This window comes from Gymnoscopelus microlampas, assembly GCF_963454915.1.
Source record: "Gymnoscopelus microlampas genome assembly, chromosome: 9".
NCBI lineage: Eukaryota > Metazoa > Chordata > Actinopteri > Myctophiformes > Myctophidae > Gymnoscopelus > Gymnoscopelus microlampas.
In genome coordinates, this window is record NC_139946.1 from 33,411,312 (window position 1) to 33,555,490 (window position 144,179).

The 144,179-nt window shown below is 42.2% G+C and overlaps 6 protein-coding genes across 11 annotated transcripts in view; 2 read left to right on the top strand and 4 right to left on the bottom strand.

Moving 5' to 3' along the window:
• The first annotated feature begins 2,387 nt into the window (after nucleotides 1-2,387).
• On the top strand, nucleotides 2,388-32,955 carry acsbg2 (acyl-CoA synthetase bubblegum family member 2). 5 transcript variants are annotated; one of them, XM_084067520.1, is made up of 15 exons: nucleotides 2,388-2,408; nucleotides 13,872-13,995; nucleotides 14,640-14,764; nucleotides 17,048-17,319; nucleotides 19,128-19,216; nucleotides 21,752-21,872; nucleotides 22,116-22,196; nucleotides 22,905-23,054; nucleotides 23,456-23,635; nucleotides 24,649-24,830; nucleotides 25,078-25,320; nucleotides 29,175-29,392; nucleotides 29,842-29,981; nucleotides 31,417-31,663; nucleotides 31,866-32,955. In XM_084067520.1, exons 2-15 carry the CDS (start codon nucleotides 13,895-13,897, stop codon nucleotides 31,982-31,984), a joined length of 2,268 nt encoding a protein of 755 aa, XP_083923646.1. In that variant the 5' UTR covers nucleotides 2,388-2,408; nucleotides 13,872-13,894; the 3' UTR covers nucleotides 31,985-32,955. The 5 variants fall into 5 exon arrangements, with proteins under 5 accessions (XP_083923646.1, XP_083923644.1, XP_083923645.1 ...); XM_084067518.1 differs by lacking the exon at nucleotides 2,388-2,408 and adding an exon at nucleotides 3,229-3,247; XM_084067519.1 differs by lacking the exon at nucleotides 2,388-2,408 and adding an exon at nucleotides 7,024-7,211.
• Nucleotides 32,956-45,894: 12,939 nt separating this feature from the next.
• Nucleotides 45,895-70,191, bottom strand: mllt1a (MLLT1 super elongation complex subunit a). Of its 2 annotated transcripts, none has more exons than XM_084067942.1 (12): nucleotides 70,089-70,191; nucleotides 64,312-64,492; nucleotides 62,599-62,681; nucleotides 58,226-58,369; nucleotides 57,914-58,039; nucleotides 56,942-57,607; nucleotides 53,382-53,472; nucleotides 52,764-52,875; nucleotides 50,018-50,117; nucleotides 49,252-49,320; nucleotides 48,636-48,707; nucleotides 45,895-48,300 (listed from the first exon to the last, which is right to left on the bottom strand). In XM_084067942.1, the coding sequence occupies exons 1-12, from the start codon at nucleotides 70,098-70,100 to the stop codon at nucleotides 48,172-48,174; spliced, it is 1,785 nt and encodes a 594-aa protein (XP_083924068.1). In that variant the 5' UTR covers nucleotides 70,101-70,191; the 3' UTR covers nucleotides 45,895-48,171. The 2 variants fall into 2 exon arrangements, with proteins under 2 accessions (XP_083924068.1, XP_083924067.1); XM_084067941.1 differs by having other exon boundaries at nucleotides 49,243-49,320.
• A 4,663-nt stretch (nucleotides 70,192-74,854) lies between these two features.
• Nucleotides 74,855-76,747, top strand: LOC311051515 (transcription factor IIIB 90 kDa subunit-like; the record flags this gene model as incomplete). The annotated part of the gene is made up of 1 exon (XM_084066094.1): nucleotides 74,855-76,747. The coding sequence occupies one exon, from the start codon at nucleotides 74,855-74,857 to the stop codon at nucleotides 76,745-76,747; it is 1,893 nt and encodes a 630-aa protein (XP_083922220.1).
• A 2,229-nt stretch (nucleotides 76,748-78,976) lies between these two features.
• Nucleotides 78,977-84,664, bottom strand: acer1 (alkaline ceramidase 1). Its single transcript, XM_084067170.1, has 7 exons — nucleotides 84,561-84,664; nucleotides 82,411-82,523; nucleotides 82,004-82,118; nucleotides 81,728-81,866; nucleotides 80,948-81,085; nucleotides 80,702-80,839; nucleotides 78,977-80,599 (listed from the first exon to the last, which is right to left on the bottom strand). Exons 1-7 carry the CDS (start codon nucleotides 84,565-84,567, stop codon nucleotides 80,422-80,424), a joined length of 828 nt encoding a protein of 275 aa, XP_083923296.1. The 5' UTR covers nucleotides 84,568-84,664; the 3' UTR covers nucleotides 78,977-80,421.
• A 3,811-nt stretch (nucleotides 84,665-88,475) lies between these two features.
• On the bottom strand, nucleotides 88,476-118,666 carry myo1f (myosin IF). Its single transcript, XM_084067039.1, has 28 exons — nucleotides 118,365-118,666; nucleotides 109,590-109,718; nucleotides 108,090-108,179; nucleotides 107,323-107,417; nucleotides 107,122-107,209; nucleotides 106,831-106,920; nucleotides 105,261-105,392; nucleotides 103,125-103,259; nucleotides 102,461-102,593; nucleotides 101,415-101,611; nucleotides 100,980-101,060; nucleotides 100,776-100,862; nucleotides 100,288-100,374; nucleotides 99,642-99,809; nucleotides 99,057-99,142; nucleotides 98,867-98,948; nucleotides 98,468-98,574; nucleotides 97,456-97,554; nucleotides 96,818-96,962; nucleotides 96,444-96,558; nucleotides 95,270-95,439; nucleotides 94,634-94,779; nucleotides 92,745-92,891; nucleotides 92,427-92,575; nucleotides 91,914-91,982; nucleotides 91,153-91,357; nucleotides 90,765-90,940; nucleotides 88,476-89,910 (listed from the first exon to the last, which is right to left on the bottom strand). The coding sequence occupies exons 1-28, from the start codon at nucleotides 118,365-118,367 to the stop codon at nucleotides 89,834-89,836; spliced, it is 3,288 nt and encodes a 1,095-aa protein (XP_083923165.1). The 5' UTR covers nucleotides 118,368-118,666; the 3' UTR covers nucleotides 88,476-89,833.
• Nucleotides 118,667-120,965: 2,299 nt separating this feature from the next.
• The window catches only part of adamts10 (ADAM metallopeptidase with thrombospondin type 1 motif, 10), a 67,382-nt gene continuing 44,168 nt past the window's right edge, over nucleotides 120,966-144,179 (bottom strand). The window contains exons 17-26 of the mRNA XM_084065750.1: nucleotides 139,594-139,727; nucleotides 136,143-136,266; nucleotides 131,930-132,010; nucleotides 131,454-131,617; nucleotides 130,440-130,566; nucleotides 128,885-129,014; nucleotides 127,809-128,013; nucleotides 125,467-125,643; nucleotides 123,885-124,050; nucleotides 120,966-123,443 (exon numbers count right to left, since the gene is read on the bottom strand). Of these exons, the coding sequence (XP_083921876.1) occupies nucleotides 123,334-123,443; nucleotides 123,885-124,050; nucleotides 125,467-125,643; nucleotides 127,809-128,013; nucleotides 128,885-129,014; nucleotides 130,440-130,566; nucleotides 131,454-131,617; nucleotides 131,930-132,010; nucleotides 136,143-136,266; nucleotides 139,594-139,727 (1,418 nt within the window). The 3' untranslated portion in view covers nucleotides 120,966-123,333. The remainder of the gene's footprint in view (nucleotides 123,444-123,884; nucleotides 124,051-125,466; nucleotides 125,644-127,808; nucleotides 128,014-128,884; nucleotides 129,015-130,439; nucleotides 130,567-131,453; nucleotides 131,618-131,929; nucleotides 132,011-136,142; nucleotides 136,267-139,593; nucleotides 139,728-144,179) is intronic.

Consider the following 144,179-nt stretch of genomic DNA (forward strand, 5'->3'; position numbering starts at 1 on the left):
AGAGGAGGCGGGCAGCCTGTCGCGCCTCTCACAGCGCCGTATTAGAGTTCTGTTCAGAGGTAATTTAAGGTCAGATTTTGTTGCACAACTAACATATCAGCAACCAAATGCAATACCTTGGTTGACTGTTGACCTATTCCCCCTGAAAGCAGTTTCTGAATTAAAAAAGGTGGTGGCAGTTGGGAAAGAAACTGCCATGTGTGTACATACCCTGGGTTATGTACACCAACCATGTACGTGTGTGTGTGTGTGTGTGTGTGTGTGTGTGTGTGTGTGTGTGTGTGTGTGTGTGTGTGTGTGTGTGTGTGTGTGTGTGTGTGTGTGTGTGTGTGTGTGTGTGTGTGTGTGTGTGTACCTTTGGGCTACTCAAATACATACACTTCCTTGGGTAGGCTCCCACTAGTTGAGAAAAGGTGGCTGAAATTAAATAGCGTGATCCGAAAGGTTGTTTTTTTTTGGTCTAAAAATCCCACTAACTGGACCAAAGTGTTCAAAACCAACCGACATTGCCATCATCACAGCCCTGCGCTCTCAGTAGCGCTGCTAAAACTGGAAAATGTTAATCTTAGTTAAATATTGGAAGAATATTGTATATTTCCTAAAGAAGGTGCTAGATGATATGCCATGCCATGGGGTCACCATGTACCAGCAGTGGTCATCCAGCAATCTGCCCAATAATTTGTGATATCTTGTTGATATTTTGGCCTGAGGGTGGCACTAGAGCCTACCTCATCCCTCGAACAGTCAGTCTTCATCCACCACTCTCAGCAAGTCTTTTTTTTAAATATTTTGTGTCTATGTGTAAACTTTAGCCTAAGGGTGACAATAGAGGAAAGGCCATGGAGTAACCAAAATCTTTTGCGACAGTCGTTCAGCTTATCTGAATGTCGGTACCCATTGTCAAGTACTTGCAGGCCAGTCTATGACGTCTATGACTACATCAGCAATGTAGTTATTGCCAATTGTATAGTCCCTGTCACTGCCTGGGAGGTTGGCAGCATTTAAGGGACTACAGTATGTAATGACTATTGTTTTCAAACAGAACAAAAATAAATAAATAATCATTTCTATAGGCAACACTATAACTGACACCTCCAAGACCAGGGGAAAAAATGCTAACACTGAAATTATAAGTAAGTAGCCTAAGTAACCCAATTGGGTCAGAGTGGCTTATTGTAGCAACTGAAATAATCCATATTAATGAATAGTAAAAACTAATTCTGAGTCTGACTGATTGAATTTCACACTGGTAATGTATCGGTGACAAGAAAATGCAAGTTAATCCATTATTGTCTCCATAATCAACGTTTTAATTTCAGGGACCCCCAGTTTGGTATGCATTTAGACCCCATAACTTTGACAGCATTAGAGAGTCCATTTGTACACTCTCAGAGTTAAAGATTTGTAAGGGTCAAAACAATATCAGTCATTTAGCTTAAGACCCCGTATACAACTTTGAGAACCATTGGCTTAGGCAACATAAGCAAACAAAGTATACACATTAATAATACTCAGGAATGGATCAAACCACTAATAAACAAAACATAACTCTATAATAAATAGGCAATATTAGCCTACTGCACCAAATTATAATCAGATAACCAAGTCAACAACACCAAACAACAAACTAACATGGTAACCTATAGTAGTTAGTTTGATAGGGAAAGGGACCAGTATGGCCATAGGTAGCACTAGAACGGCTGTGATATTACACCATTAGCCTTCTGAGACATCTAGGGCTAGGCCTCTCAACTGTCTGTAGTAGGCAGTGGAGTAAAGTAACTAAGTACATTTACTCAAGTATTAAGTACAATTTTGAGGTACTTTGACTTTACTAGAGTATTTCCAAATGTCTGTACTTTTACTTCTACTCCACTACATCACAAAAGCAAAAATTGTACTTTTACTCCACTACAATTATTTGAAAACTTTAGTTACTAGTTACTTTGTAGATTTTGATAATTATTTAAAAACATACATTTGCCATTTGAAAATAGATGATCTACAAGCTCACAATGCATCGCTTCGCGGAGCATTGCGAGCTTGTAGATCTGCTATTTTCAAAAGATTTGTATACTTTTGGTACTTAAGCACGTTTTGATACCAATACTTTTGTACTTTTACTCAATTACATTTTGAATTCCGGACTTTTACTTGTAACATAGTATTTACATTGCAGTATTCGTACTTTTAGTGACAAGTAAAATTGAGTACTTGTTCCACCAGTGGTAAATGAAAGGTGCACTTGTTGGCCCAGAGGGCAGGCATGTGGCGGCGGTTAGGCCTTAATTGTTAAGTGACTCACGTCTGATGTTCTACCTCCTCCAGCCTAGTACACGATCACTGAACACCTGCAGGTGGAAGGAGTTAAGTGCTTGTTCTGCAGCCGGGAGGCTCTCATTTAGACGGTAATTCACTGTACATGTAATTGATTGATTTGCTTATTTATTAACTAAGATAATAGATGAAATTACTGCAGCATTGAATAGTTATTGCTAAACGAATTAAAGCAGGAATAGGATACACTGAGGGAATATATCTTATGAATGAGACTCATACACGGAGGTGCACAGTTTCTATTAGCATAATTGCCTCTGGGATTCGGATCATTTTATTTGGACACTCAAAATGTTCTGACTGGAGGCTACGACCGTCTCAAAATCGGCATGTGTGCCCATGGGGACCTAGCCCTGAAACATGACTGTCATACCAAAGCGTCATGTGAACCATGGCTAGGACTTCACCCAGCCTTTGTCTGCTGACAAGACCTGAACCTACCTGATATGACAGCTAGGCAATTTGTAGCCTTGGATCAAGACTATCATAGAGATGTATTTTATCGAGTCTGACTTTTACTTTCGTATCTACGATAGTCTTGGCTAGGACCCCCGAGTGCGTCCTGCACTTTAACCGGTAAAGCCCGTACTTCTCCGTACATGTACACAATAAATATATACGGTGCTTGCCCGGTTGCCCCAAATGTTAACTCGCCCTTCGGAGTCTTTTGTGCAATGTATTAAGTCCGTATTTATCAATAAAGAAGCGTTTTAATCCCGTCTGTGTCGGATTCTGTTGGACGTTTCCTGCATTCCTCAACGGGCGGTAGTGACGGGGCGCATCCGGTGAAAGCCGTATTACACTCATGTAAACAGGAAGAAAACAAGGGGGGGGGAATGGCGTTCGGCCACAGACGGGATTAAAACTATTGAAAAACACGGACTAATACATTGCGCATAGATTTCGAAGAGTGAGTTAAATATGTGGGGCAACCGGGTAAGCACCTTATATTTTGCATTTGTACATTTTCGGAGAAATACGGGCTTTACTGGTGAATGCAGGACACACTGGGGGGTGCTAGCCAAGACTATTGTAGATATAAAAATGTCAAAATCAATAAAAAAAATACATCTATGAGATAGTCTTTGATCCAAGGCTAGGCTGTATGGATTGCAGAAAATGACGACACATGTAAACTAACGGTTAAGCCTTTCTCTGTGAATTATTGACAGATAAGAGGAAGTTCGTTAAATATTTGATTAAACAAAGTCCCCGGGTCTCTCTCCCAAAGGTGAATAGAGGGGTAAGAAACACTAGACGCACAGTCAGTCAGTGTGGTGTTTTATGACACTAAACGAACGACCAGACAAATCACCCGCTTTATTTGCTTGCAGAGTTTTGCATGTCTAAACGCTATGAGCTTGATTCCTCCTGTGTTCGCTGTTTAGATCATTGCTAAAATGAACGAAACAACATGATACTAATTAATATCACCCTCCGCTAATTATTTAAAACGGCTACATCATGTTGACATACCGTGTGAACGGAGGAAACGCTGTGGCTTGTGGATGGAAAGAATTGAGCTCAACGGATGTCAATGACCGAGTGTAACCTCGTTGTAAAGTGCATCATCAGTGTATGGTTTGCGCATCAGCCTCTGGCAGTCATGTGACGCTGTGGTGTGTTTGCTCTGTGTGTCTTCGTCTCTCTTGGCGATTGGCTGAGACTGATCTTGCTATAGTATCATCGCCTCCATCAGTGGTGGAAAAAGTAGTCACATTTTTTACTTTAGTAAAAGTATCAATGTAGAAATACTCTGTTACAAGTAAAAGTGAAGTAATTAAATAAATACAAAATACTTGAATTAAAGTACTAAAGAATTGGTATCAAAATGTACCAAAAGTAGAAAGTACTCATTATGCAGAATGTCCAATTTCACACAATTTCAAATGTACAAAATGTATACAAATCTTTTGAAAATAGCTGATCCACAAGCTCAACCATTGTAATTTCTCACGTGAGCATCTTTACACGTGAGCCTGCCTAATTTGCTCTTCAAAATAAGCCACATCAAGACAGCTGTGTAATGCTGTCACTTATTATTAAAGCCATTTTACTTACTTTTGCAGCATTAATTACTTTTGCAATACTTACTTTTGCAGCATTAATTAAGAGTATGTTGCAGCAAAGTTGCAACATACTCCAAATAGACTCCAAAGGCCTTTAGGGCTGTTCTGTTACTTTCTGTTTCTATTTTTTTTGTATTGATATTTGAACTGTGGTGCCACTATATATGTCTATGAATTGAATACCAAGGCCCTCATTGGAAACAAGACCGCAAGGACTTTCATGAACGGACCTGTTAGACAAAGTATTTTAAATGTAACTGTGCTGTTTTACATTGTTTTGCCTATTGAAATATTCAATCAATATTCAATCAATGTACACTCATCATAAATGTGTGAAATAAGGACATTGAGAGACATGGTCAAATGTTACCCATTTAAGGCCATAACGCCCATTGTCAACTAAAGCTGGCCTAGACTTCACACCAAATTTGGTGTATGTCCTGGTGGTATCTGTTCTCTAAAGAAAGACCGCCAATAACATAAAACAATTAACCCCCCCTATTGTCATTGCCAGTTCCCCCCACTGTTTAATCTGGGGAGGGTGACAACCACCTCTCTTCCAATGTGCATGGAGTCACTTCTTTTCACCTCAAAATGAGGAGTTTCATGGGGAGAAAGTAATGCATGGGGAGGAACACCCAGTTCCCCTCCCTGCTGATCAGGTGTTCCAACTGGGGTTGCCAACAGCCCTTTGAAAAAAGGAATCGTCCCTCACTTGGAAACACATTTTGTTCCTTATTTTTGGGGAATCAATCAATGACACACATCTTACAAGTTCAAACGGCTCATATATATCATCCTATAATTCTACAAAGCTCTGCTGTCTGTGCCCAAAATCTATTTTCTGCCCGGCTCTCCTCAGTGGCTGGAGCAATTGATCTGCATTTGCACACAGCCATTGACCATTACCATGTGCACGGAACACCGAAGCCTGTTTTTCGCATTCCCCAAACGCCAAATCATGTGCCTGAAACAAGCGCCGGTGTTGCCACATCCGTGAAACAAGCATGGGACTGGGTGCTCCTATCCCCCGACGGGTATGGTCTACTCTAATATGCTATAATAGGGCTACAGATTGTACCCACTTAAACCATCTAGATTTAGTAAACTGGACCTGAGTAGTCTGTGTATTTGGACCGCTTTTTTACTGTCTACACCAAATCTCTGCCAAACACAGCCAATCGACAAGCTTTGTGCGTTGTGAGCTTTTGGATCTGCTATTTCTGGCTAATGTTACCTCTAGAATATAGATGATGGGGTTCATGTGTTTAGTATAATATACAGAAACTGTACATACAGTATTTACAGTGAGATTTTATCTTCTGGGTGTCACTTATATTTCTTGTAAATAAGGGACACCCAGCCGTGTGTCCATTATTTAAATTTCAGGTAGTTGGCAAACCTAGTTCCAACCAACCTCTAGGAGAGTTGCTAATGCAGTAGTCTAGCCAGACAGCAGACACAATCTCTGAATGCTATGTAGATGACGGAAGCATTTGAAAATTGTTCCGGTAGGAGACACAAAGGAGACTCTTTGTGTCTCCTACCGGAACCGCTGCCGGTCATCAAATTATTGGCTTAGGAATGCGGCAAAAAACGAAAAATATCCATGAATTCAAACCTCCATGGGGTGACAGATCGATAGAAAGTCATTTTGGGGGAGAACTATCCTTTTCATATAATTTCAGAAAATGGCCAAATGTACTTCCTTCATGTTGGTAGGCCTACTGTAGGAGCCCAGCATTCACTATACAAATGCATGATAACTGGCATTAATTGGGTGTCTGATATGGCTATTTCACCACTGACTAGCCATTGAAATAGCCATTGGCATTACGTAACAATATTGGCTTCTGTATTGTTGACCTCTGAATCCTGCAAAAGATTGCTGCTAATGGTCTCAAAAAGCTTTATACCTATAACATGTATATAACGACGCAATGTGACATTTTGACACTTGCTTTGACAATGTAAACGTACGTTTTCTCATTCCAATAAAGCTCCTTTGAATTGAATGCACATACCCTTGTGGTAATTACCCGTATAGCCTGTCTATCCTGTTACAGAAGAACTCATAAAGTACAGGAATGAATTGTCATCCTGAAGTCAAGTGATTGCCAGTATCACAGCCCACCAAACCGAAACCCCCCACCCTTGAAAACCCCCTAGGATGTTTCACAAACTAGAGAAACTTTCATAATAGTCTTTTTGTACTAATAATTGCAAATAACAGCAGAAAAAGTATGCATTGTTTGATTTAGTAGTGCCATACAACTAACCCTATTGACCATGGTTTTGCAGCCAAATATAAATGTAAAATAAATGGCTACATGATGTATTGACCAAGATCAACGACAATAAACATGTACAAATGATTCTCTAAATAAAACAAAACTACTGTAATTATAATTTGACAATGAACAATAAGTGTGAACATGCTGGTAAATCCTGCCAAGCTAGTTGGCACACCCTAGGACGGTACCTATAATCTGAACATTACAAACATCACATTATAGTTATCACAGAAAGTTCATTTTAACACATTACAACCCAAAGTTTTATTCCTTCTGTCACCAGTATCAGTCTTTGCAGATTATCTCTTCTGATGCTCATTTAATGACACAAATACCTAGAAGATTACCTTTCTGTCTAACAACAGTAATTAGTTAGCCTTTGTGCACATACCAGACAGCAGCATATTTTTGTGCCATTGTGGATCATAGCCACTTTTTCTGTCATCCCAGGGGACTCAAATGTCATCAGAAACGGAAACTACCATCAACATAACCAGAGCTTCCACCTGAGGTAACGATTATCGCACTTCTGTTATTGAGGGGACTGAGTCAGATTTTTTTAAATAGTACTATTATATATTTTTACAATATGTAGTTGTGATCATTTTATATCATGGCTCAAACATTCTTGTAGTTATGTCATAGATCATACCACAACAAGTCACACACACACCCTTTCCCTATGGTATTGATTTTGTATCTCAATGTCAGTTGATGCATTTGTACTGTAGTTAGAATGTCTATTTATTTTTTGTCAAAAACATTAGCCTATAGCAAAATCTTTACCTTTTTTCTCTCCTATTTGTTTTTTAGAATGAGTTGAACTTGGTTAAATGCAATTCTTCTACAAGATTGAAAGGAGCCCGATAGATCATGATGGATAATAAGTCAATAACCGCAACATCCCTGTTTCTGTTCATGGATGTGGTATTGGTTCTATTCTGATTGGAGAACTGTTGCATTTCCCTCTTCTGACCTGCTCTCTCTTACTATCATCATCTTAGGTTAAGACTTTGACAGGCGCCATTTTCGAATTGCAGCCTCCTGAAGGCGTTGCTTTAGGGCAGTTTTTGAAAGTGAGCAGGGTTTTACACTCCTTTACTCCTTTTGGTGTTCATGTCAAGGTGCGAGTTTGTCCATATGTGTTCAAATACAATGTTCATGTATTTGCCAGAGAATCATTGTTTTTTTTGTTTTTTTCCATAATACTTTTTTTCCCTTTAAAAACCTGCACTATCCACACGTTTCACACTTTTTTTGCTAAATAGTTACTGTATCGATTTTAAATGATTGTATCGTATATCACCATGAATGTACCAATATCGTCCATGTATCGTCAACCATGTATCGCTGTTAACATGTATCGTTACACCCCAACGTAGCCTATGGACAGTTGCGCGCGCACACACTCACACACAGTCCTGTGTTTGTCCTGTAGTAACCCCAGCCGGCATATCTGCATCGTGCGTTTGACTGTGTGCGGAAGTGTGTCCGTGTGTGATGGGGGGGAAGGGCTTTGAGGAGCACATCATCGCTGTGTGTATTCCTCAAAGCCCACCCACTGTTCCCTTATATGGAAGATGGAGTTGTGGTGTGAGCAATTTCAGCCAATCACGTCGCTGTGGAATGTCAGCGTGTCTGAGAAAGGAAGGGGGCGGCCCCGCCTGGGTGGGGGGGTTTCGGAGGAGGGGCCAGCCATGCCAAGCCGGCCCGGGGTTTGAAATTGAATGATGATAATGCTGAACACAGAATAGAGGCTATAGTGGTTGAGGCTGTCATATTTGTGTCTAGAGACTGAGGAGCAACCGAAATAACAGCGTTTACGTCATCAGAGTGAGGACTTGGCCAAGGCAAAGATATCCAGAATATTTCAGCCCCCCCCCCAAAAAAATGCAATGTGAGTATTTCATTTATTATAAGGTTTTATGTTTGCATATTGGTTTTCAACTGGGCTGACTGGACTTGATAAGTAAGTGGTTTTAGGATTGGTGGCAAGATGCTATTTTACAACATTTTGTATTGTGGTGTGTCATTTCTGTAGTCATTATCTTTGGATCATTTTGTGATGTTTTCCTTTTGAGCTGACCTTCAGATCAGCGTTGGTCTTATGCACCATTCATTTATTGAATCTGCTAAAGGTTTCCTGTCCGCCCTATAATCCTCATTTGCAGCTGGTCTCTAGCAACTAGCAACTAGGGTGGAACCTGACCACAGACCAGTGCTGAGCTGTCAGTTGAACTGAAGAGAGTTTGAAACATTATGTTAGTTTAAAGAGGCTTGTACTAGTGTATGAAGATTCACATTATTAACCAATAAAACCCTGGTTTAACTTTAACATGGAGGGGAATAGTAGATTATATAGGAATGAATTTTCATTACTGGTGGTGGTTAATCTGTGAGCAGCTGGCTGTCTGGGAGGCTGAATGGATGGAAATCCATTTAATGCCAGTTGCGGTTTGCACGGGTTCAGGTAGTGACATGAGGTTGGTTTTTACCTTGTACATGTAGAGAGTGAATGTGATATGAGAGACAGATGGTCAGATAAACCTTTATTGATCCCCGGAGGGAAATTTGGGTAAAGCGGGTAACGGGCATACTCTAATTGTTTTGACGGTGGATTTGTAGTGGTCGGGTATTTAAATTTGGGGTGTGGTGGTATCACAATCACATTGGGGGGAAAGGAGGGAAGACGGATTAATTTGAGATGGATGCGCTATGTTGGTGGTGGGGGTGGAGATTAGCGACAGACAGTTGCCTGATTTCTTATTCATTATTTGTGAATGTCATTGGCAATAAGTGAGCCCCTGTCAGTAATATATAATCTGTCCAACTGTTGAATCCTATCATTTTCTGAATGGACAGTTGGGTGATGCTGACCTTAATCCTCCCATGGTATCATAAATGATGGGGAATTGTTGCCACACTGTTTATGTTTACAGTTCAGTTCTTGTGTAAGCCAGTTTATTTGGGACAAATATTGCACGGTGTAACTTATCAGCTTATTCCCTCTTGCCCAGAAAGGGCAGGAGGGAAATCAGTGAATATTAAAGAAGTGCTCTGGTTTTGGCTGTCAGCAGTTCCCTTAATCAAATGAAGGCTACACCCGCACAAACAACCCTGTCATACCATACTATCGGCATAAAATGAACCACATCGCTGTAGCAGAAGGTAGATGTGATGATTGATTATACAGGTACAGTAGGCTACCATAAAATGGGCATTAATGGTCCTTGAGGAGAAATTGGGACAAGAGGCAGGTGTGTATGCGTGACGTAGAAATGGCAGCGGGGCTGTCACATTTGAACATAAATCAGCCAATCAATTCATTTTGGCCATGAGGAGTCACATGACAGCAGCTCATCATGAGAGGGTGAGGCAAAGAAGGAAAGGAGGGGGGGGGGGAGAAATATGAGGCGAGCAAGGAATGAAGATTGTAAGATGTGTTGCTCTAAAGCTGTGTCAGAAATATCAAATGGAAGAATGCCAGCTTGTCTCATTGTACACGAGGGCTTTTGAGTGAAATAACATTTTTTTATGATCACTGTCACCCCTCCCAACCTTCCCCTGGATGACCAAAACGCATAACAAAGCAGTTCTCACTGGACCTTTTAAAAAGAGATTACCTCCACCCTATCATGATCCACACCACGCCCTCACTTCCCTGTCCCCTCGGGACCACCACACACTCCCACACAAACCTGCTCTGTATGAGCCACAAGCACACAACTGTGTAGGGAGGTCTTTAAGGAATCTGCAGCTGCTTTCAGAGGAATACTGAAAATAAAATGGCAGCCTGAACGTATGAGCACTTTGCTCATACGAAGTGGTGAGATCACCATGTGGCATCTGCCGACTCTGCTGAAAAGGCAGCAGGGTTCTCTGCCAGAATCCACAATGAGCTCAAGTCTCACCAAGGTTAAGCAGCTATCCGCTTCACCAGGGCAACGCCGCGGTGCAATCAATAAAAGGTCTGACGTGCCAATGGAGGTTTATGTGGGATGGCTCTCAAAGACTGCTTCATAGAGGGGGGGGGGGATTATTTTCTGGGTTTTAAGGCACCTTTTATCCATTATCCACTGATCTAGTCACTCCCCCATCCCCAAACCTAATATTTTTGTTCGTGCTCTCTGACCCCTGCTCCGCCTGTTTGCTATCCCCTGGCCTTGCCCCTGACCAATTGTCCTGAATGGTGAGCGATGATAGGCTACCACCACAATGGACAGAATAGACCGCTGGTATGTGTTTTCCATCCCACTAAATAAACGTGCTAAGAGGAGCCCAGACTTGTGTCTTTTTCTAAAGTGGGGGCCAAGCGAGGCTGCCGTGTAGCGACCAGGGGATCTGGTTTTGACGGTGGTCACGGTTCATTGTTCTGGAGGGATGGCATGCTTCCTGTGTTGACTGTCAAAGGTGGAAGAGGTTTTTCTTTTCTTCATCTCTTTCCCTCCCTAATTTGGATGTAGTATAACTTGACCAGGTCTCTCATACATGAGTGGAGGTAAATTGTATTGAATTTCACTACGCAGGAAGGGGTTTAGTGAGGGGAAGCTAAAATCAGGCCATCTTATACCTCTGCTGTGAGCTGTCAAGCTTGGTATCATCTGTTTACAACGTGTTTTGTAGTCAGTTTTGGATTTGAGTCTCTGGGCTTGAAAGACTGCGCTTAGAGCTGCCTTGTTGATATCATAAGTAATTGTTTAGAAACCTGTTGATCTATTGAGACATTAACCGTTTCTTGAATCATAGCTTACCGCTTTATCAACTAGGCTACATATTCTCACATGCACTGATACGTGTTTTCTTCTACCACAATTTTGTGAACAGTTGCAATTACGGTTTGTGTCACTTGATTGCTTGATTGAATACTTTATTCACAAAAACAATGTTAACAATACGGCAGTACAGCTCTGCTGAAAAAAAAAAGCTCTGCTGAAAGGGGGCTTTTTTCCATTTTCGTCCATTGTACTCAATTCATCAACAAGACCTAACAATACACACTACACATCGGTATTCGATAACGACACCAATAGCATATACTGTATTTACAGAAAAAAAGAGGGGGAGGCAGGGTGCAGAGGATGCCACTCCAAGTATGTGGCTCCTTCCGTGGAGCTTGCTGAGGGAGTGTGTTGTTTATGTATTGTGTGCAACCAATAACATCGTAAAATATTCTTTAACATGAAATATTTTATTCTGCATATTGGCAAACGTTTCAGCACTGCTAGATCATATGAAATTAACCCATACATTAACCCATTGAGACCGGGAACGCATCTGTGTCACTGTCATCTTAAGATTTCTTTGGCTATTCAAAAATAGCAGATATACAAGCTCATAGTGCGGCACTCGACTTGTAGATCTGCTATTTTAAATAGTGAAGAAACTTTTTTTTTTCCAAAAAATGTTAGGATTTAGAAAACATTTTTAGAATCGGCCTCAGGTCTTAATTGGTTAACTAGAAGAAGTGCTCCTCGGAGCACAGGTCTCCGCCAGGTCAGGGAGGATATTGTGGGCCAGCAATGTTCGGAATTCGCCAATCAGGATGTAAAATGGAAAATTGGACAGATCTGTCTTGATCACTTGACTATAGAGATAATGTGTACCGATTTGCTTGATGTTTGGACAAAATTTGTAGGAGTAATATAAATGTTTTTTTATGGCAAAAATCGGCCTCCTGGTGGTGCTATAATAGGGCAATGTTAAAATGGTGGTATTTGTTCCTCAATGTAGTGCGAATGTGCATGCAAAGTTTCACCGCACTCGGACTCTGCGTTCATGATTTGCGGCATTTTGTTCAAAACGGGCCACTCCTGCAAACTTTAGGTCAATCTTAGCCAATCCGTTTAATGACCTTAGAGATACTGTGTACCGATTTGAGTGATGTTTGGACAAAATCTGTTGGAGTAATGTCAAAAAATGTGTTTTGCAAAAAGTGGCCTCCAGGGGGCGCTATAACAGGCCCATGTGGCATCCAGGGAGTGTTTGTGCACAGTTTTGCTGCGATCAAGCCAACGGTGCCAGAGATTAGCTGTCCACACAGACCGACGGACACACGAACGGACAGGGTGCAAAACATAGTCTCGGCCATGCCTTTGGCCTGGCGGAGACAATTTGCAAATATTATGTATCTAAATACAGATCAGTGTTTTTAGAGTTGGCACTATTCTTCACAGTAAAGAATTTCACCCTGCATAAGAACAAGGATCACGCCTTGGTAGGAGGATGTGGCACCATAATTGCCTCTAAACACTGGAGTGTTATGTTCCACTAGTGCCTGATCTTTTGACTCAAAGCCAGCATCACTCTGGTGCCAGTCTTGTGAGCACTGGTAGCCGCTGGCAGTCACAGGTAGTTGAGGTTTATTTTAGCAGGTGGCGATGCTAAAGTAAGGATGTCTAGCGGGTTTTTACGCTGTGACTCCTAGGGAGTGGGCCGTCTAGGAGAGTGTGTTTGTGTGGACCTTTGTTGTGAAAACTTTACTAAACTTTTGGTTGCTGAGTGATATTCCTATTACAAAGAATCATATGTACTGTATATATTATCACAGACACTTATGTCACAATATTTACTTAGAGGACATGCTACAAGGCATTTGCTATAAGGCATCCCTTCCTTGAGTCTCAAATATAGCTGTCATAGAGTTAAAATGCACTGATTCTATCCCGATTTATTTTTGTTACTCACTGATAAAAAGGAAAACCATGCAACAAATCAGAATGTCAAAGGCTCTCAACTAATGAATAAAATAATACTATTATCTCTCTCTGCACTAACTGGTCTCAGTCTGTTGCTTCTTAAAATGCACTCTGATCCCAAATAATTTTATCTATCACTGTTCCCTAGTATTTATATTGTTATACAATTTCATATTCTCTGTGTGAGAGAGCATCACAATTTCATTGTCTCTTTGTGAGAGTAAGAGCTGGAGAAGTGTAATCTTATTGTGTTTGTATAATCATTTCAGACCCATGACGCTATGTGTGCATTAATACAATAATCACCTTTGACTTTACTTCTGTATACTGTATTGTGTATGGGTAACTTTAGTTTCTGATACGTATCTGAGCACCAACACACCAAATCAAATCTGTTGAATCTAAAGGTACCTCTGAAATAAAGGTGTTAAATGTCATTGTGTGCTGTTATATTCAACTTGTGCCCTCTCCCTCAGTGACTGTGTGTGAGCCCAGTGCCATGTCTGCAGCTGTGGTGATGGAACCGCCAAATGATAGCGTCTTCTTGCACTCGTCCTGTGATGCCGAAGACAGCTCAGCCTCCTTGGAGAATGTGGCAATGTATGTACACACACACACACACACACACACACACACACACACACACACACACACACACACACACACACACACACACACACACACACACACTACTTAAAGGTATCAGCTCTGTAATAAACAGAAAATACATTTTCAGGTGGGTTGCCAATTTAATCCAATCAGGAAAGAGCTACTGGACCTATACAATTTTATAGTGTTCCAGTTTCATTTCACTTGTTTATCCTGTATGAGTTCTTTCTCCTGGTAGGATGAAATTGGTATCCTCCTGACCTGAAAATGCATTTTCTGGACAGATGGAGAGACCCCTGTTACTGAACAAACGACCTATAGCAATGATTACTACCAGAATATTATAGCTCTTTATCACTTGGTGTAAACTGGTTCAGTAAGTGATATTTATTTTGTTAAAACAACTGGCTTATGTCATTATTGGGGAATGGTCATACTGACTAATATAACAGTAGCATCAGATGGTACTGATTGTAAGTGTTTACTTGGACTAGTGGAAAGTTATTCCCCCTGACTCACTGCGAGTGGAAATTGCTGCCCCAGGTTATCCCATATAGTAGCAGAGTGCAATCGGCTTGGGGATCCACATAACTAGTATGTGTGTGCTAAGATGAACTCCCCCACTTTTCCTTCAGTGAATCCACAGAGGAGGAGTCAGCTGGGGAAAGGGAAGAAGACACTGGAGCCAACAATGAAATCAAAACCACAGAGCCTGCAGAAATCTCTACTGAACAGTCTCACTCCTTACCCACACACACAGGTGAGTTATGAGCACACGCGTGTACCAACCACTTTATCTAACCACTTACACCCTATACTTCGTTGACCGTTGAATATAGACCCAGGGGTCTATATTAGGCCCCCTCCTTTTGTCCCTCTACAATCTACACCAAATCTCTTCACCGAAAATGTACGTCCCAGAATAAGAACACTAGGGTTCAAGTGGTTAAAGATTATTTCATTGGAATTTATTTTTGATGTTGAGAGAGAGAGAGAGAGAGAGTGGGGATGATGAGCAGTAAAGGGCCTCGGTTCAGATTTGAACCCAGGCCAGCTGCGGGAAGGACTTATTTACGTATGTGTACGCTCTTACCAGGTAAGCCACGGGGAACATCAACATTTAACAGAGGAAATGTTGCGCAGTGCTATTGATGGATTTTAACTACATGAACCCTTGTCCCTATTCTGTGCATTACAATAGGCAAAAATATCAATCTACAAGCTCACATGTGTGCCGTGTTGTAAACTTATAGATTGGCCATTTTCTGTGGAGAGATTTGTAGTAGAGGGGAATAGGAGGGGGCTAAGTATAGATCCGGGAGCCCCTTTTCAACTAATTTATAGGGTTTATGTGGTTAACATCAGTGAGGGTGATGTACACACAGACACAGAGAAAATTGAGTTAAGGTCAACAGTGAAAGAAGCAACTTGAACCTGAGCATTTGCTGCATCCTCCATACAATATTACATTTTGGCCTAAGTCAGCACTTATCTCTCTGTTGCTCCCCTGAACTTTTCCCATGAGGAAGTGGGCTAAACGGAAGTGACCGAACACCACATTCTTTGCTGGTACGTGTTGACTTCCCGTTTCCTGCCTCTAATCTCCACTGACTCAGGCCAAGAACAATCTGTCTCCAACACTCCGTCCTCCCAATGTCATCGGTGCCAAGAGCCCGTTTTACACTTTTCAGGATGCACTGATTCCATTCCATGCTTGCTTAATGTGCTCAAATTCCATTCCATTCCACTTAGTATAAGGAAAGCTGATTAGTTCTTTATTTAAGGCACGCTTGAATTAAAAGGGCCCATTAAAGGGAGCCTTGACAAAACATTGAAAAAACGAAAGCAAGCATTATTCTAAGCAGTGTGCATTTTGTCACGCTAGTAGTCTCATGAGAATATTTTCTCCCAAATACAGATTTTTGAAGTAACATTTTTTTGCGCACAGCAGGCTTTATGAAGCCCATCCTACTGCACTACTACCTCTGTATGTTGACAGTCCTTTGATGGACCCCTTTAGTTGGCCTTCCCACATACTTTATGCGCATAAAGCCTTATATGGACACGGGGTCAACCTGCTGGCTATACTGTTACACGTCTATGCCATTCTCACCTCTGTCTATTTGTCTTCTAGAAGTCTTCACACCAGCAGACCAGCATGCTGTCCTTATCTAAACAACATTTGTAAAACCAATATAGATACAGGGCCGTCCTTATCATAATCATCCTTTGTTAGTTCACGCTACCACAATATATTGATCGGTGGTCTGCTCATAGTGTTGTAAGAAGGCTTGTTTGTTTCCTATTAATCATTACAGTGGCAGTACAATTTCATGGTCCATGTGGCAATTGGAATACTAAGATGAATTGATTCAGCTTTGTGAGGGGAAATATATATTCTGAGTATACATATACAGTGTATAATTTCTATTCCCCCTGCCCAGTGGTTATTTGGGTTTTTCTGTAGGACTGTGAAACATCAGTCTTGTCTCCTTGCTGCCTGAACGAGTGAGCTCTATATTGGCATGGCCCAAGTGAATTAGTATCAGTTACTAGCTTAGAAGTTAAAGTTTTCTGCGCTCAGACAGTGGTGCGGGGGCGGTTGTTGGAAAACCTAAAAAAAAAACTCAGTACCTAAAACCTCTTGATGGACCTCGGTTCGTTTTTCTGTCTAACTTCTCTAAAGAGAGAGGGCCATTCAGACAGACTGTTCACACTGACGTTGCCTGAGCATCATCTGATGAATTGAATTGATTTGATTCGCTCGTGTCCCTCTCAGTGCAAAACTGTCGGCGTGGTGAACTGAACATGACTGAACTTCAAAGGGATGCATTCATCACGTGATTGTCAGTAAATGTTCTCCCCTCAAGTTGCTTCATATAAATAATCAGGACACACACACACACACACTCACACACACATTCTTTAATCACGCCAAGTTGCGATCTCTGTTGTATACTGGCCCATGCTGTTAATTTCTTCCCTCCACTAATTTAAACAAGAATAAAACCTCAACCAATCCCCTCCCTGTCTCCCCCTCCAGTCAGTGTCCAGCGGCCAGACTCCCTGTCGGTGCCAAAAGCAGGGGAGCCTCCTCTGTGGACATCCAGGGGCAATGAGGAGGTAAAGCTGAGAATGGGGGAGTCTGGCATGTCTGCCGAGCCCCCAATGACCGTCGACCAGATGTTCACCTCGGCTGTGGAGCGCTTTGGTAACTTCACCGCTCTGGGCTGGAAGGACGGCGAGCAGCAGAAGGTCCTAAACTACACAGAATACTACCAGGCCTGTCGTACGGCAGCCAAGAGCTTCCTTAAGGTGAGGCCTAGCCAGAGACAAATGAGTAAATGGTGCATTTCGATAGCGCCTTTATCCAAAGCGCATTACATCCACACATTCACACACTGAGGTGGAGACAGCCATGTAAAAGGCACCAACCTGCTTTTCGAGAGCATTTAGGGGTTCAGTGTTTTGCTCAAGCAGGAGGAGCCGGGGATCAAACACAGGAACCTTATATCCAAGGCGCCTCTCTACCGCCTGAGCCTCTGCTGCCCACTAGTACCCAAAACATAAACTAACTGGACACAGTGGACAGGAGTCAGATAAAGCCTGTCTGCTACCTTGTCACATGAAGGTGACGCTTGACGAATATACTGCTTTTTGGTAAGCGACGCCATCATGTGACCAAAATTCCTTTAACAGCTCATATACAGTAGTTGACAGTCAGATCTTTATCACAGGGTAGTGAAATTGTAATCTTTGACAGTGAAGCATTAAGATCTTTATCACATGGTAGTGAAATCTTAACCTTTGACAGTGTATGTAGCATTATCAACATTATAACATTCAGAACTGAAGTATTATCCAAATAGCTTCCACAGATACACGTCACACCAACAATTAGATCTACAAAAGCGTTAAGCTGAACAAAAGGTCAAACATGAAGGGATGAATGTCTGCGAGTAAGGAGCATGTTTTATACAGAAAAGAGGCCCCAATTGTTAACTGCCCGCCCAGCAGAAAAGAAATCACCTGTCTCAAAAGGTCAATGACTAATTCATTGGTCAAATAAAGATGATCTGTTGTCTATTCAATATTCACCTCAGTTCGAGTTAAACCTCTTCCTGGCAGGACCTGTTCCACAACATGTGACTCTGTCCCACCGGGTGGGGTGAAATGTCAGCCACGTAAGAGAGGGAGGTAGCCAGCCAGTGAGGCAGCTTGTCTCAGGACGATGCTCAGCTGTACATACAGAACACTATGGGGTGCACGATAGTTTATTGTGAAACCCAACACTGGTTGTCAGCAAAGACTTGCCGTGAAGTTGTGCACAGTGTGGGATGTGTTTGCAAGTGTTGCATACTCACATGCGTCTTGTCTGCAAACACACAGACGCGTTCACAACGGGCCTGAAAATGAAGGCCCGGCCCTACCGAACAATTACCATACTTTTAGGCCCGAAAACCCGAAAAGGTGTCATTAAGTGCATATAATGTCCTCAAAGTCACGCATCCAACAAGCTTTGAACTGAGCAGATTGGACCTTCTGTTTCAACCTTCCGGACCATCCGGCCCGAAAACGTCGGGTAGGGTCAGGTTCGGGCAGAATTTGAGAACTCGTAACAGACGCACAAAGATCCTTAAGCTGCCCTGAACCTGACAGCATACAAGATACATATAGACTCCCTGAACCTGTTGCGCTGCACCCCCAAGCACATGTTGCCAAGCATAACGGTGTCAGGTGGCAGTGTATCAATTTTCTGCACTATGAAATGTTAAGGAGACGTAAAGTTTGGCCGTGTTGTATTTTTACAGAATCTGAGGTTTGGTTATCACACCTCGTGTCTCGTTCCCACTGTCATTATGAAAGACTTCATAAGTTATTTAAAAATCACATTCACCATGACAATTGGTATATAACAACATTGACATTATGATCTCCAACACATTTGGTTTAATTGCTCCCATCTTAATGAAACTACAGGGGAAATGCACTTCAAGCAAACCCCTCTCCAGCTGGTGTGTTTTTCTGTACAGAAGTTTAAATATGAAATCAAATGTATTTTCATCTTCTTCCACACATGTAGGTTTGTTTGTTTATTCAGAGTGCTTTTGTGTTCTGTTCAGCTTGGTCTGGAGCGGTATCATGGTGTGGGCATCCTGGGCTTCAACTCCTCTGAGTGGTTCATCTCTGACATTGCTGCCATCTTGGCAGGGTGAGTGTCCGCCTATTTTTATTACCATTATAGTTGGTCATTGGACATGAGTGTCATGATGTAAAATTTAAAAGTGTGTTATGAGTACGTTCTACTTTCAAGTAAGTAAGTCTTCTACAACCACTGTTGTCCAAGACTTGAATGCTGGGTGACTTCACATTCAAGTTCATAACGCGTTGCAGTGTGATGCGTTGTGAACTTGCACATGAATATTTTTGAATAGGGCTCAAGTGGTTAAAATTCACTTTGTGTATTTCATATTTACTTGCTTGCTTGTTGCCTGGGAGTACCTTCGTGGATGCCCCGAGTTGGAATGGAACCTGTTCTAGTGAAAGTGTCATGCATGACTTGCAATGAGCTGCAAAGGATCGAACGGCAGTCATCGAAACTTGTCGAAGAACTGTACGTGCCATTCATTAGATAAGGCACGCTTTGCCCCAGCGTCCAATAACAGATGGGTTATTATGAGACTCAACATATGTCATCATCTGCAATCAGCTGGTGTTTCACAGAAACTATTTTAACTAACTGTAGCTATCTGGGAACATATCTTAAATCCGTGCTCTGCAATTAATCTCCGCACAATCAAACACTGTTTATCTGATTTACTACCCAGGCTTTCACACCGAGTTTCTAGTCGGTGCTGAAAATGACATTGTATTGAAACTGTACACTGTCAAATCAGTCTTGATGAGAAAAAAAGTTTCTTTGGTAGACTGCAGCAGAGCTGCTCACAGCATATCATGCTGCCAAATGCAATAGAACAGTACGTGCTCCCTTTCATGAACTGACTGGCTGGAATTTCTTGAGTTTCTTGCTGTCACTCAAGTCAGGCAAGGCAACATTACGCAACGCATTATAAAAAGACATTTGAATATAATAATGAAAGTAATATAATATGACATGCCCAGAATAAGGACGCTATTTCAACATACTAGTAGGAGAGTGCAGAAATTAGAATTTACTCTAGATATTTGTTTCTGAAATCTGTCCAGCCACAACCCAATTTTGCTAAACTTATGGCGGATTCAGACTGGGTCCGATTGATTCGAACCGTTCCCGAGTACGATTGGCCTCTCCCAGCTGGCCAGCATTCACATTGGCCAAAATTCCTCCGTACTCGAGTACACTTAATTCAACAGTAATGGTAAATATGTGCCTCATGGGGACGCTGTTGACTATGGGGCTTTGGGAGATAGAGAATGTCATTCACAGAAGAAGAGTCACTTGTCAGAGTGCAGAGTGAATAATAAAGTTTGACTGTGTTCCTGACGTTGTCTTGAGTTATAATAATAACAGAACAACAATACACAACCAAAGCAGTGTGTGCGTTGGTCTTTGAAACCTCAACATGTAACGTCGTCTCTCGCGTCTCTATTATTATCAATATGATCGTGGCGTCATTGATGCATCCTTGGTATTTTACCAGTGACGTCACGGACTAATCCTTGGTATATTTATCCTTATATACACGTTCGCTACACATGTGTTTTTGTCTCCGCCAGGCCGAAAGGCATGGCGAGAGAGTATGTTTTCCACCCCGTCCGTCCGTCCGTGTGTCCGTGTGTCCGTCTGTCACCAGCTTATCTCCGGCACCGTTGGCTTGATCGCAGCGAAACTGTGCACACACACTCCCTGGATGCCAATTCAGAACCTTTGCCCCAATTTTTTCTCATGGGCCTTTTATAGCGCCACCAGGAGGCCGATTTGTGCAAAACATATTTTTTGACAGTACTCCTACAGATTTTGTCCAAAAATCACGCAAATCGGTGCACAGTATCTCTATAGTCATGAAACGAAACGGGTCTTTCAGATTTCTCATATTCCATCCTGATTGGCTAAAAATGTCTTCCAAAGTTTGCAGGAGTGCTTTTTGAACAAAATGCCTCAAATCATGAACACAGCATGCAATTTCCGTGAAATTTTGCACGCACATTCCCATTAGGCTGAGGAAGAACTACCATTTGAAATTTTTCAAATCAGCCTCATGGTGGCGCTATAACAGGCCGATTCGTGTTTTTACCTATAATTGCACCGATCTGTGTAAAACTTTGTATGCACACTCCCTAGAGGTCAAGGAAAAATCTTTGCCCTGCATTTTTCACATCTGCCTTTTATAGCGCCACCAGGAGGCCCACTTATGTAAAACACATTATTTTATACTACTCCTTCCAATTTTATCCAAATTTCACGCAAATCGGTACACATGATCTCTATAGTCATGTGATCACGACAGATGTGTTTGATGTTTCATATTCCATACTGATTGGCTAAGATTGACATCTAAAGTTTGCATTATTGGCTTGTTTTGAACAAAATTTCGTAAATCATGAACACACCGTCCAATTGCGCTCAAACTTTGCACGCACATTCACCCTATGTTGAGGAACAAACCAGACCATAGTCTGAATCCGCCCTTAGTCTCCCAGAGGGATTCAGACTTAAAAAACAACAACATACAAGCATTGTCTTTTGCAGACCTGCCAGATGATGTTTCGAGACTGCTCTCTCTAAGCTTTCCTCTCCTCTCTGCAGAGGGTTTGCTGTGGGCATCTACACCACCAATTCTCCTGAGGCGTGCCAGTATGTGGCAGATAACTGCAAGGCCAATGTGATTGTTGTGGAGAACCACAAACAACTTCAAAAGATCCTCCAGGTGAGCTTAAAGCACGCAGAGAGTTACAAATACTAAACTTGTGACACAGAAAATCTTTCTTCCATGAGAGATATTGAGAGTACTACTTACATTACAGGTGTTGATGTTTTTTCATTAAATCCCTGTTATTGCTACTGAGGTATTCATTAAATCCCTGTTATTGCTACTGTGGTATTCATGAACTGCTTCCAGTCATTTGATCACAAAGAAATGTATTCTGTGCTTGCTTACACATTTCCACAGGTTCAAGACCAGTTGCCACACTTGAAAGCAATTATTCAGTACAAAGATGCTCTAAAAGAAAAGAGACCAAATATTTACACGGTAAGAATGTCTAAAAATGTCCTCATAACAGAAGATTTGTGTAAATATGTTGAGTCTTTGCCAGTAGAGCAGTTTTCTTTGTGAACTCTCTACTCTATGAATAGGCAGTTTCAGCACAGCAAATTGTGTCTCACTATTTCAACATGTCTATGATCTCTTGAAGAGCTGCATTCTTACAGTACATGAGCATGTGTGCACACAGAAGAGCTGCATTCTTACAGTAGATGAGCTTGTATGCACACAGTAAAATGTGCAGTGTTAATTTAACTCTGAAGAGTAATGAAATGGAAAAGGTCCATTTAGTACCATTTGTAATTTAACTCAGAAGAGTGTACAAATATGTTTATGAAAGTAGGTAGCTGATATTTTGCACTTTTACTTTAGTGCTAGGTATACTCTTAGTTGCTTGTTTTAGAAGAGAATGCACTTAATACTTCTGGTGATTAGTAGTTTTGTTCCCTACCTGTTGAATGCACTTATTGTAAGTCGCTTTGGAAAAAAGCGTCTGCTAAATGACCGTAACGTAATGTAATGTACAAATAAATGGAACCAAATGTTCAGAGTTAAATTAAAACACTAGATTTTACTATTCAGTGAATATTTCTTATTTTATATTTGTAGAACCCTAAACACTTTCCCTCATTTTGTCTTAGAACCCCAAATGTATTTTTTCTTCATTTTTCATATTCTGGTCTTTCTGTTTCTTAGTGGGAGGAATTTATGGAGCTAGGACGTGATGAGCCAGACGCTCCTCTTAATGCCATCATCGCCAGCCAGAAGCCCAACCAGTGCTGCTCACTTATCTACACCTCAGGGACCACAGGACAGCCCAAAGGAGTCATGCTCAGCCACGACAATGTAAGTTACAATGGCCCACGGCATTTTAACCTAAGATCATCTGTTCCATTCTTAGCACTGACTTTACTTAAGTCCAGCTACTGTATTGGAGGAAAGCTTAATTGAATAAAATTCACAACGCCAGGAGACAAAGCAGCATGTTACAGTAATTGAATTGCAATTGAAACATAACTCAAGCATAGAAAATTACCCCAAATTGCCAATCACGACTACATAAAGGGATATTGAATGGACAAAATCAGTTCTTAGGATGTTAAACATTGATACAAATGTTGCTGTTATAACCGTTTCAAAATAAAAAGATGAATGAGAGGAGAAACCTGAGTTGGTGAGGTATGCGTATGTTGGACACTTCAAATGCTGCAGTTTGACTCTCCCTTCCCGTGTCTTCCTCCCTGTAGCTGACGTGGACAGCCTTCGCCACCAGCCGCCACGTACGTCTGACAGACGCCACCACCGAGGCCCAGGAGTCTGTGATCAGTTACCTGCCCCTCAGCCACATTGCCGCTCAGATGGTTGACATCTGGGTCACCATGAAGGTCGGAGGAGCCACCTACTTCGCACAGCCAGATGCCCTCAAGGTAAGGTTTTTGTGTGGCTGTACTGTATGTGTGCATGTCTACTCTTCAGCATATTTGTATGTAAAATACAAACTCATAATGTTACCGTAAGGGAATATTCTTGCATCGATGGCCACCACTGATTAACATTCTTCAGTCTTATAGTGCGTCACTGATCTATTTAACCACGGAAACCAGGGATCTGTACGGAGCGCATTGTGAGCTTGTAGAGTGGCAATTTTTGCAGAATGTTTGCCCCAGAATAGGGATGTGAGGGTTCATGTGGTTAAAAAAGGGCAGCCTTGTCTCTGAAGAGTTTTGGAATAAAAACATGAATGTCCCAGCCACTCTTCCATCCAATGCCTTCAGTCATTCAGGGTTTTTTCACAGGAATCTTCAGGATTGGTTTCACGCATTTCAAAAAGGGCCTTAGACACCACATTTATCTCCATGGGATCATGTGTTCTCATGCCCTCATCATCCTCCTCCACATCGTCGGCATCGTCTTGTTTTTCTTTTTTTATCTGATTAACACACAGCAAGCATGTAATCCAGTTAGGAGATGCAGATTAGCTAAGCCTCTAGTTAAAGAGATACCCTCCCTGAGGGGTGGACACATGGACTCGGATGAGAGAGACTTGTTTGTGAAACGGTTATGTGTTGATCATTTGAGGGCACACATGCTTCAAACAAGATATGTCTACTGCATGAGGAGCTTGTGTGCTTACTTACAGTAGTTAATTGCATCATGTTGCATTGGCAGATGTCTGCGTTTTTTTTCTTCAGATGTTGAATTATTTGTATTCTGCAAACAAACACACAGTGTGGATTGAGGATAACATGCCTAAACACTGTCTATTTACTGTCTGTTTTCATCCCCATTATCCTCTCTCCTCTGTGTGCTGTAAGACACTGACCATAATATTCACACCAGAAAGTGAGTGAGCGAGCGTGAGAGAGCACCCTGTGAATATGGTCAATTGCCATGTTGTCTGCTAGGAATTAAGCAATTCTGTCTTTCTCTGTTTTCCCAGGGCTCCCTGGTCACCACCCTGAAGGAGGTGCGTCCCACAGCCTTCATGGGCGTCCCCCGTGTCTGGGAGAAGATGCAGGAAAAGATGAAGTCTGCCGGGGCCAAGTCGTCCACCGTTCGCAGGAAGGTGGCCATCTGGGCCAAGGATGTGGGGCTACACACCAACCTCAACAAGATGAACCAGTACGTACAAACAGTCACTGGGTTATGGACTTTGATCTATTTCATACATGTATGTATATTTATATCGGACACTAGTTCAGGGATTAAGAATCCTATGTTCATACTGTTTTTTTAAGGAGAAAAACAGAAAAGAAACGTGTAAGCTATATACATAAATATATACACATAGCATAAAAAAGCATCAGGTATGTACATGAGTTTAGTCATAAGGTGCAAAAAGTGACATACTTTCCTCCCCTCAACTCAGAAATGGAGCAGTTGGTCGCACGCCACTCAACTACCGCGTGGCCAAGAAGCTGGTATTCAAGAAGGTGCGCAAGGCTTTGGGCCTGGACCGCTGTAACAAGTGCTACACGGGCGCTGCCCCCATCACCAAAGACACTCTGGAGTTCTTCCTCAGCCTGGACATCCCCGTGTATGAGCTGTACGGCATGAGCGAGAGCACAGGTCCTCATACCATCTCCCTGCCCGATGCCTTCAGACTCACCAGGTACCCTGCTTTTACCCCATCTCTCTGTCTGTCTCTCTCACTCTCATTACGCTAGTGGTACTTGGCTGGAAGTAAAGGCTATCGTATCCTAAGAGAGAGACACACACACACACAGGTCTGAGGGGAATAAAAATCAATACTTAGAAATATGAGAGGTTCTGCAATCAAAATGTCCAATCCACATTTATTCTTCCCACGGGGTAATATTACACTGCACAGATTTTTCATATGAGCAAAATGTGAATGTAGACTCTAACCCATTTAGACCTGAGGCCGATTCTAAAAACGCCTTCTAAAACCTAACCTAAGATTTCTGAAAACGTTCAAATTCTTACTAAAAAAATGAATACAAAATTATGTTGCATAGCTATAATGTATAGCAACAACTAATGAGACACAGAGGTGGCTCCCGGATTCAAAGGTATAACAACGTATAGGTGGCAGCAGGTCTAAATGGGCTAAAGTAGATGACACTGGAATGCTCTATGATACCATGCTACCATGCCTAAGTGACTGAACAACATAAATCATTGAGCTTGGTGTTTATGTTCCGCTGTAACAGAAAGAAACTAGACGCGTCGCAATTGGCAATTGCAAAGTGTGGTTGCGCCGACGCCGGTCGGGACTCGAGCGATACGCCGGGAGGAATACCGTCGGAGACTGCGCCAATTACATCGTCACGTCACTCCTGAGATCGCTTGCGTTTCATTTTGAGAGGATCGATCCCCCCAAAATAAGGTTTTTGCATCAAACGGTTACATTTTGAGCATTCGTGGCGCCCCCTATGGATCAAAGTAGAAATGCTTTTGGGGATTGGTTTAGTATACCACCCTCGACATGTGATTCAAATTCGGGATTGACCGGACGTTTCGTTCGTGATTTATGGCATTTTTGGTCAAACGGGCCCCTCCCGCTAACTTTGGAAGCCATTTACGGACGGACGGTACGGACTATCAAAATTCCGCTTGGATAGGTTTATCGCATGGGTCCATAGATCACGTGTACCGATTTGTGTGAGATTTGGAAAAAAATTGAAGGAAAAGGAGCAAAAAGTGTGTTTTGAAGAAAATTCAAAATGGCGGAAAATCTATCCTGACGCAAATGGGCGTGGCCTATATGGGAAGATGCGTCGTGACCCAAGGAATCCAGGGAAAAAGAAATTTTGATTTTACGACCTACGGTTCAAGAGTTATAGGCCTTAAGGTAAAGGGGGCTGTTATAGCGCCACCATGGGGCCGACTGGTGTGATTATTTTCTTAATAATTTTTCAAAAAACTATTAACCTCCCCTCCAAGTTTTGTAACTGTAGCCTTTACGGTTTCCGAGAAAAAAATACTTGAATGGGAGTTTTTGCAATTCCCATTAAAGTGGATGGGGAAATTTAATGCACTAATAAATCAATATCAAAAAATCTATCCTGACGCAAATGGGCGTGGCCTATATGGAAAGTTGCGTAATGACCCAAGGAATCCAGGTGAAAAGAAATTTTGATTTTAGGACCTACGGTTCAAGAGTTACAGCCCAAAACGTAAAGGGGGCTGTTATAGCGCCACCATGAGGCCGAATGGTGTGATATTTTTTTTTATAATTTCGGACTAAATTATGAACCTTCCCTCCAAATCTGGTAACTCTAGCTCTTACGATTTCGGAGAAAAAAATACTTGAATTTGAGTTTTTACACTTTTCCATTAAAGCGGATGGGGAAATGTAATGCACTAATAAATCAATATCAATTAAACTATACAACCGATCCCTTAGCAAAATACAAGCGCACGATTCCCGATCAAGACGGTGTTTTTGACATATGGCACGACATTTGGGGATAAAAACTGTGGGAGGAGTAGCGGCTCAAAGTATTGTTTATCTAGAAAGAAGGCATAAAGCCCAACTATAACACTAGACGCGTCGCAATTCCGGGGAAATTGCAGAGTGTGGTTGCGCCGACGCCGGTCGCGGGTCGCGGCCGCCGGGACTCGAGGAATAGGCCGGGAGGAATAACGTCGGAGGCTGCGCCAATTACATTGTCACGTCTCTCATGAGATCGCTTGCGTTTCATTTTGAAAGGATCGATCCACCCCGAAATAATGTTTTTGCATGAAACGGTTACATTTTGCGCATTTGTGGCGCCCCCTATGGGTCAAAGTGGAAATGCTTTTGGGAATTTGTTCAGTAAACCACCCTCGACATGTGATTTGAATTTGGGATTGACCGGACGTTTCGTTCGTGATTTCTGGCATTTTTGGTAAAACGGGCCCATCCCGCTAACTTTGGAAGCCATTTACGGACGAACGGTAAGGACTATGAAAATGCCGTTTGGATATGTTTACCGCATGGGCTCAGAGATCACGTGTACCGATTTGTGTGACATTTGGAAAAAAAATTTAGGAAAAGGAGTAAAAAGTGTGTTTTGAAGAAAAATAAAAATGGCGGAAAATCTATCCTGACGCAAATGGGCGTGGCCTATATGGGGAGATGCGTAATGACCCAAGGAATCCAGGGAAAAAGAAATTTTGATTTTACGACATACGGTTCAAGAGTTATAGGCCAAAAGGTAAAGTGGGCTGTTATAGCGCCACCATGTGGCCGACTGGTGTGATTATTTTCATAATAATTTCGCAAAAAACTATTAACCTCCCCTCCAAATCTTGTAACTGTAGCCCTTACGGTTTCCGAGAAAAAAATACTTGAATGGGAGTTTTTGCAATTCCCATTAAAGTGGATGGGGAAATTTAATGCAGAAATAAATCAATATCAAAAAATCTATCCTGACGCAAATGGGCGTGGCCTATATGGGGAGATGCGTAGTGACCCAAGGAATCCAGGTGAAAAGAAATTTTGATTTTCGGACCTACGGTTCAAGAGTTACAGGCCAAAACGTAAAGGGGGCTGTTATAGCGCCACCATGAGGCCGAATGGTGTGATATTTTTTTCAATAATTTCGGACAATATTATGAATTATCCCTCCAAATCTGATAACTCTAGCTCTTACGTTTTTTGAGAAAAAAATACTTGAATTTGAGTTTTTTCACTTTTCCATTAAAGCGGATGGGGACATTTAATGGCACTAATAAATTAATATCAATTAAACTATTCAACCAATCTCTTAGCCCTATACACGCGCACGATTCCCGATTTAGACGGTCATTTTGACATATGGCACAACATTGGGGGATAAAAACTGTGGGAGGAGATGCGGTTTGAAAAAAGTTTATCTATAAAGAAAGAATAAAGAGTATAGAGTACTATAGTCTGGTTGCCCTGTTGGGCAACCACACTAAATAGTCTGGTTGCCCTAACAGGCAACCACACTAATTACTAGAAAAGTGTGCTCCTCTGAGTGCCAGGCCGTTGCCTACATAGGGCCCGTGAAATTTGGCTAGGAAGGTAGTCCTAGCCAATTGAATCTGATCTGATTCATCTTGATCACATGATCCCAGAGATCATTTATACCAATTTGGAAGGTAGTCATAGCCAATTGAATCTGATCTGATACATCTTCAGCACATGACCCCAGAGATAATGTATACCAAATTGTGAGGTTTGGACAAAATCTAGTAGCAAAAAGTGTTTTGAAGAAAGCTCAAAATGGCGTAAAATCTTGTCAGGCGGAAATGGGAATGAATGGCCTATATGGGGAGTTGAAACAATGACATGATACTGATCATGTCAGTAATACTTGCATGACACTGACCATGATACTGACATGATACTAACCATGCAGAAAATTGCAGATGTACAAGTCACTTTGCAGCACGTTCTGAGCTTGTAGATCTGCTATTTTGCCAAATGTTCACCCCAGAATAGGGACGTTGGGGTTCATGTGGATAAACGGTTCTGAATAATTCTCCCTGCAGCTGTGGGAAGGAGATCCAAGGGTGCAAGACAAAGCTTCACAACCCAGACGAGGAAGGGAATGGCGAGATCTGCTTCTGGGGCCGCCACGTGTTCATGGGCTACCTCAACATGGCTGACAAGACAGAGGAGGCGCTGGACGCAGACGGCTGGCTGCACTCTGGGGACCTTGGCAAGCATGATAAGGACGGATTCCTCTTCATTACCGGACGCATCAAAGGTAAACTGCTCAACATGTATTTTGGCCCTTTGAGCGTTAATTTCACCACCTGAACTGGCCCCGACTAGTGGCCTTGAGGAGTTGTGTAGCACCCAGAAGAAATGAATACAATCCTATTGCTCTATTGTGTCAAAATCAGACATTACACTTGCCAGTACATTTTCTGTAATGACAGCTTGCGCTTGAAAATCCACGCCAGCCTCCATAAAACGTATCAAAACACATTGTTTTACGTACGCTAAATACCAGTGAAATTCGCCTTCAATGGAGGCTAATGCTGGTGAAATTTCCCCATGGAGTAAAAAAAGAGTTACCGGAAACGCACCCACCCACCCCTAGCTCTTCCCTAAACCATGGTAGCTGTAGTCATGCCACGATTATCAACACCTAAACAAAACTAACTGCCGTTGAAGTTGTTCACATCAAGTAATTGAACCTTGTGTGTGCAGAGCTGATCATCACAGCAGGTGGAGAGAACATCCCTCCTGTTCCCATCGAGGATGCTGTGAAGGCGGCTGTACCGCTCATCAGCAACGCCATGCTGATTGGAGACAAGAGGAAGTTCCTGTCCATGCTGCTCACCATCAAGGTAAGCTTAGGAAGGCGACACACTGTAACCTCACATACAAAGATTGATATCGTCGCTGTGGGGCAGAAATGTCTTATCTACATATTTTAACTTTTCATAAATGAATGCCCAACTTTGTCACACAAAAGTAGAAAAAATAGCAGATCTACAATCTCAAATGCAACGTGTTTTGAGCTTGTAGATCTGCTATTTTTGCTAATTCTGAAAAGTAACAGTCTTGGACATATGAGGTTTCCACCGATAGCAAGGATATACTGTTCATATTACACATGGTTCTTCAGCAAGATTGAGCATCAACTTGTAAAACGTCTTTTGAATTTTTTTTTATTTGAGTCTTCACAGTTAACAATCTCTTACCCAGCCATTCGTTTAAACAGACGGTGTTATGGCATATGATAAGATATTCACCAGGTTCACTCAGACTATCTGATGAGAAATTACTACAACACACAGGTTATCGTGTTTGTGATACTGTATCTGACAAGCATTTTGAATCAATCTTGTGTTAACATCTTATCTATTTAAATATTTTTTATCTAATCGGCGAAGCAGGTTAAAATGCAATTCTTAACTGATTGCAAGATAGAGGAGTGTTGGAGAAGGGCGCGACAGCTCCAAGTGCCATTTTAGTGCAGAGACTGCCACCCAGTGGACACTTACTCAGACTGCAAGATAGAACTATGGAGGGTAACGTGCTGCCCATGTTCTGAACAGCCCAGTTTGTAACACTTCATTTCCCAGTAATTTACTCCATAAATGTTTCAGAAAATCCTTATAAAGAGTTTTAATTCTGGAACCAAGCCAACCAACAACAAGATGAATTGTGACCATAAAACATTTGATTCAAGTCTATTGGAAAATGCAAAAAATAAAGGTGAAGGTACAAGATGTTAATTATTTTAAGAGTGAACGAACGTCTGATCCCGGCATAAGAAATTTCGCATACCTATCCAATGCTTCCAACGATCATTTAGCATGCTTCTTTTAAAATTGTGTCATTATTAGTCTTTATATTAGTTAGTAATAGTGTACAACTACAACTATGTAGTTGACTTGTAGTGATTTACGGCCATCCTTCTGAGCTATGGGATCCAGTGGTAGCAGAAACTGACGATCCGACTGACATTCATGTGTGCAGTAAACATTTCCATGGTAACGGTGAGCTCCACCAATCAGTGGATAGTGTAGTATTTCTCTGTGACATCGTGAATAAAACAGGTTTTTCTTCAAACTACCTGGCTCATACAAGCTTGTGGCATGTACAGGAGCTGGAAGTGCAAAATGTTTCTGGGTTTTAGGACAAACATTTCGCAACATTATTACAATTTAGCAGGAAGCTGATAATTATTTTTAATTTTTTTCCAAATGCATTCTTCAAGAATGTAATGGTTGGGAAAACAATCTAATTGAGAGATAATGTTTTTTTCTTGTCCAGTGCCAGGTGAATGGGGAGTCGGGTGCCCCAGAGGATGAGTTGACACCCGAGGCTGTGGAGCTGTGCAAGAAGCTGGGCAGCAAATCCACACAGGTCTCCGAGATCGCCGGCGGCCGAGACCGTGCCGTCCATGCCGCCATCCAGGAGGGAATCAACCGGGCCAACGAGAACGCCCCCTCCAACGCTCAGCGTATCCAGAAGTGGATCGTCCTGGACCAGGACTTCTCGATCATCGGGGGAGAGCTCGGTGAGTTGGGGGGGGGCATGTGTGCTCAGGGAAGGACACCTGCTGGTAGTCATTTATTAGCCGTGTGTATAGTAGTGTAGACTTGAGCATTAGCACTGAATACTAAATGGTTCATAAAAACCATAGCTGATGATTTTTTTTACGTTTTGACTGCTAAGTTCTGATGTTAAGTATATGTGGTGTGTGTGTGTGTATCTGCCAGGTCCTACCATGAAACTGAAGAGACCGGTGGTCATGAAGATGTACAAGGAGCAGATTGAGAACTTCTACAAAGAGGTGGCGACCCCCAGTACTCCTGACAATCCCCTGCCTCCCAAATAGAGCTGCATAGACAATACACTCTAGAGAGAGACACAATGAAAGACTTTATCTACTCATCACACAAACACCGTACACATTATGCCTTTTCACGAATCGCCTCCCATCTTATAATATACACCCTCTTGCAGCTTTCTTCCCCATGAAGCCTGTTGTGCCAGCTTTCTGCCTTGATCGTTGGGCTTTTGTTTACATTTGTGGGTGTTGTGTGAAAAGAAAATATCTGCAAGAAGCCATTGTAAAATATCTTTATGCATTCAGAGAAATTATTAGTATGCTGATTTGAACTATTTATTTGTATTATTGTGATGAAGAACAATAATCAATAGATGAAGTAGCTATGGCTGTACATAAGAAAAGGCACTGTTCATTGTACTGTAATACTCAAGAGACAACAGTGGCATAGAATCCAAAAGTCTATAGGACATGATAATTTAGTTTGTTTTTTAAATCTTGCTCTTGAGTTATTTATTGTTTTCAGTTTGCCAAAGTTCTAAAAGCTCTTACTATCCAACTATGATCCTCACATCCAGTATTGGCTGGCCTGCCTAAATGAGGAAGGTGAAATGAAGTTTTAATGGACAGGGAAAGGAAAACAGTGAAGAAGCATATCATTGTCCTATTTATTGTTTGTATACTTTTGTTTTGTTCTTTGTCAGTCTGGTTTCAGAGTTGTGGAGGAAAAGCGATTATCATTCATGTTGCAGGTAGGCACGAATCCTTCTACATCCTTCTACACTGACTTGATTACAGGATGGCAGTAGTAGTAGATGGCAGAGTAGATTACGTTGTAGAGAGGATTTCACATATTGGGAGCTCCAAACACATAACTCATAGCGCACAGCCAAATTAATTTTCCTCAAACTGTGAAACCATGTCACTCAAGCCATATATATCACAGTTGTATTTTTTTTTGTAACCAATAAATATGTATTATGTTATGTGTGTTTATATATTAAAGCATACGCACATGGTCCTGTTGTAATATTTAATAATTCTTTGGTCGTGGAATTGCTGTGACCTTGTGAAATGATGCAAAAATTGATTTCTTTATTTTTTTATTTGTTTGCCTACATGTATGCTTGTCTTTTGGTTATTTTTCTTGTTGAATGTTATTTCAAATCGCTGTGCACTGATCCAACAGCCCAGGAAGGTTTGGTACTGTATGCATGTAAGAAAGCAGAATTGAGATATGGATGGGCAGAAGTCAGATTGTGAGTTTTGGAAAATATTTCTACACTAGAAGGTTGCTGTCACCACACCTACACATTGGATGAGGAATTAAAGGAATTGTCCTTTAAACATTTCTACCAACCACATCAAAGTGGCTATTGGGCAACAAACCAATTTTCGTATAATGACCAAATGGTGTCTAATTGATGGCGTGAATCATTTTCGGAAATGCTTGATTTAGAAGAAAATGGGTCTGGGACATCTACTACAATCCAAAGAGCTGATTTCTGTCTGTATGATATTAGAAATTGTACATATTCTTTGCGTGTATTAGTGCAAAGTGAAATGTTGCAAAGGAATCTTAAGCCAGAAGGCATATATTGTAGCGTTGTTTAATGAGGAAATGACGGTAATCCATAGCATGTTTGGGTGGTCCAGTTCTCTAGTGACTTGAGTTCCCCTAGACAACTGAATGCTGTGTTTACCTGACCCTAGTTAGATTTGAGAGCTTGGATAGCCTTTCTTCCCAAGAACGTCAGGGTGGGAAGATAGAAATATGCATGTTGCTCCTGCTTCTGTAGGATGGTGGAGCAGGGCGGTTTGTATCAGCAACTGTACAGTCTAAAAAGTTCAGAATGTTCCATATGTGTGTGATATGATACAGCGATAAAAAATAAAACATGTACTCTTGAAATGTCTCAATGGATTCCTTTGATAGGATCCCTTTGAATGGTTATATTTTTCACAATGCATACTGAATACTAGTCATTACGCTACTAATATAGACTGAAGTAGTTAAAGCGGGACATGTTTGCATGTTTGGAATTGTAACAGCTGAAATCAATAATATATCAGTATTCTGATATTAACCTGCGGGCCGCATTAAGTGAGAGTGGGGGCCGCATGTGGCCCCCGGGCCGCCGTTTGCACATGTATGCTCTAGCTGCACCACTGGGGTTTCTTAGTGGTCTACCGTCTTGTATGCTCTTCAGCAGTGGTGGGAGAAGTAAGGCCCAGCATCCCTATTCTGGGCCGAACATTCGTCAAAAACAACAGATTTACAAGCGCACAACGTGTTGTGAGCTTATAGATTGACAATTTTTAGTGAAGAGATTTTGTGTTGATGGTAACAAGGCAAGCAGGAAAGTAAAGTTGCAACTTTACTAAGAATAGAGGGTTTAAGTGAAAACACCAATACCACACAATGTAGAGATATGCTTTGCATCTAAATTCTAAAAGGATAAGTATTTCCCTCCCATTTCATGTCTCTGTGGCTCAAGAGATGTGTCACTGTTTATGAACCAAAGATTTTAAGGTTCAAAGCTCCTGGAGCACATTTTCACTGTCCATCCTAATTCTAAAAGGTGGGTTAAGTATTACGTCCTCCGATGCATTTTCCATGCTAGCGTAGCTCAAGAGATAATTCCAGGGATTATAAGCGTAAAATTTAGGATTCAAAGCTCTCACAGAACATTTTCATTGTCCGTCTAAATTCCAAAATGTGGGTTAAGTATTATGTTCTCATTTGCATCTTTCATGCCACCACGGCTCAAGAGTGAACTCTGCGGTTTGTAAACCGAAGGTTTAAGGTTCCAAACTCCTGGAGCACATTTTCATTGTCCATCTAAATTCTAAAAGGTGGTTTAACTATTACGTTTTCATTCATATTGTCCATATCTGTGTGGCTCAAGAGATAAGTACAGGGTCTGAAAGCAGAAGGTTTGGGGTTCAAAGCTCCTGATGCACATTTTCACTGTCCATCTAAATTCTAAAAGGTGGTTTAACTATTACGTGTTGATTCATGTTGTCCATATCTGTGTGGCTCAAGAGATAAGTACAGGGTCTGGAAGTAGAAGGTTTGGGGTTCAAAGCTCCTGAAGAACATTTTCACTGTCCTTCTAAATTCTATACGGTGGGTTAAGTATGACGTTCCCAATTGTAGCTTCCATGCCAGCGTGGCTTAAAAGATAAATACGTGGTTCATAAACCCAGGGTTCCTGGTTCAAAGCTCACTCAAAACAACTCAAACAACTAAATAAAAACTGAAAGGGTAAAACAACTAAAATGAAACTGTGGTCAATACAAACTGGTGATGGAAAAAAAACATGAAACAATAAAAAAAACAAAAAAATACCTCAATCAAATGAATGTGAAAAAACAGCTCATAAAATAAAAACCTGTTAGGAGTACGTTTCAGGCAATTTAGAGTTGATTTGTAGTGACGTTTTTTGGTCCCTAACATTCATCGAGCTCTGGACTTAGTACATTTCACCATTGTGTCACTACCGAAACGAAAGTTGGTCACTACCGAAACGAAAGTTAAATCCGAAAAAATCACTAAGTGTGGAGGCCAAAATCGTGCCAAAACCTGCGGGCCGCTTTAAGTGAGGGTGGGGGCCGCCAGTTGCCCATGTATGCTCTAACTGCACCACTGGGGTTTCTTAGTTGTCTAATGTCTTGTATGCTCTTCAGCAGTGGTGGGAGAAGTAAGGCCCAGCATCCCTATTCTGGCGGCAAACATTTGTCAAGATTTACAATGTGTCGACGTGCTGTGAGCTTGTAGATTGACAATTCTTTGTGAAAAGATTTGGTGTAGATGGTAACAAGGCAAGCGGGAAAGTAAAGTTGCAACTTTACTAAGAATAGAGGGTTTAAGTGGTGAAGTTAATGTAGAAATACACTGTGCATCTAAATACTAAAAGGATAAGTATTTCCTTCTCATCTGAATGTTTCATGTCTCTGTGGCTCAAGAGATATGTCACTGTTTATGAACCAAAGAGTTTAAGGTTCAAAGCTCCTAAAGAACATTTTCATTGTCCATCTCAATCCTGAAAAGGTGGTTTAAGTATTATGTTCTCAGTTGCATGGTTCATGCCACCATGGCTCAAGAGAAAACTCTGGGGTTTATAAACCGAAGGTTTAAGGTTCGAAACTCCTGGAGCACATTTTCACTGTCCATCTAACTTCTAAAAGGTGGTTTAAGTATTACGTTCTTTTTTGTATTATCCATACCTGTGTGGCTCAAGAGATAAACACAGGGTCTGAAAGCAGAAGGTTTGGGGTTCAAAGCTCCTGAAGAACATTTTCACTGGCCATCTAAATTCTAAAAGGCGGGTGAAGGATGACGTTCCCAATTGTAACTTCCATGCCAGCGTGGCTCAAGAGATAGACACAGGGTCTGAAAGCAGAAAGTTTGGGGTTCAAGGCTCCTGAAGAACATTTTCACTGTCCATCTAAATTCTAAAAGGCGGGTTAAGAATGACGTTCCCAATTGTACTTTCCATGCCAGCGTGGCTCAAGAGTTAAACACAGGGTCTGAAAGTAGAAGATTTGGGGTTCAAGGCTCCTGAAGAACATTTTCACACTGTCCATCTAAATTCTAAAAGGCGGGTTAAGGATGACGTTCCCAATCGAACTTTCCATGCCAGCGTGGCTCAAGAGTTAAACACAGGGTCTGAAAGTTGAAAATTTGGGGTTCAAGGCTCCTGAAGAACATTTTCACACTGTCCATCTAAATTCTAAAAGGCGGGTTAAGGATGACGTTCCCAATTGTACCTTCCATGCCAGCGTGGCTTAAAAGATAAATCAAAGGTTCACAAACTAAAGGTTCGAGGTTCAAAGCTCACTCAAAACAACTACTAAATAAAAACTAAAAGGGTAATACAACAAAAAAACTGTGGAGCTGTGGTCAATACAAACTGGTGATGAAAAAAAACAATAAAAAATGTCTCAAACAAATTCATGTGAAAAACAACAGTGGCCATAAAATACAAAAATAAAAATCTTTAATTAATATGTAAATGTATTAAGCTCCTCCCCCTGGAGGTGGGCTCCCTCCATACTCCTCCCTCTCCTACCGGAGCTAAAAGAGGGCGTGAGGAGGGAGGCGGGCTTCATCCATGGTTCTCGCCTTAAAAAGACCGAAAATTGAGATCTTCCCTGACCAAGATTCAAACCCACAACCATCCGCTTGCGAAGCCTATGCTTTACTCTTGCACCACCAGACCTTTCACATTAATTAGGATTTCGAGGTTATATTTAAAGTTAAAGCGAGAGGTGACAGGTCAAAAGATGAAAATCCACAGCAAACACCTCTACCCCTGACAGAATGACTGGATCTACTAGATACACCCTCTGATGATCAGGGAAAGGGTTCATTATGACACGACTGAGATTTAGGTTGTTTAAAACCATCTGTTAGAAAACGTTTACTCTGGCTGAGTCTGAACCCAGATTTACACTTTCATTGAAAGGAAACAGAGAGATGTTTCGTAATGTCATAAAAATTCATACCCTTTTTGTCATTTATAAATTCCTTAGTTTCAGATGATCAAAACTATGGCAGTTTTGCTGTTAAATCAAGTAGGCTACATTGTTCTCACTTTGGACTGGACATTAAAAAATATGTCTTAAGTTTTCAACTATAGTTCCTCAAATAGTGCTGTATTATGACCACAGATCCTCTATGATTAACTGAATTAAGTTTAAGAAAATACCACTTCGCACTCATGGCATGCAGCATATCAATCAAAACAATGATCAATTATAGGCCGAGCTCCATACTTCGTTTTGAGGTATTCTAGTGACTCAGGGATAACAAATTACGGAAATTGAATCCAACCACTTAAATGTAATGTATTTATTGCAACCAACAACCAACCAAGAGTGTTGCAAACGGCTGAGTTTGTAACAAAATGAGGAAACTCACACAAACAAAGAACGTTTCAATTATTTATTAAAACCCATGTGGGTAACCGGTGTCCCTCAGGGCTCAATTCTAGTGTATTTTCTGTTCTGTGTTATTGTGGGGAAAGCGGCTGAAAATAGCCGATCGACAAGCTCACAACGTGTCGCAGTGAGCTTGTCGATCGGCTATTTTCTGCTAAAGCTTTCCCCACAATACGGATACTGGGGTGGTTAACAGTAATTAAAGACCACTTTGGTAGAGGTTTGGGTTGTGTAGTTACCTTGCCATGATGCATCTCCAAAGGTGGGCAAGAGATCTAAAATAATTGTTCCATTGATAATTCAAAATATGCTCCTCATTGAATTACATTGTATGCTGAAACAGCTCTCAAAGTCACTATTTTAGTACAAACGAACGCAAATAAAGTTGATTAGACAATATAAAACATCACCAAACCCAGTACCATTTGTTTTTTAAATAAAAATGCTAACATCCTGTTGATTTTGCTTCAAATAGTAAAATCAGCAGGAAGTTGACATTTTTATTAAAAAAACAAACAGTACTGGGTTTGGTGATGTATATTGACTGAATCAGCTTTGTTTGTGTTCGTTTGTGTTCGTTTATGTGCTAAAAGCGTGACTTTGAGAGCTGTTTTACCGTACAATGTCAATGAGGAGCATATTTTGAGTGATCAATTTCTATTCAATGGAGCAATTATTTTTGATTTCTTGTTCACCTGTGGAGTTACATTATGGCAAGGTAACTACACAGCCCAAACCTCTACCAAAGTGGTCTTGTCCTTTAACAACCAAAATCCAAAAGGCTGGAGTGCTCTCAGTGAGCTTCATGGTAGGAGAGGGGACAAAAGTGAAGTCCAGCCACCTGTTTTATAGAGGACAATCCAGGTGGGCCAGATCTCCACTGATGACACACTCCGCCCTCCAATCATTCTGAAACACAGACACCAAGTTAGTAACCATGACAACCACACCAATTACCCTGACAACCCCCAGGGTTGTCACAAGAATTAAAAATAAAAATAGATAGCTGTGCTGTGAACAATTTAGGCTGACAAGAACAAAGTATTATGGCATTGTATAGCTTTCTTTTTTTTTAAACAACAGGACTGTATGGCATTTTGTTTAAACTACAGTATTGTTCATTTTTTATGACACAGTTGATTTCTTATACTATTGTGTCAATGTAGGAACTGAATTAATAACTAGCTAAACTCCTTTTTGCATCAACTCCTCCAAGGAACAGGCCATATGATGTAGTTGGCAGGGCTTTATTGAAGAAAAGGTGTCATTAAAAACAAACAATTAGACAAATAATCATACATTGATGATGATAATGAAGTGTACATTAGCATTCACACTGACTTACATTTCACCCTTAAAGTCACATCAGACAATGAGCATGAAGCTGTCACTTTTACAAACTGTAATAAAAGTTATCCTTGCCTGGGCTTACCTCTGTGCTGGAGGCTGACGACAGGGGAACAGGTTCTCCTGAGAGCAAGAAGCTGCGATGGAGAGATGAGTGAATGACATGGTCCAAGGAGTCTCAGATTTATTAAAGCAGTTAAACCTCATTGCACAATTATCCAGCGGTGTAAAGTAACTATGTAATCAAGTACTGTACTTAAGTACAATTTTGAGGCATTTTCACTTTACTGGAGTATTTCCAATTTTCAATACTTTTACTCAGGGCCGGATCTAGGCATAGATACTTCTATACGAAATGGGACACTGCTTAATGAGTACTTTACTTTTGGTACTTTAAGTATATTTTGATGCCAATTCTTTTGCATTTTTACTCAAGTACTTTGAATACCAGACTTTTACTTGTAACAGAGTATTTATTTCTACATTTGTGGTATTGATACTTTTCATTAAGTAAAACATTTGAGTACTTCTTCCACCACTGGTTACCATGGTAACATGTTACCAGCCCTGTCACAGTGATGTCAGGTCCTGTTACAGGGCCTGAAAGCCAGGCCCTATCATGGCCACCATGGAAGCACCATAGGAAGCACCATAGGAGACCGGGAAGCACCATAGGAATAGCCAAAGTACATAAGGGCTGAAGTGGTTAATGTATATTTGGTATTAATAATCAAAACTTACAAAGTAACTAGTAACTAAAGTCTTCAAATAATTTGATTAAAAGAGTAGAGAGCAGCCCTGACATTCAGTGCTATGAGGGGGGCCCGATGTGACAGGGCCTGACATCCATATCCATATACAATTCTACTTAACGTAACAGACTTTCTGGATCTGTCATGACCGTCATGGATGAACTTCAACCTGGTGTTTGCACTTTCTCCATTTTTGACCCGTTCATTCATCTACGTAAAAGTTCGGATTTCAAATATAAAGTTTTTGACCCTGGCGAGGGTGGGAGTTGAAAGTGTGACTTCTCCTTTTAATGCGGCTGCTCTATCCATAGCTCAGTCGGGAGAGCTCTTGACTTCAGACCATAAGATCATGGAATCGAATCCCAGCACAGGAACCTTGGCATCTGAGCAATCTGGTTCCCACGGGTCTACTATCTTTTTTCACCTTTGTCATAAAGGTTGCTGAACAATATATAGAGGATGAAATGCATAATTTATTAAATAATATAAAGGTAATATCAATTACATTGTAAAAAATGAGAGCTATGACGCTTTATTAGCAAGACAGTCTATTATATTATTCCTCATTTTGCTGGTAATCACCACCGTATCCATTCAGCAGAGCGACCCTCGCCTATATAGTGATGCAAATGTATGCCTTTGTCTTCATGGGGTACCAGGAGTGCCAGGGGTGGGGGTCTGGGCCATCACCTGTACTCACCTGCCCTAAATGCAATTCCTGGTAACGCCGCTGTTCCATGAGCTGCTGCAGGGCTGCTGTTCAGCCACAGAGAAGAACGCCGCTCTGGTTTTGGGCTCCATGATTGGTCAAGTTCAAGGATTCTGCTATCGACTTCATGGTCTTTTATAGGAATAACACGTGAAGCCTGGCTTTACCATCCTGACTCGACACAGCCTGGCTTGACAAGGTCTAGCTCGACAAAGTCGCTCCTTTTCAGCCTGGCTTGGCTTCCATGGAACGGAATAAACCAGGCTGTACGGACCAGGCTTTGTCAAACCTGGATTTGACTTAAATCCAGGCTTATTTAATCCTCCTTTCGTGTAATAGGCCCCTGGCGGAGACTTATGCTCCGAGGAGCACTTTTTCTAGTTTAATCTACATTTTGTAATATCAAGAATGTATGAACAGGGGTGTAGTGGAAGGGGGCGCATTCTAAAATAGGATTTTGTTTTTTGTCAAAACCACTAGTCTTGAACCACCAACATCCATGTTCTGGGGGGGAACGTTAGCCCAAAATAGCGTTGTGAATTTGTAGATCGGCTATTTTTGGCAAAGAGATTTGGTGTAGAAGGAAACAAGCGGTAGATGCGCTCCCCCACTTCTAAAAAGTAGCACTACACCCCTGCTTTTACTTACGTAAAAAGCCTACTTCTTATACTACTGATTACATTTCTTTTTTTTTTTAAATAGTGGCATTATATCGTATTTCTTTTTACCACTTAAACATAGCTTTTCACTTCAGATAACAGGTACTCATGGACATTAACTCCACAGGGGAACATAAAGGATAATGGCAATGTTTTCTCACAAAAGCAGTCAACCTTCCAGTGTCACAGTGCACTGTTGTCCTTATTTATTTTGACCAGTTGCCAATAAATGTCTATACTAATAGCAACATTTCCTCAATAGATTGCCCATGCATCATGACCATTGTCTGTCCTACTGCCTGTCCTTTTAACCCCACGGTCTGCAGGACATCACTGACCCCACCATGAACCCTACATGAACCCTCTGCAGAGGTATCACCGGGTCAACCGCAGGTCAGTGAACGGACGCGCGGCCACAACAGCAGACAGTACTCAATGACTTTATTAATATGATTTCAAAATAAAAAATAACATTAAAATAACATTTTTTGTCCTCGTTAACAACTTGCATCGTATGACCACATGGTGGCATTGTAATGCCAAGTTCCTTTTTTTTTCTCTCCTCTTTTTCTTTTTTAAATACCAAATTTCCTTGTTCTTCTGCCGTCCAGTTCATTTTGTTCGGCCCATTATGATAGCATCAACCACATATATGAAACACATTTTAGACGTACTCCCACCCCTATCCCAACCACCCGCCACCCCCACCCACCTAAAAAAAAATAAAAAAATAAAAAGTAAACCATGATAAATACAGGCAACCCTGTCCCGTCACAGACACATTATGACGACCACTGACACAGGAAACACCCGCCCCCCCCACCCACACATGCCCCCCCCCAAACCCAACCCCCACATTCCTCACAGCATCTGGAGAAGAAACACTTATTCGCTATGAACCATTTGCTGCTTCTTTCTGCAATGTCCTCAACCTCTTTAAAATCCACACAGTAGACATTCTACCTGGTTTATTATACACTTGTATATAATATATAGTCTCTCCATCCCCTACAGCCCTGCTACTGTCTCCTATGGGGTGTTAAACGCTTTCCTTCAGGTTCAAGGGATCAGAACTGAATGAAAAAATATGAAAAAACAAAGTTAAATAGGGTGAAAGAAGTTGATCGTTTTGTGTCAGGGCTGCGTAACCAGAGTACATGAATACTTTTGAGTAAAAAAAAAGAAGCTCAAATCAGAACTGAAATACAGTACACAGAAAAATACTTAAAATTTAAAAATCTAACAGTTCACCGGTTAAAACCAGATGATATCGACATGGTTAGCTCATCCCAACACCTGTTCCTTAAGCCTAATTTACACTTTGTCGCACAACCATGTCACTCAACGAAAACTGATTTGCAACTGAAACGTTTTTTAGTTGAACGACAAAACCCATCAAGTTGAGCAACCAAGTATAAATTAGCTGTTAGTGTCCGACTGACTGTCATCAGGACCATCATAAAAATAAAAACCATTCAGGGAACACCCCAGAACATAATCGTAGGCCTAAAGATGATTTTATGGGCATGTTGTGAATAATAAGTACAGTACATGCCAAAAATACAAATAGACAATTAAATAATTTGTTTGTTTTTTTAAATGGTTGGCAAAGAACAAAAGAAAAATCAATTATATTGTATTGCATGTAAATATTGTATAAAAATCCTTAAAAATACAGTTTACATAATTAAGTACTGAAGTCACCACAGCCAAAAGTGCAGAGGTCCATAAATAAAACGTTGACTGTGGGCAAGACGAGTGGGGCATCTATCCAGGTTGGAGCTACTGCTCGACGTCATACCCCATGTGACCCCACTCCACCACACAAAGGACAGAATGAGTGCCTGGTCAAAGGTCACAGTTCATGAACTAGGACTTGGAAGGTTAAAAGTTCACACATCCATGCAGAGGAGAGGCCAGGAACATTCGCTCTCTCTCTCCCTCCCTTCTATCGCTGACATACTCGCAAAAAACACACACAAACCTCATTGTACAATCACACGGTTGCAAAGTTCATTCTCAGTGATCACTGCCAGGGAGTTATGTTGACATAGGCACACCTAGATTATTTGAGAGGGAGGTGGGGGAGGGCGGGTCGAGTGGATGCTGCAGGGCACGTAAGGCGGTGGGGTTCAGTTTGTTTCGCGCTTCTCCTTTTGTTATTGAAAAAAAAGAACATGAACACACTCCAGGTCCTTGATGCTGTGTGCTTTGCTCACAGAAGACTTTACGCCAGATTTATACTTCGTTGCACGCCAGTGTCGATCATCGAACACAGCAGATCTACAAGCTCAACACGTGTAACGATGTGATGCATTGTGAGCATGTAGATCGTCACTGTCGGTGTGCGCCACGATGCACAACAAGCATAAATCAGGCATTACAGTAAGGGCTGGGGTGTGTACTTCGCAGAGCCAGGCGGTCGAAAAAACAGTTAAGTATTAAAGCTTTCATAGAATCAGAATAAATACACTGTCGGTATGTATGAAGACAACAGAGAGGAAGGGAGAGAGGCAGGGTGGAAGTCACTCATCGAAGGCTGACTGTTGGAGCTTGAACCACAGTGGGTTGGTGTGTGTTGTGTTATGTGTGAGAGCTACAGGGGCCACATAAACTACAAACATACAAATATTTTGAAGTGGGAAGAAAAACAGTGCTTGGGTAAACTTATTTGCCATTAATTCCATTGTTGATGTCAACAGTTCATTCAAATATGTCAAACTTTAAAGCTGCATTGTGATATTTTGTGATAGTAAACATTATACGCGTTCATTCAGACACAACGACAAATATGTGCACATGCCATCAGTCTATGTTGTTTGCCTTGCCCGTTCTTAAAAATAAAAAGCGAATTGCCTGAATCCAGCCCAATCCACGGTGCATGGAGCACCAGGTTTGGCCGGGTGCTCCAACGAACACAACTGGCCATATTGGTGGGTAGGGTGTGAAATCTCTGTCGCTAAATTAGCAACTCCTACAGGTTGGCCGGGTTGTCTGTTCAGCAGGGAGCAGAGCTGAGAGGGATAGTATGTTCCTTCTCATGCGTTACATCCTCTGGGTGAAACTCTTCACTGTCAGGTGAAAAGAAGTGGCTGGCAACTAGCCGCAAGCAACTCTTAGATGCTATTTTTAATATCTGGCATCTAGAGTTGAAATACCAACCCTTGACAGCCCATACATCCAAACAGAAAAGTCTGATCTGATTGTATTAAACAACGTTAAACTCGCCAACATTGCAGCTGTATGGAAAGCTTGGATTATCCTCTTTGTATCTGCCAAGTTTTTGTTTAATAAAAATCCACCAAAGACATTTTTTTTCTAAGTGTCCGAGTTTGGAAGCACTCGTTGGAAACCACTCAATGGTCCTGCGTACCACCTGTTTCGAAATTGCACATAATGCAGTAGGAAGTTGCGTTACTGAAGACGAGCGCTTCCAAACTTCCAACCCCAAGAGGATAATCCAAGCTTTCCGTACAGCTGCAATGTTGGTGAGTTAACGTTGTTTAATACAATCAGATCTGACTTTTCTGTTTGGATATATGGGCTGTCAAGGGTTGGTATTGCAACTCTAGATGCCAGATAATAAAAATAGCATCCAAGAGTTGCTTGTGGCTAGTTGGAAACATAACGTGTATCGGAGGAGACGTGTTTGTGTACACCAGTGGTTCTCAAACTATGGGTCGCGGGAAGGTGCCGTTGGGGTTGCGCATTGGTAACCGAAAATCTAGAAACGGAAAAAAAGTGGGGTCGTCGTGACCAGCGTGAAGAAGACGTCAAAGACGACCACTTGACTCCTCATACACACATACAGCTCCAACCGACCGAGAAACAGCAGCAACACAGGAAAGACAACACACACACAAACCCTCGCAGAGGCACACAGAACTGATTTAGCTGTTCATAAAATATATAGTGATATAGCAGGAATGAAGTTCAATATGAGCGGGTGCCGGGTGGCTTAAAAGAGTTTTTGTAACTCAGAGAGCGAGAGGGTACACATACATGGTCATGGACCACGGGTCCATTTGGTTCCATTTGTACCCTCTCCGAGTTAAATTAACACTGGTAAATTGGCGCTGGAGGGGTCCCTGACAGAAATTGTATCTGTTGTAGCCTATGTATCAGCAAACACAAAAGGCCCCCGAATCGGCATTTGAGTCAACGAACCGTTCAATTCACGGATCGCGATGTAACATTACCAAGCGGGGAGACCATGCTCAACCCATGCTCAACCCATGCTCAACCCAACCAGTTACCAACAGCTGCCGCCCGGAATGGCCAAACGGTGGCCAAAGATAAAATCAAGAGCTGGATTAAGAAACTCTGGTGGTTCTGGCAACATACTTTACTAAATGTGCTTCAGTTTACAAATATGTGTACACAAACATTTCCGCTGCTTTTACTGATATTGTAGCGTTTTAGTGCCCCAAGTTCGAATCGAACCCGTTCTCCAGCTTGGCTGCGTCAAAAAAACTAGCTCACGTGGTGGCTTGTCTTTTGCGGCAGCGCAACAATATTATTCACTGATTTCATTGACAAGATAGGCCTATAAATCAGCAGGAATCACTGCTGTAATTTAATTTTCTAATAAATATTCATATATAATGACCAGCAATGTATGCTTTTATTTTAAGATATAATTTTTTTCCACTTTAAAAAATTGCAATATAAATAAAGTGTGGGGTCGCCAAAAAGTTTTTCCAATAAAATGGGGTCGTGGTATAAAAAAGTTTGAGAAACCCTCCGCAAGACAAATCAGTGGGGGTCAGCTGTCAGCATGGGGAAATAGGAATAACTAGCAAATTGGTTGGGGTTAAAATAAATCCAGCCCAACTCAAAGCTCCTCTCTAGACTTTCAGTAGCTTGTTGTGAAATGGCTTATCGTACTTCCCCTTGTTTATCAGTAGGGGCCGCGTATCTTACAATGCAGCTTTAAATGGTTTTGACCGGTTTCACAGGCTTGACAAGCGAGCCCGGACACGGTAGCCCAGTCCCTTCTCCGCCAACAACCGAGAGCACTAAGAAACTGACAAATACAAGACACACACACAACTGTAACTAGAGCTAGTCAACGTGAGCATCAACAAGGCAGTCATCCAATGCTTTGACGGTGTCTCTTACAACACCACGAACACAGTATCTGAGGGGTTCTTGTTCGTGTATCTGTTAACAGAAAAAAGTTACTGGAAAAAAAGAAAGACAGCAGCCGACAAAGTCACTGGGAAGGGAGGAGAAACTCATGTCAGGAGCCATAAGACAGAACAAGATGTTCAGGCATCCCCTTTAACACTTGTTCCAAAGGAGGAGGAGGAGGAGGTGGAGGTGGGGGTCCCCTCTGTAGCCGGCACTAGGCTTACTGACAACAGAGCAAGTCACCCCCTCCCCTCCCCTCCCCTCTCACACTGCGAGTTGCAGAAAGGCACTAAATAGAGGGTTTGTTGCTAGCCCTAGAGAAATTAAAAGCATATACATTCATATCTCAGAAAATTACACCAAAATGCATTTGTAGAAAAATAAAATGTAGGAAGAAGGAAAAACTAAAACACGTGGCCCCTATTCATTTCCTTAAACTTCTGAGATGTATGGGAGATGTAAAGTATGGCTACTTTTTCACGGCTTTTTATGAATTTTTTTTCTTCCTAAAATGCCCCCCCACCCCAAACCCCACTTCAAGGCAATACAGGAGTGATCCTTCACCGCACTGCGCCCCCCCAACCAGCAGTTGAGCCCTTTCATGCACGTCGGTGTGGGAATAAGGGAGAGGGGGAGGAGGAACGGGAGAGAGTGAGGGTGCAGGGAAGGTTTCAATAGGAGCAGAGGGCGAGGTCAAGGCTCAGCTTTCAGTGTGAGGAAAAGTGTGTGGGGGGGGGGGGGGGGGGGGCACCGGAACATGTGGTCACACAACAGAGAGAAATCGCATTCCCCCAAAAAGCCCACTGACAGATATCAGTGGCTTTGCATGTACAGTATAATGTACAGTACACGCAAAAGGAACAGGGTGCATGATTTTATATTTGTGTTTATATGTGGGTGGGTGGATGGTGAGTGTGTGTGTGTACTGTGTAGGGGTGGGGGGGGGGGGGTGGTACAGACTGCTATTTGTGCTCGGGCTTCAGGAAGAGTGGAAAAAGTCACTAACCACAAAGACATCTCGTTTTGAGCCCCGGGCAGCGCTCAAGAAACAAAACAAAAAAAAACAGACGACTCGGGGATATGCTGGCAGAGAAATGAGCTCCAGCTGAGAACAGAGAGGGAGGGTGGCCGTGGGGGGTTTGGAGTGTTCTGCCGAGTAAGGAGTAAGAGTGTGGGAAGGGGAGGGGAGGAAGAGGAAAGGAAGTGTTGGGTTTGCAAACACTAGGGCACCAAGAGTGCGGGAGGGTGAGGAGGAGAATTGGAGGGGGGTTGGGGGAGGGGGGCATTCCACAGTTCTGCACGCGGGCATGACGCTCTGAGAGACATGTAGTGAAAATCCTGAACCGCTGACAGTCACAGTCCAGCTAGCGGTAATGTCCTCCAGTCCAGGTTTAAAAAGGGACAGCAGCACGCCTCCTCTCTCTCTCTCACACACACTCACACACACACTCTCCTCCCCGCTGTGGGTACCCACAGACCCCCGCCACCACTCTCTCCAGTGCCAGTTGATGGTGTGTGTATGTTACTTAATGTGTGCTTGTGTCTGTGTGTGAGTGTGTGTATATAGTAGTTGTTCTATGGTTCTTTCAGGTCTGTGATACAGCCGTGACAGGTGTGGCCCCGCCCCCTCTTTGAGGAGGCACGACCACGGTCTCCCTCCACTGCCGCGCCGACCCCCGCCTCTTCCTGTCACGTGGCGGTAGCCTCCAGGTAGCTCTGTAATTTGCGGACGGTGGACTCGTCCAGTGAGAAGAGGTCGAAGTCGAAGGTGGTGTTGGTCACGTTGAAGTGGCCCGTCTCCTCGATCAGGTTGACGATCTGTGACGAGACAGTAGAGCAAAGCTAAAGGCCCCCTCCTGTAGTAGTGCTGTTAAGCAGTGTCCTTCACAGCAAGGATATTCTAATTATGAAAAAATAAACAGGCAGGACTATAATGCTGTGAATGTATTCCCTCAACGTGGTTGGGTAAAATCCCAAATATTTAAAATATAGACCATTTATTTTGCCCAATTTTGCAGAATCTTTACCTTTGCAATTTTAAAGACTAGTAATTCATGACGATTCACAGTGGAAAGGGGTGTGGCATCATAAAATGAAAAAGGGGAGAAGCTAGCAATGTCGTCATAAAAAGTGTTAGATCAAGACACACAGACCTGCTGTAGGACATTACGTTCTCTCAAAGCCATCAGTCTACGATGAAGGTCTACCAGCTCTTCTGTGTAGGCCTGCAGAGAGGCAGGAGAGGTGGAACACAAGCAGACAGAGAGGAGAAGATCAGTTCTGTATTCGGGCTCTTGTGGTGCTTTGAGACAACGATGGGGGATCTGTATGGTTTAATCTGCTCTGAGGAAGGCCAAAACGTGTTATCTTTAATAAAAAGTGCTGCTGTTGCTTTGGTGGTTTCTTTCAATTAGTTATCTTTGAAGCTGAGCATCCACCACAAAAGAGACGTTCTGAGAAAGCTCACCAGCTCCATATCCAGATGTACAGCAGAACCATTTGTAAATTGTGTGAGCCAACAGTCAGTCTTGAGAGACTAGTATTACTTTCAAGTAATCTTCCTTAAATTGTCATTTTGTTAATAGACCCTAGATCAAAACATAATCAGACATCTGGTTAACTTCTGACCATTCCTTCATCTTGAATTCATTTAATGAAAACCACGCTGTCATAACATTACCAAGCTGTCATTGTACAGTAACATTGCATGAGTGTGATATTGAGTGTAGTGCATATATATAAAAAAGAAGTTTGATTTACCCTTCCTACCTTGTCGTATCCCTTCTTCAACACCTTCTCTGAGCGGAACGAGGGATCTGGACTCTTTCTGCCTGATACCTGCACACAGATGGAGAAATCAGAGAAAGAGAGAAACAGAGAAGCGGGAGTGAGTGGGAGAAAGAAAGAGGACACACAGGGAGACTAAAGCTTAATTTATACTTTGTTGCACGATAGTGCCACTCGTATAAAAAAAAGGGGAGCGGCGACAAACTATAAATTAAGCTTGAGGAGGTGGACATCTAAAAGTGTCACTTTTCACATTTTTGGATCAGTCTCAAGACAGCCATTGTCGTTCGATATGTCACTGTCAACGGTCAATAGAGAGCTGGACAAAGGACGAAGATAGTGGGACACACAGCTAACAATTAAGATGGCCGACATGCAAGCGGAAGGCCGGTACACTACAGTCCTCAGAGAGTCTAGGGTTCCTTGTCTGTCTGGCTGTTTGAATGGCTTTGGCTGCCTAGTTTTGATATCAAATACTTTCTCATCCCGATAAAGCACTGTTATTTGGATAAAAGATTCTTTTTTTTCCTAGGTGAGCTAATGACTCAGATTATTCTTTCATACTTTTAAGAGTGAACACTTCTGGGCTGCACTTGGCAAATAAGATCGGAGAACAGAGGTTGGCTTTGTTTTTTCATTGATTCACAATGACACGCAGGTCATCTTAGCACCAGGATGCTTTCTGGGAAATCCCAACACATGTCAGTATGAAACAATGAAGCTCAAGTGGCAAGTTGTCCCGCCTCACCTTGTTATTGGAGGAGCTGTGCTTCGTTGGGGGCGGGGCAGGGTCTCGACTGGGGCGGTGCGAGCCGTCACTGCTGTCACTCTCGCTGTCCAGGCTGAGTCTGAAATGGGACAGGGCAGGGAGACACGTCAATCACACACACACACACACACACACACACAGAAAGAGCACATACTATCATACAGCTTTGCGTTGGTCTTGGAGTAATGTCTGCTTTATACTTAGTTGCATGCCCATGTTGCTAAATCTAAAATAGATGAGTAGGGGTGTGCCGATACACTAATTTCACGAAACGATACGATACGATATTTGGCTCACAACTTCGATACGATTTCGATACGATACGATACGCACTTTTTTTATTATGAAAATATATGGAGGAGAAAAAAAGAAAATGCAAACAAATAATTCTGTTTTTGCATTATTCAGACATGCAAACTTGTAGCTTTTCAGCTACAATAGCCGTTTTGAATCCAAATAGTATGACACCTGACCCGAAAAAAAAACATGTTGTCACTCTTTTCACTTCGGGGCCGTTTGCATGCCTGATTATTATGATTGTAAAAAAAAAAAAAAAAAAAAAAAAAAACATATTTTTTTTCCCCAAAACGATACATATCGTCGCGAAAACGTATCGCGATATATCGCGGGACGATATATCGGCACACCCCTATCTACAAGCTCACAATATGTCACAAGATGTGATGCGCAAGTTCAGCGCAACTAATTATAATCAGGATAAGGGTGATTATGTGCATCACAGACTGAGGCTGTGCTAGCTGTCAATCTGGGCTTTGGGATCCTCCTTTCAGTGCTTTAAATTTGCTAATGAAGGCCTAATGGTGTGGCAAACATATTTATACAAAATACTTTTAAAAAGGTCCATGCCAGCGTCAAGACACCATTGTCTATTCACAGGGTTGGCCATATATATCATACATAAACCAATTTCCTGTTGAGGGCTTTATTTATTTATTTATTTGACACTTTCTCAATTAAAACATTACCAAATCTGTTGAAGTCATGGGATTTTGAATTTCATTAGTGACTCTAAACTTTTCAAATCACTCAACGCTTTAAAATGCATTCAAGTAAGTAGGCTGGAGTATCTTATTGTCGGTATCACTTGAGCAACAAGGGCTTCAATCCACTGTGACTGTGTTGACGACATAAATTCCTTTCTCATGCTAAATGACAATAAAACAGATTGTTCTATTCTGCCCCCAGACAAAACTAATGATATATGTACTTCCCTTGGATCATTATCTACTTTCACTGAACCACAAAACCTTGGTGTGTTGTGTTGTTCGACTCCGCCCTCAAGTTTGACAAGCAGATCAACTCTGGTATAAAGGGAAGCTTTTCCAACAAGGGCAGTAAGCCAAAATCGAGTCCTTTAGGGCTTTTTACACAGGAAGCAACTGACGCACCTAGAAATTCATTTTCCATGAGAGGCAAACTTTCAGGTAGTTCTCAAATGACCGCCACGTCAAGAGTTGAAATGTGCTGAACTTTTCTACATGTGTTGAAACGCGGTCTTTGAACCTGTCTAAACTGTTCTCCATGTCATGTACGCCACCTTTTCATCTTCTGTTCTTTGTGTTATTCTACATAATTAAAGGGATTGTAGACAGTTCAGAGATAAACAAAGAAAAAAACTCCAGCAGTTCCTTTCCCCGACCACCAGGAGTTAAGGGGGCTTCAAAACGGGCCAAGCCGAATATAGGTTGCTTTATTCGGATAGAATTCGCGGAACTGCCCGCCCCTGCCGGTTCTCTGAATTTTTATTTTTAAATAGGCTCTTTCATGATAAATTGACCACATATCTAGTTAAACAACTAAATTCTATCCAAATTATTTTTTTAAAGTAAATTCTGTGCCTCAAAAAAGAAGTTTGAAAGCGTTTTAAAACCGAAAGTAAAAAGTTCCCACGGACGCGCACATTCGTGCGTTAATTTACGACCCGGACAAACATAAACAGTAGGGAAAATACGGATTTCAGAAAAAGGACTGTGTTTCAATGCAGGAAAACACCCCAGCATCATTATATAGTGGCTGATAGAGGGGGAAAAATGCAAAATATATATATAATTATGTTTCAAATTTAGGCTTAATGTTCCCTACAATCCCTTTTAATTATAGTTATTCACATGCTATACAGCAACTGACTTTACCTAACAATGCGCTAGACCAGCGGTTCTCAATCTATGGGTCGCGACCCAAAGTGGGGTCATGGGAAGGTGCCGTTGGGGTTGCGCAGTGGCAACCAAAAAATATATAGCCAAATAAGAATCCCATAAAATATGGGGTTGTGGTATAAAAAAGTTTTGAGAACCTCTGCACTAGACCCATGGGAGATGGATTGCTGAGGTGAAACGCCGCATAAGCTCCCAGTACTTAAAGCACGTATTAGTTACCCAAGCCGTAGAGCCCAGGATCGAACACAGAACCATGCCATTCAAAGGCGAGCATGCTACTGACCCGGACACTGATGTGACTTAACCATGAAATTAACCATGAACTGAATCCAACGGCTTCTTTGAAAATCTATCAAACCATGGAATGCTTTGGAAAATGTTTGGTAGTATTATCAACTATAGCGTTAGTTGTACTTAATGAGCTAAACATACCAGACCACCAGGCTGGTTCTTTTGTGGAAGTGGGATTTTACTCTTTGGAAATTAAGTGAGAAAAGTAACTGAGCTAGGAGAAAAATGTTAGTGTGTGTGTGTGTGGGGGGGCTGACCGAGAGTCACGGTTGGGAGGGTTGGTTTTAACGGGGGTCTCCTCTTCCGAGCTGCTGTCATCGTCATCTGACTCCTCTGACTGGATCTCCTCCACCATGGAGCGAAGGGGGCCTAGGAGGTGCAGAGGAGTAGCAGAGGGGTCATTTAAATTAAGCACATCTCTGACCTTCACATGCCGCCAACCGCAGAAAGATTATTCAAGCACAATGTGTCACATTGTTAGGACACATACATCCATGTTCATTTTAAAATAATTTTCTCCCAATTTAGTAGTTGCCAATTCACTCCATGTTTGTAACGTATAATCCCTGTCACTGCCAACCAGGGTGTAGACTACCATGTATCTCCTCTGATAAACATGGTGTCGCCAGCCACTTCTTTTAACCGGACTAGCGATGAGTTTCACCGCCTCCTAGTTCCACCAACTACTGAACATGTCAGCCTTTTAGGACTCACTTGCCGGCATCCCACCCGTGAACCGTGGAAAAAAATAATCCCCATGGTGGGCAGATACTTCACCCCCCCCCTCCACCCGGACGCCCATCATGATGTTAAATATCAAGTAAAAATGGCTTGTGGGCTTATCTCTACAAACAGTAAACAGCACAGACCGCTACCTTGGCCTTGTTTCTGTCCTGGTTCAAAGTCTGAGTCTGAACTGGAGTCAGAACTGGAGCTGGAGTTGGAGGGACTGGAGGGGGCAGACTGCTGTGGACGGACAGAGAGAGAGAGAGAAAGGGAGAGAGAGATGGATAAGTAGTTGGTGGGTGGGGCAAGAAAAGAAAGAAAGTCAGATCGGTCAGTCGAGTCAGAGTGAGAATGATACCACATCTGAGATTTTACATCATCACACAGAGTAAAGTTTCAAATCTCACAAATCATTAAAATAGGCATGAAATGTAAACAGTCATGGATCACATTGCATGTTAAAACTCAACAAATAACACCTAATCACAATAATCTCTTGGTGCAGTCTCTTTGATGATCCTGCACACAACCTAAATAAGTAGAGACCCTAGGAGGGGTCCATGCGCACCCCTTTCATTATTTTTTCTCCAGTCAGGATTTCTGGAATCTATAGGACCTCTAAAATAAAACATTGGATGATAATTTCTTTAGTTTTTTGCAATGTTTTATTACCCCTATGAGACCTGCGGGATTGCTGTCAGGAACGGCGGCAAGACTGTCTTTCGGAGACTGTAGCACGCTCAAATTTTGAGGTAGCCCAAAGGTAACATTTGATTCTAGACAACCTCAGGTTTCCAACGGGACCAACCTTGTCATGCTACTTTGTCGGGAAGACAAATAAATACCTAATGATTAGGTTACCTAATGAAGTTAAGACACAATTTTGGGACGGGAAAAAACTGCCATCACCATTTTCAAAATGGTCCCTTGACCTGTCACCTCAATGTGAATGGAAATGGGTTACATGGGTACCTACAAGCCTCCCCTGTACAACCATGCCAAATCTGCAGTCATGTCATGCAGGTTTGGGCAAGAACCAATACAAATATGTAATTTCCTGTACTGTATCTATAGCTGTATGAGACCATTGTAATATATCTATAGACCATTGTACTGTATCTATAGCTGTATGAGGCCACTGTACTGCATCTATAGCTGTAGGAGACCACTGTACTGCATCTATAGCTGCATGCGACCACTGTACTGCATCTATAGCTGCATGCGACCACTGTATTGAATCTATAGACCTCTGTACTGAATATATAGACCACTGTACTGCATCTAGACCATTGCACTGTATCTATACACCAATGTACTGCATCTATAGGCCACATAGTGTATCTATAGCTGTATGAGACCACTGAACTTTATAAACAAATGTACTGCATCTCAACTCAACTAAACATTTAATTATAGAGCACATTTAACATGACCAGGTCAACCAAAGTGCTGTACAGGACAGGTTAAAACAAAGTTCTATAAACAGACATTAGCATAAAAAAACAATAAAAGCCTACATTTTCTGTGACCAGTTTAAAAGGTTAAAAATCACCAGTGTGTGAGTTTATTTATGCATTTACTCTGGCAGTGAAAGAGTTAATAAAAAAAATCAATCGCCAGGGCAGTTCTTATGTGTTGACCACTCCAAGCTGTTTCAGAGCCTATGGGGGGGGGGGCTCTGCATAGGCATAGGGTGTGGTTACAAACAAGTTCTGAAAGGGGCGGGGGACCACACAGTACTGCATCTATAGACCACTGTACTGTATCTATATGTAGCAGTAATGGCTCAGAGCCTCTGCCTGATGACCAAAAGCCTCATATCTGCCCCGTCCAAAGGGGAATTCCTTTTTAGACTAGTTAAGATGTTAGCTTTCCACATGGGAGACCAGGGCTCAATTCCCGGGCGTTACATGGGTGCCATGACCGGGATTCCCAGTGAGGGGAGGTCAGAGTAGCAGTAGTGGCTCAGAGTCTCTGCCTGATGACCAAAAGCCTAATATCTCCCATGGCCATGGGAAGAATCCCCTTTAGGCTAGTGTTAAGATGTTGGCTTTCCATGCGGTTCAATTCCCGGGCATTACTGACCAACTGACTTGTACATGTGTGGGAGAACGCTAGCCTGGTTCCAGACGACTCTGCCTTTGCAAAATTGCATGCACTTTAGCTCTCGGCAGATTAGGTCTGGCCCCCCTCCATAGATAATTTATTTCTCTCCCTTCAGAGGTTGTGCGGGACCAATCAGGGCCCAGTATCCAAATGTGGGCGGGCTTATCTCCTTATTTGGAGCAATGACGAACAAGGAAGCACTGCTCCGATTCGTTCGTACAAGGAAGCACTGCTCTGATTGGTTTAGGTCTAACCAATAGAGTCCGTTTGGATCTTTTTGTAACCGCCCCTTGGAAAAAAAATCTATCGTTGATAGGGACCAGACTAATATCCACGCAGTGTGTCGTGTGATATTGTCTGGCTACGCGAGGCTAGGAGAACGCTTGTGCTAGTCTCCAACTCTACCGAGATGAGCTGAGGGGGTGGAGCAATGACCAGGGCAGCAGGGGTAATCAACTCAGTACAATTGGGGAGTTTAAGTTTCACTTCAGGTGAAATGTCAATTGAGGTCTCAGCCAATCAGGGATGGACACCACAGTCCACACATATAGTTTCAATTAGTTTGTATTTAAATACTAGACCAAAGTTGAGACCAAAGAATAAAACAAGGGTATCGTGATGTGAAGTCCCTCCCCTTCCACCATGGGACCCTATTATGAATGAAGAGTGTACCGTAGTTCATGGCGAGAGACAAATAATCTTTGGTCATTTGAGTTGTGCCATGAATTAAACATTTAATGTTTGTTAATTAATAAATAGAATATTGCAAGTGGCAGTCCAGGCACCCTAAGCTATCATGCCAGCCAGACGGCGTGTCCCGATCCCGGCGACCTTTTCTGCATGTCACTCCCCATCTCTCTCCCCATTTACCTGTCAGTCTACTGTCCTGTAAATAAGGCATAAAAGCTCAAAAATAAATCTTTAAAGAAAGTATAATGACTTCCAGTTATACCCAATTAATGCAATTCCATTCATGTTTAAGAACCCCCACTGTGCAGAAATATACCATTTCTACAATAGGTGGAAATTACATATTTGTACTGCATGCAAACAAGCATAGTTATTGCCCAAACGCCAAAACTGCATGAGAATAGGCAGACATTTGGCATGTCCTTACAGGGGAGGCTTGTAGGTACCCATGTAAGCCATTTCCATTCACATATAGAGGTGCCAGGTCCAGGGATAATTTGGAAAATGGTGATGGCCTTTTCCCCTTGCCAAAATTGTGTCCAACTTTGAATCATTAGGTATTTAGCCCCCTTCCCAACAAGGTAGCATGAAAAGGTTAGACCCGTTGGAAACATGAGGTTGTCTAGAATCAAATGGTATCTGTACCTTTGGGGTCCCTCAAAATTTGAGCGTGCTACAGTCTCCGAAAGACAGTCTCGTCAGCGTTCCTGACAGCAATCCCGCAGGCCTCATAGGGGTAATAAAACATTGGAGAAAAAAAACACATTTTGGACCATTTTCTTCTTGGGAACATAAAAATCTTTATTTTAGAGGTCCTTTGGATGCCCAAAATCCAGACTAGAAAATAAATAATAAGGGGGGTGCGCATGGACCCCTCCTAGGGCTGCTACTAAAACCAAGCAGGCCCACCAACCTCTGACTTGGAGGAGGCTTCGTCCTCCGAGTTTGACTCGTCGGACTCCGGAGGTTTTTTGGGTTCCTTCAGGTCTTGCGTGTCCGACTTGCCTTTGGGCCAGCGGCCCTTCTCTTTGGGCGGCTTTTTCTCGCCGTATGGCTGTCCAGCGGCGGACGAGGAGGAGACGCGGGGAGAGGTTCCAGTGAAAGCCCCAACGGCAGCCCCCTTTGGCCCCTCAGAGCTACCCTTCTTCTGCTTTTTGGCGCTGGGCTTGGGGGACTCCACCGTGGAAGGCCGCTTCCCGGGGGCTTTGGAATCCACAGGCCCTCCCCCCACCACTCCTCCTCCTCCTACTACTCCCCCCCCTCCTCCACCGCCTCCTCCTGCCCCCCCTCCTTTGGGGGACATGCCCTCCATCTTGGCCTCCTTCAGGGTGAGTTTGGGTTCCTTAAAGGCGGCCTTGGGCAGCACCTTGCCCTCGTCTTTTACTTTGATCTCTGCTGGCTTCTTGGAAGAGGACGATGAGGAGGAAGGATCGCGTCCGCTCTTGCCATCGCGGTCGCTGTCCCCTTTCGACGTGGCCTTGCTTTCAGAGTCTTTGCGTGGCCGTTCACGGTGCTCCTTGGTCAGCTTGTGAGGTTTGGGGCCTTTGCTGCTGCCACCACTGCCCTCTTTACTGGGCTCCTACACAGACACAGGGACACCAGCGTTATCATCATCATCATATCCACTCTTCTCTGAAGAGCACTTAGGACAGGGGCAACACTGCATGCATACTTAAACAGACCCTGGATGACTTGAGTGACTCAAATGGTAATCATCCATTAGAGACATTCTAAGATACAAGCTGAAGTTAGCGCAACATGCAGGTACAATGAATTGAGACACCATGGAGCCTTGGGGAATTGAAAGACTTTGAACACCACTCCGTGCTTGGAGCAGTGGAGCATTGGGCTCGGCTTCCATTGTGCGTCTGTGAGCAAAACTAACCTTTGACACATGGGAGGTCTTGGTCTTCTTGGGATCTGAGAAGGCGGAGAGGGGGATGGTGGGGAGCATGGGGTAGTCTGGACTGGGTCTAGATATGGCTTCAGCCCCCTCTGGAACCACCATTACCTGTGTCATGAGGAGGAGAGAAATAAATAAAACATTGCTCACAACTCATCAGACAAGAACAGATAGAAAATTAGATGCCAGTTTGAATACAGTCACTGCTTTGTTTATATGCAGTTGCATACACACACACACACACACACACACACACACACACACACACACACCAGTTGCTTCTGATACTCTTACCCCTCCAGCCTTAACCAACTTCTTCCTGAACTCTTTGGTGGGGTTGTTAAAGGTGAGCTTCTCACAGCGTAGGTGGTTTACAGGTGGGTTCCCTTCCAAATTCAGAAACAGGTCATAGTTAAAGGTCACCTTCTTTGGCTCCTCCTGCGAGAACAGAAGACGGAAAAGTTCTTTAATAAAAAATAAATCTGAACTCTGTCCACACTCCACATAACCCCTTGTAAAAGTGTGTGTACAAAAACACACATCTTCAGAGATATGACTTGAGGCAATATCTGTTGTCTTTTTTTGCATTGCCATCCTAGATAGAAAAAAAAGCAGCCCTCTAGTATGTATTTCACAGTAGAAGATAAAAGGGAAGCGTGACCCTATGCAACATCCGGACAGATGTTATCAGCACCACCATATCAGCAGGCTAACAGTAAGATAACAAGCCATCACCTCGGAAGTCAATAAGACACAGAGGCATACCTAGAGTCTGAACACTGATAAGAAATACAGCTAGCATTCCGTCGCTGTCGGGAGGAAACCTTGCATGTCCAAAACCTTCAAGAAAAAAAAAAAATCTGTGTTCCAATGCATCCAATGTAGTTATTAGTTAATCACAAGCTCTTGTTAACACCTTTCATTGGTTCAACATTTGTAAAACCCACAACCACTTACACGTTCACTTAAAAGAAAATTAAAAAATGCGACGCATTGTGAGCATGTAGATTGGCAATTTATTTGCTACTTTTGTGTGACAGTAGTATGACAAAGTAGGCATTATTATTCACGAAGAAAAATAACATACGTTTAAATATGGAGATACAAGGTTTCTGCCCAACAGCAACAACTCCTAAGAGTTCTGTTTTTCAAAAGACAAACAGTAGTGGATTAGCGAACACAAAAAAAAACATGGGGGGGGGGGGGTTCATGACTATAATAAGCCTTAGGGATGTAAGCTGGTGGACAATTAAAGCAGCATAGGCTGATGAGGACATTCATCAGAGATTTAATTATAAGTATTGTCATTTAGTCACCAGGACTGCTGGTAGATTTGGGGATTCTGAAAAATGTGCCCTACTTCATCCTGTCCCCAATAAATCTATATTAAACGATGCAGGTGAAAATACATATATATTTTTTTAACAACATTATATATGGCTTTTAGATACAAAAATGTGCACAAGTACACTATATTACACCAGCAGTGCTCTTACAGACATCAGACAGAAAGGAAATAAAGATTTTTTTTCCTGAATGTTACAAATCTGTCACAGAGGTAATACAAAAAAATATATATATATATCAAATATCATAGTATAATCCATGAGTCTTGCATCCAGTATGTGTATTTACTACTTCCAAAACACTGTATTTTCACTGAAACGAGGAGCGTGCCTAGATCGTTCCTCGTATGTGTATGATACTCTTTACACCGGAAGCGTTTCTTTAAAATAGTAAAGTTTCAGCAAAATTGCTTTTGAATTAAGGAGGACACAGACTGGACACAACAGTGTTTCCCAAACACTGGGTCGGGACCCATTTGTGGGTCACGTTGTGAGCTTGTACAAAGGCTTTTTTAACTAGTTAGGCTCCCTTCAAGACATCAAAATCCTTTTTTGCTAAAACGTTTGGTAAGCACAGGGATACAAGACATGGACTATACTGTGAGAGTTGTTTTGTAATTTATGAACATATTTCTATATAGCTTTGCTGTTATTAATCTTGGCCTATTTTCTTTATTATTCATCAAATATTCTATTCATTTTTGGATTCTTCATTCACTGTGAAGTAATATTATTTGACACAAAAAAAAAAATTTGAGGCTCTCGCGGAGAGTAACTCAAACTGATAGAAAAAGTCAGTATGGGGTGAAGAAGATTTCCTTTGATTACATCAAGGGAAGGACAGTTAATGGCTGAGAGAAAAGTATGTCATATATTCTAGAGCAGGGGTCTTCAACCTTTTCAGGCCAGGGACCCCCAAACTGATGGGGTGATGGAGCAGGGACCCCCTACCTCGTAGGGTAGGGGGTAGGCCACCACATATATCGTATATTTATGTATACAATTGTGTTTTATATGTATAAACATGAACAAATGGTTGCCTGGAGCCTGTTCCTACCCACAGGTTGTCCCAGTAGGTGTGCAAAAGACCTTTTCTTTCTCTCAGGGTCCCCACACATTTTTAGCAATGAATTTCCAAAACTTTTCCAGAATATTTAGCCCAATTTCCAGGCCTATATAACAATCATTCGGCGCAATAATGTGTCTCTTACTCCTATGTAGAATGCCCAAAGATAGGCAGTGTAGCAAAAATAAAGTTTGAGACATACATTAGGCTGCCGTCACACAGCCCGTTCGGTGAAAAACTACTTATGTTACATATTTCGTGTAATATTATTCATGTTTATGAAAATGTTTTGTTTTAACAAAATCAATAGCCAAAAACAATGCATAGCCAAATATTTTTCCAGGACCCTTGATAAATTCCAGGACCTTTGATGATGTTTGATCAATTTCAAACCTTTTCCAGTACTGGATTTTTTTTTTTTTTTTTTCAAAATATTTCCAGGAATTTCATGACCGTGGGGACCCTGTTCTCTACAAAATATGTATAAACATACCATGTTATTGTGCATTCAATACGGAGCTATTAAAATGTCATGTTATGTTTAAAGACATATTGACATTTTTGAAAAAAAAAAAAAAAAAAATTGATTTTTTTTTTTATCAAAACAATTTCGGACCCCCTGCAGTACCTCCGCGGACCCCCTGTTGAAGACCTCTGTTCTAGAGACAATTTTCTAAGTTTTATCTCCTACATCTAGAATAGATCCCTGTGTCACCTGTGAAAATTGGGATGTTGCATTATGCAAGAAGTAGATACCGGAAAAGGTATTAAGCTGATTCTGCATTTAGACTAAATCAAGGACTGCAATCAATCAATTGAGACAGTGGGAACATCTAATTCTTGTTAATGTGAAATGAAATCTTAAAACAAGCTACTTTCCATCCAAATGCTGATGGATGTCTAGCTGATAGATGTCTAACATCACATCATTTTCTGTAACGGATAAACCTTTAACACCACTCAGCAGCATTAGGTGCAGCATATTACCCTCAACTTTTCCAGGTATCAATTTTCACAAGTTAATCAGTCAAAGCAGACATACAGCACTACCTAACATTTTCAGCGCACTCAACTGAGTGAAGAAAAAGTACGGTACAAAGTCTGAATCCCCTGCACAAATAGCAGGTAGGCACTATTCAACATATTATTAGATCACATACATAGCACTTCACAATGGAGTATTTAAACAGGGCCAGTGTCAGAGGGTTCAGGAAACCCTTAGCACATTAGTGGAAGGTTAAACGAGAAGTTTGTCGCTAGGCCTACCTGTCTGATAGTCAGTAGGACCGATAGGCTGTCCAGTCAGTGTGACAATGGGACAAAGGCAACTGTATCATTTACAAGCAGGTCAAATGCCACACATACTGTAGGCAAGCAGACACACATTCACACACATATACTCACACACGTGTGAGTGTGCACAGGATAAATGAGCAAAGTCAGTAACAGAGGAACCTGGCTGAAACAGACAGTCTGAACAGTCTGACCAAGTCAATTACTTTGGGCAATTTTTGTTGTCCGTCTGAATGAACAATTATCCTATTGTTGCATAGTTGCTGTGGAGCTGTCAAGCAAACTGTAGCTCAAAATAGCTCACAGGCAATTTCCTCCCTGTCACAACAGCTCATCAGCGACCTCAAGTGAATGCTAGAATCATTCTATCACATGACTTGTCACTGCTCAATTCCCAGTCAAACACTCAAACGGACAAACTAAACCTGGAAGTGGAAGCCTTTTGCCAACTGTCCACGGCTGTGTGAGTGCGACGTGTAAACTGCTTGTCGCAAGGTGACGGTGAACAGTGGTAAGCTATTTGATCTGATTTCGAGTGAAAGTGTGAGGAGAGGAGGGAACTTGATCTTAGGGAAAAAAGAACCATGTGACAGAGGCTCATATCCTGAGGGACAGGCTGGCCCTCACCAGAGAGCAGCTTCCAGATCTGCCTTGGTGTCCTCGTAGTACCTCACTCTGCTATATGGCACATCTTTTTTTGTTCGTTTTTGACAGCGATAGTGGTGAGACAGGAAAGGAGGAGAAAGTATGGGAATGACATTCAGTACATGGTCTGGCCGGCCGGGAATTCAACTGGAGATTCGCTGATCAGGGCACTGCACCCATGTGGTATGTGCCCTAACCACTTTGCAATCGGATCACCCTAGCAAGGATTTCTTACAAAAGAGAACAGCGTGACAATATGAGCCGGACGTGAACCCACACATTCATCTACTAGGATGTTGGGGGGCTGTCTCTCTCACCTTGTTTTTGAAATAGACCTCAATGGGCATGAGGAAGCCCGCGTAGCCCGACTCCTCCACTTTGTATGGTGGCTCCTTGCATACTGTAGAGACAAATACACATGGTGAGATTAATAATAGTACAGTATCATCATCCTCTTATATCTGAGAGTCTAGTAGGCATCAGATTTTATTCTGTAACATGAAAAACTAAATGGTGATGATAAAAAGATATCTGGAGGCGCCAACTAATATACTTAACTATAAGACAAAATGCTGGTATCTGTAATACTGTCTGTATTTGACTATGGGGATATACTGTATATGCATGCTTCACTCTCCACACTGAAGCCTCTGGAAGCGTTTTATTACTGGCGATGATTATCTCACCCATCACTGTATTTTATATGATAAAGTGGGTTGGCCATCTCTCGCAGTTCGTAGAGAGCAACATTGTATTTTATTTATAAGGCCTTGTGTGGTAAACTTCCTTAAGGTTACTGGACATTCAACACGTTCACAAACACACATTAGATATGCCAGTCCACGTAAGAGCAGTGAACAAGGAAATACTGCTTTTGTGTATTATGCTCCACACAAATGGAACAAACTTCAGGACTCTCTGAAACTGGTGCGATTGGTCTCAATAGAGACATTCAGGGTGCTTCTTGAGGACACACTACATAGTGACTGCACCCGTTTCATGTAACACCATGTTTATTTGCATCTGTGACATTGTAATGTGATTCAAATGTTTGTTATTGTTTCTCATTATGTATGTATTGTATATGTTGTTATCAGGGCGAAAAGGAGAGCTTGCTCTCAATGGGTTTCCCTGAATAAATAAAGGAAAAAGAAAGAAAGAAAAAGAAAGCATGCAGCTTACAACATGGAGGGGCAACACAAAGCATGGTTTGGGTGTCAGTGACCATCATATAGGGAGCGGCTTTTTAGGGTTCGGAGGAGCTAACTAGCGTCTGTGATCAACCTCCCTCGATAGTATGAAGACGAAGGTCACTTAATCCATGTTCAGTTATTCCACCTCTGTTCTCTTTTGATCAAAGCTGTGAACCATTACCATCTCCAGGATATACATCCTGAACGTTAAACTTGTGTCAGAGTCTTCACGCAGTATCTTTTATTTTACCAGGAAGTCTCATCGAGATCAGAAATCTCTTTTACAACAGAGACCTGGCCAAGATAGCAGCCATACAAAACAATACAATATTAAAAAAACATTCACAATGAGAAGAAAGCTATTCAAACATTTGGCCTCTCAAGAAAAACAATGACATGCTTCCTTCACCACATCCTTTATGATGCCCTTTAATGCATCAATGGCGACAAATGTGTCTAATTTGAGATCTTTGTGTAGATTATTCCATGACCAAAAGGTGCACAGTGGAAAGACTACTATTTACTACCCTGTGCTCAGATCCAGGCTAGAGTCTGCATACTGCATCCGTTCATTTCCACAACACACATACATGCACGCACACAGATCGTTATCTTTCATATTATTACCGGGGTTTGTAACCTATAGTTTTTGCATCCTCTCTATATCGGATAGCTAGAAAAATGCAGTCCTGTGAGTCTGAAAATAAATATCAAATAAATAAACAAACGTAAAACAAAAACAAAACAACCTTTTAATTAAGATCCGAACGTCAACAACAAATGACGTTCGAACTTTTTGGCTCAGCCCTACACATTATGTCCCGTCTCTTTAAATACCTCTTTTGGGCTTGGGGAAGCTCTCGTGCAGCCTGAAGACGACCTTCTCCACAAAGTGCTGGATGTCGCCGGTCTCGGGGCCTCGGACAAACACCATCCAGTCGTGGGTGAAGCCCTCTGAGGTCACCTTCTTCCTCAGCAGGGCTCTGTGACCCAGCTCCAGCTTCACCTGCACTGTGCACTGCCAGGGAATTGGGAGAAAACAAGAGTGGTCAAACATGGTAGTAGAATGTGTTGAAATGGGGGACAATGCATCAGGCAAAGTTAAATGGAAAGTAAAGTTACGCTGTGTGCAGCAGGTGCGTGATGAGGAAAAGAGACTAGAGAGACTTATTCCAAGTTAAAGCTGGGGATTTTAAGCAGCTAAAATGATCTCCCATAACAACTGCTAAATCCTCCAAATTATTTGCGCTAATATGGGGGGGATGTTACTCCTCTACGTGCTGTGTACGAATGGTGATAAAAACGTAATCTTCAAACCAATTCGATGATACTAAATTATGGAAACGGAATGCTGTAGGGATGACCGTTTCATTCCAGAAGGTATCTCCACCGTGGTTTTCCACAGCAGATTTCCTACTGAACATTTCCGCTGGGGTTTGGATCAATTAAGCAAATAAGCTCTGTACCAAACAAAGGCTTATGATATTAACACGTTTTCTTCCAAGATAATTTCCTCAAATCAACACCCTTTTAACAATATTTTAAGCACTGGGGGGAATAAATCCAAGCATATAAAAGCAGATAATAGTTTTAAATAAATAAAAAATCATCACTGAGACGTTAACGTGTGTATAATTGATGTTGTAAGACAAAACATAGAACTTTCTTGGGCTTATATTAACCACAGAGCTTATTTTGGCATTGATCGAACATCTTATGGGAGATCTGTTGATTTTAGGACTACAAGCTGTAGCACTTTATATCTACCACCTGAATATACTGGGAGAACACTATGAAAGGATTGGCTACATGGACAATGTCCTTGATAGCCATCAACGATGGTTGAGACACATGATTGTTTAAATGACAGTAAACTGTGCTCTGCAGGGCATGTTTTTAAGATGTAGGCTATCAAAATGAACAGTTAGTATAATATCTTTTTTAAATTGCATAATGAATTAGTCCCTGTTACAGTGGTTTCCCATATTGTGTACCTTATAAAAAAACTAAACTGGAGTGAGATAAACTGCGCCCAAAAACCGACGCCTATTAGCTAAAACATTATTAGTTCATTAAACATGTGTAAACGATAACCACATTGAGTCACTAGGATATGCATCATTAAACTAAAGATTAGAATTTACCAGCAAAGTGAACATTATCTTCTTTGATTGACGTTCAACAGCCCGTGCATAGTGCATTCAATGTGAGCAACCTTTACTGCCTTCTGAATCAACAATGATTTAATCACACTTACTGTCTTCTGTCTTTATAGAAAACTAATACTGCAGTTGTTACAATAATAATAGTCTAATTAATGGGTATATGATTTCTTAACTTCTTCCATCACAAATACAACTCTCATCCGATCCGGCACACATGACGTTGTAAAATTGTTTGTTTGATTGATTATTATACGATTTTATACAATAAACTTAGGTTAAAATGTCACGAAACAATCATTTTATAAAATAATCGATTAATAAAAAATGTCATCGCAATGTGAGCCGTTATAACTTATGAGCCGTTATAACATAACCTATAAAATAGGGCTTATGTGGTTAATTGATGTTGATTAGTTTTTTTAAAAATGAAAAAACGTCTTGATTACATGACCAATCGACAAAGTAATTGATTGAATAATTGCTAAGAAAATCATCGATAGTTCCTAGTTTGGATGTGCAAATCGTGACACTTTTGAATAGACAACACCGGACCCAACTTTATAACATCAGTAGCTAGTCAAGCCTGGTTATGAATAAATACAAACAAAGGCAAAGCCCTCCTCTCAGATTCCTGATTTAACCCTAAACAAACTAAATCACTTGCTGTTTTCAGTGGCTAGTTATAATATATTCAAAAGGGGTGATGCTGAATACTCAACATAATAACCAATTACTGGTCTTGGGAAGTTTGCTGGGAGACATTGCAGATTTCAAAGTGTTTGTTCAAACAGGGGGCTACTTCTCAAGTGTCAAGAACAATGACAGCAGTAGGACAACCAAATGACATGCTGCTGCTTTGGTGGTGCGGCGATCAGGACAGCTAGTGAAGAGGCCTAGGAGATGGAGTGAGAAGGGGGGGCGAGAAGGGACAGAAAAGGCACTTTATGTCCAGGCAAGGGCTGAAGAATGTGGGGATTTGGCCCCTTCAGTGAGCTGCTCGTGAGATGGGACTGAGTGGGGGGATTAGAAGGGGAAAGGATTGAGATGAGCTGGTGTGGCGCTCCCAAGCTTGCTCACTCTCTCTCGCGCTCTCTCTCTCTCTCTCTCACACACACACACCTCCCCTGCCTGGCGTTTCGCCCGGCTATTCTGTGGCAGTAATGCCCTTTAACTCCAGACTCCACCACACCCTCAGTCAGCAGCCACGGAGCCCCTCCCACCACCCGACTCCCCAGGACCCCTCTGAAAGTGCCAGCACCAAATAAGGGATGTGATGATAAGGACAACAAAAGCTCAAAAACACAGAAGATCAAAAGCCTGAAATCCTGGGGGGAAAAAAGACTACCGGTATATCAATATAACAGAGGTAAAAACAGAAGAGCATGAACCATCCGTTATAATTCTTGAGGAACCTCAGACATGAAGCGACATGAGGCTTGACAAATAGGGACAGAAAAATATTCACAACGTAGGTGTAATCTGGATTGCACAACAAAATGCAAATAGCATATAAATACACTCTGTTCTGATCATTCTTTTCACAAAGCCACCTGAGAAATTCAGAGAAAACAGACAATTAAAAAAGGAGAGACCTAGTAAAGTAAAAGAGTATCAGTCATTGTTCCAACACGATAAAATGGACAACATTATGTTAAGCAAAATTCATTTATCCCGCTACCCTCCATCAAAGCCACTGCAGGGGAGATACAGAAACTGTCAGCAGCAGCCATCAGTGAGTGCACGAAAACAGCAATACACACACACACACTTCCCCACTGAAGGGAAATGCTCGTTTTGGCAGACATGCCGGCTCGTATGAAAACAATGAACCCCCACGTGCCATGTAAATAAAAGCCTTCATGACCAAGTTAATCTTTGCCAGCAAAAAAAATCTACTCAATGTCTCCTTTGAAGAGGACACAGACGAAAGGAGACAAAATGTAACCCGTCTCTTCAAACGACCACCACAGTGGATGAACCCAACAGCTAAGTTATCACACACACCCCCAAATCCTACCAAGTTTGGACATGACATCAATAAAGAGAGCAGTCACCTGTACTGGAAACCGGTCACCCCCCACCCCCCTCTCCGAGTGTCAACTATCACAAACAGGTGGGTCACACCCAACCTACCTATTTACAACACCTCTGGTAAGGAATGTGGATGTAAGCATGTGTGAGGGCTCTTTTGGTGGGGGTGTGAAAATGTACATGACCACTCAATAAGTCCTCACCTCACATGCACACGCACACACAGATCTCATAACAAACCAGTTCAAACGATGTCCATTGCTGTAATACTCAGTCACGCAACATAACCAAATTAAGCCTTGTCATGCAGTGGTGGCATTGCATGCTGTGCATATGCAGGGGTGAAACATTGACAGATTTAATACAACTTGCTTGACTAGAGTGCTTGATACTCGTTCCATTTCAGACAAAAAAAACTAAAATGACCACATTCAATAAAAATATAAAAATAATGTTGCTCATGTAACAACCGATTATATTCAAGGAGGACTGATCTTGACCAATCTTCCATGTCGTGACGTCATTGTGGAATTCCACTAACCACACAGAGAGAGCAGGGACTTCAAAGGAAGAAAAAAACAGACAGGGACCAGCTCCCATGCTAGAGGGACCAGCTCTTGGGTCACTTTACATGGCTTCATGTGGCCTACCTGCCTGAAATACAGACTCCAAACAGCGTCTAGCACCTGGACACAGCACAATCCTGTCTTCATTTGCAAACCTGAGTGTACGAAAGAAACCAAACGAACCCCCTGGATCCTTACGGGTGCATTTGCACACTCAGTTAAATTGACACAGGATTTGACCGTTTCTCTCCATCTTCCTTACAGCAAAAGATGCAAGCCTCACGTTGTGCCAAATACTATGGGAGCTTCTCCACCATGCTGGATGGATGCCCCCCCCCCCTACACAACCTTCATTGTGTTCACTTCTAATCTAAAATCATGAGTAGATTTCACACAATTTCTATGGAAGTGGGTGAATTAACAAGCAATCAAGGAGTCCCAGCTTTCACTCGTAAACGTAGTAGAACCAGCAGCACTCCACCACCCATGCCTTCACCACCACAACCTAAGGAAAGGGCAAATCTTTTCCACCCGGCGCCTTCCAACCATGTAGCTGCTTCTGCTTTAGCCTAGCCAGCAACCGTGTTGCCAAATGTTGCGAGAGAAACAAGCAACCAGGTCTAGGAAAACAAGCCCAAAATATGAGTACTTTAAACCTATATACTGTATACATTGAAAATAGCCAATCTACAAGCTCACAACTATTTTCAAAACATCTTGAAATAAAACGTGTTTTTTTAAAAACATCCTAACAACACAAATCTGGTAGGGGGCTCACTGACACAAAACATTTTCAGATGGGGGTTAGGGACAAACACAATAATTTGGGGGTCCATGACATGAAAATATTTGAGAAGCACTGGTTAAAATATCTATTTTTAAAGGTGAATCAAGCCCAAATAAGCAACTGCATTTAAAGAATATATAATTCCAATACTCGCAAGACAAATTTCAGTGTGAACTGACAATAAAGTATTATCGTATCGTAATATTAACAGGCAACTTAATAGAAAAACAAGCCCAAAATAGCTTATAATAAGCGGACATGGCAACACTGCTAGCCAGCCAAGGGCCGATACACTCCTCCTGGTAGGTAGACATAGACAAGGCTGACTGTGGCTGCCTGCTAGCTTAGCTTAGCAAGACAAAAAAAAGACCGTTAAACCAGGCATGGGGCTGATTTATGATGTGCATGTGCTGCACATGATTCTCAACATCAACAACATGTCAGCATTCATCCACAGCTGAGGAAGCCTTTGTGTTGCCGCCTCAGGTTGTAGAGCTATGCAACAACGCTGCTGAATGAGGCTAGCAGTACAGTGTAGCCTAGCGGTAAATACCGATGTATGTGTGTTACAGCTAGCGGAGCTCAACCAACCAACTAGGACGAATACCAAAACGCTCGCCCCAAAACACAGTCACCTCGGGGCAAATCCGGCTACCTCGGAACGGTCACCACCAGGTATTCCTAAACGTAACATCAGTCAACTATGCTTAAAACCTAACATTCTACCCAAACGCAACCTCAGTAAAACGGTGCCAAAACCTAACCTCATTCCTAAACTTAACCGCAGTAAAACTACGCCTGACCCTAAACTTGTTTCAAACCTCAGTAAAACAAATGCAAGAATACACAAGAACCTCTGGGGTCGCGAGCGGTCCACAAAAAAATGGGGGCGAGCGTGTTTAGGGGCGAGTATTCCGGTTACCACTAGGACTTCATTACGGCAGGAGCGGGTTCTTTTTTTCTGTAGGCTAGCAGGACAGAGCATTCATTCCTGTCCTTCTGGTGGTGGGTTTCCCCCGTAAAAGTTTGCAACCGGAGACAAGAGACGCGAAGCCCCCACTTTACCTGGTTCTCCATGATCCTCCGGGCTTCAGTGGTTGTGGTCTTTATTTACAGCGGCGTTTCGAGACCGTCTTCCCTGTCCCTCCTGCTCCTCATTGTGTGTCAGTTTCAGCCTCAAACCGGAAGCCAGACGGCACCGCCCCTCCCCTTCCAGACGGCTGCTGGCATGAGACCAAAACAGAAAGCCTCCTCGTCCAATCACACGGCGAGAGGTTTAAGCCGCCGGGGAGAGCACCAACCAGAGCTCTCGAGGGGCGGGGAAACGCTTTGGGCTGCAAATACAATTGAAGCGTTTTCTTACGGCTTTCTCGAGTGGCAGAGAGCTTCTCCCAATGGCCACGGCTCATTTTCAATTGTAAAATGCACATAATGCCTGCTAATTGATTAATCAGTGTGGGGTTCCCAACCATTACCATTTCATAACAAAAAACACCAATAAACGATGAGTAAATCATATTGGCTTAGCCTATTTCAGCAGCATATAAAACCTTATACAGAATTATTTTATTTATTGTCTATATGTAAAAAAAAACATCTTATTTCAGTTTATTCATACAGCAATATTATGTGACATGTTCGTATATGATTCAACATAGCCACATTTTGTTATTGTACAGCTCTGGATCCTATTATAATCCCAAAAGATTTACATCAATCTAAAATCTGTTCATCTCACTACTGCAGCATGGACGGATTATGGACCGGGCTAATGAGCCAGTACCCAGGGGCCTTTGTCTACCAGGGGCCCTGGCCCATGAAGCCCATCGACATTATACCCTAAAGTTAAATATATATTTACATTAATTATACAGTATATTTAACTATAGGTTATCACTAAAATATCCTATCATCCTACAAGTCTCTTCTTGCTGTCTGACTATAACAGGAGTATTATTATCTATTTATTTTTATTCAATTTGTTTTACATGCAAAAATCGAATATAAATACTATAGGTTATAGACTGTAGGATGTAAATCCTCTATGATAAAATGTCTACAGGTGTTTTCTTGACCCACACATGCCATACAACTCGAATAGTGTGTTTTTGTGCCCACCTGACTGCCCGCTCTGGGTAGTGTGTGGTCGTGTTGGAGGCCCGAAAAGATAACAGGTGGCCTCCTTGGTCTTAAACCATACCTGATAGGCAGTCAAAATCAGTTTACGTTTACTTTACACCTTGTGGCTTCACGTTTAACACTAAGCTATCAGTTACTTTCGCCACACAGTCATACGGCAAAGTATAAATTAGGCTTTACTCTGTCTCTGTTTAAAATGTCTGCTCTCGACTCAAAAGAAAGCAGCGTGCCTTTCTAACTGCAAATGTCTATAATCTTTTATATAGAGAGAGAAGAAGTGAGGGCCCATTGCAGTCAGTGCTGAGACTTTGATGTGAGATTAGAAGGTCACAACCCTCTCACTCAGCTTCTACCAATATCCCACACACAGTCCCGTCCTTCTAAAGGAGGTTCCACCTGGCTGTCACACGTGCCCTCACTGCATTGAGACATCAACCTTTAAATCCTCCTTTTGTAAGCAGAGATGGAATACATAGAGCGAATCCATTTCCTAAACACTTGACATATATTAAAACCATAGCTACGTTACAACGGAGTGTTTGAAAAACGTTTAAACCTATGCAAATTAATCAAACATCCATGTAAAAATGATAAACTAATCTTTTACAAATGTATTAAGTAACCAAAAAGGTGAGTCAGTTGAAATATTACATTTTTGTGCCAGAGACCCCCATACAAGATTTGTGTTGTTAAAATGTTTCAAAACATATATTTTAAAAAATCTGTATTTGTTCAAGATCTTTTAGAAAATAGCAGATATGGCTCACAGCGAATCGCGATGCATTGTTAGCTTGTAGATCGACTATTTTCAAATAGTTGTTAACCTGATTTTGATGCAATTTCACCACAACCAAAAACGTATTTCCGGGTAGATAAAGCAGGCAGTGTCGCATTGTAGCAGTATTATTCATTAACCTTATTTCTGGAAGAACAGGACACGTATTGACTATTATAAATATATTATTGTGATATAAATATCCACAGTTTAATAAACTAGACATAGCTAATGTTCTGGACACTTTATTTTACAGTACATTGTGAAAACGTCCATAGACATTCTACCTGGACATACCTGTTTGTTTACAAACATTCAAGCATTCTGATCTGGTATACAAACACATTTTGCTGGGGACTCCCTGGAGCCCCTTCGAGGAGCCCTGGGGGTCCCCAGACCCCACGTTGAAAACCACTTCTAGGAGTTGTCCTACTGACTTAAAGGACATCATTAATTGTATTCATCTCATTTAAAAATAAAAAAATGACCCGTCTTTGAATAATTTCAACTACATTTATTATCCCACAAGAGGTCACTGTTGTAATTTCAAGTTGTGATGGCCCCTTGGTCCTTCAGACCAATGGCCTGTTCTTTTTCTATGGTTTCCGGCTCATCTGGGGAGAGCCTCATTATTGTAGCGTGGCTCCAGACCATAACATGCTTCAGTATGATAATCAGGCTATCATTATTGGGGAATCCTGGACACCTGGGTGGGGGATTACTCACCTTCTACTGTATTATATTGGAGCCTGAGCCTTCATTCTGTCTCTCCTCCTTGGTTGGTTTGGTTGTTTGGGCCTTGCTTTGGTTGATTTGGGTTTTTGTTTTCTCACACATTCATACACTTACATACACCACTGATTTACTGATTGCATATTTTGTTACGTTCATGTAGGCCTACTTAATAAAATGTGAGAATTAAGTTACCTATTTTTCTTATTCTAAAATTTCTTATTCTTGTTTCTAAGAGTCATGTGTGGTCTCCAATTTGTCCGCCTTTGAGCCAGGTCGTGACAACCCGTCACAAAGTAAATGTGCACATCTTTGAGTGAAGGATCTATTGCAGGATCTATTGTATCCCGAGCACTGCTCCTAATAGTAAGGATGATTGATTGATTGATTGATTGATTGATTGATTGATTGATTGATTGATTGATTGATTGATTGATTGATTGATTGATTGATTGATGTTTGTATTGACAAAACATGCATATATATGACCATATTTGTATATAAATCAGTTTAACAAAAAAATAATGTATACGCAGATTGAGATAACTAATAAGAGATAACTGCATGCTTTTCTTCACTCCTTAAACCATTTAAAAACAATGTAATAGACATGAACAGAGAGAGGCTACAAAACAAGTTAATTTTGTCAGATGGCATTATCCTTGATCTTTGACAGAAGTAGGCTACATAAAAACCGGCTCAATATTTGTCACTGAACCTTTTTATCTCTTAGGGAATTGCTGATATCTAGAGGGTTACTCTGACATCTAAAAAAAACATTAGGCTGTTGTAGCAATAATGTTTGACTCTGTACAATGGTGTAAACCAGTGTTTCCCAAACTTTTTAGCTCAATACCTAAAAGAGAAATCTTGTACCAGTTGTGCCTGTCTGTGTTCATTTTGTACCCATATATGGAGATCTCTGTATCTGTCTGTCTGCCTGTTTACGCCCATATATGGAGATTCCCAGTCATCAATATAGGCCCATAGATGGGTATGCCCATATATGGGCATATCGGTTAGATTTATGGTTCTGGACAACTGGATCTCCATTTATGCCTATATATGGGCATATCGATCGGATCGGTCACCTATCAAAAGGACTCGAAGCCGGGCACCGCACTCCCTCAAGTCCTGGTCGATGTGCGAGCCAAGTTTGAAGTCGGTCAGCGCGGGCGGATCTGTGGTTTTACAAAACTGGATCTCCATATATGCCTAGGCCTATATATGGGAGTATCAGTTGGATCGGTGGTCCTCGACAACCGCCTAACCGTCGGGCGGTTCTCGAGATGTGTGAACTACAGACGGGCGGACATATGTACAGTGATTTTGTGCATTTATTGTAAGATATTGCCTCCCTTTCGGATGTCGGAATGGACCAAGCTTTAGGCCAGGCAAAAGTCCTGCAACATGGTTGGAGATCTGATGAATGCAGGGCTGGGCTTTCTTTCTGTCCAAGTAGACTTGCTCTGGTGTTTAAAAGCTGCTGCGTGCCTCAGGGACTCTGTGATGCTGAGCTAGTTTACCATAGCCTCCTCTGGCTGGGTTGCAGTCCTGTCGGTACTCATCTCTTACCTGTCCACCAGACCTGCCACGGCCATACTGCCGTCCCTCTTTAAATCCGGCATCCCAGTCTGTACGACCCTGTTCATATTGGTTACCCTTAAAATGCTGGTCTCTGTATTGACTTATATCAACATGTTCTCAACCTTATGTAGAATAAATTCCACGATGCATCAAACTATGAAATCCTTGACTACTCTTCTGTAAAATAGAAAATAGTTCCTAAATTTTACTTTTCACAACAACACATCCAAGGAAATACAGGGTCGAGTGTAAAAATAGTTAGATAAGTCTTATTGGCCAGAACCAATGTTGTAACCAATGTTGTCATCAGATGTAGCTTGAGGCGTACGTCTGTGCCCAAATATGGAGATGTCTGAAATCATATTGATGATGTCATCCTAGGCATCAGCCTTCCAAATACTTGCCCAATGTGCCCAAATATGGAGATGTCTGATGTCAGATGTCATAGTACTGATGTCACAGATGACTGGAATCATAGACTGGCCTCGAAGAACTCTTATAATAAGTCTTATAACTCTCAAAGGTACTGGTCACGAATGACGTCTGTCACCCCCGACTTGTGGGTCTGCATTAGTATAGCCAATTGATTAATTTAACCATGATGTCTCAGGTGTGTAAAAACTGTGGATCTTCTGACATCGAATCGGATGAGGCGAATGGGAATACTGTGTGTACCAGCTGTGGTTCTGTTCTGGAGAACAACATAATTGTGTCAACAGTCCAATTTGTTGAAGGCACTGGTGGGATCGCTGCTGCCGTGGGACGGTTTGTCTCTGCAGACGATCCAGAGAAGACTCCAGCTCTAGGAACTGGTTACTACAACAGCATCGGCAAAGACTCGCGAACCCAGACATTACAGAATGGGAGGCGTCAGATATTACAGCTCGGCAGTCAGCTCCAGTTCAATCAGTGCCGTCTGGATATGGCCTTTAACTACTTCAAAATGGTCGTCAGTAAACATCTGACCAGGGGACGAAGGATAACACACATCATCGCTGCCTGTCTATATTTGGTCTGCAGGACTGAAGGAACTCCCCACATGCTTCTTGATCTCAGTGACATTCTACAGGTCAATGTTTACATTCTGGGAAGGACCTTCAACCTAGTGGCCAGAGAGCTGTGTATCAACACCCCTGCTATAGATCCTTGCCTCTATGTTCCTCGTTTTGCTCACATGTTGGGGTTTGGGGAGAAAACCTTCCTGGTTTCCATGACAGCACTGAGACTCCTGCAAAGAATGAAAAGAGACTGGATGCACACAGGAAGACGACCATCCGGCCTCTGTGGAGCAGCTCTTCTGGTAGCTGCCAGGATGCATGAGTTTCGTCGTACGGTAAAGGATGTAATTGGAGTGGTGAAGGTCTGCCATGCAACACTCAGGAAGAGGCTGACAGAGTTTGAGGACACACCCACCAGTCAGCTTACCATCGGAGAGTTCATGCACGTCGATCTGGAACTGGAACAGGAATGTGACCCGCCCTCATTTATAGCCAGTCAACAGAAAACCAAGATCCTCCAGCTGGAACAGGAATTGGTCAAGCATCTGGATCAAGTCCAAGAGGAGTTCACCACATATAAAGAGGAGATAGAAACAGAACTAGAAAACAGCCAACCCAAACTCAGAGGGATTTACGCTACTTTTGCCAAGGAAATAGACACCGGGGATGAAGAGAACCTCTCCATGGCCTCTAACCACTTGGAGCAGCAGGAGGGCGAGGAGGAGGAACTACATGCTGCCACCAATCACCTGACCCAGGACTTCCTGTGTCACATCCTCCAGGATCAAGAGGACGGACAGAATGATGGACAAGAGGATGGAGAACAGGAGACCGTCTCTCCTCCCCCTCCACTGGCCTCCATACAGGGACATGTTCCTCTACAGCTCCCAATACAACTCCCAGTACAACCACTGACTGAAGACACTGAGACCGATGATGACAGATCAGAGAATGGAGAGCTGGACCTGGATGGAATTGATGACCAGGACATTGACAAGTACATTCTGAATGACAAAGAGATTGAGAATAAAACAGCTCTTTGGATGAAACAGAATGAAGATTATCTGAGAGAACAGAGAGAAAAAGAACATAAGATCAGTAAAGAGAAGGAGCAGGGGACATATAAAGAGAAGAAGAAGAGTGTTTCTCGTAGAGCTCAGTTGACTGAGAACAGCACAGCAGGTGAAGCCATACAGAAGATGTTGGAACACAAGAATATCTCCAGTAAAATCAACTATGATGTTATCAGAGACCTGGGCATGAAGACTTCCTCTCCCCCTCCATCCTCTTCCCCCAGAGCACGAGGCATGTGTGAAGGTGTAAGTCAGAGAAGGCCCTCGCACCAGCAGATGAACCTGAATGACACAAACGTTCTGGGACTGGCAGCTTCCACTGGAAAGATGGGAAAGAGATTCCACCCTCTCATCCCAACGATGCTACCATATGTGAGGAACCGAGCTGATAGACCAGAGAGACACAAGAGGTTTTGTTGAAAATTGTTAAAGTGTGTTATTCTCTATTTACCAAACAGAAGAGTATCACAAATACTTAACAATATTTCTGGGCCCTTAACAAAAAAGGCCAATATAACAGAACAACTAAGCTCAACCACAACAGGAGAGAACTGAACAGAACAAAATGATACGTATAGCTTGCGAGCTAGTTCAGGCAGAGAGACCTCTCCACTCGAGAGGTTTACTCGCACGTGCAGCACCATGTGGGTGATGTATATTGTATGTGACGTGTCAAGCAGCTGACCAAATTGGCGGTCCTCTTAAGCTCACCTGATTCATTGTCCTCCTGCTTTCAGTGCTGCGACTGGATGTTTGTTGTATGCGCTTTGTTTGCTCCCACCACCACCAGTAGGCTCTGCTTTCCCTAAGGGTTCTGTTTTACCCATGAGGGGGTTGGTTTGTTATAGATGTATATCTCCCTGCTCTTAAATGTTTGTCTTCTAATGTGCTGAGCAGGGTGTAATGTATAGCATAGCTTGAAGTGGAGATAGACTGAGATTAAATTGATAAAAGCTACAATAACGATAAAACATGTCTTATTATTTATTAATTATAGTACAACAAAAAAATCTGCTAATAAACCTCTGCCCCTCCCCATGACACAGGAGGAACACGAGTCCCTATTCTGGGAATGTCATAATATGCAAGTTCAGCCTCAAACCACATGCAAGTGCAACCAAATCAGAAATCCTTGTCTTATCAGGTGGGGAGAAGTTTAACTGGTAAAGCACCATAGCTCTCAAGTAGGGGGAAATCATTTTTATTGATTGGTTTTGAATAGCCTAACAAGTTGCAAGTTGACACAGCCAACTATTAAAATTAAATTAAGCAAATCGTTTATATACTTTATGCAGTTATCATCTTAGTAACCTACTTTACATCCACATGATACAGGAGGAATATGGTGGCAGTCCAATTTAACCAACAACACTACAGCAGATGAACCAGAGTCCCTATTCTGGGCATGTCATAATATGCAAACCTTTTGCGTGTGACTCAAATAAAACTGAATCAATGGAATGCAAATTTAGCTTAAATGAAAATGACAACTTCATTTTAACTATGTGTTTGCACTCTAATCAGTCAACTCTACTGTTATTTAAAAGCAAAATCTGTGTCCAGTTATTTCTTTATGTAGGCTATGTATTTTGAGTGTTGTGCTAAGAAATAAACCTAAACGAACAGTGTCAAAAGGTTTGGGAACCATTGAAATGCATGGCACTAAGATCTTGTCTCTATGATAAAAAACGAAAGTGAGTCATTAAGAGAATGAGATAATGTGAAGCTTAGGGTATTGTTGTGATATATGATCTTGTTTATTGCAGGTTTTGTATATGCAGGAGAGTAGCTAGACAGGGGTGAAGCACTCTTGAGGGTCCCCCCTGATAAAATATTTTTTAAATGCACTAGCCTACTGTAAAATCTGATATCCTGCCATCAGCACACACTGACACTTATTGAGCTTGTTCTGAAGGACACAACAAAAAGAAAACAGACTACATGTATCGATTAACGAATGCTTCAGCACCACCGCCGCTGGACAGCAACAGGCTATGCGTGTATGTAGGCTAATGTAAGCCATGCAGAATTCAGCTGAATGACAAGCTACAAAGGAGTTGTAATTTTAACACTCTCTTGTTAAGCAGCAGTTGCAGTTGAGCACAGCTTAGGCCTACACTCATTGCTCACCAAATACAAAGTTGTCTTTAAACTCAAAACATTTAAAAGATAAAGACATGGCAGTCTAACGTTACCATGATCCTCTGGCTTCATGGTTGTTTATTTACAGTGGCATTTTGATACCGTCTTCTGTCCCTGCTCCCCCTGTGTGATCAGGTTTACTTTCCCACATAGTGCAGTGATGATTGCTTTATTTGTCCCCATTAGAAAAGTTGTCATATACTGAATTAAATAACAAAACATTTAATTTAATTTACTTGACTGCCTGACATTACAGGTATGTCTCCCTGTTATATATGAATGCTAATTGCTTTCTTTTAAAAAATAACAATAACAGTAATAATAATAAAATGAACTCTCTTTCAATAATTTCAACTACATTTATTGACCCGCCACAAGAGGCCACTGTTGTAATTTCCCGTCCACAGAATAAATGCACGTCTTTGTGTGAAGCATCTATTGTAGTATTACTGTGCCCCAGCACAACGTTCCTGAATACTCTCAAAACACCAATAAACGCAAAAGGTGAAATAACAAAATAACTTTATAAACAATAATACATTTTAAGCAATCCAGACCAAAATGAATGGACCTTCGGCTATTGTTGCAAGTAGGCCTACACAGTGGTCAGCCACAAAATGGCTTGGTCAATGCATAGGGCCTATACTTTGTGGTTATATCCCAGATCAAGGGACAAAACTGAAAACACAAATGTCCTCAATACAAGATTATGTCATTTAGGTACTTCATACTGCATACAGTACATCCAGGACAAGATCTAGTTCAATTGATTAGCACACTGAATATAAAAAAGGAAACATACATATAAAAAAATATTGTGTCAAGAAAATGAAGAAGCCAATGGGCTTATTTGGAATCCTTTCCTTAATGGAAGAGATTGTTAAATAACATGCATTAAAAGTTCATTAAGAACAATACAAAATAATCCAAGCTTACAGTACAAGGGGACCAGTAAAAGGCTCTGTTCAGTGTTACACAAAAGCTTGTCCCAGGTTTCATTACACACTTCACAATATTAGCTGGTTTCTAATGACAGTGTATATAAGACTCCAAAACCACACTTTTGAGGTATGTTACCCTGATGACATCAAAATAACTTTCATAGTAGCTCGCCATTCAAAAGGTTGTATTTTTAAGAATGTTGTTACTATTCAGTGCTTAAGAAATTATAATTTTATCATAGTGAAAATTAAATAAATGTACAAAATACAATTTGCATTCACATCTCAAAAACAGGAAATGGCATATCATTCATTTGTATAAAATTCTAAAGCCACACATTTCCACTCTCAAGCACACGTGCACGCATACACACAACCAGGGACGTGCACAGATAGACTCCAGGCAAAGGGCAGGTGGTGCACCTGCCCTTTGCCCTCTTGACCAGAAGTGCCCTTTTCTTTTTTTCCCTTAATTTTACAGTATGTAGCCCATGGTGACACCGATCAATTCTGGATTAAAAGCTTCTAATATATTAACAATTCCCCAAAATGTGCATTGCAATTTTCTTCGCCGCGCAAGGTGCCCTTTTTTTTTTTACTTGAGCACCTGCCCCTCAAAATGTCTGTGCACGCCACTGGCACACACAGTAATTTACTCATACTCACAATTTGTTTCATTGTCAACACTGTAATTAAGTGTACCTACACTCAATGTTTCGTTCTTGAGAAACTATTTCCAACTTAAAATACTCAGCTTCTATGTATGAAAATTCTTAGTTGTAAATTCTCTCAGCTCCCAAGGGACTCACAGGTGTTTGTAGTTGTTTAAGAGTGGCAAGCAGACTTTAGAAGCTGAGGACTCAAACTCTCAAACAAATCATGTTTTCCACAGTTGTCATATATTCTGAATCTTGAATATACTGTGTAAAATGACACGATTTAAAAATAAAAGTAAGAAACTATGGGTCCCCAGAGTAATCAAGTAATCAATTAGATATTAATTAAAAGTCTTTAGCAGCATTTCTGTGTCTTGGTCGTGCCTTTCAGTACAATATGAGGCAATCCAATGGCCCACTTGTCACAAGGCCAGTACTGTAGTCCAGGGAGTGAATAGGGGATCTCAGAGTTGGCATCCAGGTAGGCTATCAAGGTACTGCCGTAAGCCACAGCCATCACGATGAAAATGTGCCTGTTGGGTACATAGATGAAGAAGGCATGAATGCCTTAAGAAAGGCTTATTATTTTTGGCATAGATGTAGAGCTAAACCAAACTAACCCAGGCTGGACTTACCAGAAACCATGCAAGTAGCAAAAGTTTAGTCTCTGCCAAAAGCTGCAGGCAAAACGGTCACTAATCCAGCAGGAGATGGCCAGCACCCACAGACCCACTGACAGCTTGGCCAGCTGAACAGCCTTCTGGTCAGTACAGCTGAAGGACAGACAGATAAACGGAGACAAAGGGGTGAGAAGAGGAGGTTATTATGAACACAGACACAAATATTAAAATGAGTTCTGGTGATACTATAGCTGTCCATACCGTCTCATCTCAATGCATAGTGAGTACAGCAAGTGGAGGCCAAAGCAATTTAGAACGTAAGCATTGGCCGTAGGTTTGACAAACGACGACACTGTGGTGACAACTGTAATCCAGAGGACCAGTCTCGAGAAGGTAGCCCTGTGGTTGAACAGACAGAGAAAGAGGGAGAGATGAATGCATGGATATAATGGTGCAAAAGGATATGGAGAACAAACTGAACTTCAATAAGGCTCTCATTGTTGAAAAAGGAAAAAAAGTTATTGAACCAAGGCTATTATTTAATTTAGAGGAATTACTCTCATATTCGCATCAAACTTTCATCCATCTTTTCCTACTTGATGGTTAAATATTTACACAGGGTTTAGTGTGCAATCCTTTCCTCAAACTATAAGGAGCTCCTCTCTGTCACTGGCAGGTGGACAGCAGCACTTACTATATAATGTCTCTGAGACAATAACTTCAGCCTTGGTTGTCAGGCAGGTACCCAGGTCTGCACAGCTTAGGTTTGGTGTGGCTTGTAAAAAGATCCTAACACTGTCTTTTGCTTTATTAAAGGATTATTGGTGTGTGTGTGTGTGTGTGTGTGTGTGTGTGTGTGTGTGTGTGTGTGTGTGTGTGTGTGTGTGTGTGTGTGTGTGTGCGTGCGTGCGTGCGTGCGTGCGTGCGTGCGTGCGTGCGTGCGTGCGTGCGTGCGTGCGTGCGTGCGTGCGTGCGTGCGTGCGTGCGTGCGTGCGTGCGTGGGGGGGGGGGGGGGGGGTTATTTTAACATGGTTACTTCACCTGTCCTTGACAAAAGAAGGGAAGAGCCTACGGGGGAACCACAGGGCATATCCTACAGCCAGCACCCACAAAATGGACAGCTCATCCAGCATCTGGCCCATAAAACTCAATGTCATGTGGAAGTAGGCCGAGAAGAGCCCTAAAGGTGGAAGTAAGATTGCCCATTAATTGAAGTATTATAATGATGATATATCATGGAGGCTATCAAACTTTAGAGAATGGTTAAAATAAGTTAGACACATAACAGAGAGAGCAAGAGAGAAATGGGGGACTGACCTACAAATATCATCATGACCCAGACCAGATGGATTGCCAGGTTCCTCTCCTTGGCATACGGATGCAGCAGGTAGAGCATGATAGGAGACACGATGAAGAAAAACAAGCTGCTCATCTAAACAGAGACAAAAAATAATTCATTGAGTCAGTCAATCAATCAATCAATCAATCAATCAATCAATCAATCAATCAGTCAGTCAGCTTTTAATGTACTGTACTGTATAACATATGTCATAAATGTGTTGTGTGTATTAATTGTTTTCTTAGAAAGTTAAGTGTCTCTTCAAGCAAGTACCTTCAAGTAGGCCTACATGACTCTAAAAAGTATCATATCAACATATTACTTGTCAAAGAAATGAATGTTTACTCGTAAGGATGCAAACACAGTAGAGTGAAAGCAGGCTTACTGTGTTAAAGTACTCCACTACATGTTCAGAGTGCCTGTAGTTATCTTCACACCAGTCCACCTCTGAACTTTCGTAAGAGAACACGCCGGTCATCCTTTCACTTGAGTAGAACCCTAGAAGAGAGACAGGTAGATAGCGAGACAGAAAAGAGAGAGAGAGAGAAAGAGAGAGTGTAAATATGGGCTCGGTGCCCTATCTTAAATCACTCAAGACATTTGTTTATTTATTTAAGGTGTAAGTTGAGATAAGTTCTCTAGTTTTTTAAGATGAAATCTAACATATGGATTCAATTGTTTTTTTCAGAAATAGGATCACAATGGGCCTTTAATACCACAATCCAGATGGCCTTTGCTGCATGTCACTCCCCATTTCCTGTCAGCCTACTATCCTATTAATAAAGGCAGAAAAGCCTAAAAAGAAATAGGACCACAATGGACTTTTTTGTGTTATCCTTTTAGCCTAAATGTCTGACTGTACCTCGTGCTGATTACATTTCAGACTAATAAATTATTCAATCAATCAATCAAAGAGAGAGAGAGAGTGAGAGAGTTTAATATCATTATCACCGTATTTCTGCTAGAAATCCCTAACTAGAGGAACTCCACCTTGTAATAACATAAATAAGGCTACAGTCCTTCCTGCAACTGGCACGGGTTCGAGTACGACCTGAGGCTATTTCTTATCCCTAACTACACAAGTGATTGAATGTGTGGATGAAGAGCTTTTTAGATGAACTGACTTCTGTTAATTTAGACACAGACCACAGGCGCACACACCGACACACATACGGCATGGTGAATTTCATAAATGTACAGAGTATAACAACGTGAGGTGCACAATATAACCAACGGTTCATTCTCTTCCTAGCTGAGGAGATAAGCAAATCCAGGAGGGTCTTATCAAGGCCCACGTTTAAACACCAGTGTAACTACCAATGGAACCATAGTTCTTATTCCTCCACAGATGAAATGGTGAAATCAGTTTCCAATCCTTGTGAGTTGTATTTACACTGGAGTGTAAATATGGGTTCTCTAGTTATTTTAAGCGGAAATCTAACAGGATTCAATTGTTTTTCTTTAGAAATTCTTATTGCAGTGACACACATGGCAATTCAGCTGATCATCTGTTTAGTTAATGGTTTCACAACCACAGAGCCTTCTATGCTCTATTGTGTAGCCTATAGTCTGAGGGCTACAGACTAGAGCACACAACACTGCATGTTCCAGAGAATTGGTGATGTAAATTGTCTGTGTATATAGGCTTCTTCCTCGAAAATAGTTGTATGGTGAACCATAATGTATTATTGTTCATCATTTTTAAGTGACACAAGGGCATGGTGAAATTTGTTTGTGTGACATGTTAAAACTTTACACATAAATTCATCAGATTCACAGAAATGCAACATGTTACTTTGAAGAAACTAAAACAACAAACAAAACTAAACACAATGGCTGTAATGCTCAGTGGCGGAGCGTCCGGGGAGGCAAGGGAGGCGGCCGCCTCCCGGCCCGCGACCCTGGAGGGCCCGGCCGCCGGGCCCTCCAGGGTCGCGGCCCCGACCCGGTCGCCGCGACCGGGCCGGGGCCGCGACCTCTCCGCGGCGCCTCTCCGCCTCTCATTTAATTAAAGCAACAACATAACCCTAACCTAACCCTATCCTAACCCTAAAACCGAAATAAAGTGACAAAAAGCCCCCCAAAAGGTGACCCGACCCGACCCAAACCCGCAAAACCCGTGCACCCACGTGCACCCACGCACCCGTGCACCCGTGCACGCGCGCTGCGCGCGCGTGCGTGGTGGCACGGGGGGGGGGCCTGATCACTGTGCTCTGCCTCCCGGCCCGGCTTTCAGTTGTTCCGCCACTGGTAATGCTGTATTATCAGTGGTTCTCAATCTCAACCTTTTCAGGACGTGACCCCAAAAAAATCATAATTTGAACTTTATTGTATAGTTTGTTGATTACTTTTGATGAACTAATGGTCTTTTTCTTTGTATAGTTTTTGGGGTAATAAAAAGGTATTACAATTCCTTAAATTGTCACCTCAATGTCATCTGGTGGACCCCCCTAAAACCCCCCTCTGGGGGTCCCGACCCACAGGTTGAGAACCACTATATTATATGAAGATCAGAGATAGAAGGGCTGAGCTTACCTCCCATGCTGCTGCTGCTGCTTCTGCTGTACTGTGTAGGATGCCTACTGCTGCTGTCCCAATGAGTGTAGGCCTACTGCTCCCTCCAGCTCCAGGAGGAGACACACAACAGGTGGATTTTATGGGAGGAGGAGCGAAGAAATGTCCCCGATCCTGCTGCGCGGGTTCAACATGCAGCTGCTGTGACATCACGCCCCGTTGTGACAAGTACTAATGAATCATATCAGATGAATATAATGCATTCCTGTCAAACAGGCATTCAATCAGGGCGGAGATTGATTTAATACCACTGACTGAAGTAGCCGCCCTAGTGCATGGATGGATGGACGGTCAGAGGTATTTAACGCGCTAGTATGCAGAGTGAATGTAAAAAAAAAAAAAAAAAGCATATATGGCACGCAATGAATAGGCCTATTAAACGTATACGGTTATGATTTATTCTATCCCCCCCCCCCCCCCCCCTTTCAAAATGCAGTATCCTCATCAAGGCGACCAGTGAAAGGATAGGAGGGAACCTCTATATCTCCCATCATGCCTCCCTCTGTACGCGTAGGCTACCGCTCCGGTCCCACGCGTTTCGAAAGAGGTATCGACCAAACCTATCTATACATTAATCCCTCTGTGCCTCTTTTTCGGTACCATGGGCGCATCAGGGAGGCATTGCCTCTGACTGATGGCGTTGGGAACCAATCGTACTGAGCCCACGTGTTTCCCTAGCCCTGGTCCAGAGCGTTAGTCAGTTCTCTCTATTAACGCCCTGCAAGCCGCGCTGCTCTGCTCATTGACCGAAAATTCCACTGCCGTGCGAGGTTTCCGTCTTTAGTAAAAAATAAACAAAACTATTTTGCTACTCACCAAAAAAAAGGCTTCTTTGTGTTGTTGAAAGTCTATTCTCCAGGGTGGGAAGCCTCTCAGGACCCCACCTTCTCTGTATAATACACTTTTTGGGCAGAAAATAAAATATGTTATTTAGTCCACTGCGCCCTCTACAGATCTGGTCAACGGTAATTTATATTGACCAGATTTGTAGAGGGCGCAGTGGAGTAAATACAATTATTTCCATTTGGCAGACATATTTTATTTTCTGCCCAAAAAGTGTATTATACAGAGAAGGTGGGGTGCTGAGAGGCTTCCCGCCCTGGCAAATAGACTTTCAACAACTCAAAACAGCCTTTTTTTTGGTGAGTAGAAAATTTGTTTTGTTTATTGTTTACTAAAAACGGAGACCTCGCACGGAAGTGGAAATTTCGGTCTATGAGCAGAGCAGCGCGACTGGCAGAGCGTTAGAGAGAGAGAGAGAGAACTCACTAACGCTCTGGACCAGGGCTAGTGTTTCTCATTCTGCGCTATTATTCATGTGTTCTAGAAAGTAACCCCGTGTAAATTTCACGAGCCTACTCGTTGAAACTGGAAGCCCATGTATGTCTAGATGTTCAGTAGCCCACTGTAGGCTATACATGTACTTTGTAACTATTCAGTATATTTTAGACTTTATGGATTATTAGTGTTATTTAAGCTAGTTAAGGGTGTGATTTGTCAGTGGAACAGAATAGCTTATTAATTGTGAGGGGAAAAAAAGCAATTTCAAATAATAGCCTAGATAAATAATCATAATAACAATAGCTAATAAAATGTGCCTAAAATAAAACGAATTAGCCAAAACTCAATCACTTTATTACTTGTAGTTTCACACATAAGCGTTTCAATAGGCCTTGTAGGCCTGTATTACTGTATAGGCCATATAGGCATATATGACAGTCCATGAAAAAATAGTGTCAATATTGACAAGAAATGGGCTCTACTTATTCAGTTGGTTATTTCAATGAGCAAACTTTTGCAGGCGTTGTAGGCTAAATTGTTGAAACTTGACAGTTTTGTTTTGGTCTCCGAACCCGTTTTGTTAATTTTCTCTCTCAGCAGCACTGCAGTGAAACTGTCAACAACTCCTCTGGCACAAAAGGCCTGCAGAAGAAGCGCAAGACAATCAGAGGGATGCCAACAATGGTAAATGCATGCAAATGCAAAAAGTACTGACATTTTTTACTGAAGTAAAAGTATCAATACTGCAATGTAGAAATACTCTGTTTTTTGTTGTTGTAAAGGCAAGGCATTGTGAGCTTGTAGATCTGCTATTTTCAAATGGCCGAAATGTATATAGGGCTGAAGTGGGTAATGTATGTTTTGTAATAATAATCAAAATATACAAAGTAACTAGTAACTAAAGGTTTCAAATAATTGTAGTGGAGTAAAAGTAGGATATGCCTCTGAGTGTGCCTCTGCAGTGGAGTAGAAGTAAAAGAAAACTGGAAATACTCCAGTAAAGTAAAAGCACCTCAATATTGTAGGCCTACTAAAGTACAGTACTTGAGTAAATATACTTAGTTACTTTACACCACTGGAGAGAACATGACCTCATTGCTCATTCTAGAGCACCTGACAGGTGGATGTGGCTGCATGGTGAACCTCCCTAGTATCAGTCTGAATTCCATTAGGCTACTTTGGCATGTATTCTTGTTATGTAAACTTTTGTCTGCAGCATTTTAGTGTAGCCTATAGGGTTCTCAACCTTTTCAGGCCGTGACCCCCCAAAATAATCATAATTATTTGAACTGGGGACCCCCCCCCCTGACAAGCACTTGGAATTGTAGGAGTTGAGGCATTACATTTTTTAAATTGTGAAAATATTGCGAAAACAGCAGATCTACAAGCTCACAACACCTCGCAGCGCCAGGCGTTGTGAGCTTGTAGATCTGCTGTTTTCACAATATTTCCCTCGTTCTTATATTATTTTACAATTTGGCCAATGTTTGACCAGTTTTTATAGTATAGTTTGTTGATTACTTCTGATGCTATAATGGTCTTTTTTCTTTCCTTTCTTAAATTCGTTTTTGTATTAAAAAGGTCTTAAAAGTCCTTCATGTCACTTCACTGTTACTTGGGGACCCCCCCCCCCCCCCCCAAATCATGTGGGGACCCACCAATCACAGCAATACACCAATCAAGCTTGTTCTCACGTCAGCATATTCTGATTGAACCTTATGTGTTGCACATGGACGCAATTTTTTATTAATTCTGGTTGTAATATGGTCACTATCTTGAATCTTCGTTTCATGATGCAGGAGAGCACCCAGCACCGCATGCACCAGTGGTGGTAAAAGTATTCAAATTTTTTACTTAAGTAAAAGTATCAAAATTGCAATGTAGAAATACTGGAAAGTCTGGAATTCAAAATTGACTCGAGTAAAAGTACAAAAGTATTGGTATCAAAATGTACTTAAAGTGCCAAAAGTAGAAAGTACTCATTATGTACAATGTCCCATTTCACAAGTTTTCAAATGTATACAAATCTTTTGAAAATAGCAGATCTACAAGCTCACAACACATTGTGAGCTTGTAGATTGGCTATTTTCAAATGGCCGAAATGTATATAGGGCTGAAGTGGGTAATGTATATGTTTTGTAATAATAATAAAAATCTACAAAGTAGGCCTAACTAGTAACTAAAGTTTTCAAATAATTGTAGTGGAGTAAAAGTACAATATTTGCCTCTGAGATGTAGTGGAGTAGAAGTAAAAGTACAGAAAATTGGAAATACTTGAGTGAAGTAAAGAAATACCTCAAAATTGTACTTAAGTACAGTACTTGAGTAAATGCACTTAGTTACTTTACACCACTGACATGCACACATAGAAGCGCGCACCCCGCGGCCGTGCCACGCCCACGCACATTCATATTTAATGCACACATGATGCGGGACTGCAGCCCCAGGGCAGAGATGGAGACATCTCAATGGTTTTTAAATGAATAAGGTAGTCCAGGTGAGGTGCACCAGGCAAGAGACTATGGTCAGTTCAGTTACTGAAGACTGGTGAGAAAGGACAATAGAAGCACAAACATGTTTATTACCATTAATAACCTGTAGTTTTTTACTCTTTGATGAAAACAGGTCCTCTTTCTTTATTAAAAAAGGGGACAAATATTTTTGTTCTTAACACAAATGTGTCCTTTGCATCAAATCATCTTGTCCTGTATGAAATCATATTATGCACCTGTTACAGTTCAAAATCAACTCATTGAAGATTACTACTTGAAGATTGAAAAAATATTTATTTCTCCACTTATTCATATAAAAATACCCAATATGTTTGATTTACTGATGGTTTTACAAAAGTAACCACAGCTAAAATACAAGATATAAAGAATTAATTTCACTGCTTTTAGATTATTTTATGGCATAAAAACAACTTATTTATTTCCAGTGTGAAAGTCTTTGAGCTAAATAGCTATATAAATGAACATTACAGCTGTGTCTCCCATGGTGAATTATGAATGTTTGAAAACAAAAAAAATCATATTCCAAATATAATATTACTCTCTTTCTCTCTCTGTCTTACATTTGAAAACACTAGAACATTTTAATATTACTGTTTTTGTTCATGGCTTTGATGACAAGTAAAAGTTCAATTTGTAACACATTTACTGAATGGTCACCACACAATTAGATAAAAACACATCTATTAATTTCAGGTGACAATAACAGGTCTAGACTTGCAACTCTAGAGTAAGGCTGACTTCTGTGAGCTAATAGAGAAGGTGTTTGGAGGTGGGGTCAAATAGCTCGTTGCTTGGTCACAGAAAACAGGAATCTCTAATATAACAACAGAGATGAAACTAAGTGTCACACTGCACCACATCGCTTTTTATTCAATCTCATGAGACAATGTGTCCCTTACTTTGTTAATACAGTAAGTTGTTGAACAAGTTATACCTAAGTGTCAGCAAGTAAACAGACCTGGGCTGCAGATCCACTTGCTTTTGTGAACTCCATGTGTTGCTTTGTGCAATAGAGGCCTATCACTGAATACCTTGAATGCCTTATCCTCCATGTTGGAAGAAACAACGGTTGCTAATTGCAAAACAAAATACGAAATATTCATTCTTTCAAAAAATATATAATAATTTGTTCACAACGGAACAGTAATTTCATGCTTTTCCAATGTTTTACCTACTCTACCATGGCATGGAAATTGGGCTTTTTTTTAAGTGGTTACCAGTGGTTACCAAAGTAGTTACAGGCAGTCCTGCTGGAAGAAAGAGAACTATACAAACATTCCGTAAAAGACCTCTATTTACATTATGCTCCGCAACAGACATTGGTGCATACGGACAGTTCATAGCTGACCTTGGTCAGTGGGTCGAGAACACTGATATATGCTATGCACATCTCTCCACCACACAAATCCAATTATCTCCCTATAGACCAGAACATTACTGTCAAATCTTCTCTACATAGTTTCCAGGGAATAAACCCTCCTTGCCTCGAATCCTGCCTCTCCACCAACCAGATGCATCTACAGTGAAGAAGAGCAGGAAGAAATGCCATTAAGAGGACGAGTTTAATATTAAGACCTGAGGCAGATTCTACAAATGCCTTCTAAATCAGTAGTTCTCACACATTCAAGATTTTTAAAAAAATATCAAAAATAGCAGATGTTCAAGCTCGCAGTGCGGCACGAAGTGACGCACTGTGAGCTTGTATATCTGCTAAATTTAAATAGCCAACGCAAAAATCTAAAAGGACAACAGATGCTTTCCCGGTTTTAATGGGTTAAATAGATATTCAGAGATGTGTCTGTCAGCAGCGGGAATCATGTCTTTGTTTGCCTTTTTTTAGCTTATTCTTTACTTATAATGGCTACATTCTTCAACTAGGTGCCAGTGGCACCGGCAATTCGTCTCCCCAATACAACATACTGTATAATATTGTCGCTGTTGGAAACCTTGTATGTCCAAAACGGTTACTTTTCAGGAAATGGAAAAAAGAACCTGCATTCCAATGGATCCAATGCTATTATTCAGTCAACATGCTCTTGTTAATAGATAATAATAAAACCCACAGACTTAACCACTTTCACTTAACTTAAAAAAAAGAAAAATAAGAAACTCTACAAGCTCACAACATCGCATCACGACTCGTTGTGAGCTTGTAGATAGGCTATTTTTGCTACTTTTGTGTGACACCGTAGTATGACACCGTAGTAGTAGTTCATTTACGAAAAACGAGAAAAGTGAAATATGGACATAAGAGGTTTCTGCCCGACAGCAGTGATATAGAATATACTACTGTATACGATATACAAGTATAAAAGAATATATTTTTATTTATTTATTTGCCCTTCCAGAGCATAAGTTCACTCCCACATACCGTCATTTATCAGATCAATGATGTCATTGGCCTCAAAGGTGATCTCATCTGTGTCTTGACCGATGTACTGATACAGCGCCCGGCAACGGGGCCCCTGGGGCCGCTGCTGGGCTTTAGGGGGGCGGCTAGATGGAGCTGGGGGAGGCCGCTGGCCAACGTTACTTTGCCTCCGCTTCCTGGACCGACGGAGAGATGGAGAAGAAAAGAAGAGAATGAGAAGAAAATAAAGAAGGGCTTTGATGAGCGGACCTCAAAATCACACAGAAGTAGAGAGACAAAAGCTGCAGATAGAGAATCATAGTAGAGTAAAGACCACTATAAATCTATTATCCATCTCCCTTATTCATTTCTTTCCCTCTAATTAACTGTTGGAGGTTATCAGCCATACCCCGACATGCCCTGATCAGGCACATTGAGGAAATCCAAGTTTCCCTGCTGCTGATGAGCCTGGGCTCTCCGGCTTTTCTGAGAACCCAGTTTGGGCAGGGCTGTGCTGGGTGGCGGGCCATGTTTATTGGGGGTTGAGTATGTGTTTTCTGATGGGTTCGGAAGGGCTCTGCCTCGGTTAAACTGTGCTGCTCCATTCGGGTTTCCTGACACAGAGGGAGCAGAGACAGTTTCATGAAAATCAGAGTTATTTTATTTACAGACACAGACAGGCAGAGACAGACGGGGGTGATTACGATACCCTGCCATGCATTGCTAAAGGTAGGGTAACAACTTGCATGCTTCAGTCTTGCATCTCCAAAAGTAATGTTTCAGGAATTAATCTCTTTTGAAGTATTACAACTGTTTTTTTTATTTTTATCATCTAATTCATCTCACTATACTAGTCTAATTTTGGAAGGTCCAGTTAAATGTCAAATCAATTAAAAACAAGAGGCGGCTGGTAATGTTGTACATGGATAATGCTATGTAAGGAAATATAAGTAACTCTGAAAGTGACAATGTAGAAAGCTGTTGAGTAGAATAACACCTTTAGGGCGGAACCTTTAGGGCGGAACCTACAAATGCTTTGTCAATGCAAATGCGTGGATTCCAGTCAAAGATGTGCAAGACCACGAATCCACACATTTGCATTGACAAAGCATTGGCAGATTCCGCCCCATAGGTAAAATAAAAGTGCGGTGTGACCGTGCGTGCCCTTACCTCTGCTGGCTGGCTGATTCCTCCCTCTTCCATGAGACTGAGGAGCAGAACCAGTCTTCCTGGTTGGCTCTGAGGAAATAATAATTAACGTATTATATACATTATACACAGTATACTACAGCAATAATCTATGCATGATAATGCATGAAACAAAGAATCAGCCACTGTAGAACAGTGGTTTTCAAATTTGTTTCAAAAATAGCACATCTACAAGCTCACAACGTGTTGCTTTAAATTTCAAATAGCCAAAGTATAAAATCGGAATAAAGTGGTTGAACTGATTTTTATCCTATATTAACTTGTAATTAAATTGTTCCCAGACCCCACTTTGTAGAACCACTGCTGTAGAGGTTCTACTACTTTTTACCCATATGCTGCATGTCAGCTGCAGTGAGTCTGCTGAAAGCCTGTTGTTCACATGCAGTGTGTAGACACAGTGTGGATACTGCTGTGCCAAGGAAATGAGAGCAGTATAACTTTGATTTGACCTGTTCACCATCTGTTAGAACTTACTGGAGGTCTTGGGCAGGCCGTCTCCCACTGTGACAGTGAGCGTTTTTCCTCCAGGTTTGCTCTGTGCCAGGTCCCCCTGGCCTCTCTGGAAAAGCACCAGCCTGGAGCCTCCTCCACCCCAGCCCTCCTTCTTAACTCTGAACTCCAGCCTAGGGGAGGCGCAGGGTGGTGCAAAAGATGTAGTTAGTGTGAGTACACAAAATGTTGTCAAATATTTCGTTTTTCTGATATGCAAGTATACTATATTATGTGTGTACACATTTGTATATGCGTGTGTGTGCGTGCGTGTGTGTGCGTGCATGTGTGTGTGTTCTATACCTGTCGTTGAAGGAGAGTGAGAGTTTGCTGCTGGTCTTTTCCTCATAGCGTTTACATAACAGGCTGAGGAACTCCGTCTTGAAGTTGGACTCTAGCAGACTGTCGTAATCTGCCTCATGCACGATGAAGAAATCATCCTGTCTGGTGCTGCAGAAGAGGAGAGGCGGTTTAATTCATAAAAATCTGCCTCACTTCCAACCCTTTCAACTCATTTTCATTAAACATGTTACATGTTGACACTTGGGCATGTCTCTCAAGCTAAACTTTCTCTTCCAAAATCTATACAAATGCAACAGACAATCTGTAATTCTGCCAATTAAAAGTTGGGAACAGGAAGCTGTCATCTGCTCTTCAGACTGGAAGGGTATTCGACCAATCATGTCGCAGTGTTCACAAAAAAATATTTTCAAATAGCTTTAAAATATATTTTTGAACTTGACCTTTTCATAGGTAGCTACTACTAGCTAGCTAGCTAGCTTTCAATTAATGGCAATGAAGGCATTTGAAAATTGTGGGAGTCAACACATCTGTCTTTAGAGACTCTACAGCAGCTCTACTGTATCTCTCTCTATAGAGTACAGAAGTCCTGACGTCACTCGTTCATCCCCAGGTGCGCAAAGTCATTTTGCTATGGAGAATAACATTGGGTCATCATAGAACCGTCTCATATAAGATTTGTGGTCCAAAAATTAACAAACTGTCTCGGCGATATTGTCAGGGAGGAGGTTCTGTATCGTTTATGATAGTCAGTCACTTATATTTGATACAGTCTGTTTCTGGCGAAAATGTAACTAATTCGGCGGAAGTAACATTAGCGTTTTCTCACCGTCAGTTGATGCTTCATATCCATAAGAGTCAATCCGCCAGGATCATTTGTTTATTTTCGGAACACAGTTCTTATTTGACGCGATATTAAATACGTCTATGGGATTCAGAATGGGGGTGGAAAACCGCGAACCAGGTAGACAAACCCAGGATGTGTAAATTACGTCAGACTTCGGTGCTCTATAATGTGAAACAATTAGAGATCTCAAAAAATCTACTGATAAAGTATATTAGCACTGTCAGGTGGAAACCTTGTATGTCTAAAACAATTAACCTGTGTTCCAATGGATTTAGAATAGTTATTATTTAGTCACAAGCTCATAAAACCCACAGACAGACTTGAAGAATATCCAACGATCTCCCACCTCCAGGACTCGACTCAACACAGACCTTCAAGACTACAGTATATCTTCAGGACTCAACCTTTAAGACCCTCAACTTCTTATCATCAGAACGACCTCCAGAACTCTTATCATCAGGATTCCAACAGCTCTCTCTCAACACTACCTAGGATCTAGGCACATACTGCATTGGCTTGAGCTACTGGTTACCTTGAACCACACAGGTTACATATCTAGCAGACACCACTGCGGAGGGTCCTGGTCCAGACAACCAGTCACCCTTTACTATAGTATTTTTTAGAAAATAGCTGATCTACAAGCTTACAGCACATCACATCATGATTAATTTGTCACACGACAAGTATAAAATAGGGCATTCAATTATGAAAAAACATTAAAAAAAAAAAAAAAAGATGAAATGTAGATACAATGTTTGTTTTTTACTTTTTTCTTTTGTAATAAAAAAATCCCACACATTGTTTGTTTGTGTATGTTTGTTTGTGTATATATACACATATATATATATATATATATATATATATATATATATATATATATATATATATATATATATATATATATATTATTTTGTTAAGTGGAAAGAGAGAGACGAGAAAAGCATGTTCCAATGTAACACTAGATCATTTCTTGTTTCTTTAACCCACATTATCAAACACCAATACCTCCATTAGCTCATCTCATAAACAGGAAATTACTCCATACCTGAGAGACACACCACTGATGCTAGCGAACTCCAGCTTTCGTTTTAGCACCTCCTTTATCTGTCCTTTCTCTGGCCCCTTCTTCACCTTCTCTCTGCCAATCAGATAGATGCACTTCGGTGTCAAGATCATGTCCCTCTTAATTGTCTGGATGGGCAAAAAGAGAATAAAGGTAGTTGTACAGAAAATATAGAAGAAGAGTGGAAAGGAATGGGGAATGAGGATGGTGAGTGTGTTGCGTCCACAAAAACAACTGATGCAGCTCTGTGAAGCAATAAAACTTCCTTCCTTCCTTTTAAAGATAATTCTATTAACAGCACGACAGTTTGCATACAATTCTTGATTTTACTTATATTGAGCCTTGACCTGTATTGATATCTGACATTGTATTGGATTTATCACTACCTCCCACAGTATCAGGAAAAAAAAACTCTTATCAAGCCAAGAATATGACTTTGCATTCTTGACCTCCCCCTCCCCCTCCACACACACACGCACGCACACACACACACACACACACACGCACGCACGCACGCACGCACGCACGCACGCACGCACGGTACGCGCGCACATGCGCACATGCACACGCACACGCGCACACGCGCACACACACACACACACACACACACACACACACCTTGAACCTGCGGTCAAACTTGTTGACAGAGTCAGCAAAGTCTACCCGCTCCCTCTTAGCTAGGAACTGTCGTAGCTCAGGTCTCTGCTCCAGACCAAGGTAGTCGCCCACAAAGTTCCTGTTGATGCTGTTCCTCCTGCGCTCTTTGGAGTTGTACAGGATGTCTGAGGCTGAGGACGGCAAGGAGAGACATGACAAGAGTTTCAGAGAAGAGAAGAGAAGAGAAGAGAAGAGAAGAGAAGAGAAGAGAAGAGAAGAGAAGACAAGAGAAGAGAAGAGAAGAGAAGAGAAGAGAAGAGAAGAGAAGAGAAGAGAAGAGAAGAGAAGAGAAGAGAAGAGATGAGAACCACAGTTCGAATATCATTACACTAAGAAAATAAAAATAAAACAGCAAAAAAAAATTATGTATATATATATATTCTTTTTTTTTGCTGTTTTATTTTTATTTTCTTTGTGTAATGATATTCGAACTGTGGTGTCACTATATATGTCTATGAATTGAATACCAAGGCCCTCATTGGAAACAAGTCCGCAAGGACTTTTATGAACGGACCTGTTAGACAAAGTATTTTAAATGTAAATGTGTTGTTTTACATTCTTTTGCCTAATAAAATATTCAATCAATTTATTTTTTTCTTTATTTATTTACCCAGGGTAGTAGCTGAGCACAAGAGCTCTTTTTCAGCAACGCCCTGCACATAGAAACACACAGACAGACAGACACATTAAAACCTGGGAGCTGACTAGTACAACCACAGTCTTATACTGTTGGCCACTACGCAGCTCCATTGGAGCAGTTGGGGTTCAGTGCCTTGCTCAAGGGCACTTCAGTGGTGTTGGGGAAGTGGTGAACATTCACTTCCCCACCCAGACTTTTCCTGCCGGTCCGGGGATTCGAACCGGCAACCTTTCGGCAACGAGGGCGCTCCTCTAACCTTTAGCCCACCACTGCCCAATCAAAGAGAAGAGAAGAGAAGAGAAGAGAAGAGAAGAGAAGAGAAGAGAAGAGAAGAGAAGAGAAGAGAAGAGAAGAGAAGAGAAGAGAAGAGAAGAGAAGAGAAGAGAAGAGAAGAGAAGAGAAGAGAAGAGGAGAGGAGAGGAGAGGAGAGGAGAGGAGAGGAGAGGAGAGAAGAGAGAAAACTAGATCTGACTCTAAACTATGTACACAACTCACCTTCCTCTCTCATCTGTTCGCACTTCTTTCTAGCAATGTATTTTCTCCAGGCCTTCTGGATGAGCCTGGCAAAGGTGTCAAACTTCCTCTCTCTCATCTCCTCCAATAGGAAGAGCTACAGAAACATGTAGGCAATTACAGTTCAGAAAGAATACTGTATCTCTTCTCTGTTTATAATGTGTCTTTGTTATTTCAGTATCCATAAAGTATGATGTCCTAAATAAGCAGCATCAATTTTGTTTTACTATTATGCCCCCCCTCCCCCCCATCACTACCACCATGGGGCTTTATCAAAGCAGTGCCACCTTGTTTGAAAATACATGGTGGATCTAGATAAACAGAGACCTAAATCCAGCCTGTAAACTGCACTTTACCGATTCAGGGTTCTTGACGAAGACCTTGGTACGTCCCATTTGGTACTGGTCGTTGTCCATGTTAACCGACCGGAGGAGGTGAAGGACACCCTGTTGCTCTGGACCCCTCCAGGAAGGCCATGTCTCAGCAGTCAGAATGGCATACCTAAATACAACACACACACACACACACACACACACACACACACACACACACACACACACACACACACACACACACACACACACACACACACACACACACACACACACACACACACACACACACACGCACGCACACACACACACACACACACACACACACACACACACACACACACACACACACACACACACACACAAACACACACACACACACACACACGTTTATGTTACTGACTTTGTGAGTGTGTCAAAAGCAAATTGTCATAAAGAATACCATTTTTACTTCACATGCTGGACCAACCTAACCCTAATCTTAACTACAACCATACCAACCTTAACCACAAAGTGGGTACCAGATAAATGTCATCAGACATAATGTAATGAAATCAAACGACACACTCCTAATGCATGCACAAATGAACACACGCAAGCACACCCAAAATAAGATGCACAAACATTTTCTACACCTAACAACACAAATAATGGACACTCACCTCTGCATGAACTTATTAAAGACCCTGCGATAGGCAAAGCCTGCCCTCCGTACACGGATGTTCTCCCGCAGCCCAAGATATTCAACCTGATGTTTAGCCCTGTAAGCAGGTAGAATGCCATCATTATTTGCTTTAGTAGGCGTTTTTCTATATGCAGTTTTTACGTGTGTTTCAGGGAGAAAAATAAATAGAAAGTAGGTGTGCATGTATGTGTGTATGTGTGTGTGCGTGTGCGTGTGCGTGTGCGTGTGCGTGTGCGTGTGTGTGTGTGTGTGTGTGCGCGTGCGTGCGTGCGTGCGTGCGTGCGTGCGTGCGTGCGTGCGTGCGTGCGTGCGTGCGTGCGTGCGTGCGTGCGTGCGTGCGTGCGTGCGTGCGTGCGTGCGTGTGTGTAGGCGACTTATTAACTGCACCAACAGGGAGACATGGCTTCCCGCACACTTTCTTAGAAGATGAATCAATGACATAACATGTGCCGGATTGGGGTACTTTTGTCTGTCAAAACCCTTATAACAGTGAAAATGTTGGTATGGAAATCACACATCATTCCTCTGATTTCGGGGTGTATTGCCAAATATTTTGATGATGTTTGTTCGAAGTGACACAGCTAATTATGAGATTCCAACCTATCTGCAAAGTGGGGAGCAACCACCAGCATCCTCAACACCAGAAAAAGAAAGACATTGAAAAATTAATTAATTGTAATTGACAACCAACCAAGAACATTTCTAAGAAAGTTCATAGAAAGGTTAAAGAAACAAGCCAAAGGTGCAAGAAACTTCTCTTTCTCTGTCAAGATGAGAACAGTCGGCTTATCTTCTTACCTTTGTCACGATATTGCGTTTCACACCTCTGTTTAGAGTGTGTGTGTGTGTGTGTGTGTGTGTGTGTGTGTGTGTGTGTGTGTGTGTGTGTGTGTGTGTGTGTGTGTGTGTGTGTGTGTGTGTGTGTGTGTGTGTGTGTGTGTGTGTGTGTGTGTGTGTGTGTGTGTGTTATAATTGGTGAACATGCTAACCTGCTCTCCTCCCAGTCCTTGGGTCTCTTGGTCTCATTGGGTTTGATACAGCGAATATAGTGAGGCGTGCACTTCATCAAGGTCTTCACAAGATCATTGGCTTGTTTCTACAGGAAGAATGCACGTTGAATATGTCAATTCATGGCTGAAGGTTCTAATATGGTGCTTTGGATAAATATGTAACAGAAATGTTAACGATTTACAATATCTGCTGATGTAGCGATTGGTCGGAATGAAAACAGGCCCACATATAAACTTTTCTGTACTATGTAGATTCCACCAATAAGTGACAAAGTGATACACAATGAACAGTTATGCTATGTACAGTAACTGTTATGTACTGTACAACTCTGTGCTCTAACTGGTTGTAGAAGCACTCCTCCATATTTCAGTTCTTACCTTAATCTTGGAGCTGGCTGTGGTTGGTCTGCCTTTCTTCTCTGTATTGAGGTTGTCAGGAAACAGGCTACGGATGAAGTTACTGTGGTGACAAATTAAGGTCATATATTTATTACAGGTGTTATACATTTGCTATGATTTCCTTAATTCAGATAATGACAGAAAACATGCTGTAAACATGGTCACTCACTGCCCGCTGCTCTGCATCAGCTCAATGAGATCGTTGAAAAGCACATCACGGTTTCTCTCGCAGAAGCCATTGATATCGTATGACACCTGAGGTGATACCAAATATTAGAATGGGCACAAATCCATTTCCCAACCAGCCAGTCAGTATTGAGATGAACAAAGAGAAGTCACTCCAAGCCTTAAAAAGAAAAACTAACTGATGTTATTTGCCATAGAACATAATATGTTCTATGGCAAATTATTATTATTATTATTATTATTATTATTATTATTATTATTATATATTATTATATATTATTTTGTTGCAAATATTTGTTGTAAATATGTGACCCCTGTGAGGGGGTTCATATTTTGTATGGTTAAGAAAAATTATGGAATTTGAAATATTAGTGTTTTTTATGCCAACTGGCTCATTGTTTAGAGAGAGTCTCTATGCTATGAAAAGTATTGTGCCAACCAATGTGAGTATGTGACTGTTGAACATACGTTGCATACTTGGACAAAGGACACAATACGTTTACCGGAAAAGTGGGTTAAACTACGTTCTTCACAGCCCATTACACGTGTGATCTCCTCAGTTTCCTACCTTGCCAGCGTAGTGGTGTACGACGAAGCCAGCGTTCCAGTTGTTGAAATGCTCGTGCGTTCCCACAGAAGCCTGAAGCTTTTGCAGAAGGGTGCCGTCTGCCCCCTCGCCCTTGGCATGCATGGTGGCACACACGTCATCCAGCACACTCATTATACCAGGAGGGTTCTGTATGGTGTGGACGGGTTGCATCAAGTAACTGTGTGTGTTCATGAACTTAAGTATTTTCACTATCTGGTAATAATATAACAACTTGTTCCCATAGTTTTCATCTTTGTTGTTAGTTTTCATCTTTGTTGTTGTAATAAATAACATGGACAGCACAAAAACAATGAGTTTAATGAACTTCAGACCACGCAGGGCCAGGCCTTTCCCTAAACTTAAGCATTAAATTTCAACAATACATGGGAATAAATTGTAAAATCACGTTTTGGCATTTTAGAGGTTTCTACAGGATATTGAGAATGATTTATTTTAATTATTATTATGAGGAAATTCAGGGGGTGACAGAATCAAGGTAAAAAAAAAAACACACACTTCTACCAACTACAGTATAGTAGGCTCTCTTATTTGGTTGGTGCAAGCAAACAAGTAAATAGACTATAATTCGTATGGCTTCTTGAACAAGTCCATGTCTTGAACTTACCAGTTTATTTTCAATGAGATCACACACAACCTTGTTGTTGAAGTATTCAATGGCCGTCCACTTGATGCCCTCCTGAACATACTCTTCCTGGGATCAAACAGAAGGAAAAGACACTCCTTGAACACTAAACAATGTGTGCTACAAGTTTATTGTCACATCATAAGCTTACACCGAGGGTAAAAAGGAGTGGGTGAAATTATTTTGTGCAAGCTTCCCACAAGAGTAAAAGTGTCTAATATCAAAAACAAATATCAAATATACATAAGGTGTGAGACAGTGTTACGCAGTCTCTTTTGCATCATATCAAATAAGTGATATATAATATTCCCAAAATATGACAATGTATCTACAGTCAGATATTCTTAAGTGAATGAATGACATCTCAGAGTAACAATGTAAATGTTTGCATTTTAGACTGACATCTAGTGGCCGCATTGAATAACAGAATATGTCCAGTACATGTTGCCAGTAATGTTGACTCTAGATACCTGCTCAGCCTTGAGGGTCAGTTCAATGAAAATCTGCTGCAGCTTCTCATTGACAAAGTTGATACAGAACTGCTCAAAGCCATTTCTCTGTCAGGGACGACACAATAAAACCAATTACTCATCACAAAATAGGGGCAAAATGTCTTTCATATCTTCTGTAATGCTAAACATTTCATACAATGATGATTCTCATGGAAAACTAACCTTGAATATCTCAAAGCCATAAATGTCCAATACTCCAATACTGTACTCTTCATGGGGTTTTTGGATGGCATTATTTATAGCCTGGAAGAGAAAAGAAGCAGAGAAAGTGAGAATGATACTGATCTAGTGAAAGTGATACTTCACTAGAGGTTCGGGTCACTACGCGGCCCTCACACCGCTACGCGGCCCTCACACCTACGTTGCACCGCAGATCCGACTAATATGCCCATATAGAGATGGGCAGACGGAGATCTGTCAGTCCTTGTCCCTTTTATGCGTCATATATGGAGATCGCTGATGTCATCAGTATATGCCTATATGGGCATGCCCGATGTCTGTGATGTACTGTATATTTTCATATGCATATTAGTGGACAATGTAGTTCTTGTCAATCTACGGTACTACAGTGCAAGCGATAGTTGACATTATGCAGACCTCCACCAGGTAGTCAAAGAGGCGTGTGTAGAGGGCTTTGGCCAGGGCGTCGCGCGTATAGGTGGCTTGTTCTTGGTTCAAGGTCACATTGATGCACTCAGACTTTCCTCCCCACTTTGAATCCATCACCCGGCTAGTCAGTTTGTTCTGCAGACCGTTGGGATCGATTCCCAGCAGATACGCAGGGAAGGCAAGCACTAAGGCATAGAGAGAATATACAAAATAATTCATGATCAGCAATATCAAATATGTCAAAGGCTGAATGATAAGGACATAATCTCCCAATGTTGCTGTAACAAAACTTAAGCAGTCTTCATATATACAACTTAAATGAGACAATATTTATATTCTGGGAAGCGAACACAGTAGTAAACAACAAAAAAATAATAAAAAAAGGGTTGTGGGTTTGTGGGTTGGTGAAATTTTCCTTCCCTGGAAAGAAAACCCCCATCAATTAGAGGCTAGGCAGGGATTGGTAAGACAAACCCCAGCGAAGATGAACTGGGTGGGTAATCAGATATACAAACAAACATTCAATTAGCGTGACATTTCTCATGGGACAGATTTTGTTATGGTGTGAGTTTTCCCACAGCTCTAATTTGCTGACATCCCCACAGGTGAACATATTCCATTAATGCTCTGTGTGTGTGTGTGTGTGTGTGTGTGTGTGTGTGTGTGTGTGTGTGTGTGTGTGTGTGTGTGTGTGTGTGTGTGTGTGTGTGTGTGTGTGTGTGTGTGTGTGTTAGGAAGGGGTAGATGGACATTAGAGAAGTAGACAAGCAAGGTAAAAGGGAGAGTAGGTGTACATAATAGATGTACTGTATATGTTACATGCGTGTGTGTGTGCGTGTGTGTGTGTGCGTGTGTGTGTGTGTGTGTGTGTGTGTGTGTGTGTGTGTGTGTGTGTGTGTGTGTGTGTGTGTGTGTGTGTGTGTGTGTGTGTGTGCGCGTGTGTGTGCGTGTGTGTGCGTGTGTCACACTGTGCACGACACGTGCTTGTGCCCATGCGTGTTTCGCGTGCATCTGTCTGTGCATGTCTCACTCACAGTCAGTGCTCTCCACTTGCCCATAGTTGCCTGCTTCTATGAAGGTGATGTTTCCCAGGTGCAGGATGCCTCCAATGATCTGCAGCACCTGTGCCTGAATGTCCCGTGGGATGCCAATCACCTCCATGGCTTCCTGGTGACAACACCACAGCAATGGATGAATGTCATGGTTCATTTCAGTATAATTTCAGAAGTTATTGCACGATGACAGAACATAAGAATGACTATTCAGATCATAGGTGTCATTCTCCACCTACAGTTTATTCAGGTGGGGATCCCATTCCCTGGCACTAGATCTTACGTATCAATTTGGTGTTTGAGAACAACTGGTTTAAGGTAACCATTTGAGGCAATTTCACCAGCAATGATGAGACATTTGTTTGTGTGTGTCCCCCCATTCCAACAAGAAGTCAAGAAGCCTCAGAATGTTTCATTCATGTCTAATGTAAACTTTAAGGACATAAATGGCAGCAGCAGCAGTTTAAACATGAACATATATTTGGACAGTAAACACGCAATTATATTACAATATACCAGCTATGGCATGTGTTCATTCTTCTTATGTACGTCATAATGAGATAAAAGGATGTAACACAGTAACTTCCTGTGTGAACCACATACAATGTGAAATTGGATATTTTCTTGAGATTGAGATGCTATGTACCATAGTCTCCTGGAAGTCCTTGCTGTCGTTGGTTCCGTCCACTTTGTAGGTCCCAGACTGGTTGAGGTAGTAGTAGTAGTCAGGAGTCATGATGCCCAGGTCCTGCTTCTGCTGGGCATTGGCGCCCTCTATCACCTATCAAATAGTATTACAGGTAGAACGGTACAAGGTCTTGATCAGCCCATAGATATGAATCAGTCTCATAAAAGTCACCCAATATCAATATGTGGAGAGGCACTTCTCTTATAACAGCTGCCATAGCATTTACAGTTTAACATTATTCATAGAACATAATCATTTTACACCGGAAACATTCCAGAGGATTAAAGGATTACATTTCAGATCTTTGTCCTACATGCAAAACAGAAGGGTACATTTATTCACATGTTCTGGCAATGTAATAAGTTAAAACACTTCTGGGGTTCAATACTGGAGATTCCTAAAGAGATAGATTTCTGGGTTTGAGATCCCCTGTTCATCCTTATTAGGTGAAATATCTGTTATTCCCCTTGCTAAAAGAAACGAAAAAAATCAACTTTATCAAACTAGCCATGACAGCTGGCAACAAATGTTTTGTTTTGCTTTGCTTTGTAAAATGAGATCAGAGCTTTGAGCGGCCAGGCATATAAATACAAATACACTTTTTTTTTTTGGTTACTTTGTTCTTTTTTTTTTTTTTTTTTCAACAATTCTTGTATTGCTATGAGCAACTCTTATTCACAACAAACTTTAGTATTCTCTAATATTGGTCCCATACCATATTGTGTTCAGTTCAGTTATAGTGCTAGTGCTTATAGTATTTTGTGTTGAATTATTTTATTATTTTATTGTTGCATTATTTTATTATTTGAATAAACATGTGTTCAAATTAATATTGGACTGTGATCATTTATGAACTTGGTACAAAAATGCAGACATTTTATGAGAGTGTTTCTGAGTTGTCTTGGGGAAGACAGTTCACATAATACTTACATCCATTTATGGGAATCAACAAGGACTTGATGAGTGTTTAATGAGATTAAACACTTTCATTGAGTTTGATTGTGAAATGACCGTCAGAAGTATTTTAAAACACGCCACATGTATGACTTATTAACCCACACACTTTCTTAGAAGATGAACCAATGACGTCACAGGTGCCGGATTGGGGTATTTTTGTCTGTCAAAGCCCTTATAACAGTGAAAATGTTGGCATGGAAATCTTTTAAATATTACACATCATGCCGCTGATTTCGGGTGTATTTCCAAACATTTTGATGATGTTTGTTCAAAGTGCCACTGCTAATTATGAGATTCCAACCAAAGTTTGGGAACAGTAACAGTTATTGGTTTCTGAGACCCAGAAACTTCATCCAACCCTTGATCCAACCCTTGTGATCAGGTTATTCCCAACATTTTGAGCAGGTTGGGGAGCAACCACCAGCATCCTCAACACCAGAAAAAGAAAGACATTGAAAATGTAATTGACAACCAACCAAGAACATTTCTGAGAAATTGCATAAGTTCATAGAAAGGTTAACGAAACAAGCCAAAGGTGCCAAGAAACTGCTCTTTCTCTGTCAAGATGAGAACAGTCGGCTTATCTTCTTATCTTTGTCATACGATATTGCGTTTCACACCTCTGTTTAGATGTGAAACGTTTTCACACTTACACGTGTGTGTGTGTGTGTGTGTGTGTGTGTGTGTGTGTGTGTGTGTGTGTGTGTGTGTGTGTGTGTGTGTGTGTGTGTGTGTGTGTGTGTGTGTGTGTGTCTGTCTGTCTGTCTGTCTGTCTGTCTCTCTTCTTGTGCATGCTGACAGCAAACCAAGGACCTGAATTCTCAAATATGTTTAAAATCTGTCAACGATTTTCAAGTCAGGGTACCATTTTCATCCAATCAAAAATTCAGAACTATATATGTTTATACTTTGTTGTACGATGATTGGTGAAAATAGCCGCTCTACAAGCTCACAATGCATTGTGAGCTTGTAGATCGGCTATTTTCTTTATTTGTGGTGGTGAAAAAAGTTATGTAATATTTGGAAATAAAACATTTTTCCTATAATGACATGCCCAAAATAGCAACACCAGGTTGAAAGTGTTTAATTGCTGATATGATACATTGTGTATATTATATGTGTAAGAACAGCCTCTACCTGGTAGTAGATGTGGAAGTTCCTCTCGTTTTCATTCTGGTTCACCACCCTTGACTTCTCCAGTAAGAAGTTGGAGATTTTACCTCCATCCGGCTCTCCGCCTCTACTGAACTGGATCTCAAAGTATTTCCCCTGACAGATGCAAAATACACACACACACACACACACACACACACACACACACACACACACACACACACACACACACACACACACACACACACACACACACACACACACACACACACACACACACACACACACACACACACACACACACACAGACTGATTGATTGATTGATTGATTGATTGATTGATTGATTGATTGATTGATTGATTGATTGATTGATTGATTGATTGATTGATTGATCATGAAATAAAACAAAGCAAAAAAGCATGTTTCCATTGTGGTCCTTAGTATGAGGTGTGTATGAGTTCATGTAGAGTGGTGCTGGTGAGTGCATGAATGTATAGAGTTCAGGATGTGCTAATGTGTCCCTGGGCACATATTAAGAAGTCTCTGAGTGGATGTGTGAGTATACCTGCTTAAGGGACTTAACCATGACTCATCATGACTCGCAATTGTTAACCGCACCCCCCCCCTCAGTCATTTCATCCTGGCGCCGGGCCTGTGACTCAGCCATAACCTAGCCATAGCCATAGCCTTCATATACTGTATATACTTTATACAGTATACTTTATTCAAACCTCTAATGTGTGGCTTATCATTTTCACATTTCCTACTGGATGTCTTACAGAATCTTTCTGCAACTTTGACCCTACCTCATCTCTAGTATAACAGTACATCAAAAAGACAAAACGCATCGGAAGCAACGTCATGCATTCAAACCACATTGCATTGCATAAAATGCATGTAGACGTGGTTCAGTGCTCTGAGGTTAATGGAGCATCAGGACCCCTCAGGAAGTCAGTATTACCGTGCTGATGGTTGAGCAGCAGAATGTGTAGCAGTGTGGAACAGGCCATGCTTACAGTTACAGTATATACTATTAGTTGAACTGATTCCCCCAGTGGTCTACATTGTACAGTGCTGAAGCCACTGTACAATAAAAGGTAAATGTTAGCTTTAACAGGAGTAAACTTGGGAAGCTGTACATTCCTTTGTCTACACAGCATGGGAAATAGGTACAAACTTCTCCTTAAAACCCTACTATAAGTAAAACAACTTTGGTCAGATGAGGTACTGTAGGTAGACGTCGACCTACCTGTATAGGTGACTGTGTGCAACAAAATCAAGTAAAGTCTCAATGGAACAAGCGTCATATGTAATAATCCTGTTGCTAAAAGGAGATATTAGTGTGCATATGGAAATTAGGGTACTTCTATTTTGATTGTTACAAATTGTGTGATGCTGTAACCTGAATTTTTACTGTATAATATTTTTATACAATATATATTGTAATCCCCCACTGCTGGTGACAAAACCACTCAGCCAGTATCCCATTTGTTAAATCAGCAGACACATGCATGAAAGGAAAATGAAAGAGAAAAATAAGAGAAACAGTTAAGACAGGTGTCTTTCATGTGGACTGATGAGGGTCTTACTCACAAATCGACTAGAGTTGTTGTTGCGTACTGTCTTGGCGTTACCAAAGGCTTCCAACAGAGGATTAGACTGCAGAATGATATCTTTTACGTGCTGGGACACACACACACACACGCACACACACACACACACACACACACACACACACACACACACACACACACACACACACACACACACACACACACACACACACACGGAGGAGACTGTAATGACTTTGTAGTTTGACAAAAGGCATTTGAGTTAGTTTGTGCGATCAGATAAATTCTAGCCTGAGCATGTTACAGTATGTACCTGTACATTAGGTCCACCCCCAGACACTTTGGAGATGTAGCCCATGATGTACTTAGCAGCCACTGTCTTGCCAGCTCCACTCTCACCACTGAGCATAAAAGAGCATAAAAACACTGTGAACACAACACAACACAATGCACCACAAAAACATTTCCCTTGACACTCAAATAATTCATAAGAACATTTAAGACAAGGGATCACCTGATGATAACACATTGATTCTCTGAATCAATCATCATGTTCCTATACATGTTATCTGTCAGAGCGTAGATGTGGGGAGGATTCTCATACTGGGCCTACAGAGAAACATACAGAGGCAGGTATAAATACAGAGACAGACATTGCATGATGACATTTTACCTCTGTCATTATGACAAGCCAGCGAGAGAGAGAGAGAGAGAGAGAGAGAGAGAGAGAGAGAGAGAGAGAGAGGGTGAGGGAGAGGGAGAGGGAGAGAGAGAGAGACAAAAACTCCCATACTTACTGGGAGAAATACAACAATAGCAGCAGCAAGATTTATGAACTGTTGCGATAAAAGAAGGTTAGCCAATGAAAAACAACCACCCTAAGGACTACTAACCATTGGCCAGAGCTGTACCCCATAGCTCTGTTTAGCACAATGCTGTACCCCCTCCAACTGTACATACTTTTACAATTTTTTTCTTAAATTGTTTTTATTATGTTTTGACATTTGCTTTGAAAATGTAAACATATGTTTTCTCATGCCAATAAAGCTCATTTGAATTGAATTGAATTGAATTGAATTGAATTGAATTGAATTGAATTGAATTGAATTGAATTGAATTGAGAGAAAGAAAGAAAGAAAAACAAAAGAAAGAGAGAAAGAAAGAAAGAAAGAAAGAAAGAAAGAAAGAAAGAAAGAAAGAAAGAAAGAAAGAAAGAAAGAAAGAAAGAGAGAGAGGGAGATTTAAAGACCAGAGTGATGAAATAATAACAGTTTTACTCACAGCCCCTTGGTAGAGTTCAATTTCTCTGTCAGTGAAATAGGGCATCTGTTTGAATGGGTTGACTGATATAAGCACTGAGCCAATATAGGTCTGGACATCACAGTTAGGGAACACGTCAGATCAAGAAGTTTGAGAAATATCGCTGAATTATTACTTTTAAAAGAGTGTTATTAGTATTTTTTGAGACAGCTTCATCTTATATAATAATATTTCCTCTATTTTCTGTACATATCTTCTATCTCGAAATATTCAATACATATTTCCTGTGAAGTTACTTAACACACATGGACCAATTGAATCCAACACATTTCATCCCATGTTTCACCTGTTCTAAATTGACCTCATCATATCACAAGATAATTAGGGAAGTGAAGTATTAAAAACAACAACACAAGGATTAAAACATATCTCTGAGCCATGGCAGTATGTACTGTACTGTAGGTGATGTACTACAGTAATGGGACATTACTAGAACACTAGTTGTGCCCTAGTAATGTCACTTTGTTTTTGCAAAGCCTACGTGCAGATTGGATGGTTAGGCTTATGCCTGATTTATATCTTTGTTGCACACCAATGTCGCACACCAAAAATAGATGATATAAAAGCTCAAGACATGTCGCATAAACAAAGCAACAGCTATATCACACTCTGTATCACACTCACTCTAAATATGGATTGAAGTCAAAGTGTGTTCCAGGAAGCCAGAAGTGAGCTGTTGAGTCAGTCAGAGGATGTAAAAGAGGAACTATACTATCCTGCCATATGTGTTTGTTGACACTAAATGCTTGTTTCGATGCATTTCAGTTGTTACTGCACGTTTGGGGAAATGTGTTACAGTGGAGTGCCTGGTGGCTCAGTCAGTTAGTGTACAGGCTCAGAGCAGAATAGAATGCTCCTAGCAAGCGTCAACACCTTCAAATCCGACCCTTGTCTTGTCTCGCTTGTATATCCACTCTCTCTACCCTTGGTTTGCTGTCTTTCTACACTGACCTATCTGAAATAAACCATAAAAATGTCCGATATAAATCTGGGAGAAAAAAAGAAAAAAAAGAATTGCTACACAGGAAAGATGAAGATGAAGATGAAGCCCACTGCTTCCCTGCTAGTGAACGAATGTAGCTGATTTAACTGGATCACATTCTCTCAATCTATAGCAAAGTGAGACATTTTGTTGTGGTTTTCTCAGAGGAAACTGAAACTCCCACAGGATATGAATACATATAAAATCACATTTGTATATTATGTATCATATTGTCGATGACATATCCTCTAGAGTTTTTGTATTATGTTATTTGGGTTTCACAAATATTGACAGAAGTACACTGTAAAATGGACCCTTACGGGTGGACCCCATAGGGTAAATGTAATTATTAACATATTAGATTCTACTGTAAAGGAGAGAAATATACAATATAAGAATATTTCTCATGGTGAATTTTCTGTCAAATAAAATGTTTATACATTGCAGTCCTCATAATCTCAGCCACAGCCGTAGGATACAAATATATAGTCGTCCATGAATCTCTTCTTGAGGTTTTCCACGATGGCATCTTCGCTGATCTTGGACAGCAGGACCATATCGTCCACACCGCTCTGCTTGACATTCTGACTCTGCCAGTGGTATTTGGCCTGCAGGAGGGGCACAAGTTTAGAAGCATGATATAAAGTTTTATAATCAGCTAGAGAATAAGAGAGAGAGAGAGAGAGAGAGAGAGAGAGAGAGAGAGAGAGAGAGAGAGAGAGAGAGAGAGAGAGAGAGAGAGAGAGAGAGAGAGAGAGAAAGAGAAAGAGAAAGAGAAAGAGAAAGAGAAAGAGACAGACAGACAGACAGACAGACAGACAGACAGACAGACAGACAGACAGACAGACAGATAAACAATGGAGTGATAGTGGTGCTAATCCACAGCTTTGCAAGTATTTATTTACATGATGGTTTCATGGGAATTCTGTAAAGAGCTGTCTTCTCTCAGACACACAGACAGTTGATATAGAGAGACAGAGATAATTAAGAATAATAATAATAATCATCATCATCATCATCATCACCACCATCATCATCATCATCATCATCATCATCATCATCATGATCATATTAATGATAAATGTGTAGTATTGATCCACAAAGGTGTATGTGGCGTGGGTGATGGCTGATTTAAGCAGTCACAACTGGTCCAAACTACTTGGACTCCGGGTGTGACTGCAGTGCACACCTGTTGTGCATCCCGATGAATCAGTCATTCCCACCCACCCACATTTATAGTTATTTTTTATTTTAAAGATGAGAAATCAGCACATCACAGGTTATCACAGCAAACACCACATCACAGGTTTATGTATTATAACTGCTGTATTGCCATGATGATGTGATAAGAACTGTGGGGAACTATTTCCCCACTATGGACAACCAGGAAATACACTGCTGTACAGAAGAAGGAGCCAGAAGGTAATAATAAGAGAGATCGATGGATACAAATTAATGAGTCACATATTGATAGATAGGTAGGCCGACTAGATGGAGACCTCAGGACAGAAGTCCATATAGCCCATAATCTTAATCACTGACAAACTAGCCTAGGCTGACTGTCTCATGTCAGACATCGCTAGGCAGCCTAACGATGTCTGACATGAGTGGTGAACACTGTCATTGAAAATGCAACAAGCATGTGGTTGCCTATTAGAGGAAGCAAGGGGCAGTTACCAAGCAACACGTAAAAGAAGAGGTTAGATCATACGCTAACTTGGACAATTTGGTCACAAAACTGTACCGGTCAGGAACAGGAAGTGATTTCATTTGTGGGCGGTGTTTTGTCTTAATTTTATTTCTTGGTTTGGCTCTGGGTAAAACAAAGAACATGCAGGCCAGATCGTGGGTGTTGGATAATTAAATTAAAAATAATTAAATTAAAAAAGATACAGGTGTGGATTGCCCCAACAACATGATGCCTCTGCCAGTTCACCACTACGGCTGTCTGAGAAGAGAACTCGAGCAACAATGTCGTCCATCCAATGTCGAAGAGCATGCAACAATACAACAATATCACTCAGTGGACTAGTGGGCGGGGTCTATGGTCTGAAACCAGGCAATATCTCAGAATTTGGCATACATTGCTTGTTCGATTCTTTCAATTCCAGCTTCAAGCGCAGCAAGACTTTTCCACTCAATCATCCCCATCCAGCCACGGCCTTAAGGCCTCTACAGACCAAGTTGTCTTGTCCTGACATCTCCTGACTAGTTTATGTGTGGAGATCAGATCAGTGACGTCTCATGTTTAAAAGTTGCTCAAAACACACTGCACACAGACTACAGCTGACAATCAGCTGATTTACTGTTCTGTGCCTGTGTGAGAGGAAATAATTTGGTTAATATGTAATCTCTCTCTCTCGCTCTCACTCTCTCTCTCTCTCTTACTCTCTGTGCGTGCTCTTCTCGGTTCTTAAAGTGGGGTCTGGGAACAGTTGAAACACTTAAGCCCTATCTAATTTTTCTTAATTTTATTAACAAATCTTCTGTCCCTTGAACAAAGTATTTTCATATGGGGGTCCGTGGCCAAATACACATAATAATGTTTGAGAACCACTTCTATAGGCAATCATTCTATGTGACTCTAGGTGAGTCAAATGCTTTTCCTTCCCCATGAGTCCTGCCACCAATTAAACATACTTAAATAGGTGATCGGCCCAGTTAATACCCTAACCCTACCACCGATGGCACGGGATACACCGCACAGTATACAACCACTAATCGGGCAGATAGCCCAATTGCCTGACAAAGGCAAGGTGTGCAGAGGTCACATGGTTGCATGGATGTATACTGTGAACCTGCGCTAAACTAAAGTGTTAGGGTAGATTTGGGTTGGGGAACAAATTGACCATGTGCTGGTGGCGGGTGTTTAGAATCAGACCCGTGCAGGACACTGTTTTGCTGATGTGCTGCTTCCTTCTCATGTGGTCCATCCACATGTACTTGATTCACCACATAAAGGAAGCAGCCTGGGCTGGTATCAAGCAACAATGACACAAGCTGTGGTTGGCATTACAGGAAGCAAGGAACAGTTGCCAAGCAACAAGTAAAAGAAGAGAAGAACTCATTTGCTAACTTTGACAGTGATGTGCTGCTTTCGTCATGTGGTCAACCATGAGACAATCAACCTACGAAGTCTGACAGCATAGAATCTCTAGAAAGGGATATTCCTAAACGTATCATAGAATCTCTAGAAAGGGAGATTCCTAAACGTATCATAGATCTGACATCAGCGAACCCTTCCCAGAATTCCATATATAGAGATAACCGTCACGTCCAGGACTGACGTCATAGTCCCATATTTAGGCATAACCGACACAGGCCGATCCATATACGGAGTTGTCTGACACTACCTGACATCACCGTAGGGACATTAAGGCCACAGCCAACAGTATATAAAGGCTCGACTAGCCTTGGTTGGGCCCGGTTCCAGAGCGACCGCGAGAGACATAACTACTTACCGAGAGAGAAGCATCGAGGAGAATCCAGCATTAGTCGATTCCCACAGCCTAATATGGTGTTGGTGATCTGGTCTGGTTTGATCGTTATATCTTCCTCCAACTCCACTTGATGGTATGCCATCAGGAGGGAGGAGGCATTGGGAGTTCTGACCGAGTTCACAGCCGTCTTGTCGAGCATTTGTCATTAAGGCTGGACTGGAATCAGCCAATAGCATTCAGAAACGAATGCTATTGGCTGGAAGGGCAGCGAGGCGGGTCTTCACTCGGTAGAAGCCCTAGAAGCATACCCTACTTTATCATTGTCTCCGCCAGGCCGAAGGCATGGTGGAGAGTATGTTTTCACTTTGACCGCCCGTGTGTCCGTCCGTCTGTGAACACCTTGGATTGGTCAAGCTTCACGTGACATCACAATATGTAATATAAATAGGTAAGACAGAATTAGGATCAGTCTTTCTAGTGTGATACTATCTGTCCTGGCGGAGACCTGTGCTCCGAGGAGCACATTTTCTAGTTCATTTTCAAAATGAATGGGACCATAATTTATTAAACGCATATCGTGACTACTAATTGAAGCCGAGGCCGAATTGGGCCAAATCGCATGGATGAGCCCTGACAGCACATGGTTGGTGCTACAGACTCCAAATTTCGCACACAGATAGCTCAGACCTTTGCCTACGATCTTAGCTAGGCCTCGACCCGACCCGATATGCGGTTTTCCGGAACCAACGCGAAAGGTTCGGAATCTCCATATGCAGATTCCTGACTACTAATTGAAGCCAATGGACGCCGAATCCAAATTGGCCCGAATCGCATGGATGAGCCCTGAAAGCACATGGTTGGTGCTACAGACTCCAAATTTCGCACACAGATAGCTCAGACCTTTGCCTACGATCTTAGCTAGGCCTCGACCCGACCCGATACACAGTTTTTCGGATCCGGCACGAAAGGTTGGAATCTCCGTATGCGGAGATGACTGACATCGGGCTGTTCCGGAGCAAGCGCTGACTCATTGTGACATCACTTCATAAAAGGCATCACATACACTAGATGAGTCAACAAAAAATCTCTGAGTGTGGCATAAACTATAGTCTTTCTTCCTCTCACTCCGAGGTGACAGATGAAAGTATATAAGCCGGCTTCTAAGCTAAGTCCAGCACTCTTGACAGACCTCTGCATATAGTCTATAAGCAGCTCTCAAAAAAATGAGTACTCCAGAAAATCTACCAAAGCTAAACCCCGGTGAAGGAGAAATAATTCGTAACAACTTGGTACTTCTAAATTATCAGTGCAAGTTCATGGAAAGCCGGAAGGAATTGCAGGAGCAGGCCTTCAAGACATCGACTCAAGTCCTTCTTTATAAAAAATGAACCAAAGAATTACAAAACTCGATTGGGATGCGAAATGGAAAGCTAATAAGGCTGTTGCTGGGGATCAGATGGGACAGTCAACATCTGCTGGCCAGACAGGAGGAGCAGACGGAGGAGGAGACAGTGTTCCTGGGGAGCAGATGGAACAGTCAACATCTGGTGGGAAGACAGGAGGAGCAGACAGAGGAGGAGACAGTTTTTTTGATGAGATCGGTGATGAAGAATTAATTTACTGTGCTGCTTTTACTGAAGAAAACAAGGATCAGTCAAGATCTGAGTTGGATGAGGTGCAGACGGGGGAGACAAACATAAGACAAGCTAAATCAACAGCACAAGACCAACAAAAAACAAGTTCTCCAAAAAAACTCAAGCTGAACTCTCCCGCTACAAAAAAGAAAAGAGCAACAAAGCGTGGGACTGGGATGATGACTTGAATGATGCAGATTTATTCAGGCTGCATATTCTGCTTAAAGAAGAAACAAACAAAAAGCGACAGAGATATATGCCATATATGGGCATAAAAGGACACATACAAACAGATACATAGATCCCCATATATGGGCATGAAAGGGAAACAGACAGACAGATCCAGAGATCTCCATAATAAAGTCAAAACGGGTCCAATGACAACAGGTATAATGGGGTTTGCATTAAAGGGGGAACCGGCACTGTGTCTGCAACACAGTCGAAGGCACAGACAGATACAGAGATCTCCATTATGGGCATAAAGGGACACAGACAACCAGATACAGAGATCTCCATATATGGGCATAAAACTATGACAACAGGTATAATGGGGTTTGCATCAAAGGGGGAACCGGCACTGTGTCTGAGACACAATTTCGCACGCAGATAGCTCAGACCTTTGCCTACGTTCTTAGCTAGGCTTCGACCCGACCCGATATGCGGTTTTCCGGAACTAACGCAAAAGGTTTGGAATCTCCGTATGCGGAGATGACTGACAATCGGGGCTGTTTCGGAGCAAGCGCATATCGGGTCGGGTAAATGGACACAGACAGACACAGAGATCTCCATATACGGGCATAAGGGACACACCCAGACACATACAGAGATGTCCATATATCACAGACACAGATAGCTCCATATATGGGCATAAATGCACACACAGATGGGCATAAATGGACACAGGCAAACAGATGGCCAAAACGGGTCCTATGACAACAGGTATAATGGGGTTTGATTTAAAGGGTGGAGCATTCATTCCCTATTTACATCGTTCCTGTGTAGGCCGGTCCCCGACTAGACCCTCGGCCACCCGAAGGGCTAGACCCTCGGCCGCCCGAAGGGCGGCCGAGCTTCTAGTCATGATAATTGAAAAAATACTTTAAATTAGCGATTGAATTTTACTAAGGTAATACAATCAAATGTAAAGTCTGCCCAAAACCTCATTCACTTGAATGGAGAGTTAGTTTTTCTGCAGCCAGCAAGAGGGGAAACAGCGACATCTGCTGGGCCATTGAAGAGAACTGCAAGGGAAACGGCTGTTTCTTATTGGCCTCATTTTAAAAACCGGATGCTTGCCACAATAAACAACAACAAAATCAACAAGAGAGCACATCGCCAACTTGGACATGACAGCTTGAGAATTTTCCTGTTTAACTGTAATGCCATGTAATTCATTACATAGTCAGATTAAAGCTCCAGAGCAACTAATGAGCACAATGTTCTTCTCCTTTCAGCATAACTCCTGTGTTTCTCATAAAAACTAAAGTGCAGATTGGAGTCCGTACTGCTTTGGATTTTTTGGGGGGCTTTTATGCCTTTATTTTTATTTTATAGGACAGTAGGCTGGCAGGAAATAGGGAGAGAGAGGTGGGGAGCGACATGGAGCAAAGGTCGATGGGATGAGGACTCGAACCTGCGACGCACTGTCAGGCTACATTGAGCCTAGGTGCCCAGACCACTACGCCAGCAGTCCAGGCCTGCTTTGTCACACCTCTCTGTTCCATATAGGCCTACAGTACCATAGCCTATACAAGACAAAGTGACAAAAAGTGTCAGAGGGGAATCACTAAAGTGTTGTAATCACAGTCTCTCTTCTGCTTAGTCTCTCTTTGTCCCCAGTTACTATCATTCTTTGTCTCTTCTTGTGTGTACATCTGTCAACAGTATTTGACCCATAAATAGTTGCATGGTAATGACGGCTAGATGTACATTTGCTCAGAGGGAGTGGATGATGCATGTTAGCTGTGGGAGTGGTCTGCAGAATGGAGAACAGGGGCTTCTATGAAAAAAGTCAACTGCATCAGGTATGTTGGTGACTGATTATAGGCAGATACAATCCACATGTATTTTGGTCTGGATCTCTTCTTTAAACACCAAGATTTGTTTTCTACATTCAATTTCTGCTATTGTAAAATAATATGGTAGTGACAATATGATTTCTTGTTGTGTGTATACATATGTGACTGCATGTGGGTGTGTAGTGCACTGGTTCTCAAAGTGGGGTCTGGAGACCCCCGGTGGTCCTTGAGGGGGTTCCAGGGGCCCCCCCGAAAAATGAGTTAATATACACACAGTTTAACCAGCCAAACACTTCAATTAATTTGAGGGTCCTTGACATGAAAAAGTTTGAGAACCATTGGTCTACTGTGGATGTGTGCCTCTTCTCCTTTTATAGAAAAAAAGATCTCTACAATTCTACACCGATTGACAAACGTGTTGTGAGTCACTCTGTCACAACTGAACATCCTGAAATAAATCTGTCTTCCAAGCTCAATCAATGTCAAGGTCAAGGTCAAGTTCAACCCTGTTGAACTCCACCCTGTCAGGGATGTGAGGAGACAATAATGTCCAATATCTTGGTAAACAACGTACTGTAGCTGAGATTGAAAACCTTTTCAGATTTTGAACTGAGGAGTTACAGTACTATGTGCAGTTTAACAGTTTATCATCAGAATCAGAATAAGAATCCTCTTAATGCAAAGTATGTTTGCATAAGGAATTTGTTTCTGTGAGGTTGGTGCATTACACTATTCTGGGGAAAACCTTTGTAGAAAATAGCAGATCTACAAGCTCACAAGCTTGTTGTGGGGTTGTAGATCGGTTATTTTCAGCTAAGATATTTAATGTAGAGCAAAAACTGAAAACTTACTAGAATAGAGCTCCGATCAACCAAATATAGGGTTTAAGTGGTTGAGGCAACAGTACTGATAAGTGGGTGTACCTTAAAAAAAAAAAAAGTCAGAAGAAAGCCCCCCCCCCCTTATTTGTGTGTGACATGATCTCCCTGTACTCACACCACATCTGTCGTGGAGATGAATGCAAGAAGAATGCAACCTGTAGAAAAGAGCTGGTGGCTCAGCCAGTATGCGCATAGTAAGGAGGATCCAGGTTCGAATGTGAACCCTGAATAAAAGAAAAAGAAAAGGAGCTGCTTGATCTGTCTCTCAGAACTCGCTATACTGGGGGGAGAGAGAGAGAGAGAGAGAGAGAGAGAGAGAGAGAGAGACAGAGAGAGAGAGAGAGAGAGAGAGAGAGAGGGGGGGCATGCAGCGATCGATCTGCACTCAAGAGGAAGTGCTATAGCCTGAAACTGCACAGTCCTCTCTGTGGACTCTAACTTCCCCATCTCATGTCTAAACCCTCTTGTGAAACCATCTGAACTTTGTAACTCACAACCGCTGCCTTTCCTGCTTCTTGTTGCTACCCTGGCCCCTCCACACCCCAGAGGCACTGTGGTGGGGGCATTGCCCATGGCTTTTCATCAAACTGAGGCTCCTGTATAGACACCACTCAACCCTTTTAATAATGGACAGGAAAATGATATGCTCTTTCGGACAAGTTTTGATCAAACATCACTGTCATCTCTCTTCCCTGTTTTCTGCATCTACATTTACTGTGTGCAATTTATCAGCCCACGTTCCAGACCACTATTAAATTCACTGCTGAGCAAAGTATACAGCAATGCAATAAATGCATATTTCTTTGTAGTGAGACACTTTATAATGACAGGTGTGTTATGTGAAAAAGAGGAAACAGTGACGAGGTCTCTGTCTACTATCTCCTGGTGTGGAAAAGGAACAACATTTACCCCCTCCGACCAGTGACAAATGTGAATTAATTATAATAAAGAGCATAACAATTTCTCTCGGAATTGAAATCACTGATCTGTAAGGCATGAGATGCGTTTAAACCTAAGCGGCCGGTTATCAGTGCTACTGGACAGATACAAATTCTTATCAGATATCTTATCACTGTGAATCATCACAGGGGTCAAAGCTGTAGAGGGATCGCTCTAGAAAGTGTAAGCATAGGCTCCAAAGCAAGGCTGTCCTTCTTTGAAAGCAAGCAGATGGAGGACATAGTCATCACTCCATCACCCTGTTGTAAAGGAGTAGTGTTCACCCATTCTACAACACCAGAGTCAGAGTGCAAGATAGATTACAGAGGTTTATTACCGTACCATTGTGCTGGTGGTGTGTTTGTAGACCTATCGCCGGTAGATCTCTCCTCCCAAGGTCCTTTCTCGAGGTGTCCAGAGTGTACACCTATGTGCAGGTGTGTACGTGTACGCAGGGCTACCGTTAACACCATAGGCTGGTTCTTGTACGGATTACGGCCATCACAGAGAGGAAGTCTCCAGATAGCAGCACGGAGAGAAACACAGAGTCAACGCAGGGACAGGAGTGACCTACAAGACTCTGACAACCACTGCAACACTCAAACCTGCTTCCTCATCCTCCCACAGCCCTGCAACCTGAAACAAGAACTGATCTGTCATACAAGCCCAATAAGACGACACAATACACACACAGTTACGCACACTCACACCCACACCAACACAGGCACACACGCATGTGTAGGCATTATGGTTGCTACTTCTGTGCTGTAATATTCAGCTATCAAGTTGATAGTGCATTGTACTGTAGTGTAAACTTAAATACAGGTGCTGGTACTGTGCATTGTATAAGAATAATAATAGTTTGTAACCAAGTACAACACAGAATGACCTAAGCGGCTCATTACACTGCAGCATCTGTGTCAGCACAGTAAACGTTATGTTGTAATAACTCAATCCAAATAATCTAGTAAACAACAGAATGGTGTTGATGGTAACAACCAACCCAAGTGCTCATTATCGTAAATCTGTTTCCAAAGGATGGCGTCTCGTTGGTGAGTTACCTGCTCCACCCAGGCTGTGGTTAGCATGGCCCTCTCATCTTTGCCATCTGTGAGAGGCTGCTGGATCCTACGCCCATAAGAACTGACACTTTCGCAAGGTGGCTTCCAGCCTGAGACTTGGCAGATAAACACCAGAAAAAGAGACACAGGTTGAGCAGAAATGTCAAAGTGAAACTATACTTTCTCGCTAGTAGAAACTGAATTAAAATAATGAATACTGCATTAAAAAAGTATTTGTATATACATCATCTTATACTGTATTTCTGTCTTTTGTTTTTATACCTTGTTTTTTTTAACCGCGTCAATGGCCTATAATTAATCTAATCTCACAAGTGTAATTTTGTCTCGCATACCGTAGAACAAGAGTTAAAAGATATTTTAGTTAATTTTAGTAGGCAACTAGGATGCTTCTGGAAAAACATAATTGAAAATGTCCAAACCAACATCTTCTTGTTGCCGAATAATTCATTTTGACTTTGTCCTTTGACCCTTTTGACTCAAAAGTTAGCCATCTCTTCAGGGCAGCCTACTGATCATTAACACCAAGTTTAACAAAACTCACTCCGTTCTCAAGTTTGTTTGTTTGTGCAGGCAGACATACACACAGACAGACAGACAGGACCGACTACAATACACAGTACACATGCATGCAGGAAGCAGTTATAAAAACCTCACACCTTTAGTTGTTCGTGCAAGTGTATGAACACACACACACACACCTATATGCCCGCGTGCGGGCGCACGCACATACTTACACACACACTAACAACTGATTATATTACTGTTGCTGAGTCACTGGAACATTACGCACTGCTGTTGCTGACTCTTTCATTCAGCTATCATCAGTCACGAGGGACACAGGACATATAGACATTGAGAAACACATGCACAACCTCATTTGGGCAAAACATATCCCCATTTCACCATCTGTCAGACACAGAAATAGCAATTATTCATCAAATTTTCCATCTGGAGGTCGCAATTTTACAATGCTATGGTCCAGGTAATCCTGACCATGACATATCCAACAGATCAATGACAACAAAACATTTGCAAAAGGGACAATGAAAAGGGAAAAAATCGTAATGTTTTTTTTTTCTTTTTACTTTTAAATCAACAATACACTATATTTATTTACTTTAGTATTTTGTTTAAAAAAGTTGTACATGGGAGGACACATTTATTTATTTTCTATAGTATTCAACAGCATACAGTACATGTCTGTTATAATTAGCAGACGTGCGAAAACCACAAACAAGACTGTCCCTCTTCTTTGCTCAGATAAAATAGGCTCAAAGGTCAACCTTTACTATAGGTCCAGGTAGATACAGATAGCTCACAAAAGAGACAAAATATTTGCCTTACATATTAAGACACACATAAGATTACTTTCAATTGTAATCTGGATCACGTATTAACACACACACACACACACACAAAAAAAGGTAAGTGTCTACTGTAATCTAGTGATTGTGAAGACTTAACTGTTTTGGTAATCCAATCACTTCTGTTGTGCTGGAAAATAAAACGATTCATCCCACAAATTTAACTGTCTACTTTGAATAGTAAATACCTCAAGGTCTGCGCTTTGAGACTACCAGGTAAAGTTACCAGTATACTCTAATGGCATTCAGTGGAGTTGCACTACATTAAACAAGTAACATTGCATGTTTAAAAAGGCTCAAATTCACCTTCCCTTCTAACTAATTCAAGGCACAACTGTAACCATTATTACACCCAATCGTTGCATGTTACATGAAATTGACAACACAGAACAAAAATGACAACAAATAGCAATGTAATAGCACCATTCTGAACCAAAGCACCACAATGAAAATGAATAACAATGCTGCTGACATAGTTTCCTCTTTTTACAATTAAATCATGTGTTTTCTAGTGTTACATAGAGCTGCTTTCAGCTATGAACAGTGTGGATGAGTGTGAAGAAGCCAGGTCATAATTAACCTCATAATAAACCCTCTAGACTTTGTTGATTGGCTCTGTACTTGGTCCGCCCCCCCCCCCCCACACCAAATCTCTTCTCCGAAAATAGCCGATCTACAAGCTCACAAAGCATCGCAATTATATTTTCGGTGAATGTTCCCCCCAGAACAGGGATGCTAGGGGTCAAGTGGTTCAAAACATGATGGTGCAGTTGGATAGAGCGTCAGGCAGTGGGCTCCACAAACTGTAGTTTTTTTATCAGGGTGGAAATACCTCTGAAACAGGTTTAGGCTATATACTATAAAGTTAACAGCATATTTATACTTCATCCCCTATTTAAGTTGAAAATATGTAATTTCTGTCGTATAACACAGCTACAGTATGTGGCAAAGTATAGTTTAGCCTTAAAAAAATCTGTCAATAAAACCAATATCTTCTTCTCAGACAATTTAAGATGGGCTACCACACCTATTCAATGTGAGGGGTTACATGGGTCTGAGGGAATACAACCAGGGACTGTTATTCATAAAAGTTTTCCCACAAGAATATCTGATCCCGAGTCACTGGTCGGGCCATATGAGTGACCATATAGCTTAAAAGGCTGTCCTTAAAGACAAAAAAGTGGAACAGAAAAATCCAAATTTAAACCCTTCGTGGCACAGACTTGATTGAATAAACAGTAAAATTAGATTGCATGTGGTTTCTTAATGCTGAGACAGCTGTGAAAAGATCAGATGTGCCACAAAAGTACAAAACAAAACAAAAAAAATCTGTTCTTTAGCGGCAGTGTAAATCCAGCTTCAGATTACCACTCCTACTATAAAGTGCTTTTTGAATACAGTAGGGCCAGATGTCATGATCTCCTCAGTGGACTTGCTCCCTGCCTGTCAGAGGCCAGTCACTGTGCGATACTGCTTGCTTGCTGTGCTGTGAGTTTCCACTCGCAGCAAAAGTTACTAGCACTATAGTGCCTGACCATGAGTATTACCATGTGGCATATACTGTAAGTCCCAGTAAATGAACAGCAAAGCTTGTGCCGAGGCATTTTCATACCCCGACACTGATACCACCCGTTGAGGCGCCTTGTTGAACGCCTTGCAGGCAAACACAGTAGAAGGCCATGCAAAGGACAACAGCCTGATCTGAAAATGTCCAAGCAAGTGAGTGTTGCCTTTGCACATATAACAAGCAAGGCAGTGTCTCTGGTTTGCCCATGTAGTATTAACGGAGCAGTAAGTACTATAGTAATGCAGAGGTGATGAGGTTTAAGTGAATGAATGAGTGACCGCGTCGTAGTGTTTCCAGCAAAATGGCAAGACTATGGCAGATTCACTGCAGTGAGCATAGAACAAGACAGAGACAGACATACAGCCATGGTTTACACACAGAGCTCAAGTCAAAACATGTTAGCACAAATGTAAAAGACAGGTGTCCTCTGACTGCTCGGACGTTGTGCAAATCACACTGCTCTTCCTTCAGACTGAACATCTGTGAGGATGGTTGAAGATGTTGATGAGAAGCAATAGCTTTAAAATGTAATGTGGTCAAGTAACTGTCAGAAAACATACATACAAATCCTTTTCATTTTGACTAACGTATTCCTTTTCAAGGGCAAAGTTATATGGAAAATGACATTTCTACGAAGGAGATTGTTGTATACATACACAGACACAATGCCTGCTAATATACAGGTTTGATAATTCACTATAACTGTTTGGGCCACTCCAGCAAAGAGACTACTAGAGGAAGTCAAGTGATTGAGTACAGTGACCAGTCCTGTGGCCATGATAAAATGTAGTAGCACCATAATATTTCATTAGAGGGATAGTATACTATCAAGAGAGAGAGAGACAAAGACAAAGAGAGACGCTGATAGTGGGAGAGAGTTATATCAGATCACTGGTACAGAACAGGATCAAAATACGTTTCTCTCTTTTCTTTCTTTCTCTCTCGCCTTCCTCTCTCTCTTTCTCACCCTCTTTTCTCTTTCCATCTTTCCCAAGCAGCAGCCTTCTCTCCTGTGGAATGTCTATCTCAGCTCAGGCTGGTCCAACAGAGCTCAGTTCTGGGGCCTGGGTTAGCCTCCAACTTCTGGGCTGGATTCAGGATTAAGCCCATCAGGATAATCATGGGACCAAATGTAGTTCTCTGAATGACAGTGTCCCAAGTCCGTCTTACAACACAATTTGTTAGAAGTTCTATATGGGCTGCTGATTTAAGATCCATTGGTAGAGTTTTTGGACAGGTGTGAGTTGTGTTGTGTACTGAGCCCAAGGAGGGAGGCTGTGAGTTTGTGGATCACCAGATCAATGTCCCTGGCAGGTCTTGCAGCACATCTGTCTGAAGTAAGGCCGGCTGCAGAACTTAAACCTGAGCACCAGGGGGCAGTAGGCCACAGTGTTCACATCTTTACACTCTGTACAGACAAACAAAACAATAATGGATCAAAGCATTTCCTTGGTCTCATTGACTTTTTGTGTTTTTTGGACTACGCTCTAGGCATGAGACATAAATTATGCATGAATACTGTAGATTTGGATTGGTTAGATCAGTGGTTCTCAAAGTAGGGTTCGGGGACACCCAGGGGTCCATGGCGGAGTTCATTGGGGTCGACAACAAACTTAGTTAATATAGCATAAAAAATAAGTTTGACCACTTTAACTTTTTTAATCTTCGGCTATTCGAAAATAGCCGATGTACAAGCTCACACAACGTGCTTTGAACTTGTAAATCTAGTATTTTACAACAATCATTTTCTTTTTTTTCTGATTGGGTTTTGCGGCAAAATACATTTTACTGGGGGTCCTTGAAATGAAAAATGTTTGAGAACCACTGTGAGTGATGGGTGACCACTGACCTTCTGGGTTGTCTGTGCTGACTGGCAGACTGAGGTCACATTTACTCTTGCACTGCTGCATGATCGCTGGCCGCTGGTGCTCCAGACACTCGCTGGACGGCTGGCCAGTGTGAGTCAAACACTGCACAGAACGCATTTCCTGGCCCAGGCCGCACTTCGCAGAACACTGTGACACAAACGCGCGCGCGCACGCACGCACGCACGCACGCACGCACGCACGCACGCACGCACGCACGCACGCACGCACACACACACACACACACACACACACACACACACACACACACACACACACACACACACACACACACACACACACACACACACACACACACACACACACACACACACACACACACACACACACAGTTCAAAACAGATTGAGAGGGGCGCCGGGGGGGGGATAGAGAAGAAGCAACACTGACATTGATGAGATCACTGCTGAAATATTAACCCATTAAGACCTGGGGCTGATTCTATGAATGCCTTCCAAATCGATGGTTCTCACACTTTTTTAAGATTTTTCTAAATAAAATTAAAAATAGCAATTGTACTGTACAAGCTCGCAGCTTGGCACGAAGTGACGGGCTGTGAGCTTGTATATCTGCTATTTTTTGAATAGCCAACGCTAAAATGTAAAATGATACAGATGCTTTCCCCTGTTATAATGGGTTAAAGGGGTATTTTCACTTTAAAACACTACTGGGGTAATTTTATGTCTTCTCTGGCTGTTGTGTGCACCCCAGACAGTTTTTAAGTTGCTTTTGGTTCAATATTTAGATATTTTATCAGCCACGTCCCCCTCCTATTTGAACCCATTGAATTTTAAACTCAGTTTAGACTTATTGAAAAAACACGTCCTTGGTTCTGGTGACTGATATTGTCCTTTTTTTAAATATATATATATATTTTTGGGGGGCTTTTATGCCTTTATTGATAGGACAGTATACTGACAGGAAATGGGGAGAGAGATGGGGGGGTGACACACAGCAAAGGTCGTCGGGATCGGGAGTGGAACCCGCAACGCGCTGTATAGCTGGATTACCAGCATATTTGGTATGCGTCTGGACCGCTAGGCCAGCGGGCGCCCCTGACAATGTCCTTCTAATGCAAGAGGGGGGCATGTTTTTTCAATTCCTTTTTTCATATATATTTCTTTTGAAAATGAAAAAAAATATAATAACAATAAAAAACAAAATAAATGAAAAATAATAATAAAAATAAACACTGATAATATCAGTCACCAGAACCAGGGACGTGTGTTTTCAATGTGTCTGACATGGTTAAAATGGAGTTAGAAGTTCAATGGGTTTATATAAGAGGGGTGTGTGTCTGATAAAATATTGAATCAAGCAACTTTAAAACTGTCTGGGGGCACACAAAAGCCAGAGTACACGTTAAAATGACCCCAAGGTTTTAAAGTGAAAATGCCCCTTTAACTGCAATATGTACAGTATGAATAAGGATTCCATAATAAGACAATGGTCATGGTGTATTTTAGTTGCTAAATGGAGATAAACAGGATTTATACTTGACATAACTCAGGCTTTACTCAGCTAGCATCCAGTCTGTGCAGTCTTACCTCTCCCCAGGGTCCCGTTATCCAGTAAGGCGGGGGACAGCGCTGCAGGTTACAGCGCACCCTGTTGGTAGGGCGGGTTTGCTTAGAGCACTCTAACTCTGGCAGAGTGTCCGCACTGTCCCCACTCTTACACAGGATCACACGATGCCTGTAGCCAGGACCACAGGTAGGGGTGCACTAGAGAAACAATGGAGGGGGACAGGGAGAGAAAACATTAGGTCTGCTGCACCTGTCGATTATTTTCTCAGAGATTGTTCAATCGATTACTTTTTCGATTAATCAAATAATCGAGAAGCACTTTTTTTGTTTAAAATGTTTTACAAATCAATGTATCGATTGATGTATTTTATACTTCGTATTATCTCCCTTTGTGCAAAACTAGTGAGCAGTTCTAAAAGCTGTGAGCTTGTAGATCGGTTATTTTGACTACTTTGATAGTTTTTGACATTTTCTGAAACTTTTTGCCTATAATGATATGCCAAAATTGCGATCGATTAATCAATTATTTCATTAAATGATCAATTATCGATAACATTTCTTAATAATTGTTTAAATCGATTAGTTCGATTAACTGTTGCACCACTAGAAAACATGAAGGAAGGGAGAGAGGCAGGAGGGGACAGAGACAGGGGGATAACACAGAGGGTGTGTGAGGTGAGGAATGGATGGGCTGGGGTCACTGCAGATTCAAGCAAAATGTCATAATCCTTCCAGTAGGTGGCAGCAGTTTTATTTATGTGAAACGCAGACAGACTGCTTAGTTCCAGTAAATCAGCTGGACATGATTCTTATCCTGCTCTTGCCAAGTAAGCAGAATTTCATTTAAAAAGCGTGCGGTCCCTTTCGAAGATGCAATTCATTACAGTCTCATTCTTTCAATTAAGTGAACAAAGTTTAGCCCCAGGTTTAGAGTGGGACTCATGGGAGTGGAGGATAAAGACCTGCCAGCTTCCTGTTCTAAAGAGGAACAAATGCATCGGTGAGGATTTGTGAACAAGACATCCTTCAAAATGCACTAAACTCTACAAATGCACAGCTATACTTGAGGCAAATATATGTGGAGAAAATAATCTGATGACCTTGAAGCTCCCATGGAACTTTTAAACTATGGGTCAGGATTAAAATAGATCATGGGCCTGTTTCTGGTGGAAGTTCCCATGTGACAAGGGTTATAAAATGCTTTCATGCACCGGTATCCTTGTGCCAAGCATTTTTTCAAGTCTGGATCTCTTAGCCCTGAAAAGTTCTATATGATGTATATGTCTGCTTCGTGCTTCTACCGTGCATTCCATTGGTAAGGTGTTCTTTATTTCAGGTAGCAGATGTCTGTATTAGCAATGTTCAAATGGATAAGAAGAATATGGTGCCAAGTGGGAGGGGGGAGTGTGGGCGGGGGGGGGTGTCTTATTTTCAGGCACCAGTTTTAAACATGGATTGTGAAGCGCAATGCTCCTTCTGACATCCAAACTTTGTTTTTTCTCGGAAAGTGTGGTGATAACTACATAGGACGCTCCTGCACCCCCAGATCTCCAGACTGTCCAAACTACTTCGGACAGCCCGGCCGGTAATTTTTCCCGACATCGGAACCTTGACCTTTAGATGTCTGCTCAATTTCTCTTTGCGACATTGCAACACCCTGTAGTATTCCCTGCCGTGAAAATGAGGAACGACGCAGGGCAAATGCATGATGAGCAACACGAGGAAGAAGTTGCTGTGAAAATGAGGAACGATACAGTGTAGATGCACGGTGAGCAACTTGAGCAACAGAACGCTGTGGTTGCGCAGTAATCAAGTAGGAATAAAACAAATGCGACACAGACACATGGGGGAGAGACTTCTGTATTAACCACTTACACCAGCAATTCCCAACCTGTAGGCCGGGGCCCACTGGTGCATGGCAAAACACTAACATTTAATCGATAATATAACATTAATATTTTCAAATGGCCAAAAGTAGCCGATCTACACGTGAGCTATTCGAAACTGGCCCTGTAAAGGTCAAAGCCTAACCCCCCCCCCCCCCCCCTCGAACTGTTTATTGTACATATTTTTGTTTTTGTTTTCAAACTGTTTATATGATGTTTTGCATAGTAGTGTATATTTGCCTATCATTACATGTTTCTATGAATTGAGTACAAAGGACCCCAATGGAAACAAGCCACAGGCTTTCTTGGGTTTAAAGTCCTCTTAGCAGACCTTGTATTGAACTGTACAAACTGCTAATAAAGTATTCAATCAATCAAAGCTTGTAGATTGGCTTTTTTTTTAGCTGACTGTTATCACCCCAAAATAGGGATGATAGGGTCCATATGGTTAATCACCACAGTACAGTGGTCCCTTACCTCTGACCAGTCTAGGGCCAACCACTCGGGGGGGCAGGTGTGATTGCTGCAGGGCTCAGTGAAGGAGGGCCGTGGGGACGTGCACACAGAGTCGTCCTGGACCTTCTCCTCCGTGGCGGAGATCTTTCTTTTACACAGCACGTTGCGCGTCTGCAGACCCCCGTTGCAGGTGCGGCTGCAGTCGGACCACTCCCCCGTCCACCAACTGAGAGGAAGCACGGAGGGAAGCCAGGTGGTTATTTTGTTTTGACCCAAGCTTAATTCTTCAGTTAACTCATTCAATCCGGGAACGAATCTGTGTCATTTTAGATTTTAGCTATAACCATTATTTTATACTTTGGCTATTCCAAAATAGCAGATATACAAGCTCAAAGCGTGGCACCGAGTGCCGCGCTATGAGCTTGTAGATCTGCTATTTTTTGAAAAATCTTGAAAACGTGTGCAAATCTATGAATATATATATTTTTAAACGGAACATTTTTGACTCAAATCTTTGCTTCTGGGGGTCCCTGGAACAAAATATTTTCAGAGGGGGGTCCGCGGCCAACTACATATAATTTTTTTGGGGGTCCTTGACATGAAAAGGTTTGAGAACCACTGCTATAGCAACATACGTTTTTTCAGAAAACTGTTAGGATTTCGAAGACATTTGTAGATAGGTTCCCGGATTGAATGGGTTAAGGAACGTGCGTGATTCCAACAGTGGTATGGAAACTCCAGTAGTAAGTTAGAACACTGGACCCACAGGCATTCGCAGGGAGGAAGCATCTAGTACAAAAGCATGTGTGTGTGTGTGTGTACATACTTGCAGAGGACAGTGGGTTACGCACACACAAAGACACACAACACACACAAAGACAGCCAAATAGCGTGCAAACACGTAGATGCACACAAGTGGCCAAACGTAAATACAAACACATGATGACGTGAGCTCAGATCAAATAAATCACTTCTACGAGAGACTACTACAATTTAACTCTGGGAGAGTAAACATGGACCCATTTGTGTCAAAATGTTTACACTCTCACTCAGTGTTACATTAAAACTGAGGATTGTGTGCTTTCAGATCTACTCACGTTGGGGAGCATGGCTCAGAGTTGCAGGCTCTTTTCTTGTCTTTGGGTTTGTTCTTCTTGTCACAGAAGTGGTTGTAGACCACAGAGTGGTCTGCCTGCTTCTTACAAACCACCTGCTGCACCTGCACACCTGGGGATGCCAGATAAACACACAATAAAAATATACTTGGAACAATGAAATGTTTATATATTTATTTACTTATTTTTAAAGACCGTTTTCATTGCATTACATTGTTTTTTATTAATGCAATGAAAATAACTCCCGTGACGAGGAAAGCAAAAACCCCCAAGATGAGAAAAGAGCTTGTAACACTATGGTGCTGCTCGCCAATGCATGCAGCAGTCAAAACCCAGCAGTCTCTTGTAGATTAGAGTTGAGCTGATTCATCATGCACGTTAATGTTTATGTGTGCCTAATTGTGCGTATCAATGTTTATGTGCAAAGTCTTGATGGGAAATGACACGAAAGATGGTGTCGCGCTATTTTCAGCTCGCAACTACATCATCATACAATAAAGTATAAATCAGGCTTAAATTACAGATGATCATTGAGAATACACACGTATAACACTAGCTTGTCAACAACAAGTCCCCTATTTAGTCAGGGTTTTGTGTTGGTCATTAGTGAGTGAATTGGCTTTGGACAGGGGTGAACGGGTTCTTATCGGGCACAGCAGCTTTGGATCATTAACACTAGTCGAGAGAGGGCCGTTGTCATCAAAGCAAGGCCTCATGGTCTCTGAGCTTCTCAAATGCCTGATGGTTTCAACCACCCACTCTAGTCTTCCAGCATTGAACATTCCATTCCCGTGGTTATTCCCTGGGTTCATGTTACTCTACAAACCAGTACAGAGCCACGCAGGGATTTAGATTGTGTGTTTTCATGTGCCACTGTGTGTGTATGTTAGTTTGTGTGTGTGTGTGTGTGTGTGTGTGTGTGTGTGTGTGTGTGTGTGTGTGTGTGTGTGTGTGTGTGTGTGTGTGTGTGTGTGTGTGTGTGTGTGTGTGTGTGTGTGTGTGTGTGTGTGTGTGTGTACTTGCACTTCTATCTTTGTGAGAACCCAACATCCCCACAAAGAAGGAAGGAAGGAAATATTTGATAGATAGATTGACTATGATAAAAGCAGTAGCAACATCATTGTAATACAATAGAAATATATAATTATATACATATAAATGAGCAAATAAGGCATAACCATAATTATATAATTACAAATAAGGCATAACCGTAGTACCATCAACAATAATATAACAATTATTGAAAAAATATTGCTAAGAAATAAGGCATGACTGTGTGCAACATCAACATAACATTAAAAAGAGAAATGTGCAAAAATAAGGCATAACCACATGTGTACTGATACCTTGTAGTAGTATACATTGTGCAAAGCTGGTTTGGGCATGTAGAGGTGATGGTTTAGGTCAGGACTATGGAAAGATGGGAAAGTGTGTGTGTGTGTGTGTGTGTGTGTGTGTGTGTGTGTGTGTGTGTGTGTGTGTGTGTGTGTGTGTGTGTGTGTGTGTGTGTGTGTGTGTGTGCGTGCATACAGTGTACCTCCAGCGCAGAGGACTGAGCAGCGGGACCAGGAGGTGTAGTACCATGCATAACCACTCAGAGGATCCCTGCTGACTGGAGGATTGAAACGGTAGTGAATTCCCGGGTTCTGCTCCCTAACCAGGACCTACGAACAATAACAAAAAGTACAATGTTTTGTTGTTGTGTGCATTAGCCCTGCCCACTGTACCTTTGGAATAGTCATTCAAGGATTGGTCTGCGATGGCATCGGTTCATACAGCAGTGCTTCCATCGGCTATACTTCAGAGTATGTCGTTTGTACTAGGCTACACATTGCAATAACACATTATCTCACTGTGCTATTCTTCTTTATCCCTTCACATCACCTCACCTGGTGCTCTGTGATCATTCATCTGCTGAAATGTTATTGGCCTTTGATTGATTTATTGACTACTTTATTAACAAGTTTGTTAACAGTACGGTAGTAGTAGGACAACACAAAAATCCCTAGACTGGGATCCAGCCTGATTCACTACGTTCGGCTGATTTTTTTTTCTCACTTCGCTTATCAGTCTGGCCAGCCTCCTATTTGAGTCGTATTTTAATGACGTAGGCAAGTCAGGAAGTGACTCGAGTTTCACATTGGACAACACCCCCCCCAGTATGGCATTTGTAGGCCCAGGTCTATTTATGATGTGCTATTGTATGTGTGGTGAGCCTGTCCTTTAGCTATAAGTTCATGTGAATCTATGATCTTTAAGCCATTGTAAATGTCCCGTTTTTACGTGTACAATTGGATGAGGGGGCGACTTAAAACGTGGTCACCCTATGGTGATGATGACCACACTTTACACACTGTTTTAATCCGGTTAGCCGATATTATATATACTATGCAGTGCACAGCCCTGGGCAGGCTACCTGGCCTGACGGAGATCTGTTCTCTGCAGAGCGCCCCTTCTAGTTGATCTCTAGGAAGACCTAGACGCTTAGAATGCATTAACATGGTGGTTTGATAAGTTCATGTTATTATTTGTGCTAAACATACATTCTCACCATGACTATGAGTGTTATGTTAGTGGGCCCCAGGGCCTCTAAGGTTTCTGGCTCGTCGGTGGGCCGCCGATAGTGGAAGGTGGTACCCGCGATCTCAAACCTTCGGGGCGTGTCGATGGTCAGCTTCCCATTGATGAAGTACTGGTCTCCTTTACTCTTCAGCACTGGGACACGAGCGGAAAAGAGATTGAAGCAAAGTGATGGAACAAATGATGTAGTGATTCCACTAGTTTTGTATTGCTAGTTGAAACCAGGAGCTGTGACATTAAATTCTTCCGCAGGATGACATAAACACAGACAATCCTAACAATTTCGGTGGAAATCATAGCGGAATACACTTCAGACCTAATGAGGATGTCATCATGTATAATTATGAAGGTCCCTGTGACATCTTAATGGATAATAACCGTTTAGTTCTGTCACTTCAAGAGTCCATTGAAAGTTAAGGGTGTCAGTGTAACTTAATGAGCTCCTACCCAGGTAGTTGAGGGACACGTTGAGCTCCTGTATGTGGATGAACACTGATCCTTTAGGAATTCTGACCACCTCCTCATAACCTGAAACAAACGCACGCACACGCACACACACACACACACACACACACACACACACACACACACACACACACACACACACACACACACACACACACACACACACACACACAGTTCAATTTGTATACTCTTCAATGTTAAATTAACACTGGGATTTTACTGTGTACGTACACAGAAAGACAGAGAAGAAGGCAAGGTAAAGGAGGTTTACATATGGGAGAGCAGGGAGTAATGTATAAAAGCTACTTTAGTGCTGTTTAGCTCAGTGAGACTCCAATGGAATAAGCAGCGTTGACGGATTCCAACCACATTCCTGGGCAGCAGGTCTCAGCGGCTCAGATCAGTGCTAGAGAGAGCGCTAAAACTTACTAGAGACCATCAGCTTGTCTTCTCTCTCCCGCTCTCCCTACACCCTTCTTTTTCATACACTCGTCTCTCCCTCCACCCTCTCCTCTCTCTTCTCTTCTCTCAGTTCGGCCCGGCTGTGCGGCCCGCCAGCCAGCTGGTCATCTAGCCAGGCACTGCAGCCCTGTAAATAACTTCAGCCTCGTTAGGAGGAGGAACGGTCGGGTGGAAGGGGGGGGGGCGGGGGTAGAGAGAAATACAATAATTCCTTCCAGCGCTGTGACCACAGAGGAAAGGAGAGGCTTGGCCCCTGACCTTTCCATGGAGCTCTGGAGCGGCTGGACTAACCCAGTTCTGGGCCGAGGTTTCTAGACACAGAGCGGGAGGCGAGTGGTGTGTGTGTGTGTGTGTGTGTGTGTGTGTGTGTGTGTGTGTGTGTGTGTGGGGGGGGGGGTGGTTGGAAGAACAGCAGAACTGAGTCTGAGGTTTTTGGCCACCCGGCCTGGCCTGGGAAGAGGCAGCGCGCGAGAGAGAGAGAGAGAGAGAGAGAGAGAGAGAGACAGACAGAGACAGAGACAGAGACAGAGAGAAGAAAAGGAAGGGAGGGAGAGGTTCCTCTGTTAACAATCAGGGTCTGTGTGGTAAATAGAGAGCCAGGGATCTATAAACCCCCGGCCCTTGACCCGCCAGTAACCCTCAACGCCTGCCAGAGTCACAGACTGGACGGACACACGGTGATTGAGCAAGAGACCACTCACTTCAAATTAACACCGTCACATCGTCATCAATAGGTGTCCTGGAGAACACATGTATGTCCAGAAATGACCTTTTTGTTTCTGGAATCCAAAAGCATCAGTTGATTTTCCAATGGAAAACTGTGCATTTTTGACATTTTATGGTGCATTTCTAGAGGTTTGGCCCGGTCTGAGGGTCATAAAACACTTGCTCCATGTGATAGGCTATGTGTTAGCTGAACATTGACAGCATTGGAGATACTCTGATGATATAATGTAACTCAATTCGAAACCATAAACGTATATCATATCATTATGGTTTTGATTTGAGTTTCTCTGAGCTATTGACAACCACCAACCCAGATCAGTTGGCTAAAATGCTTGTATCGGAGAGCTGCTGTAGACATGATGACTGAATGACTCAAACCACAAATCCCTGCTGCCCAGAATACCCCTCACGTCCCGGCTCTGCAGCATGGACACTGGGCTGGTGTTGGAGATGGGGATGAAAGATTGGATGACTGAATGATTGACTGGAATGGAATGAGAGATATGGAACGGGATGGGGGGCTAATGGCATGTGGTGGTGGTGGTGGTTTATTTCAAAAATAAAAGTATTGATCTTGGATAACGTGTCAAATAAACCTCAGCTTGACCTTCAGTTCAGGACTAGTACATAGATATTCAGCAGGGGTATTTGGGGGTACCGCTGGCTGGGTAGCTAGTCTGGTAACTGTGGTCCAAAGCATGGCCACCTGCCCAGCCTGCCCTAGGGTGTGTTCACTCTGAGGGTTTTTGGAAGAGGGTGAGCGGTGCTGACAGTGGGGCCGGAGACTCTGGAGGTGGTGTTGCGGGGGAAACGTTGCCCAGAATAGTTCCCCACAGCGGCCGAACCTCAAGCCACACGGGTTGGACCTCACCTAAATCTGTCTGCCACGTGTCCCTGGGTGGCTGGCAGATATAGGACAAACCATATGTATGTATATATATATATATATATATATATACATGTATGCCCTCCATACACAAATATACGTGTGTGTGTGTGTGTGTGTGTGTGTGTGTGTGTGTGTGTGTGTGTGTGTGTGTGTGTGTGTGTGTGTGTGTGTGTGTGTGTGTGTATATATATATATATATATAATATATACACACGTGTATATATATATATATGTGTATACAAACACTGTATACAAACACATACTGTATATATATGCACACACTCTTTTGCTGTTGTTTGCACAGGGATCCATGCACACAGAAACACCCCTTACACACACACACACACACACACACACACACACACACACACACACACACACACACACACACACACACACACACACACACACACACACACACACACACACACACACACACACACACACACACGCGCGCGCGCGCGCGCGCCCGCACACACACACACACACACACTTACGCACACACACACACACACACAAACTTCCCAAGTTCCCGGAAGACAGACCTCATCTACTTAATTCTGACTGTGGTGTCTTGAGAAGCCATTTGGCTGAGAGTGGGGTTGAGTATCAGGTACCTGCATGATGTTAGCCTACAGTGCAGTCTATAATGAGAGACTTACGGACTTCCAAGGCCCTCTGTTAGAACTCCTCAGGAGGGAACAGTTAGTCAATGAAGTTCCAGAATAGAGCGCTTATGCCCTTGTCATCATGGCCAAAGACTCAGGATGACTTAGAGCCTGTGACTGACAAGGCTAACATCCGGCACTGCTGGTTTAAATGGCATGTTTAAATCTGGACTGTGTTACTATGTTTAAACAATATTAATCGCTAACCATTCATCATCAGAAACACTATGGCACAAGACAGTACTACAACAGGCGTTAACTGGTAAGCAAGAGATTGTTCACCAGCTACAGTATGTTTTATTTCATTTCAGCTTGATCAAAGTAATGCCTATACTGTAACAGACGGCTGTGAATAGAACTCACATGTGAACAGACAACTGTGGGCTACGTTCTGCGTATCCAGGGTCTCCTAATCCAACAAAATGTCAGAATCCAAAATACACAAGATGCATGTGTGCATTGTTGGGAGAGCGGCACAATTATGTTGTGTAACATCTCAGGGTAAAAGCCTCATGTTAGCCCCTAATCTTCTTCTCGGAAGCCTGGAGACTTTTCCAGTACTGAAGTCTACCCCCCCCCCCCCCTCTCGACTGAAAGGAGGCCAAATTAGAGTCTTTATCTTGTCTTCACCATCTACAGAGCATTGCCCACACTGAGACCGTCACACATCTAATTACTTTAAACCTTTTTCTTCTGTCTGCGCTGCAGTAACAAAGCACCCTACAGTCTTTGAGCGACCATGGCTATAGGGCAGGGGTCTTCAACGTTTTTCAGGCCAGGGACCCCTTAGCTGAGAGAAAGATGAAGCAGGGACCCCCCCACTATTGTATAGAACTGTGTTGCAGATTAAACTTTTTCATAGATTTAGCTTCATAGACTTGTTTGACATACATTATCGTCTATTTTCGGCTAATGTGCCCATCTCACAAAGATTTGGCGGACCCCCTGTTGTTACTCTGGGGACCCCTAGGGATCCCGGACCCCCTGTTGAAGACCCCTGCTATAGGGCTGGCTTTAGTTTTAGTGTTGCGCAAAGGTATCCCTGACACTGAAGCTATTGTTTGGGTGGAAAACAATATTTCGACTAGGGCAGTGGTTCCCAACCTTTTGTGGATCAGGGTCCACTTGAAAATCTCGAAAGTGTTCGCGGCCCACCCATCTGACTGCTTAAATTAAGTGGTCAGATGGGTGGGCTGCATGCATTTTCAGAGCATTCATTTTTTATATTCATGCTTATATTATTAGCAATAAAATTGTAGTGTTTTGCCGATTATTTTGGGGCCCACCCGCAATATTCTCAAGGCCCACCAGTGGGCCCCGGCCTACATGTTGGGAATCGCTGGAATAGAGAGAGAGAGAGAGAGAGAGAGGCAGCGATAGATGAGGAATACAGAGAGACAAAAAGACAGACAGACAGAGTGAGAGAGTGTCGGTATCTTTAGCATCCTACCTCCTTCAGGCAGGGAGTCGTTGAAGACGCCCTCGATGGCCTCACAGCTGCTTCCGTCGCCCCCGCAGTTCCGGCAGCGGTCCTCGCGCACGTCCGAACCCAAGATGCGGTCGCAGCCCACGTGCTGCAGGCAGGGAGGAGATGGGGCAGGGTCAGGGTCAGTTGTGGGTCGGGGGGAGGGAGGGGGGGGGTCGAAAGGGCAGTTAAGAGTTTAGAGAGGTGAAAGGTATCAGAGGTCAGGTTGAAGGATTGTCTCTTGATGCGTTCCACACGTCTCTTCCAAAACAACACAACGCAACAGATGACCAATCCAGATGTGTTCCCTGTTTCTCTTCAGACATATTGCTTTCATGCCAATCTGAATTCCTTTTTAACAACACTACCCACATCAGTCTAACTGATGATTGTTTCATGTTGAGATCAGCAGCTGGTACTTCCAAATCTAGTTGGCTAGTTGTTACCATAATATCATCTCATATACTATTTGTGTTACTTATATTTTAAGGACTTTGTGTAGTAGTTACAAATTGGGGTAAAACTGCAGCTTTGGGTTCAGCTGAACAACTGTTTCTTCGACGTGTCAATTCACAGTTCAAAATGAAAGCCAGCATTAAGAGTGGATCATTTTAATGATTGATGAAGATACAGTAGGTCGGAGGGGCTTATTGTCGTTATCAGCCGAGAACGCGGGCGCCTATACCTGTTGCAAAGCGCTGAGATGGATTGCTGAGGTGGAGCGCCACACCTACCATCAGCTCTCAGTACTTACCGCACGACTTGCCACACCCAAGCTGCACTACTCATACGCTGAGTTGGTAGTGCTTGGGATCAAACCCATGACCTTGTCGATAGGCGAGAGCTCTACTGGCTACCAAATTAAATGAGACCCAAACAGCAGCAGACCCCACATGATTAGATTTAGAGAATTGTTTTTTTTTAAATGTACAAAAGAACAAAGTTAAAATAAGAATGCATATTATCCTGTTTGCGGTGCTGAAAATTCTATTTTATGAGAATGAGTGAAGGAGTGCTCAGTGCAGCTTTTGAAACAAGCATCCATGCCAAACCATTTACCTCTAAATAAAAGAAAAAGAAATAGACTTTCCTTATTGGTCACTAGTTTCTGTCACACCCCGGTTCTCCAAGTCAGGCATTCCCACTGTGAAAGCAATTATTCCCTGTTTGGTGCAATACTGACTGGACCGGGACACCAGGAACTCCCAAAATGCTAAAAATGCTCATTTTACACCACTCACAAGTTGAGCAATTGTAAACTTTCACACAAATGTGTTAACACATGTACAAACGCCATGTTCTGACAATGTTCTGACAGACAAGAACTGAAAAACAAAGATTGAGCAATGATATGACAAAAGTTTGGACATGCAACACTGATTGTGTTCCAGGACCATGATGCACTGAGCACCCCCTCCTATCACAGCGTCATGTTTCCTTTTGCACAGATTCATGTCTAAATTGTCTTCTCAGTACTCCAGAAAACTTTAACCCCTGACTTCTCTCCTCATCTTCATCCACATCTACCCTCCTGAGACTGAATTGAACCGAAAGGTGAAGTCATTAAGAGAGCATGGCTTTCACCTGGGTTCACCTGCTCCTATCGCTTTCACAGATGTTTCAAATGTTTTCTACACTGACTTTTGACCAAGTTCTCTGGTAAGGAGTTCTCTCTGGTTTGCCTCTGCAGCACCATGTTGGAAGCATATGTTCTCCTGGCCATGTGCACACCACCTCCTGTTTCTCCCTCTATCCTCAAACTGCACCATGAGGCTGCAAACAAAGCTCGCGGGTTTCTCCTCAATGTGTCTGAATTTTTATGTGCACCATAAATACTATAAATAAGAAAGGGAGAGAGAAAGAGGCACATATTAAATTACAAACAGAGAAATCACAAGAAAGAGAAAAGTATGCATGGGGCAAGACGGAAAAAAATAAGATGCAGAGCGGCCAGAAAAGAAGTGAGGGAGTGAGAGGGAGAGTGAATGTGTATAGCAGCCAGCGAGCAGTGTAGACAGACTAACAGCTGAGCCGGAGGGTCACTGAGTTCTTACAGAGCAGAAAAGAGCTGGGCAGTGAGAACAGTACAGAGACAGAGACAGAGACAGAGAGAGAGAGAGAGAGAGAGATAGAGAGAGAGAGAGAGAGAGAGAGAGAGAGAGAGAGAGAGAGAGAGAGAGAGAAGGAGATGTAGAAGGAGGAGAGGAGGACAGAAAAGGGCTGTTGATAAACGGGGGGTAGTGCCTAATCATCAGAATGAGATCCCGCTTTGCTCTACAAAACTTCAGGAGACCACAGAATAACAATTTGGATGTTTTGTGGTTAAGTGTTGTTCATGGTTTAGTTTTTTTTGTCCTCCAGTCTGTTCCTCCCTACATGTGCACCCCCCCTCCCCCCTTCTGTCAGAGTCCAAAATCAACAGGAGGAGCAACTATCACCACTACAGTATCACCATCTAAACTATGCACTATTATCACCAGTTATGACTTAGCTACACCCTTTCTAACACTTGAAGCTATTTCTGCAACATATGGGTTGAACTTGGGAGCCAAATTATGTTGCAGGAGTGGGTTTTGTAGTGGGTCCCCACATGACAGGGGTGCCAATATGTTTTAATGAGTCTGGGTCCCAGGGCCACACTCAATTTCCTGTTTAGGTCCCAGGCTGGAAATGTTTTAAGAAGCCTTGATCTACGTCAGTGGGTCTGAAAGTGGGCTAAAGGGACCCGCGGGAGTTCCAGGCAGTCCCCCCCTCCGGCGAAATGCGGAAAAGTTTAATCTGGCTTTATCGTCATTTAGCGGTGAGAGAATTACAATGTCAATTGACCAGTGGCTGGAAAGAAAACTGCTGCCAATGAGGCTGCTGTTTTCACTTTGTCACCTGATCATGGTGCTCACCCAGTTCACAGTAAAAACCACAAGTGTTCATTTGAATCGGATAGTGCACAAATGGAACCAAATGGACCCGTAAGGTCATTTGGCTCCATGTGTACACTATCTGATTTAAATGAGCAATGAGGGTGAGAGAGTGCACAAATGGAACCAAATGGACCCGTAAGGTCATTTAGTTCCATTTGTCCGCTATCTGATTTAAATGAACTGTGCACACTCTGTAAACTACGAGAGTGAGTGAGAGTTCACAAATGGAACCATGGATTTGCAATGTACACTGATTGAAATGAACACTGAGGATTGTGTACACTCTGTTAACTACACAGTGACATGTTTTACATTACACTGTAAACTAAGCAGTGACATGTTTTACATTACACTGTAAACTACATAGTGACATGTGTTACATTACACTGTAAACTACACAGTAACATGTTTTACATTACACTGTAAACTACACAGTGACATGTTTTACATTACACTGTAAACTACTGTATGTAGTGAAATGTTTTACATTACACTGTAAACTACTGTACTCAACTCACCTTGCATTCTCCATTTACACACACATCTAACGTCTCAGATCGGCAAGGTGTGCCATCCACCACAGCCGGAGCACGCTCAGTGTAGAAGTTGTATCCTTCCGCCAGACAGTTTAAAGAACAAGACTTCACCCCTCCTACACACACACACACACACACACACACACACACACACACACACACACACACACACACACACACACACACACACACACACACACACACACACACACACACACACACACACACACACACACACACACACACGAATAAAGAGATAGGAGGACATTTATAGACATGATCATCGTAATGTCATGTAAAAACACAAATACACACATACTGCAGATATAAATAGTTAAATGTTCTCAAATAGTAACTTTAATCAAAGTTTTTCAAATAGGTTTCAAGATTTTCAAGATTAATCGGTGGTCGACTACTCTTCGAAATCAGACCCAAAAATCTGCCATCGGTTAGGCTCTATATAGAAACCCATTTATGTTTTACACAACGTTCACTCTGCTGTGTTGAGTTAACAACATTACTCTGTTCATTCAAACAGAGAAAACAAACGGCTCCCACAGGACGCATTTTGACATGCTCCAGTGACACCACGCTGTTGTAATAAAGCTTTGTACAGCAAGTGAGTATGTATTATACAGTATGCATGTGTCCCGCATACAAGAGTCTAAGCAGCAGATCAGTTGCTATATATACAATTTACAATTTAGCAGACGCTCGATATCTCGTTTTGTTTAGGACAGTGGTTCTCAAACTTTTTCATGTCAAGGACCCCCAAATTGACACTTATTAGCCCGTGGACCCCCATTTGAAAAGATAAGCCAGGGGCCCCCATAAGAGAAGATTTTTACGGCTCTCTAGCAGTGATTCTCAACCATTTTAATTTCAAGGACCCCCAGTTTGACATGCATTAGGGCTACGGACCCCCATTTAATAGCGTTTCTATCTCTGGGACCCCAATTTATATTGTAAAATCAATGTTAATTTAACTCTGAGAGTGTGCAAATGGAACCAAATGGACCCATAAGGGTCCATTTGGTTCCTATCCATCATTTAGCTGGGGACCCCCTGGAACCCCCTCAAGTACCCCTGGGGGTCCCCGGACCCCACTTTGAGAACCAACGGTTTAGGATATCAGCCCACTTCCTCCTTGACAGGGCCTTCAGATTGGTGAATTTGACGTTGTTTGTTAACCGGGCCGCAAGGTGTGCTTTGTCGATTTTCTCCGAATCAGGTGTCAAAAAGGAACATTTATAATTACATATAGATGTGTAACGATTCCCACATCTTTCAAAAATGTTTGTGGTGAAGATGACAACTTTCTAATGCTCCGTCCAGTAGGTGAATGAGGAAGGCAGAAGACGGGACAAACGGGAAGTAAAGAGACGTGTTGAGGTCTGGGGGGTGCATTGGGGTGCTAGTGCACTCATGCATGCGTGTGTGTGTGTGTGTGTGTGAGTGTGCACGCGCGCATGTGTGTGTGCGTGCGTGTGTGCGTGCGCGCACACTGTGCAATGCATATAGGTAATTTTGTTCTATAATAATTGCTGTGATTTACTCTAAATTATTGGTCATGCTAGTGATCTACCCCAGTGGCCGGGAAAGCCAAATGTGAGCGCACGCACACGCCTACAGTATATTATAGAACAAATGGCCTATATGCACAGTGCGCACACGCACACAGCTTTTATTCACCAGCCTGCAAGGCTGTCTTGGTTTCCATGTCTGAGTTATGGCCAATCACTTGCCATAAGCGAGCAGCAAGAGGAAGGTGCTAAACCCTCACTAATTCCTCCCTGGAAGAGGAACCGTACGAATGAATGCATACTGTAACGTGTTTAGTATGAGAGGCCCCTGCAGTCAAGTGGTTGGATGAGGAGGTGGTTATTATACTGTGACCTGGAGCAGTGGTTCTCAAACTTTTTCAGGTCAAGTACCCCTAAATGAATGTGTATTTGGCCGCGGACCCCCATCTGAAAAGATTTTGTGCCAAGGACCCCCATCCAAGATTAAAGTTAAAAATGTAAAAAAAATTCAAACATTTTCAAAGAATGTCAAGATTCTTTTATAAATAGCTGATGTATGTAGGGCCCTGGTGGTCCCCGGACCCCACTTTGAGAACCCCTGCATTAGACCACGGACCACCATAACTCTGAGAGTGTACAAATGGAACCAAATGGACCCGTAAGGGTCCATTTGGTTCCATTTGTACACTCTCAGAGTTACAGCAACATAAGGTTCCATTTGGTTCCTAACTATCCAACATTTATCTGGGTACCCCCTGGAACCCGCTCAAGGACCCCTGGGGGTCCCCGTACCCCACTTTGAGAACCATGGACCTGGAGGATGCTTGAATGAACGTTTGGTTACTACATTCTTATGTTCACATAATGATGCATGCACGTGCACGCACACACACACAACTAAATGGTCTCATTTAGATACGCACAGCACAGCTTTTGTCCCTTACAAATGTTTCTCTCTGTTCATTTTACAGCTGCAATGCACACGCGTTTGCATGCAAGCACACACATGCACACGCGCACACTCACTTCACGTATTCCCCACTGAAGTCAACTATATATATCCTTAATCCATCCAGCTAGCCAACAGCTCCACAATTTTGAGTGGCTGTTGAAATCACTCTAGCCTGTGTTTGTTTGTGCTGGCAGTGGTGAAGCAGGTACAGTATGTACTGGGAAAGCTTGAAAGAGAGAGAGAGAGAGAGAGAGAGAGAGAGAGAGAGAGAGAGAGAGAGAGGCTGAAATAGAGAGAGTGTACTGTGCAGGGAGGCCTAGCAGGCTAGCAGACGACAAAGTGGTGAGACCATGGAAAACTACAATTCCCAAGGTGCCATGCTTTGCCAGGACAGTCCATAGTAAGAAAGAGGCTTGGGGCAGTTGAGTGCGAGACCGTGCATGTGACCGTGCATGTGTGTGTGTGTGTGTGTGTGTGTGTGTGTGTGTGTGTGTGTGTGTGTGTGTGTGTGTGTGTGACTGGAAAAGTGAGTTAACCTAAACAGTATGACTGAGTGAATGTGTGTACATGCATATACGTGTGTGTGTGTGTGTGTGCGTGTGCGTGTGCGTGTGCGTGTGCGTGTGCGTGCGTGCGTGCGTGCGTGCGTGCGTGCGTGCGTGCGTGCGTGCGTGCGTGCGTGCGTGCGTACGTGCGTGCGTGCGTGCGTGTGGTGTAAGGTCTCCAGAGGCCCAGTGGACTCTAACTTGGGGGGCTTTTGTATGGCTAAATGTGAAGACTGCTGGACTGTGCACAACAATGTGCACTGGCTCACAAAAAAAAGAAAATACTCTGCAGATTTTTTAATGAACTGTCCTTGGCCGTCTGCACTGAGAGAAGGCTGTGGCTCAAGTGAACAGAATAGAGAGAAATTTACAGACAGAGAGAGAGAGAAAGACAGAGACAGAGACAGGCAGAGGTGAGAGAAACTGCCTGGCCTCATGTCTGGCTGCATAACAGCGAAAGAAAGACAAAAGGAGAGAGAGGGAAAGAGTATAAGACTTCAGAATGTAGAGGCCATACAGAGAAAAGGGGGGAGCGGTAAACAGCTTTCACCGAGCTGTTGTGTGTGTGTGTGTGTGTGTGTGTGTGTGTGTGTGTGTGTGTGTGTGTGTGTGTGTGTGTGTGTGTGTGTGTGTGTGTGTGCGTGTTCGTGTGTGTGTGTGCGTGTGGTGGGAAGGGGTAGATGGACATGAGAGAAGTAGACGAGCGAGGTAAAACGGAGAGTAGGAGAGGGAGAGGGAGCAAGTATAGGGGGGGGGGCTGTGTGTAATCTGGCCTTTAACGCAGGGCAGAGTCTATGGCACGGCTCGTATTTTAACAGCTGCAAGGGATTTCCATTGTAAAATCAGCTGACTTGATGAAAGGAGCACTTGTTGCCTGAAGTTGGAGCAGGCCAGCCCCAGCCATCTCTGTAAGCCATTATGTTATTGGAGGGGGCTAGATTAAAGGCAGTTATGTCGTCGAAACTATTTATCTTTCTCGTCCAGTGTAGCGCTCATCAGGCGCAAGGAATTCTCTCGCAAGGCACCGGGGGATGCGTGGCTTCGCAGAGCCAGCATCTGTAGACCAGACAGGAGAGAGGTTTGCCATTTGCAGCTTTCATTCCCTCTCCCTCTCTCTTTCTCTCTCTCCACCCCTTCCCTCCTCACTTTGCTCCTTTGCTCACCGTTCTAGCCGCTTCCGTCAACACTCCTGCTCGCTCGTTCTTCTCTGTTCACTTTCACTACTACTTTCACTCTCTCCTTCCCTTCGCTCATCTTCTTATGTACTGTACGTGTTTCTCTGCAGCCATCTCTTGCGTTCAATCGTCTCAGGATCCTTTGTTTTGCAGTTTACACTGCTACAGAGTGTGTGTGTGTGTGTGTGTGTGTGTGTGTGTGAGATCCCCACTGAGCAAACAAATCCACACACGCTCACACACACTGCTGCAATTACATCTGCAGTGATGTAACTGTTGTTGGGTGCACACACATACCCCCCTCTACACTACCACACACAGACTCACACTCACACACACACACACACACACACACACACACACACACACACAC

Bases quoted from the DNA above. Each gene is read 5' to 3' on its own strand.
- acer1 (XM_084067170.1), bottom strand. The intron at 82,119-82,410 runs GTAAGCCTGCTT...GTCTCTGTTTAG, and splicing joins TAGTGGAGTACTTTAACACA to ATGAGCAGCTTGTTTTTCTT. The intron at 81,086-81,727 runs GTGAAGTAACCA...GTTCAACCACAG, and splicing joins CCTTCTTTTGTCAAGGACAG to GGCTACCTTCTCGAGACTGG.
- acsbg2 (XM_084067516.1), top strand. The intron at 13,996-14,639 runs GTATGTACACAC...CTTTTCCTTCAG, and splicing joins TCCTTGGAGAATGTGGCAAT to TGAATCCACAGAGGAGGAGT. The intron at 24,831-25,077 runs GTACGTACAAAC...CCCTCAACTCAG, and splicing joins AACCTCAACAAGATGAACCA to AAATGGAGCAGTTGGTCGCA.
- mllt1a (XM_084067941.1), bottom strand. The intron at 57,608-57,913 runs GTTAGTTTTGCT...GTGTCTGTGTAG, and splicing joins AGACCTCCCATGTGTCAAAG to GAGCCCAGTAAAGAGGGCAG. The intron at 50,118-52,763 runs GTCAGCCCCCCC...GTCCCATTTCAG, and splicing joins CCTCCCAACCGTGACTCTCG to ACTCAGCCTGGACAGCGAGA.
- myo1f (XM_084067039.1), bottom strand. The intron at 107,418-108,089 runs GTGAGTAAAACT...GTTTCTCTGTAG, and splicing joins TTGAACTCTACCAAGGGGCT to GCCCAGTATGAGAATCCTCC. The intron at 96,559-96,817 runs GTAAAGTGCAGT...ATGTTTCTGTAG, and splicing joins TCGTCAAGAACCCTGAATCG to CTCTTCCTATTGGAGGAGAT.